The sequence below is a fragment of the Chenopodium album genome, chromosome 20, assembly GCF_948465745.1.
Source record: "Chenopodium album chromosome 20, dcCheAlbu1.1, whole genome shotgun sequence".
Classification (NCBI taxonomy): domain Eukaryota; kingdom Viridiplantae; phylum Streptophyta; class Magnoliopsida; order Caryophyllales; family Amaranthaceae; genus Chenopodium; species Chenopodium album.
The window spans coordinates 12,661,319-12,805,497 of NC_137853.1; the positions used below are offsets into that span (position 1 = coordinate 12,661,319).

A 144,179-nucleotide genomic window follows, 5' to 3' on the forward strand; every position below is an offset into this window, starting at 1 on the left:
AAAAAAAACCCCAACTCTTTAAATTCACCATCATCCCAACTAACTCAATTGAATGCTCCTACATGCAATTCATCAAATGAATATGGTTGAGTGCATTTATTCTGGAGAATTCTCCAGAATAAATCCCCCTCCCCAAAACCCTAGTTCATCTTTTTCTCACTCCTCACTCTTCGCCGATTTGGATCTCCTCTCTCTCTCTCTCTCTTTCTATGTTTGATATCTGTTTCTCTCATCTCGATCTGGGTTTTCTCCTTCCTTCATTCTTCAAATTTATTCTTCTTCTTCTTGAGTCCCACTATGTTTACTTCGAAGGACAAAGATCTGGATCTTCTTTGCCGTGAGACCCTTGAACCATCTGGATCTAAGCGCCGATTTGGGCGTGTGACCTATAAGCCTCAACGAGGAACGGGTAACATGAAACTCGTTCGTCGTGCTTCAATTATTGCTAGAAGGAGGATCCGTGGTGCTAAATTGGTTGAGTATGTGAGCGATGAGGAGGAGAAGCCTGTTGAGGTGGTCCCTGAGGCTACGGCTGTTAATGAACCATCACTTGAGGTGGTTCCTATTGTTGTGGTGGTCCCTGAGGCTAAGGCTGAACTTGTTGAGGCCGAGGTCTCCGCTACTGGATCTGGTACTGGTGAGTCTAACCCAGTAGATCTGGAGGTTTTTGAGGTGGCTAAGCCACCTGAGTCCCACGACGACGGTGAAGGGCCGTCCACCGGAGCTAAGCAGATCAGATGTGGTCCACCTGATGGGATGTCGAGGGAGGAGGTGATTGAGGCGTACCTGCAAATCTACTACCCTCAGTTCTACCCTTCTCCTAACTGATTGAGCAGCGTATACTCTATAAACCCTATTTTTTTTTCCTTTCCTCAGTTTTTGGTTTGTTTTGTTATACTGTTGATTGTGTACTTGTGTTGTTGGTATATGTTTGTTGTGTGCTGGTAATTCTTAATTTTGTTGGTGTATGGTGTTGGTTGTGTGGTGTGTGAATTGATGCCTGTTTGATGTTGTGCTCTGTTTGATTTGCTGATGGCTTGTGTTGTGTTCATTTAATGTGGATGTATTGATTGGGATGCATGGTATTTGAGTAGTTGAACTAGGGTTGCTATTGGTTGGTATTCTGTTTGTTGGACCATCTGAGTTGTTTAATGCTGAGCACACCCCTTGAGAGTCCCCTGTTTGTTAATGTTGGCATGTACTTGTTGGTGTTCCTATGCATTTGAGTTCCTTACATGCAATGAGTCCCCCCCATCTTGGTATGTAGTGCATGTTTAATTTCCATATGATGATGGGACTCACCTGATAGCTACTTGGGTGGTCTGGATGCTCCTGAAACCTCTTTTTGAGGTTTTATGTTGAGGTACCAACACTCACTAAAGCTTTGACTGAATACACACCCATTCTGATGGAAATAGTAGTTAATAACAAAGGTGTAAGAGTTATGCTATTACATGTTTGATTTAACAAAAGATAAAGCCTAGACTAATTACATGACTGCCTAAAAAAAATTGTTGCTTCTATTTACCAAAAGGACACATAACCTAGACATAAACTCACTCAAAAACTTGTTAGAATATTAAAAGGTTATGTGTGGCAGTCATTTGCTGAGTCCCTCTTCCATTTGCATTCATCTCCTCCTGTGCTTCAATCTGCATTCACTTCCATGTGTCCTTGATCATCACCTGTTTCTGCGATTGAGTTTAAAAATTTCAAAACTTGACCAAAGAGATTCCTGTCTACTTCTCTAATAACTGTGGTAGTAGACCTTGACTATCCAAACTTCTCTTCTTCATGTGAGGGGGAGAAAAGTTGTTCCCACCTTGCTTCTCTAGTATCTTAATCAAGCATGACTATAGTGTGATCCATGTGTACTTGTTCAAAACTGGATCAAACTCTTCAAAAGTTTAAGCAACTTCCTGTATAAGCTCATCTAGATTCCTTGGGAATGATTGGTATTGTAGTGATTGAATGACACTAAACAAACCTAAATCTAGAACATTTGTTTCTGGTGATTGAGTTGGTTGGAAAATGAATTGAATGTTGAATCCATGTGCATGACAAGCTGCCTGAAATTCTTCATCTTTTGGAACTTGGTGAGGTCTTGCATTATCCCATTGGATGATGCATGATACCCTTTGGTAGTTGTTCTGACCACTTCTCATATATTGTTGGAATGACATGTGTGAGTAGCATATCCCTGATGCACTCTTTTGTCACACTTTGAAGCAGAGCTGATCATGATGAGCCCGGCCCGACCCGACCCGATTTTGGGCAGTTTTTCCGGCCCGAAATCATGTCAAGCCCGGCCCGGCCCGATTTTTAAAAAAAAGGTTTGGGCGGGTTTGAGAAATGGATTTAATGCATTTTTAGTTGATTTGTTTGGCCCAGCCCGAAAAACCCACATGGCCCGACTAGTTTGGGCGGGTTTGGGCACACGTTTTTCGGTCCGAAGCTTGGCCCGACCCGAGAAATGAACAAATTATTTTGCCTTCGGCCCGGCCCGCCCATTGATCACCTCTACTTTGAAATGCCTTAGTGTAGGGAATATTTCAAGCATTATGATAACCCAAAACTTGAACCCCACTGTGATCATACACTAAAGTACGGTGGCGTTCCAAAGGGAAAGACAAAGAGCAAAAAGAGTCGCCAACAAGTTTTAGGAACTTGTAAACCCAAAAGACAATCCAAAAGACCGTCAACTACTCCATAAGGTCTTGAACCAAACAGGGTCCGGGGATGAAGGTACGAATCCAATCTACAAAAGAAAGGACCCGCCCTATAAAATAGGCCTCTACTTTGTTCTGCTCGTATTCATGTGCGCTTTTCGAATAACATACAAACATTATATTGAACCTACCCTGTTTAATCAATGTTGGTTGAATATTAATGCACAAATAATACTATTATTGGCGATCACTTGAGTTAAAATCACATTAGCCTAAACCAAATTAATAATTATCTTATTAAGCGTGATTTCAAGTACAAATTCCCTTTAAACCTGCATAAAAGGCGTGATCAAGCAATAACAAAATATAATATCAAGCAACATAAATAATAAACAATAAATAAATAATAACGTCGATAATAGCATGGTAAGACGTGATAAAGCTCAGTAATAATAGCAAGATCCTAGGCATGATACTAACAAGATTAATAACAACTCCTAGCATGTCACTAAACAATAAAGATCAAAGCTTTAAACCTAACATGGTACTAACATGATAACATGATACTAGAAAGCATAAATAACATCCTAACATGATACTAGAAATATTAAACATCCTAACATGATACTAGGAATTAAATACAATAATAAGCATGCTTTCTACATTGAAAGAGAGTAATAAGATTACATACTTTGAAGCCTCGTACCTCTTTCTAATAACAAAATACACAAGTTAGTAAACTTCAATGAAAATAATAAAGAACAATAAAAGAATTAAAGAATTAAATTGAAATCAAATTAAATAAAGTTTTGACTAGTTTTGGACCAAACCCTCAGAAATTATCAACCTTGCACGTCTAGGGCGAAGGCAACTTCGAACTTGGCTAAGAGACTCTAAGTCTTGTGAATGCGGAATATTGTATTTAAAAAGGCTAGTTTAGAAAAAGAAAGAAAGAAAATAAGAATTAAGCAATATTGAGAAAGAGTGAACTAAGGAAGAATTGATAATTGTGAATGATGTTTTTAGATGATTTCGAAAACAGAGATTCGGACGCTATTTATAATGAAAATAATCCGGAAAATCATAGAATTTGATAAGGAATAAAACTCCACGCTGTCGCCAAGAATTAACTCTGTCGCGACGCGACAGGGTCTGTCGCGCGGCGACAGACTTGTCGTTTGGCGACAGCCTGTATTAGCGCGTTTTTCTTCACGCGGAATCCGATCTTTAATCAACTTGATCTACGGAATCCGTACAGAAGATAAAATACGTATTTTTAAGATAACAAAACAATATTTTATTCCAAATAAAAATCTTTTAAAGATAATTAATTATTAAATCTAACAATATTAGAATTAAAAGGAACTTTCTAGAAACTTCCAGAAAACTATAATTAACCCTAATAATTTTAGGAATAATAATTAATATTGGGCCCTCCTCTAGATCATTGGGCCGTATTAAAATAAATAACCGGGCCCAGTTTAGTATTTTGGCCATAACTTCCTCAATATTCATCGGAATCGGGCTTATAATATATCTTTGGAAAGGTCTCTTCGAGCCCCATCCATCAACACTATTATTGGACCCTTATCATGGACCAAAATAAACTGAAATGGACGTTTTCAAATAAATAAGGTCATTTTCAAAAACAGAGAGAAAAGAATTTAATTAAAACTAAACCGCAACACTCGACTTTCGAATCACTTTCACCTCATTCGATAATAACACAACGTGAAAGGCATTCATCACTGGGTTTGGTTTTGGGGAGACACAAATGGGTGTCTACACTTAGTCTCAAGAGTCCTTGCATCTCTATTTTTGCTTTCTTTTTGGCCATTTCATACTTCACAAAAGTAAAGAGACCTTACTTTCCATCATGTATCATGTTGTTTTGCTCATCAAATAAGGGCTTCCCAATTATTCCCATGAACATTGCTTTTATCTTAAATCTCTTTGATTGTTGTGCCCTGTATGGATCTTCCTCTGTGGGCATCAAATAAAATGTTCTTGTCTCTGGATTTATGTAGAACCATTTCTCATCCAAATGTATCCATGGCTGCATGTCTCTGAATTTTGGGTCCCCTTGTGCTGGAATTGGATCAATGTGACTTAGTACCCATTTGAGTCTTGATACTTTATGCTTCTCTATTAGAGCTGGATGATTTGTGCTGGTATGTGTTCTAAGCTTGCCTTGTTGCCTTAGTATATGTAGTGCTGTTTTTGGTATTTTAAGTGCTGCAACATATCCTCTCTCTGTCCCTCTCTTGTACAGTGGTACTTGTAGACACCCATTTGTGTCTCCCCAAAACCAAACCCAGTGATGAATTCCTCTCATGTCAAACCATAATTGAATGAAGTGAAAGTGTGAAAAGTCAAGTGTTACGGTTAGTTTTTATTAAAATTCTTTTCTCTTTGTTTTTGAAAATAACCTTATTTTATTAAAAATAGCCAATCCAGTTTAGTTTGGTCCGTGACAAGGGTCCAATAATAGTGTAGTTGGATAGGGCTCGCAAAGACCTTTCCAACGATATATTATAAGCCTAATTCTGATGAATATTGAGGAAGTTATGGCCAAAATACTAAACTGGGTCCGGTTTGTTCTTTACATGCGGCCCAATGATCTAGAGAAGGGCCTATTATTAATTATTATTCCTAAAATTACTAGGATTAATTATAGTCTTCTAGAATTCTGTAGAAGGTTCTTTTAAATCCTAATAAAGTTAGGATTAGTGATTATATTATGATGGATTTTTATTTGGAATAAAATATTATTATTTTATTAAAATACGATTTTAGCTTCTGTACGGATTCCGTAGATCAAATTTGGTTAAAGATCGGATTCCGCGTGGAAAGCGCGTAAAAGCCAGGCTGTCGCCAAACAGTACTTATAAATAGAGGTAGTATATATCCAAACAGTACTTATAAATAGAGGTGTCAAAATCTGACTCGATTTGTAACCAACTCGAAAAATATCCGATTCAGATTTCGACTCGCATGGACACAATAATTTAGCATGACTCAAGTTTGAAATTAGACCGACCCGACCCTAATTGACACCTCTATTTATAAACAACTCCTAAGGAATCTAAAATTCCAATACAAAAACATATGTATCACCTTAATTCTAAGGGTAATGTTATATGTAGCCCTTCCCTAAGGGCTATATATAACCATTAAATACACTCTTGAAAATTGTATAAAATTAGAAATTTATGACAAAAATACGCGCAAATTAGTGTAATTAGTGTTTATATTTTTATGATTTTCTAACTTTGTATGCTTTTCTAGTGTAAATTTAATGCTTATATGTAGCTATAAGGGCTATGTATAACATTTTCCTAATTCTAATTGCATTGCAGATGCGATGAACGATTGCCTTTAAAAAAACTTCACCATGAAACAATACAATCTGTAAAATAACACTAAATCGGCTTAAAATCCACTGATGCGTAGTTGTTTGAGTGAAAATGCTACTACGCATAAGTGGATTATATATATACTTCGATGGGCTTATAAATTATACTTCGATGGGCTTATAAATTATATATAATTATAGAATTTTTTCAGAATATAGAATTTATAAGCCCATCGAAGTATAAATTCCTTCTTGTAAGCCTTCATCATAATTATAAACTCGTCATACCACAAACATATATTCACATGTAACATAATTGTTGTATAGAGCTAATGCATGCAATATGAGATATAGAAAACAAAATATACAATGAGTGATGCATCTAACAACTTTCAATATATGCGATGAATTATACATTGACCTAGACTCATACATGCATATGAACATACATAGGACTCAAAATAATGCAAGACACTGTATAGTGTGGATTTAAAAATCCATATTTCGTTGGACTTCTAGTCCGTGATAAACTTATGATGATTATCATTATGTCGACATTAAGATGTACATATATTCCAGATCCCTTATTCACTAGTCCATTCTTTCATGCATATGCATTATATATCGGTTCCATCATATACTGGTATCATCATATATAATTCCTCAAAGTACAATTTTAATTTGCATGCTATTTAGACAAAGATATCTGAATACGTTTTTCATTGGTACCATCTGTAGGAGTTTATAGGTACTACGCAGCGGAAATAATATGAATCATATGCAATTAAGCACCTAATCCCAAGAATCAAATGCATAACACACAAGACACATAATCATACCTTTGAAGCGTGAATTCCACATAGCTATTCGACAGGCAAATCAGGGAGAGAATAGAGCCCCAAGTGTTGCTCCTCTACTTAGTCCACGAGATGCGAACGAGCCGTCCACCAATACTAGATTGGTCGAGTGATTGAGGAAAACCGCGATCACTACCTTTTCAGATAACCGACCACCGCACGAAACACCACCACCATGAGACACCACCGTGCGCCGAGGAGAAGGAGAGAGCCGTGTGAGAGAGGACTTTGAGAGGGTTGGGTTTTGTGTTTGCTAATTCGAGTTTGATCAAAAGATCAGTAAAACGCTTGCTTGCAAACCTAGGCACCTAGTCTATTTATAATCTCATTATAATTAGATTAGGGCACGAAGCCCAAAACCCTCTAATCCAATCCATATGGCCGGCCACCTAGTGTGATGAGGCCCATGATGGGCCTCGTCTTCTAATGCTCGATCTAGCCCCTTTGTGTGACCTTATAGGATCCGTCCAATTGGGCTTTGGCCTATTTTACTAGTCCAAAGATCGTAAGTACCTCTAGCTATGGTAAAACGACGACCCAAATGTCCGGACTTAATTATCTTCGTAATTTGATCCATTTTTATATCTAGTAATTGCACACGACGAAGACATAACTCCTTCAATCTCCCACTTGTCTGAGACAAGGGTGCAATATTCAAATTCCTTAAGTCAATGTATATGTCGATTTGATAATATGATTGCATCACATGTCGAGATCATATTAATCTACAAATCGTTTCTTGAAATCTGAGTTAAAATTACAAAACCAAATGATTAGTGTGTAATGCATTTGAACACGGCCACATATTTTCTGAATTCTCCCTCTTCAAGCGGCCATGACACATTTCCTAATTTAATAGGTAGACTCTATCCAATCTTGTGGCAACAAGCCTCCCACTCAACTTCTGAAATAACAAGGAAACACCCTTTATAATCCCCAGTTACGGGTAGACGTTTGAGTGTACCACAGTTACAACATCCATTGAATGAAATCATGTTCCACTCATGTCAAAGGAATCCACTAATATATATATGGAAGCTCTATACTTGAACTTCAAAGTAGGTCATTAATTCGATCATGCATCATTCATGCATATCCAAGTGATTGACCGAGCATCACTATGCCCCTATAGCCCATGAAACTGCGCTATCCAATCAATCTTACATGCTAGTCCATTTATTGAAATCATTTATGTCCACTTTAATGATCTCAAACTAGGAACTTAAATAATATATGAATTTTGTTCACTTGTGGGGTTTCAATTCACCAGGTCATGAACCTGATGAGCCCATCAATTCATAATTATTTTGGACATTTTATTTAATTTCCAAAACCATAATTAAATAAGAGAAATAATAATTTCTGTTTTAAACATAATTCTACAAATTGATGTATTTCTCATGTAATATGTTTTCTCAAACACACACAACTTAAAATACATAATTTGCTTCAATCCAGAGCTTTAGTATGACTCTCACACCATAGCATATGGAAGGGGTTTAGTGATTTCTCACTCATAATGAAACTTTGTAGAATGTGACCTCCCGCTGGTCAATGGTCTCATAACTGAGGCGATATCTCATATCCTTTTGTTTGGATTTGTGATGTGACCCTGGCTCCTTTGTTCTTGGGCAAAGGTGACCCTTTAGTCATATGACATTCTAATCCGAACTTCCTCTCTAACTATCCGACTATAGCTTAATACACATATTATGACATTGAGCATGCAATAGTGTTCCGCTTTGAATTCTTCAAGCTCACTGTACTTCTCCATACTGACACAAATATGTATCTAGATCAACTTCTAGAATCATCTTGCCTGTTTGGAAAAACTTGCATCCGTAAAACAACTTGTTTACCTTTAACACCATAAACTAGAAAAATTCCTTTAGTGCTTCTCAAGTATTCAAGGATTTGTTCATGGTAATTCTCCATATGCTTATTCTGAATTTGTTTGAAAATTTGCTACACATGCACAAGTCATATGTAACAACTTGCTTTGTACATTTCATGGCGCATGTAATGGACCCTTTTGCAGATGCATAAGGTACACTACCTTTACAACTCAACTCTACTAGCTTTAAGGCACTGAGTTTTACTGAGTATGGTACCATGAGACATGGGAAGATATCCTCTCTTAGAGTCTTGCATCTTGAACTTGTTAAGAACCTTATCACCATAAGTCTCTTGATTAGGTCCAATCATTCAAGATTCACTTTGTGGATTTTGATCCCAATATGTACTCAACATCTCCAAAGTCTCTCACATAGAAACAATCTTTCTAACCATTGCTTGACTCATTCAAGCATCGATATATCATCTCATATGAACTATATGTCAACTACATACTAGACTAAGAAGACCAATTGTTCCCACTAAACTTCTTGTCTCTACAAGATTCCCTATTCGTTCTTTCAAGGTAATCAAACTGTTTGATTTCCTAATCGAAACAAATGTTCCAACTCTCTAATGCTTACTTCAATCCATAAATGAATTTATGAAGTTTGCAATAACTTTCTAGGAATTCCTGGATTTTAAAACTCTTAGGTTGTATCATATACATGCCACCCTTCAAGAACATTTCATGAATGTGATTTTGATCTCCACAACTAGAAATAATCCGAATAGGCTTACATTGCTTAACAGGTTTGACCCTATTTGTAAGACAATCCATTCTGGATTTCATGGCTTTGAGGCACTTCCTGATTTGGCGCTTGTCCAAAGCTTGCTTGTAGGTATGGATTCCAACCATTCCAATAAGAAAATTTTAGAATCCGCCTTTTACCAGAATTTCAACAAACTGTTTGTTTCGATCCTAAGTGACCTACGATTGGTATAAGTGACAATAGAATTATTCTCTTCAACTCTTTAAAGCCTTTCATTCTAATAGGACGATAGAAGTCTCGCTACTTGAATTAGCTTGCTTCGACACATGTTTTATCAAATTAGCTGATTTCACGCGCCTTCGTCTCTAATGTAGTGTTATCCACATCCTTTTGTTGCTGGTCTCGAATCTCATCGAGATCTAACTTTACTCCCACTTGGCTTTGTAGGAAGACTATTCTTTCTATAAAGACACTATCGCGAGCAACAAACATTTTGTTTCTACGCGATTGTAGGAATAATACCTCTGATTTAGGGTCTATTATGTCATCTTTGTAAACATTTTACATAGATTTCATAACCCTTAATCCTCGTTAGAAAAGATAACTTTGGAACATTTCCAGTCCATAACATTTGAAGTGTAATGTTCCTGGATTGTGAACTAATTCAAAAATTCCTTTAGATGATCATTTGTTTTGAGTTAGATATTTATCACAACAATCATATTGTGGTGCTAAATTGTTTATCTCAAACTGATTTTACATTTCATTTTGGAATTTTGAACATTTCAATGATTCCAGCTTTTATTTCATTAAGTAATTATCAACATTTTAACTTAAATTGTTAATAAGAGTAATGAAATAGTTAAATCTCTTGCTAATTTTGAACTTAATAGTACACACACATCATATGTTTGTGTTCTAAAAAGGTCATTTTAGCTCCTTTACCCTTTCAACTAAAAGGTGACTTGGTCATTTTACCTTATCAAGCATGACTTCTAATTCTTAAGTGATTCATAATCATATAAGAATAAGAGTCCATCCATAACTTTGGATGTGCAAATGGTTTATGTGAACTAACCTTACTTTGTTGTAAGCAAGTTTGCTTTGAATCATCTAATTTTACTTTTGTGATCTACTTATATCAACGTCATAAAACAAATTTAACTCATATCTAGCAAAATGAAAACAATTTATTACCTTGGTCATGGATCAGCAGTTGTCCAAGCCAAGTAAACCAAATCAGTATTCAAAACAAGAAAACCGAAATATTGTCTCATTAAAAACCGAAAATTGTTCTAAATGTCACGATAAACTAATCAGAAAATAAAACTATGAAGCTATCTCTGGCCACTCAAAACTTCTAGTGCACCTTCAAGCTCCATTTCCTTGCTAGCTTCACTTGTTTGCAGTTCCTGCGCAACATCAAAATGTTAATCACTGCAACTTGGTATCATATACCTTGGTGAAAGTAAAATGTTTATAGCATTATACCTGAGGTCGATGCTCTATTCTTCTTCTTGATGAAATCAAGGTATTTCTGGCAACTACGTTTCCAATGCCCCTTCTTGCAATAAAAGCATTCACTCTCACTTGCAGCCTTGGGTTTTGGATTCACCTTAGGCTTTTCGAGAGCCTTGGCAACTTGCTTGCCCTTGCTCTTGGCACTAGCCTTTTGGCCCTTCTTCTTGAACCCCTTTCCCTTTTGGATCATAAGAACTTCCTTCTTAGGTTCCTTAGGGATTTGTTTCTCAGCACTAACCAGCATTGCATGCAATTGATTCATAGTCTTTGCATTGGCAGTAATGTTAAAATTCATGATAAACTGGTTGAAACTTTCTGGAAGTGAGTGGAGAATTGTGTATGTTGCCAAATCATCACTATATGGGTACCCCAGTTTCTCCATACTTTGAATTAGGCCGATCATTTTGAAAACATGATCATGAACTGTGGTACCCTTCTCCATTCTACAATCCAGAATCTCACGATGGAGCTCATACCTTTCAACTCTAGCTTGTTTCTTAAACAAAGCTTTAACTTCTTCCATGATTGAGTAGGCATCCTGGTCCTCAAAACGCTTTTGAAGACTAGGTTCCATGGTAGCAATCATTAAGCAAGTGATAGGCATAGCTCTATCATGAGCTTCCTTGTGCTTCTTGATCTCTGTCGCAGTAGAATTTTCTGGCAGAGGTCCTGGGAATGGGGTATCAATGACATCCTCCTTACCTTCAGATTTCAGAACAAGCCTTAGCATTCTTTCCCAGTTGGAAAAGTTTTCCCCTGTCAACCTATTCTTCTCGAGGAATGGTCGTAAATTGTAAACGTTGCTGTCATTGTTATTACGGCTACCCATCTATGTCAAAATAAGGCAAAGTTTAATAATTATGTTTAATAAAATTAAAGTACCACAATACGCATTCATTTGGTAACTTTAAAACACTTTATTCAATAATTAAATGATCCCAATTGAATTTTAAGTGATTCCAAGATCCTTTATTTGTGCAATAATTGACCGGACTTTGGCCCTACCATCAACCATTACATTTTCAAGGTGAGTAAACTCTTTACTGATTACAACTCTTGTAACTCTTGGTTGAATAATTAATCATCACATGTTTAATTATTACCCTTAGCTTCAAGGTTCTAAACTCTTTAGGTAACCTTGTTGAGTATAACCAATTATAAGTGTAAAACTTGATTTACCCCCACTCCCCAATGATAAATATGACACCCAGCTTTGGCATGAACCATCATAAATGTCAAAGGTTTCATCGGGTTTTTAATTGGAAAAGCTGCCTCACTATTGACCTAGATTTATTATGTTGTGATTATTTAGTGAACTCTAGCGCATCATCAATAATCAACATAAATAAAATCTAACATGCATAATCTACTAATGCAATAAAATAAAGCATGACATAGTATGGCCCCTTAGTCCTAAGAAAACTAGAAATAGAAAAGCTAACCTTGTTCCTGAGGGGTATTAGTTGATTGAAACAATTAAAGACATAATTGCTTGATGATTAATGAATGAAAGAATGTTTTTTTTATATTGAATTAATTAAAAAAATATAATTAATTTCTACAGTTTTAATATAATTCTAAGGGGTATTAAAGTCTTTTCAGGGGGACACTGTAGCCTCCCCTTTGGCTTAATTATATAATAAAGATCTATGTGACTATTTTTATTCCCTCCATATTAAAATTCCCCGCTCTTTCAGTGACATTAACAAGCACGGATATAATATTCTAATAGGTTGCAAGAGGGTACCAACGTTGAATTTATAACACTTTAGGTGTTTGAAATTGTTTCTTGCAAAAATTTTCATAAGTACAATGAATAAGAAACTATGATTTGTTTTGGTAGATCCATTTCTTTATGTTACAATTTTTAAAAGTTTTAGAGATTGACTAATTTAAAATATTTAGATTTGTGGACATTCTCTTAATGTTCATAACCACAAAATGTGAAATATCAAAAAAAAAATCATGATATAATGACTTAGCAAATTCAAGTATTTCATCTTTCATAGAACCTTGTTTTTATTTGTCAAAATAATTGTTAATGTGATTTAAATTTATATATCAACACAAAGATGCAATTTTTTTCCACTAAGAAACATTTCCTTCTAGGCCTAATGAGAATAGTGTTTTATTAAAATACAAATTAGTTTAAAATCATATACAACAAAGCCTAATAATTAAATTACTAGAATCTTAGAACCTTATAATTATTGAGAAAGCACATATATTCAGGAATTAAAAAAAAAAAAAAGGTAGCATAAACAAAAGTTTACAATTATTTATTAGGTAGTTATTTTTTAAGGAAGTTTACACCAACAAACACGAGTTGCTCCTTTAGTCATACATGTACCAGAAAGACTAGGTGGTATTTTATTACACGCCTTGATACATTCTGTTTGTATACAAGGTATAGGTCCAATCGTTAAACACGTAAATTTAGGATCTCTAAGACCAGCTGCTTCGACTTCCAACGCTAATAATCATGAAAAAAAATCAATGAAAAATATCATATAATCTGTACCAATAATAATTTATAAAATTTTCTAATTAACAATGATTTAAATCAATTAAAAGAGACTTATTATAATAAAAATTAACCTACTAGAATCAAATATCAAGAAAAGATGATGAAGGAGCATAATAACCACTTATATAAACTTAATAAAAAATTAAACGAAGGTATTAATTTGATGAATTGTAGAGATACCTGAGTTTGAAATTATTGCAATGAACAGTATAACAATGGTTACAAATTTTTTTAGCAGGACCATGATGTTTTTAGTGATTCAACACTTTTTTTTTTCTTGTTTAATATTTCTCTAATAGTCTAATTCATCTATATTCCCAATATTTATATTGTTTTGAACAAAAGATAAGATGAGCTATATGTATATATAATGACATATGCAATTAAGATAGCAATAAAGTGAATCATCTTGATTATCAAATAATTTTCAAATAAGAAAACATTAATGAGGAATAATAAATTACTAAATTTACGCCAGGATCCCAAAGATTATTTCCCTTTATTCATTAAAACATTATGATTTCATTCCAAGAATATTAATAGAGATATTATCTAGTATCTAATATGATATTATCTTTTTTTTTTTTTTTTTGAAAGAAATCTCATATGATATTCTCTCATATATATACTCTCCTTTTTAAGCTACTGTATGTATTTTGGTTGACTATCTTTTACTTATTGTAATCTTTAATTAAGGCATTATTCTCTCTTAGTTGTACACAAAATTCTTCCATTGAAGATATTTATTATTTTCCTAAGTTAGATTATTTTGTACACATACTTTGGCTAATCTTGTATTTTATAATGTAATATAATTGATTCCTTCTTTCGTGGTGTTAGAGCAGAGAGATTAAACTTGTTGATTTTTTTTTTCCTCCAACGCTTCCATGGCTTCCAATACTATCCTAAACGAAGTTGAATTGTCATCACCTCTTATTCTTGTTAATCTTACCAATGTTCTCAAGATCACAAATCTGAACTATATCTTTCTTAAAAATTCCAAATAGAAGCCATCCTTGTTGGTCATGGGCTTTTTAAGTTTCCTGGTGGCTCTTACCCTGCACCTACCATTACTACTTGTAGACACCCATTTGTGTCTCCCCAAAATCAAACCCAGTGATGAATGTCTTTCACATCGAACCATAATCGAATAAGGTGAAAGTATGGAAAAGTCAAGTGTTGCGGTTTAGTTTTATTTAAAATTCTCTTCTCTCTATTTTTTAAAAAATAACTCTATTTATTAAAAATAGCCAATCCAGTTTAGTTTGGTCCATAATTAAGGTCTAATAATAGTGTAGTTGGATGGGGCTCGAAGAGACCTTTCCAACGATATTTTATAAGCCCAATTCCGATGAATATTGAGGAAGTTATGGCCAAAATACTAAATTGGGCCCGGTTAATTATTTATATACGGCCCAATGATCTAGAGGAGGGCCCAATGTTAATTATTATTCCTAAAATTATTAGGATTAATTATAACTTTTTAGAAGTTTCTAGAAGGTTCCTTTTAATTATTATATTATTATTTTTGAAAATACGTTTTATCTTCTGTACGGATTCCGTAAATCAAGTTGATTAAAGATCGGATTCCGCGTGGAAAAACGCGTCCAAGTCAGACTGTCGCCAAACGACAAGTTTGTCGCTTGGCGACAGACCTTGTCGCCTCGCGACAGCGTGTATTTTTAGGCGACAGCATGTAGTTTTATTCCTTATCAAATTCTATACTTTTCCGGATTATTTTCCTTATAAATAGGGTCCTGAAACTCCGTTTTCATTCATTCACAATCACCCAATTCTCTCTATTCTCTCTTGAGCAATATATGCTTTCTTCCTCTCTCTCTTTCTAAACTACCTTACAAACAATATTCTGCATACACAAGATTTAGAATCACCTAGCCAAGTTCGAAGTTGCCTTCGCCCTAGACGTGCAAGGTTTAATATTTTCTGAGGGTTTGGTCCAAATCTAGTCAAAACTTTATTTAATTTGATTCTAATTTAATTTCTTTAATTCTTTATTATTTTCATTGAAGTTTACTAACTTGTGTATTTTGTTATTAGAAAGAGGTACGAGGCTTCAAAGTAAGTAGATTAGCTTACTCCCTATTTTCTTTCACAATGTAGAAAACATGTTTATTATTGTTTAATGCTTCCTAGTATCATGTTAGGATGTTTTTATTGCTTTCTAGTATCATGTTTAGGGTGCCTTTATTCTTTTCTAATATCATGTTAGTACCATGTTAGGTTTAAAGCATTGATCTTTAATGCTTAGTGACACGCTAGGATTTGTTATTAATCTTGTTAGTATCATGCCTAGGATCTTGCTATTATTATTTAAGCTTTATTATGCCTTATCATGATTATCATTATATTATGATTATTATTATCATTATTATTATTATTATTATTGTTATTATGATCTTTATGATTATTATTATGTTGCTTGATATTTGTTATTGCTTGGTCACGCCTTTTATGCATGTTTAAAGGGAATGTGTACTTGAAATCACGCTTAATAAGATAATTAATCATTTGGTTTAGGCTAATGTGATTTTAATTCAAGTGATCGCCAATAATAGTTTTATTTGTGCATTAATATTCAACCAACATAGCTAAACAGGTTAGGGTTAACCTAATGTTTGCAAGTTAGTTAGAAAGCGCACATGAATACGAGCAGAATAAAGTAGAGGCCTATTTTATAGGGCGGGTCCCTTCTTTTGTAGATTGGATTCATACCCTCATCCTCGAACCCTATTTGGTTCAAGACCTTATGGAGTTGACGATCTCCTGGATCGGTTTTGGGTTTATAAGTTCCTAAAACTTGTTGGCGACTTCTTTTGCTCTAGCTTTCTTCCCTTTGGAACGCCACCATACTTTAGTGTATGATCACAGTGGGGTTCAAGCTTGGGATTATAGTGCTTGAAATATTCTCTACAGTTTTTGGCGACTCCACTGGGGAGGATTTCTACTTAAATTCCTGAAATTTATTTTGGCAATTATTTAGAATGAGCGGATGAGACTCGATAAATTCTAAGTATTTCATGTGCGTAATTTTGATTAACATTATTGTCATATGCATAAAAAGGTCCTCATTGGATAGACCAATGAGTCAAAAAGATAGGATTTTACACGTAGAAAATTTGAGAAATTTCTTTCACAACTAGAATCGAAATAATACTGCGAAATCTGGAAAATTCTAAGAACACAGATACCTGCTGAGGCATGTAGGAACTAGCGTCTAGAAAACAGAGACCGTCGCCTGTAAAGAGCTTCTGTCGCCTTAAAACCTGCATAAAAGGCGTGATTTAGAAATAACAATAATATGTATCAAGCAACATAATAATATAACAATTATAACAATCATCATAATAACAATCATAATCATAATCTCAATAAAGCTTAATAATAATAGCAAGATCCAAGGCATGATAATAATAAGATTAATAACAAATCCTAGCATGTCACTAAACAATGAAGGTTAAAGCTTTAAACCTAACATAATACTAACATGCTATTAGAAAGAGTAAAAAGCATCCTAATAAACATGATACTAGAAAGCAATAAATAACATCCTAACATGATACTAGGAATTAATAAAATAATAAACATGCTTTCTACACAAATAGAGTCACAAGATTGCATACTTTGATGCCTCGTGCCTCTTTCTAATAATAAAAATACACGCGTTAGTAAACTTCAATAAAATATTAAATCAAAGAATTAAATCAAAGAATTGAAAAAAAGAGTTAAAAATTTTAAACTGGATTTGGGACCAAACCCTCAGAAATTATCAACCTTTCTCGTGTAGGGCGAAGGCAACTTCGAACTAGACTAGGTGTGTCTAGATCTTGTGAGATCGAAATGGTATTTGCAAAAGGGTTGGCTTAGAAAAAGAGAGAGAGAGAGAGAGAAAGCTATATTGCTCGAGAAAGAAGTGAGAGAATTGTGATGGTTGTGGATGATTGAAAACGAAGGTCCAAGGACCCTATTTATAAGAAAATAGTCCGGAATTCGATAGAAAAGAGATAAAGTTTCCGTAGGAGTAAAACACATCCTCTCGCCAGGCGACAAGCTTAGCGCCAGACGACGCACTGCAACGCCAGGCGACGCACTGCGTCGCCAGGCGCTGCGTGGAAAATAACACGTTCTGTAACCGGAATCCACTTCTACATATAATCAAGTCGTAAAATCTGTGTTTAAAGGTTAAAATCGTATTTTCATAAAAACAACTATTTTATTCCAAGTAAAACTCTAAATACATAATTATCAATCCTAATTCCATTAGGATTTAAGAGAACCTTCTAGATAATTCTAGAAGACTATAATCAATCCTAATAGGTTTATGAATGATAATTAATAATAGGCCCTCCACTAGATCATTGGGCCGCATGTAAGAATTAAATCGGGTCCGGTTTAGTATTATTTTAGCCATAACTTCCTCATTATTCATCGAAATTGGGCTTATAATATATCGTTGGAAAGCTCTTTTCGAGCCCAATCCAGCTACACCATTATTGGAGCCTTATCATGGAACAAACAAAACTGGACTGGCTATTTTCATAAATAGAGCATGTTTTCAAAAACAAAAAGGAAGATTTTTAATAAAAACTAACCGCGACACTAGACTTTTCACACTTTCACTTCATTCGATTATCTTTCGACGCAAAAGGTATTCATCACTGGGTTTGGTTTTGGGGAGACACAATTGGGTGTCTACACATGTTAGTCTAAAAGCATACATGAATACGAGTAGAATAAAGTAGAGGCCTATTTTATGTGGCGGGTTCTTTCTCTTTTAGATTGGACTCGTACCCTCATCCCCGAACATCTAGTCATGGTTCCAGACCTATTGGGGTTGACGATCTCATGGGTTGTTAAGGAGTGTAACCTTCACCCTGTGAACGGTTTACAAGTTCCTAAAACTTGTTGGCGACTTTTTAGCTCTTATTTCCTTCCCTTTGGATGCCACCATACTTTGGTTAACAGACATCCTTGTCACCAAAGGAGAATATCCTCTCCATGCTAACAAAAAAGCTAAACGAGCATTAAGACTTTTGGCTTTCCAATATGTACTCACAGACAACGAGTTACACAAAAGGGTACCTAAAGGTCGAGCTCTCCTATGTGTAGGCAAAAAGGAAGTCCAAAGGGTATTATTGGACTACCATGAGTAGGGAGTGTCATCAATACGTAAAAAGATGCCCCAAGTGCCAAATATACGCCAACTTACAGCATGTTCCTCCATCTCTCATCTACACCTACACAACGCCATGGCCATTCTCAACATGGGGAATAGATATTATTGGAAAGATTACTCCTCCTGGGACAGGAGGTCATGAATACATTCTAATGGCAATTGATTACTTCACTAAATGGGTGGAAGCAGTATCATATGCAAAACTCACTGCGAAACATGTAGCACTCTTTATCGAAAGAAACGTCATTTGTCGACACGAAGTCCCACATGAAATGATAAGTGACAATGGAACTTACTTTCAAGCAGAATGTGATTGTAATCTGGATCTGGGGCCGTTCGCTTTGTCCGAGTCATTGTGTCCTGCACAGACACAGAGACGATCGGATTCGGAGAAGCATAAGGGTGGTCCTAACACGCAGAGGCGGCACTCCTAGTCTTAGACTCAACCGTACTAGGAGACCGGCTGGATACTAACCTAGGTTGTGCTGTGTGTGGTGGTGTTGCATCCATTTATTGCAAGAAGTATATACAAGCGGTAAAAACAAGAAAGAGCTGAGAGGGGCAGAGACGGTACCTTAAGATTTGAGATCTGAAGGTATCAGGCGTTGTCCGTTTGATGCAGACGGGCGCGAGTTCAAATTGCTTGCACTTGTCACAGGCGGAGGGCATAGTCTCTTTCTCTAAACTTTATCCCTCTAGAAATGTTTTGCAAACGTGCAAAATGAGGGGGTAAAACATTTATATATAGAGGGGTAAATACGAGGGTATTCCCGTAATTTCTCCAGAAGGTGACCCGTCAAAAATGGCGGTACAATTACCACCAATGGCCGATTGACACTTGTCACAGATGCCACGTGGCATGCCACGTCACATCTGTGAGGGGCAAATGTTTTACCCACCCATGCCACGTGGTCCAATAAGAGGGCAACACGTGTCGCATAAAGATTAGTCCAAAATGGACCAATCCCAGCCTGACACATGGCACTCTAAGAAAATGGGAGAAAAGGCGGCCTTCAAAGGGCCCAAATCCCGAGAAAGCCGCAATGCGGCGCAACCCACCAAGGTTAGGTCAGAGTGACCTAACTAAGGGCACGTATCCCAATGACCCTATAAATAGGGAGATTTCCCCCAATTTGGGGATACGTCCAATCATTCATTACAACCCACATTCTCTCACAACAGAGAACACCTGATCTCGAAATCCGAGAAGACCACACCTTATTTTCCGCACTTTCTTACAATCTCCTACGTGTACGAACTTGATCGTCGGAGGCGGAGCTCCAACCACCCGGAGTCTCCGTTGTTTTGCAGGTACAGACCGCGCCGAACTAGTCTTCGAGACGTAACTCTCCCGAGGGACAAAAACACCCAAAACACTAGGCATATTTTTAAAAGGAGAAATACTTAACATTACAAAGTTTCTCTTTTTTCTTAATAAAATAATGTTTTATTTTTATTTTTATAAGATTCTAATAAATTAGAGAGAAATACATTTTTTCTTTTACCCAAAAAAGGTGTTACCTTGTTACCTTATCTATACATACAACTTATCTTAAATTAAGGTTTGTTCACTTCAACTTAATTTCAGTTTAGTTCACTTCAACTCTAATAAGTTCAGTTCCTAATTTCGTTCTCTCATAAAATATTCATTTCAGCTTTATACAGTTCAGTTCAGCTCCAATCAGTTTAGTTCAGCTCAGTTCAGTAAATGTGAACATGCCCTTAGTGGCGCCAAAACTTTTCACCTATAATGTCACACAATTCTCCCCTCCTACAACACCCTAATTAGTACCAATTAGCCGAAAGTCGCCCTCATTTTAATCAACCTTCCATAAACAATACGAAGTATATAACACCCCTTAAATACTCCTCATTTCTCTCCTATCATTTTCAGATTAGTCTAAGTTAATGATGAGTAATCAACCTACCATACTAGTTATAGGTAAGAGCTACACACTATTATTAATTTATAAAATGTATACCCTTTTATGCTCTTAAACTTTATTATTTCACCTCAACGAAAGACAAATTAATATGATCCTTACCTTTAGAGAACAATCCAATTCATCAAAAAGACAAAGAGAAACAAGTCCATTGTTGAGTTCAACTTGTGGTTCATGAATATTTTAGTCAATATCAAACTTTAGTTATTGGCTCCACACATTAAAACTCTACTCATATAATTCTTCTTGTTGAGTAGATGACCAAAATTACTAGAAATAAATGGACAATATAAGATATGGTTTGCTAATTGCCACAAATTAAGGGTGTGTATGAACCTCACAATGATGTCTTATCTCATCTTGTTACACTAAAATAAGACAAACTTTACATTTTTTTTGTTTTTCATTTTTTTAGTTCTAATTTCATACACTTTAGTTCACGACTTTCAAGGCATTCAGATACATTTCAAACTTGAAAATCCGCAACCCTTTTGTGCGACGGCGCCGCCGTGACAACCGCCGTCACTCTAGGCACCTGCAACTTCTCCTATCTTCCACCAGTTCTTATTGGATTCTTCCTCTGTTCTAAAGTTAAGGTATAAATTTTTTATTTTTTCTCTTATTTCAATATATATAATATGATGCTAAGTAATATTTGTGTCAATATTTTTGATGGGTTTTTGAATTTTGAAATACCCTTTTTTTTTTTTTTTTTTAATCTTCTGTTTGTATTTTGTTTGTTTTTAATTTTGTTTATATGCAAGTGGGTATGTGTAGATATAGGTGAAATGTTGGTTGTATGTTATTTTGGTAAATGTTATATTGTTATATTTGCTGAAATGATATGAATTACTTTTAGTAGGCAATTTTATTTTGTGGAAGGTGGTATTAGAGCAAATGAGCAATGCCATATACTTTTATACAACTTTAACTGTATGTGTATTGTATTAATTTTGTATTTTGGAATGAGTTTATTACCATCTTACAAAGGAGCTAATGTAATTGAGGGGAGTAAAATGTTCAATTGTATGTTCAACTACAATCGATTGTATGGTGATGAACTGAATTGTTATTCGTTACGGATTAAGAGGAGGTTTAATAGAATTGCTATGAAATTAGCTTTGATGATGAAGTTTGGTACATAATTTTGTTTGGAAAGATTGTGTAAGGAAGTAGAGTTGTCTTCATCTATTTGATGCTATTAATACCTGCTTCATCTATTTCTTATGTATATAGTTGGTATGTCATTAATCAATTTGAACATGTATTGGTACTCATACGTTTCGGTATTCCTAAATCTGCTACTGTCTGAATCTGCATTTACAGCAAAGTTAAAACTGGTAGCATATTGTTGCATTTTTTTGTTGCAGATTTGGCATTTGAGGCCCCTTGTTTGCGCTACATATGGGTTAGCTTTCAGTTATGGGATAAGGGAAGATGGATGATGGGTACTATGACTGGCTCTTTGCTCTACCAGTTGATTGGAAGATTATTAATTTCCTTCCAATTATATCTACATGATTCCTGCAAAAAAATTATATCTACATGATAGTCAGGTTAGGCCTGTTGGTTGGTGCTTCCATCGCAGCCTACACTGTTAGGCAGGTTAATGTCAGAGGTCCAAAGTCATCAAAGTCCTCAGTTAAACGTAAAGGTATTTGTCGAAAAATAAATTTATTAGCCTAAGTTAATTTTGTATTAGTCTTTGTCAATCTAGGTCTTATGAGACAAAGCTACCTTTAAATTAAATTCCATTAGCTAATGATACAAATTGTATCCAACTTGAGGTGACACTTTTACTGAAGTTTCTATTAGATCTGACTCGTGCCATCATTCATTTGCAAATTTGTAATACAGTAAATGATCAAGAGGCGCAAGAAAAGGAAAATCTTGACTTCACAAATATCAGCAGCAATGAGAAGGTAATATAACTAATATTGCAATCTCGATTATATTCTTTACTATCAAGGTTGCTCTGGTGTATCAGTGTGTGTATTAATGATGAAGCATTGCTAGATGAATTACTGAGTTCTCAAATTTATTGTGCAGGATCAAGAAGAGGAAAAAGAAGAGGTTAAATTAATAAGTGGGGAGATAAACCCTCCCATTGTTGATACATTTGATATTGGAGAGGATGAATTCGAAGAGCTTTTATCAGGGCAGATGGACTTTCCTGTACCAGATGCTGAGAAAGGTGCAAAGGCTGATCGTCAGCGAGTTTATGAAGAAGAGATGGAAAACGATGGAAGTGAACTAGAACGGTTGCGCACCCTTGTACAGGAACTAGAGGAGAGAGAAGTACGATTAGAAGGGGAACTGCTGGAATATTATGGTTTAAAAGAGCAAGAGTCTGATATAATGGAGCTCCAACGGCAACTCAGGATCAAGACCGTTGAGATTGAAATGCTGAAGGTTAACATTAACTCACTGCAAGCAGAAAGAAAAAAACTTCAAGAAGAGGTTGAGCTAGGAGCTTCTGCTAGGAAGGATCTGGACTTGGCAAGGAAGAAAATTAAGGAGCTGCAGAGGCAAATTCAGCTAGAAGCAAATCAGACGAAGGGCCAACTTTTGCTGCTTAAACAGCAAGTCAGTGGATTGCAGTCTAAGGAAGAAGAGGCCTACAAAAGGGATTCTGAAGTTGAAAAGAAATCTAAGGCTGTTAAACAATTGGAGGCTGATGTAGCAGAGCTTAAGAGAAAAACCATTGAGCTTCAGCATGAAAAGAGGGACTTGTTGATTAAATTAGATGCTGCTGAAGCCAAAGCAGCTGTACTTTCTGACATGACAGAGGTCAGGGGTTTGAAATCTTTTTAAATTTGCTCAGCACCCTAAAAAGAATGCTATTAATTTTCATTCAAACATATCATTATCTACTGTATCATTGTAGCTGATAATTTTACTTAGGTTACATTGAGACGTTTGGGATGATAGTTTACTTAGGTTACATTGAGACTTTTTGTATACACAAACACAAAATTAGGCTCTGCCTTTTTATCGTTCTTTGATTGGCAAGAGAGCACTTGGTATCTTCCAGTAAAAATAAGTGTATTGTGCATTAGACTAACTGGGGTTTGTGACTTTGTGGTGGTGGAAGAACTATAGTGTAGAGAGTTATTGTTTCTTATTTTGTTTCGTGCTCATTTGTTGTGAATATGAACTGGATTTGGTCACTGGATATAGGTAACTTCAGTATACATAATATTCTACAGTTAAGTTCACGTAAATGAAAAATGCAGTTCCCTGTGTTATTGCTATCAATAATCAAATTTTCTTGTACTTACACTGGTTCTGTGCTTCTGCAGACTGAAATGGTTGCAAAGGTTAGAGAGGAGGTCAATGACTTAAAGCATGCAAATGAAGATTTGCAAAAGCAGGTTGAAGGACTTCAGATGAATCGGTTCAGTGAAGTTGAAGAGTTGGTCTATCTACGTTGGGTGAATGCGTGCTTGAGACATGAACTTCGAAACTACCAGACACCAGCTGGAAAGATGTCTGCTCGTGAGCTTAGCAAGAACTTAAGCCCTAAATCTCAAGAGAAGGCCAAACAGCTCTTGTTAGAATATGCCGGCTCAGAACGTGGCCAAGGGGACACTGATCTTGAAAGCAACTTCTCTCAACCATCTTCTCCTGGAAGTGAAGATTATGATAATGCTTCAATTGACAGTTCCACTAGTAAATACAGTAGTCTAAGTAGGAGACCAAGCATTATACAAAAGCTAAAGAGATGGGGTAAAAGCAAAGATGATTCAAGTGCACTTTCCTCACCGGCTAGATCTTTCTCAGGAGGCTCACCTAGGAGTAGGGCTAGCATGAGTCTGAAGCAAAGGGGGCCACTGGAATCCTTGATGCTAAGAAATGCAAGTGACAGTGTTGCAATAACCTCATTTGGGAAAGCAGAACAGGACATGGATGGATCTGAAACTCCAGATCTTCCTCGCATTAAAACCCAGGTTCCTTCCAATGATTCGTTGAATTCTGTTGCAGCTTCATTTCAGCTGATGTCAAAATCAGTTGACGGAGGCATTAATGAAAAGTATCCTGTGTACAAAGACAGGCATAAACTGGCATTGGAGAGAGAGAAACAGCTCAAGGAAAAAGCAGAGCTAGCAAGAGCTGAAAAGTTTGGTGACAAGTCAGGTTTGAAGCCTGAGTTTAAGGCGATTAACAGATCTGCAGCTTTGCCTCCAAAACTTACTCAGATAAAGGAAAAGGTACAGGTTCCTAGCAATACAGGTGATCAATCTGGTGATAGTAAAATGGCTGATTCTTCAGTGGTGAGCAAAATGAAACTTGCAGAGATTGAGAAAAGGCCTCCGAGGGTACCACGCCCCCCACCAAAATCATCTGGAAGCAACGTTTCAAGTGGAAATGTTAATTTGTCCAGTGGAGTACCATCAGGAGGCCCACCACCACCCCCACCGCCACCCCGTGCTCCTGGTGCACCTCCGCCTCCCCCTCCACCTCCAGGAGGCTTAGCAAGAGGGACCGGAAATGATGACAAGGTTCACCGTGCTCCTGAAGTTGTTGAATTTTATCAGAGCCTGATGAAACGGGAGGCAAAGAGAGATACAACAAGTCTGATATCAACTACTTCTACTACAGCTGATGCAAGGAGTAATATGATTGGTGAAATTGCAAACAAATCCACCTTCCTCTTAGCAGTATGTGTTATTGTTTTCTATTAGTTGTCATTTTCTTTGTTTTGTTTTTGGATGCAGTCATCATTGTTTCTTGACTGATAAAATTGTGTTTCATTTTGATGTAACCAGGTGAAAGCTGATGTTGAAACTCAAGGTGATTTTGTTCAGTCATTAGCATCTGAAGTCCGAGCTGCTTCTTTCGTTGATATTGAAGATCTGGTTGCATTTGTGAATTGGCTAGATGAAGAACTTTCCTTCTTGGTATGTCCATGGTTATTCCTTTTATTATATACGCTTGACCTCCTAGTTTCAATACTAGTACAAGTTCTGTATGACAGTATGTATATTCTAAATAATTTTAGTATAGTATATTGCTGCTCTTGCAGTGGCTAAGTGAGCTTCCCTATAATTGTGCTGTGATTCAGAAATATAAGTCTTTTGTTTATGTGATAGTGTGAATAAGAAAACTAACCTACAATACCTACTTTAAAGGGAGAGGAAAACCAACTCATCTATGGATAATGATTTTCTTGTAATCTCTTAGCATAATTCCTATCCAAACTAACTTGACTTAGTCCGTATGTTCTGAAGTCATATAAGCTGTTCCGCACTTGACTATATTAAATGAAAGCATATTGCAATTAGTTTAATCACAACCAGTTACCCTTTTTTAATTTCTGAAATGCCTATAGTTTTAAATCTTGTTTTACTTATGTTGGGTTAGGTTGATGAGAGGGCAGTTCTCAAGCACTTTGATTGGCCTGAGGGTAAAGCTGATGCTTTAAGAGAGGCTGCTTTCGAATATCAAGATCTGGCAAAGTTGGAGAAGCGTGTTTCATCTTATGAAGATGACCCCACCATTCCATGTGACAAAGCTCTCAAAAAAATGTACTCGTTACTTGAAAAGTAAGTATTAGCAATTTAACCTTTCTCTGGTCAAATTGCAAATAAAGCAGAGCACAATGTTGCTGAGTTAATCTAAATATGTTCTATAAATCCTATGCATTGACATGAATTTTGTACTTAACTTTAGTAACTTCTTTGGACCTCATTCATGAAATTTCTTCATCCAGGGTTGAACAAAGCGTGTATGCTTTGTTGCGCACACGTGACATGGCTATTTCAAGATATAAGGAGTTCGGAATTCCAGTGAATTGGTTGATGGACTCAGGAATTGTTGGCAAGGTAACAATATCATGACTAGAAACATAACTTTCACATCTGTTACTGTAAATATTATATTGAGAAAATTATTTGGTTGGTTTTCATAATTTTCAAGTTAATTTTTAAAAAAATCTACATGATTGCGGATTTCTATATTAAATATCGGTATCTGCATTCAGATCAAGCTATCATCAGTACAATTAGCAAAGAAGTACATGAAGCGTGTGGCAACAGAACTTGATACACTCAGCGGTCCGGAAAAGGAACCAAACAGAGAATTCATACTCTTACAAGGCATTCGGTTTGCTTTCCGTGTACACCAGGTATTTTCCTGTTCTGCATTAACCTACTGAGTACTGATGTGTGATCCGAGTATCATTGAGATAGTTCTAACTGAAGGTCCCATACAATAATACTCAGAAATGGCTTCAACCAATCTTACTTTGGTTTTGCTTGCTGTAGTTTGCTGGAGGTTTTGATGCTGAAAGCATGAAAGCATTTGAAGATTTAAGAAATCGCGCTAACACACAAGCAAACGAAGATAGTAAGCTGGAAATCTGAGTGGTGCACTAATGTTACTCCTTGAACAGAATATTTATATACAGTTATCTTGTACATCTTACCATTATTTATAAACTTCAGGAATATATTAGCAATTTTATACAAGTTGAGTTTTTGAGGTCAAAAGGAAAAAAAAAAAAATTGTACTTGTACAAGCAAGAGGTTCATAAGTTCATTCCTAACAATCTTGATCCTTGTCTTGCTCCTACTCCTCCTGCTTCTGCTACCCATTTGCTCTGGTATGAATGAATTGAGACGAGGTGAACTTTGTCAGCTGCTTTCAAAGCCTAATGGAAACTTTATGGTGTGGATGTCAACCGTTGTACCTAATACAGTCCTGCTTTTAAATTGTCTCTTTTAGATTCTATTGGGATAGCTTTGATGAAATCCAACCGCCATCTCAAACACCTGAAGCCAGCCTGATTGCACTGTGCTGGATTTTTCTTTTTCTGGGAGGAAATGCAGCTAAATATCCTGGATTTTTCTTTTTCTGGGAGGAAATGCAGCTAAATATCCTGGATTTTTCTTTTTCTGGGAGGAAATGCAGCTAAATTTTAAACTCTAGTCACCAACAATGATAACTATGAAAAGCAGGTTAAAAAATGAGCCTATACTCTTGAAGGAAAAATATAAAAGATGTAAAGAACATGTAGGTTGGATATTGACTCAATTATCTAAGCTACTTGACTTCATGACTTGCTTGATGAACATGGCTAGGGCCTATCAGCCTATAGCTCCACTCAAATAAAGGTTTAGTGTTCTTATTTATGTGATTAACTAACTTTTATCAAAAAAATATAATTATGGCAATTTATGGATCTATTTTGAGAGGCTGCCCCGTAAATTTTTCCACTTGAAAAGGTGCAAAAACATCAAATGATATTCTTCACTTCAAGCTTGAAGCGGTGGAGATGGGCTGTGCTCGAATATGCTTAATTAATTGTTTTGTTAAATATATGAACTAGCCTTCTGACCCGTTCAATGCACGAGTTGTTTATTTATAGGTATACAATATAAAGTTTTATTTTATAATATGATTTTTATTGGAAAATGAATAGTTTTATAAAGGAGAAGAAGAGGTGAAAATTAAATGTAATTATAAAAGATACTTCGTATTAAGTTGGGGGAAAGTGAACCAAACAACATTGCAAAAATTTGGATCAAACTTTATAATATTCTTAATCTATGAGAAATATTATAATCATGTGGATCTTGTTGAATTCGTCTCATTATATGTATTTTTTTTATTATTAATATTTAATTTTTATAATTTTTACATGTATGAAAATTGAAATAAAAAACTATAATAAGATGCGTCTTGGAGACCGCGAAAAGTCAAATGGGGCAAAATTTAGGAACGGAGGGAAAAATAATTGAGTATATATTTTTTTTCTGTTTTTGGAAACCAAGCTGTGAATTTCATTAAATCAAGCCAAAGTCATCAAACTTTGGGGAAAAGGTCCAAACGATACAAACTCATTACAACCTGTAGCATCCCAACGTGCTACATTATGAGCTACAGTATTACCCGCACGCTTGATATGAGACAAAGGAAAAGATTTAAAACAGGAAGCCAACCTACTAATATCATCATAAAGCAAAAATATAGGAGAGAAACCCACAACCTTAGACTTAATTGCACGCACCACCCTCTTAGCGTCACATTCATTATGGACATTTGTATAACCCAGCCTTCTCGCAAATAGCAAACCAACCTGGCTCGCAGTAGCTTCCCCCACCTTCATTATGGACTGCACAACTAAAGGGGTACCCTGGCTTCTGAACACCACACCTAGCCTAGTTTCAGCCCCGAGGTGAGCATCACAGTTGATCAAGGGAAAGATAATTTTTTTTACTTAATTCGCCCCTTAATTATCATTAGAAGAACAAATGAACAATGTAATTTAATCAAATTTCGTAATAATTTCCTAAAAAAAAAAAAAAAAAAAAAAAAATAAATAAATAAAAATAAAAAACAAAAACTTTCGTGCGTTTCTCTCTCCACTTTCCCCCCTTTTGGCCAGGTTGTCTCTCAATTTCTTCATTTTCTCTTTCTTGCTCTTGTTCATTCAAAACCCAAGTCAATTAATTTCTGAAATACACCTCTTTACATTTTTTGTTCTATTCCAAATTCAAAAAAGGGGCAATTTTTATAGATCTCCCACTTCAATTTGAGGTTCTACTTTGCTGAGGAAGAAGAGGGTTGAATCTGTTTTCAACCCACCTACTGATACAATGAACAATCTACTTTCGGTAAATTCAACTTAATCTCTTTTTGATTTTTGACAATACCCTTTTGAATTTCAATTTGGAATGCAAAGATGTGTAATTTTTTGATCTGGGGTTTGTTAATTTGAATGTTTTGATTTGATCATGCTGTTATATAGATTAATTGTTATTTGAGTCATTGGTTTAATTGATTGTATAATTCTGCATTGTATAAATTCTTCTTTTTTTTTTTTTTTCCTTTTTTTTTTGGTTTGATTTTTACGGCGAAGTGTTTGATTAAGCTTGCCATTTTAAAGGGCTTATGATTTGATTCTTATTATTTCTGAATTTGGAATTTTTAGGTTTTAGTGTTTGCAGGTAGTGATTTAAGATTTAATCTTGGTTCAATGAGATGTAAGATTTTGCAGACTTGAATGCTTCTTAAGCAGCAAATTTCTAATATTGTATGCGAATTCCCAAATATGAACATTTTGTTGAGGCTTCTGTTTGGTATAATTTGCATCATGAACTTATAACTGAATTTATTGTGAATACTCACAACAGAAAACTGGTAGCTATACAGCTAGTAGCCACTCTTCTAAGCTTGTAGAGCCCATAGTGGATCAATTTTTTTGTTGTCGACTCAAGGTGTTCGAATGTAGTTTCGTGGTTCCTAAGGCAGTGTAATGTATTTAGGATGGTGTACTTTTTATCAGTATGTCTTTAATATTGTCCTCTGACCACAATCAAATGAACAATATTATTTAATTAAGATTGTGGGTTGTTATCTTATTCAGTTTTGTCGTAGATTAGCCATAGAGGATATGTGAGCTTATGTATTAATCTATCTGGAGTTCTTGACCTGACATAGTTGGATTAACTTTGTTAGTCAGAGATTTATCAGAAATTTATTAACTAGAATGGGATTTTGAAAGGCCTAATGTTTCAGATTTTTAAGATAGGCTACGTATTTTCCATCATTTATGGGGAACCAAAAATTCAAGCTGCACAGCACTGTTTTGTCCTAGTAATTGCAAATAAATCTGTTGTCGTGCCAGATTGCCCATCCTGAAATTGGGGTACTTACACATGAATATAATAGCATCTTTTTCTTTGAGAGAGTTAATATTCAATCAGATTTGTGTCATTTGTTTTTCACATCTTCCTTCTTCTAGCTCTAGTCTTAGGTGCAATCTTATCCCCACTTATTAGGGTTTCTTTTGAACTTAGTTAGAGGTCTTTAGTCATTATATCTTCTTGCTCATAGAGTCATAGTGATGTATAATTCATTTTTCCTTCTCATAAGTGCTTGTATTGATCATAAATTAGCAATATTTTTATTTTAGCACACTCATACAGTTTGCCTGCTAATCTATTGCTTTTTTGACACCGTAATTGTCTTAGACTTTAAGGTCTTACAAAGATTTTTTAAGTGGACAGAGTTCATCTTTCCCAATTATGTTGATGTGTGTGTAAAGTTGTTCCTTTTGCCTTCTTTCCTTTTCTTATTAACATGGTTGTAACCTGTAGGATTCATTTGAGATTCCACGCGGGGAATCATCGCGAGGTGGTGATCTTGAGATGGGGGAAAATCTTCAGAATTCAGGAGAATTGGGTTTGCAAATTTTCTCTAAGAAGGTACATATTTCTGTTCCTTAATACTTTTCAATTTCCTTATGTAAAAATTCCTTTATGTGCTCATATTTATTTTTCTGTGGAAAAGATAAAAGATTTTCTGCCAATCAAGTAATACAACTTGATATCAAGCTATAGATGGGATATATTATGTTACTCTTTTTCTTCATCACTTTAATAACTGAACTACTTTTTTTTTTTTACCAGGTTCAAGAGATAGACAAACAATATGAGAAACTCAATGAGCTTCTTAGAAAGCTCCAGGTAAGCCTACAACTTCTTAGCTGTACTTTCAACACTGCTTGGCAATATTTTAGTAGAATATGTTTTTGTGCAAGGAACAGAAATCATTGATGCCTTTCTTCTGATTGGTTTATAAATCTTGCATGCAGAATGCTCATGAGGAGTCAAAAGCTGTAACAAAGGCTGCTGCTATGAAAGGTAAACTCTAGTTTCCTGTAATTGTATATGCATGCTCTTATCCTTTTGTAGTCTGCCCAAGTCCTAGTGATTAGTTTTAATTAAGGAAGGAAACTAGTTAGTTGCTACCCACATATGCGACTTGAAATTAGGTTTCTGGTTAGATACTTTATCATCCTGGTCTTTCAGTTCTTGTATCCTCCTTTAATAGAGTTCAGAATTAATGCACAAGCCCTTCTCCAAAATGAAGATCTTTGAATTCCATGTTTAGATTCTTAATGCAGACATTTTATGGGAAATATAAGTTTTAAGTTTGGTACTTTTAACCCCTATAGGAAGGGGAAAATCCTTTCTTTTAGCTTTCTACATTAAGGCTTTTATGGTGTGTGTTTGTATAATTTACAGCAAGGGTTGAAGTGCTCCCCCTCCCCGCTTTACCAAAAGTATTGAGATAAAGAGAAAAAAATTCTTCTATTTGTGTCAAGTGTTGGTCCCCCTGTCGTTTATTTTCCTCTTGAATTTTAATTTTCTTTCTTATAAAAAGAAATAGAAAAACCATTATGTAGATTTTGCATTTTGAAAGGGTAAGGACTTTCTGGTATGAATAAGGGCAATAGGGCTGTAATTTATCGTTCTGTTGTATGCTAGGAATAGTTCATTATCATGCTTTTTAGTTCTGCTTTATGAAACTATTTGTACAAACAACCTGATTTTTGCAATCTTTTATCTGAAGCTATCAAGAAGCGCATGGAGAAAGATGTAGATGAAGTCCAAAAGATTGCCCGGCATATTAAGTCAAAAATAGAAGAACTTGATAAAGATGTAAGATGCTTTTGTTTATTTGGTTGACTATATGTCTTTGAATATCTGAGCTGATCTTTCTTTCTTTTCCAGAATTTTTCAAGCCTGCAGAAGCCTGGATGTGGAAAAGGAACAGCTATAGAGCGCACCAGGTCAACACAGACAGTGTAAGTCTTGTGTCCAATGATGCTCATTTTTGTCGGGGGTTTAATTTATACATGATTTATGGTTTTGTGTGGCCTCTTTCCCACCCCTATACTTATTCTTTTCTCCTCAAATATCCTTTGAACTCTATTGGTTTGCATAATTGTATTTTAGTGCATTTACTTAGTAGAAATTAGAGTAGCTACATGGGAAACTTCTAATCCACCAAAACAAACCTCGAAGCTCATTCAAATGTCTTCTTGTGGACTATAAACTTCTGTGAAGCATGGGTTGTATGCCATTGGCTGAACCACGCAGAGTAATTACAGACTTCAATTATGGTTTGAATTTCTAGCATGCAGGGTTGTAATAGATATCAGATTGAGCCTTGGTTGGCCCTTTAAAACAAAAATGTTTGAATGCTTGATCCTAAGAAGGATCTTCCTGTAGTATATATGTGCCTTAAGTGGTGCTAGGGTTCTGCTGAAAGAAATTAATCTGTGAATTAAAGCTTAGGAAGGAATTTGAATGATTTTAGAGATGCATAAAACTGGACCATCCATTTGTAATTTACTCTAACTACTTCTGTGTAAACTGATTCTTTGGTAGCAGTAAGTTCTGGTCATTTATCATTTCCCGTGAATTAGAATTTATAGTATCTAAATTTTAGCAAAATTTTCATTTTGAATTCCAATGAAGTTTGTTGTGCTCAATTTTAATGATTGCTATCTTGTTTGCAGTGCATTAAAAAAGAAATTGAGAGATAAGATGGCAGAGTTTCAGGTAATGTCAAGTTTTCCGACAAGAGTCAATTTTTTATTTGTTGGTTTCATGCTTACTTTTGTTATCTGCAGACATTGCGTGAAAATATTCATCAAGAGTACCGGGAAGTTGTTGAGCGTCGTGTTTATACAGGTTCACTTTTTGGCTTGCTGATAAGGAATTTGTTTATCTTTTTGCTTGAAGCTTTGATGATGATTTGATGATATGTCTTTGGTTTTCTATGTTTCACAGTAACGGGTCAAAGAGCTGATGAAGAGGTGAATTGTTATTTTCTTGCGACAAAATATCTATGAACTGCTAAGCTGCAAGGTTTTTTTTTGCTTAATTGTGCGATACTCATGTTTACTTGCAGACAATAGATCAATTAATTGAGACTGGTGATAGTGAACAAATCTTTCAGAAAGCAATACAAGAGCAAGGTCGTGGTCAGGTGTGTCTTTTATCCCTGTTTTATTTTCTTTGGATGCAGCAGTTAGATTGCAGAATCACACTCTTAAACTCTTAGCTCTGTAAGAAAAATTATTACGGCAAAATACCCTGTGCAGTTGCATAGCTTGTCAGGCTGCCATTTGTCCAATACTTGTAATCAATCAATCAAAGCCTTAATCCCATAAGTGGAGTCGGCAACATGGACCAAAAGTGATCATTCCATATTATCCAATACTTGTAAGGTTTTGAAATTTCAGATTGCTGTCTGGGTATAGTTATGATGTACCATACTGGTATTCTAAAAGATTATTCTAAATTTCTTATACGTTCTTTTATAGGTGTTGTAAATGGCTTATAAGCAAACGGCTGTAAACTACTAGAAGCTTTGGAAAGATTATTTTTTTTAAAATTTTTTATCAGTTGCATAATTCTATATCTACTAATCTACTAATCCATGCCTGCAGATAATGGATACACTTGCAGAAATACAAGAGCGCCATGATGCTGTACGGGATGTGGAGAGAAAGCTGCTTGAGCTGCAACAGGTATATCCATTAGATTTTAGCATAATGTTGTTGGTGCTTATTTGGTTCCCTTGGGAATTAAACTCGTGCAAAGTGTAATTTGATGGGAAATTGCCTCCCATGTGAACTTTCTAGGAAATGGTACTCTTGTTCGCTTGACATTAAACAATGAAAGTACAACTTCCCAAGAAAGTCCCACTTTTCCCATTTCATGTCAACCAAATTCATGTCAAATAGGCAATACCACCCGTCTTTTGGAAGCGCCTTGCAGCTTCCCCACATGCCCACAGATTGGGGTCACTTAATAATTGCATGGTTGTTGACTCTACTCCTTGTCTGCACCCAGTTAATCCACAATATATAGCTTGTAGGATTCTATTTCATATGAGTTTTGTGGGTAGGCACCTGCACTATAAATTTCTGAACTTGAAAAGTTGAAAGGGTGTTTTTGTGTGTGTTTGGGGGGGGGGGGTGTTTAAAGTTTGATGTGAGTGCTATTGGATTACCATACTTGCACCAAAGAACCTGTCCATCGCACAAAATTATACCTGAGAACTCATTTTTTGAATTTCGCCAAACCAATATATCCTTGAGTTGACTGTTAATGTGATATGTAGTTGAATATTAAGGTCTAAGGATCTCTATCAGCTTCAAAGCTAAGGTGGTCGTGAACCTCACTTTCCAACCAACCTTGCAAATCTTTGTCTACCCTACCACAGTTGAAGCATTGCAGCCTTTTTTTTAATGGTGAAATCACTTGAAAATTTGGCGCTCTCAAAGTCTCAATTTCCCCTTATCTCTCCAAACACTCAATTGCTAATCAACCATCTGCTCCCCTCGTTTTAAGCAGCTACTATCTACCAATATGGCTTCATGCTCTTGAAATTTTAGGCTAAATCTTGATTAATAGAACACCCAAAATTTCTTATGCTTTTTTGGGAAATATATATTACAAAATTCAATGCGGTATATCAGTAGACAATATGGCATCCCTATGATAAGCAGCAAGTAGTGCTCATGTTTTAATTTCCTGTATGCAGATTTTTATGGACATGGCTGTTCTGGTCAATGCCCAGGGAGATTTGCTTGACAATATCGAAACACAGGTAAAGTGAAACAAGAGAAAGCAATTGCTTTCCAAAATAACAAAAAAAAAGCTATTATTTCCATGAGAATTCTGAGTGTATCTATTACTAGGATACTTGATTATCATACTAATTGCAATCCATTATGGCATTCATTCCCCTTCTCTAGGTCTCAAATGCTGTAGATCATGTAAACACGGGGAACACAGCATTGCAAAAGGCAAAGAGCTTGCAGAAGAACTCACGTAAATGGATGTGCATCGCAATTATAATCCTTCTTATCATTGTTGCTATTGTCGTACTGGGTGTACTCAAGCCTTGGCAAAGCAAGAACGGCGCTTGACCTGCTTCCTTTCGTACATTCTATACATATAACAAGATCATGTGAAATCCTCGTCTCCCCCAAAAACAAAATAGGTAAAAAAACAAATTGATTTTGTGAGTTTATTCTCCTTGTAACTTCATCAGCTTTTGTGTGAATCAGTAGTTCCATTATCTACAAACCCAGATTTTGCCCTTTTTCATGTTGCTCAGACCTAGTATGATCCCTGTATTTCTTTTATTTTCTCTTCCGAACGCCGTGTGTATGTAATCTTATTCTTTCTGGCATCACCATTTTCATTTATCTTTTGAATGCCTTGGACTACAAGAAATATCAATTTTCTTCTCATTTTAATTTTTTATTATTTGGAGTATGTAGTCATTGATCACAAATACATTGCTAACTTTGCTTGGGCAAATACAAATCTGAATGTCTAAATATGCTGCTTTTGTAAACAAAACAGCAGTCCAATCAAGTTTTGTTTACATTTTACATGATTTCTTATTGTTCAAATTTTACGTTATTCACACATGGTTAATTTCGTTATGTGGGAATTTGTTAATTTTGTGTTGGTATATACATAGTAGACAACACTAACCACTTCTTCATAGGAAGTGATCTTTAATTCTATCCTTCAATTCTACAAATACAACTGCTATTTCAAGATGCTACAAATTCAATTCACCTTTTACTTAATGTAGTTACTATTACAAAGATTATTAACCACAATTTACATCAACTAACTGAAATGACCTTATAGAATATTAAGACATGATTCTTATAGTGTTTCTTCTAAGCCAAAGTTCATACATAACCATATAAAAAGCATCAAAATCAAGAGGAGAATCATTCCACTGAAAATGCTTCCTAACCTTCAAAACATTAGCTTGCAAAACTGAGTATCTCTTAGGGCTTATACTTAGTAAAATTTTCTTCAAGTTAGGGATGTCTGAAGATGTAATGACAACGGAAAAACTGTTCCAATTTATGATGTCCATGAAAGGGAGATCATAGTAGTCCGCTAGTATAACTGGTACACATCCATAGTAAAATGCATCCCCTACTCGAGCTGTGTTTACCTCGAATCCCTTAACGTGTAGGCAGTATTTACTTCCTAGGAGTTGTTCCGAGTATGGTGTTTTTAACCTCCCACCGCGAACAAAGATGGAAGAGTCATTTTCCCATGTTTGCACCACTGCTTTTCGTAGTGGTGAGTTTGCTGTTCCGGCAAAGAAGGCCAGTTTCTTTCTGTTGAGTATCAAGAAATGTAACAAAAATATGTTAGATTTTTTGTAATGTGTAAATGCAACAACGAACATATGCTATGTTGCAAAATGACTTCAATTTTACATGGTGTAACAAGTTAGTTTAAGTTTACTGGATAAGAAAAGACTAAATGAACAACTGCGCTTTCTTTTAATTATAGTTGAAATGTTTTTCCTATACGAGGCAATGTTGCACCAATGATGTGAACGTCATGCATACTTATATTTTAAAACGTAACAATTGTCGTAACACGTCTTCCATTCTTAAATACGAAGCATATATAGTACTACCTTCTTTTTTTTTATTAACTAATACATTTTGACTTTAACACTATTCAGACAATTCTTTTTGACCGTGTTTTGTAATTTATATGTAATAGAAAGATATAGTCATGTTGTGATCTTGTTAAATTCATTACGATATATATTTTCAAAAAATAAACTCTTTATAATTTTTGCTTATCGGTAATTAAAGATATTATTAGTTGAATTTGTAAATTGACAAACGTGACTAAAATAACGTGTCAACTAAAAGAAACGGAGAAAGTAATAAGTAAGTCTTACCTTTTAGATAGTGAAGCAAGGTTTGGAGGCTCTTCATGCCTTGGCCAAATTTGTGGGAGGGAAACATCTTTATGAGCAAAATAATTGGTAAGAAAATAACTAGATGAGCAAACTACTTGGATAGCGTTACTTTTCACTTGATCAACCTTCTCCATAGCAACCTTACCAATAGAATGGCAAGCAGCATAAAAATGATCAGCACCCCCGGTTCGATTCCAATAAGGGTAGTTTTGAATAATCTTGGTCATGTAGTTAAGGATAAAATCCGAGAGGCCACTAACTCCGATCTTTCGATCATGCCTCAAGCTAGCAATGGAGAAGGGTAAGAAGAAGAGGTCTGCTTCAGAGGGATCGTTGGTGACGAAATGGCTCTTGAAGAGTACATTCTTGAAGTATGCTTCACTTGCATAGTTACCCCCGGGTTTATAGTGATCATCTGTTGGAAGTAGGGCATGAGCAAAAGGTTCATCTTTTTTGTGAGGGTATATGTAGATTTTTAGGGTTTTTTTCATTTCTTTGTAGTTTTGAAAGAAGGTTTCTTTGTCATGGTAAACTTCTTCGTTATACTTTGTCTTGTGTGGCTTATTCATAGAGGGTCCTAAAAAAACCATAAAATGGATAAACTTTAGAAAGATGGTATATATAAACTAGCAAGAGGGAAAAAAAAAAACTTAATAAAAGGAAAAAAATTACGAAAGGTTTAAATTTTAATATAATTGTAAAACAAGGAATTTTATTTTTAATGGTTATAAGATATGGGGGATACCCCAGGCCCCCACCCTATTACAGGAATGAAGAGATGAGGATTGAACGGTCGAACCCCCAACCATTTGGGGGATGGAGGGACTAACATATGTCCTCATAGTAGAACAGGTGATAGCAAGAAAGAAACGTTAACTAATTAAAATTACAAAAATAAGCGATAAATTCTAAATTGATATTAAGAATTTAGTCCATATATTACATGAGCAGTTTCATCAAAATTATTTTTGCCTTTACCAAAGGACCTATATTTGGATCCTCTAGAGTTGAACTCTATAAAGTTCAATAAATCTAGACCCTCCACAAAAGATCAATGGTTAATATTCATCCTGTCGGATTATGACAATTTTATTGTGCCTTGCATTGCTAGTTTTGTCATACGGAGTATAATCATACAATTCCACCTCCTTACGTACACCCCTCTCCCTACCCCAAAATTAAGCACAAGTTATACTATTTGTGATAAAATTGTACTAGTGTAAATGTTGGTTTATACCCATTGAATTCTAATTAAATTTTGTTGGTTACATTTATTGAAGGTATCATCATATAATTAGATACACAAAAATAGAAATTGTAATGGAAACGTATCACAATCAAATACTAAATACATCAATAAGTCAATTGAGTAAACCATGTTCTCCAACACCTTACGTTATGATAGCGAACGAAATTTAATTCGTCTTCTTGTCTATATATATTTCAAAATTAAAAACAACCTTTCAAGTCACTTTCATGCATCAACTCAATAAAAATATAAAATGCAATTCTTCAAAGATGACAAGTACAATAATTTTGGAAAATAATTACTTTTCTGTTTTGAGAGTATCATTTTTTGATGATTTATAAAAGGTTTACTTTCCTTTTCTAGCTTGGAATTAATTTCAATTATTCTAGATTGTGGAACTTCGTAGAAAAACCTACAATAACTTGTCAAAACTTTAAGAGTTTGAGATTGACATAATTGCACTTCTGAAGAAAATTAATTGTAAGATTTATAATTCTATACCAAAATTATCAATATATGTTCTACTTGTATGTAACAAATCTTGGATTATTATGCCCACAATAACTTATTGCAAGACATAAAATATTATAATTCCTTCGCTTCTATTTGATAGTCCTATATGGAATCCTTACAAGATTCAAATGCTTATTAAATCTAATATTTTTAGGATAAATATATACTGTAAAATTAAACAAGTTATGTGAGGTCTTCTTTAATTTTTTGTCTTAACTTTTTTTTCCAAATATTTAAGATATACATTAAAAAAAAATTACATTAAAAATTCTGCAAGCTAATTTAAGAAGCAAATAGGACAAACAAAAATAAAATTAAGTAACATCCATCTTACAAAAAATAAAAATTAAAAATTATAAAATAAATTATTGTAAATCCGTCAAAGATAATATAATCAAAATTGCATATGATGGCCATTGATAAAAAATTATTAGCTTTGATCTTTGACTCATTTATATAATATCAAGATTAAGGGCTAAGTTTTGTGTAAAAGAAACCATGAAGTCACTCCATTAATGAGAGGAAAATAAATATCTGTTATTTAGTCCAATGGCAATACATGCATGTAACATGATTTATTTATTAATTTCTAAATCTATATGGTAAAAACAATGTTTGGATTTAGAAGTTATTCTAATACAATTAACAATTAACAAGTCCTCTAGTAAAAAACAAGTAACAACTAACACAAGTAACATGATATACGAAGTATATATCTAGAGGCCAAACATTTCAAATGGTTGGTGAGGAACGACCTTAGCTTCCAAATTTTATTCTTGTAGTGTTATTATATTACTCTTACATAAAACAATTTAGCATCAAATATACAAAATTCAGTTGGTACAATAGTAAATTCACTCTAATATGATTCGCTAAGGGCTGCCAAGAAATTCAAATCATTTGATCCCTTCTAAATTAATGCCAAATGTCCTTTGATTTATAAAAACAAATCTATTTTGTAGACCATATTAATGCCAAATTGCCAACTATATATAGTATTTAATTGTTAATTAGTGATGTGTGGCCGGGTTTCGGGTTTTTGCTTTGAATATTACGTTATACTATATCACTATATGAGTTCCAAAATATGTATGTTATTTTTATAAAATTATCTTTAACTTAAGGTGTAGAAAAAGGTACGTACGAAGGATAAGTGATATAGCCAAGGTTTGATACTCAGACTTAACCAACTAAACACAAACAATTTAAAAATAAAAATAAAAATAAATACTAACATGAATTCAATATCCAATAGCTAATGCACTTTATTTGTTTACCTTTATTTGTTTATTTATTTTAAAGCTTAATTAGAGTCAACTTCCAATTTCCACTATTAATTAACTTTGACGGAGTAAATGGGCGCATAATTTTTTAATTTTTTTTTGACGAGAAAATGGGTGCATATTTTAGCTTATTATTATTTAGGGGACTTCAAATTCTATATACTTGCTTATGTTTATTTACCTCAAACGATAGGGAAATGATGGGGATATATAGAAACTATAAACAAAACATAGAGTAATACAACATACGTAACTTTACAACTTTGGCTAATTTATTTATTTATTTATTTTTTTTTTTTTTTTTTTTTTTTTTTTTTTTTTTGGTGTTTAGAGAGTCACAAGGGCAGGGATGAGTATCGATCCCAAGATCTCCTGAAAACGGGAGAGAAACCCTAACCACTTGAGCTATCCCTCACTCTCTTGGCTAATTATATAAATTAATAGAAGTATATTAATGAAATTTATACTAAAATAAATTGAAATGTAATAAAATAAATAAGAGAATAAAATATGTACTTACGTTGTGAGGGCGAGGTCAACTTATTCGGTAACACTGAATTTTCTTGAGTATCATTAACAATTAAATGATCATCTTCATTAACATTAACACTACTCGTCTCATTGAGAACTCGAGTGATCGGAGGACCATTTTGATCCGGAAATGTAACAAACAAATCATTACTAATACTATCATTTAGCTTTGGTAGTTGTACAAGTGTTGGAGTGTCAGCAGGAAAAATTTTTGTAAGGTGAAAGAAGTTATCAAAAGTGTAAGACATGTACAAAAGGATGAGGAAGCTAGTAACACAAGCTAAACATATGGGTAGCATGGACAAAGGAGGCGGTTTTCGACGTGGTAGGTTGATGCACCATTGTGTCAAGGACAATGGTGCCATGGTTGTTTAAGACTTAAGAGAGTGAAAGAAAAGAGAAGAGGTTTAAGGTGAAGTAATGTGAATTAAGAAGAGACGTGCAAATTTAAAGCATAAGATGATAAAAATAGGTCTATATTTTTTATGAGGGTATCATGAAAAGCACATGTATGTCTGATTCTTGACTAGTATTAGTACTTAATTAGGGTATATTTTAAGTTTGGTTTTGTAATTTTTTTTCCCCCTTATTTCTCCTTAATATTGGTAAGGTGGCCTAAGTAGACTTGGTTTTGTACTAACTAGTTTAGGACTCGTGCCATGCACGGTAAGTCCAAAACAAATTTTACATTAATCATATAGCTATATAACAAACACAATAGGTCAATAAAAAATCAGAGCTATGCAATGAATATCGGATCGGAGACCTAGCTAATTAAATTATGAATAATGCAAAAATATAAATATAAACCGATTAAATAAAGTAAAATGGTGAACTAAAGGTAAGATCACCAATCACTTCACAAAGGTTTCAATTTATCTACTAGTAATTTTTTTTCATAGAGTATGAGCAAGATACACTTAGGGCCTGTTTGGTTTTGTAGTTTTTTTTTCCCTAATTTCTCCTTAATATTGGTAAGGTGGCCTAAGTGGGCTTGGTTTTGTACTAATTACCCTTATTTAGTTATTTATGTCTTAATTATGGAATTAAGAGGTGTATGTGGAGTTTACCACTAGTTGTTGTTAATTCATACAAGTATATATGTGTATATATAATCCACTACCTCGATCTTAAAATACCCACTATGTTCTAGAGTCTAGACTAGTAGAGAAACAAATTTCAGTTGAATATACTATTCGCAAACATAGAAATTTTTAATATGCCCGCAATTGGTATTGCCTAACTATTTCAATCAATCTTTGAAACTATGTTCTCACATTGATGTTGAATTTACAATAAAACTATACTATGTGTCGATTAAATATAATTTAAAAATAATAACAATTAATGTTTTATTTCATTTATTTATGTTTATCTCCCTATATACAACCTTAGCTTCATGCATGGCTTTATACACCATAGTCCATATATATTCCTAGTTGATGTGATCAGATTACTAAAAGAAAATTAATGCAAATGGAAACTAACAGAGTAACAATGTATCATAAAAAGGTTGGTCGTGACAACGTAACAATTTTATAGCGTAGACATTAATTGAAGTAACATTAAAAAGTCTTTTTTATTTCTTTGGGAATGAAAAAAATGATGGTTAAATTGATATGACATGAATACAAATTGAAGATATAGACTACGACGAATATAACAAGATCGTAAATTATTTTTTTTTCCTCCTCTTGTATACATTATCAAATAAAACTCTGGACATTTGTATTACATTTTGAGCGCATAAATAGTAAATGAATGTTATTTTTGTGAAATATAGGGAGCATTTATTTTGATGGATTTTAAATTCGCATACACGAAGAAGTACTATGTATTACTAAACGTCGGCCAAAATGGACCAATTAAGCAATTATAGTCGTGGTTTAATACTTGAGTTGGTATGATCCAACCTTCTATAATATCAAAAAGACAACAATAGACCAATATCTATGACATGGACGAGGAAAATTCATGCAAGAAAATTCTAAATTATAGGATTATATATTTGTGCATATGTTTTATTGTATTCTTGGACCAACTATTAGCCGTGTGTATTAGATGTATGCGGTCAATAGCAAATACTTCGTATTGAATATTGAGCAAGGTAAATCATTTCACCAAAATTTGTCAGGAAAAAAGAATCAAATTAAGACTTTCAATGTGGATATTATTAAAGAACAGCAATAAAATGAGACTTATTAAGTTGGGTGTAAAATAAGTCACCTAATTGTATTTTTTATTGAATTTTTTTCCTTTTTATAATTGATTAACCTCTTAAAATTCCTTCAAAAAAAAAAAAAAAAAAAATCTCTCATAATATATAGTAATCTGTTTTACCATAATAAAAATATGCATGTAACCTATGGTTTATAAGGAGCCCATTCATACAATTTATATAACATAAACAATTTTTTTTTAGGACATAAATAATTTTTAACAATCTTGATTGACGTATTAAATTGCAGGGGGGTCAGTTGAATAAAACAGCATCACCAAAATATGTAAGTTTATCGTTCATACATTCTCTTAAAACGTTACTTAATAGAAGGTGAAAATTTACTCATAAAAGGTTGATAGATCGATGAGTTATGCTCTAAAATTATTGAAAAGTTGGTGCAAATTAAATCGGCTATTGAAAAATCTTAAATTTTATGGTGTTGAATACTATCGGATTACACTACGTAATATGTAAATGCTACGTACATTTTGCCCCTTTTTTGGTGAAATTTTGAGATTTTGATTTAGTTATTGTTTTTAAAATTTGCCTAGTTTTGTTTACATAATCCTAGAGAATTAACAAAAAAAAAAAAAAAAAAAGAAGTCATTTTAGCTTATTTTCTAAATAAAAGTAGCTTAATACAATCGGTACAAACTAACGATTAATTGGTTCTCGAATTTGATTACTTTTAAAACAAGACATCAACTATTCAATATTCATGTTATATTTTGTCAAATTGATTTATAAAGAACCAATTTTTGAAAAATTGTACCAATTTGTATTTCTATTGATATCTATGCATGCATTGTATATATATAGGACTTGTATATATAAAGTAGACCGGCTATTCGCATTAGGCTTTTTTTGTTTTTTGGGTGACGTTATAAATTTAAATACTTGCTGACATATTCCCTTAAAATAAATAAATAAATAAATAAATATACATATGTATTAATGTCCCCCATAAAAAAATCTGAAGAATTATTAGAAAATTAGGCTGGCCAAGACATCATAGATCAATTCATTGATAATAATCTCATGTTATATCAAAAACGTCACAACCAATGTAATGTGGCCAAAAGGTTAAAAAAAAACCAATTATGTTGATTGGATAATTAGGTCAACTTATGAGATGTTGAAAGTTGGCAAATTTTAAAAAGTGAAAGATACATATCAACCTCTATCATTATTAGTACTCCGTAGTTAAACAATTTGGAACAAATTATGCCAAGATTATAAGAAACGTATTATAGATTTGTCTGTATTCATCCAACTCACAACTCTTAATCATGGAGACATGGAGTAATTAATAACAACATAGTACAATAAATTATTTTTGTATTAATATTCTAATGTGGTTGAAATGGTTTGACATCTCTTTAAAACTAACTAGCCTTTTGGCCCGTTCGATGCACGGGTTCTTACCTATGTTATTTCATATGTAGGTATATTTTTCAATAGTTGAAACTTTTGATATGAAATACGAAGTAATTTTTTCATTGCTAAAACTTAAAAGTAAAAAAAGAATGAGGGTGAAACGGTGGAAAAAGATAAAGGAATTTAGTTAAGTATATATATATGAATATTGTAGGATATGAAATGACATATTGATTTAAGTTATATTTTAAATCTAGGAGTTGAAAAGACAATTTTTATATAATTTAATTCATATGTTTATGTAATGTATATTAATTGGTTCAACTTTATTTTATTATGATGGAAATGAAACACTTCATTTTCTTAAAAAAAAAAAAAAAACACTTCATTTTCTTAATTGAATTTGCAAGTTATAAAATGCATAAAGACTTAAACAAAAAGATTAAAAGGGGTAACATGTGTCATATGTGAGTGACTTGTGATGATATGTGTCATATGGAAAATTATGATTTGTGTTGTTAAATACGAAGTATAGACGTAGATATAGATTAGCTTAGAAAGATGATTAAATCACATTCTTAATAACGATTTAATTAAACGTAATTTTCTCTTAAGCTATCATCTTTAGGGTAAACTGTTAACCAAGTTTTCCTTAGAAAAGGTTAATTGTAAATCTTCTCTACCATATATAAGTATATAAACATTTATTAAGGATACTCTCAGTAAAAATACTTATATCAATTTCACAAAATGAAAAGCTAATTAGAAATTTCTTTAGATTAGAATACGCAATGTATTGGGGTGGTGATTGTATAAAAATAAATAGTTTAACGAATTTTTCATTGGACTCATCCAAATTGAAGTATGAATGGGAAAGATCGAGTGTATGAGACCACGAGTATAAATTTGGTAGATAGTTAAAAGTTATGGATATAAAAAGTGATACGTAGTATATAGTGTCTATCTTGGGTAATTGACATCAAATCACCCTGCTTGTTAAATGTGTAAAGAAACATAACATCAAGTAAAAGGATTAAAGGAGAATGCATTGTGTAAGTATTATGCTTGTAACATGATTTAGCTCTGCCTATCTACAAGTAGGGGTGAACACCGGTCCAAAACCGAACCGGACCGGACCGGGACCGGATTGGACCTGGATCGGACCTGTTTTAAAGACCTGGAATGGACCTGTTTCAACCGGTCCAGGTCCGGTTCAGGTTTGGACCTGTTTTCTTTTCTTTCTTTATAAAGGCCTACTTTGGACCTGTTTTGAACTTGTTTTTGGACAAACTTTTGACCTTTTTTTTTAGTACAAACCATAGTTATCTACTTATTATATACATCAAAACATAGTATAAACCATACTTAACAAGTTACTTAAAGTCCAAAATTGATTCTATTAAAAAAAAAAAAAAAAAAAAGTCCAAAATTGATTATATTAGTATGCTTGATCCCTTATCTCCCTTCAATCACGCGCTTCAAACCAACGAGTCTACAAATACGACTTCATTGTCTACATCGCCACATTGCACATCTAAATCAAAACGAAAATAGATTATATTAGATTGTATTGATAATTAATAAGTAATAATAATAAAAAAAAATAAGTAAAAGTGCTTAATAACATAACTACCTTTCTCAATTTCCTCTAACTCTTTCAAAGTTTCCTCCACATCAATAATTGGCAATCCTTTTGCTCTTAACCAATCTTGTGAGCAAATAAGAGCTTGAACCATCTTAATACAAAGACAACATTACGGTAAGTGAAATATCAAGATTAAAATGCTTAGTATGATGCAGCAACTATTGCTAACTATAGTCCAAGAGATTATGGCATTAGATTCTGTAAACATAGTTTCAGCAAGATTAAAATCCAGCATATACTCAAACTGCAAATATTACAATTTACAACAGCATAAAACACTATACCAGAAGATAATAAAAACAGAAGAAACACTATACCAGAGATTTTACCTTAGGAGTTAGAGAGCTCCGAAATGGATCTAGAGTACGACCTCCCGTACTAAACGCAGATTCAGAAGTCATGCTTCACCGTTCCAAAATATACAAAAGGGTGCTCCACACACAAGCTATGTCCACGTGCCACCGTATGATATCATGCTTTCGTGTCCAACCCACATTTAACATAACTATCATGCATACTTTTCCAAAAATATTCCTCCTCCGTTTCAGTAATAGATTACACATTTCATTAAGGCACGTTTAACAATGCAGACTTTCTAATGCAAATATTCTTTGATTATATATAACAATAGTTATACAAACTTGATATTTGAAAAAATAGATTTTTAGACGAATCTAACAAAACCTCACATGACTTTATGTTTTTTCTTAACATGAAATCACAAAACGCATTCAACGCAAATTATGTAAACACCGAATAATACACGATTTAAATTAATTTGGAACAAAAAAAGTACCTTATAAATCATGTTGAGTCGTGCCTTGCCGTGTCATGGGGACATGGGCCGGTCCATGTCCATACCAACTCCCAGTACCATCTACAGTTCTTCAACCATATACCCAAGGGCCAACACTGAAAAATCAACAAAACCCCATTTAGCTATTCATTCAATAGATACTAGTATTCAAGTTAAACATACTTTTCCAAATTGAAGATGAAACTATGCCGTTTAATCAGTAGAACACCAAGCTTCTCATTGAGAAAGGTAAATTCTGGGTTAAACTGGTACTCAACTCAAGGAAACAAAGGATTGTACAGAAGAATATTTCCAGTGGGAAAACCCAGTGAATCACCTCAACCAGTACTTGATCAGTGGATTCAAGAGGGTCTTCCTGTTACTCAGAATGAACTTCGTGTCATTATTAAACAGCTTCGCCATTTTCGCCATTACCAATATGCTCTTCAGGTCCATTCCTCTCACTCTTTCTCTCTCTTAAATAGTTTCATATGTTGTGTTTTGGTAAATTTTGTGTTTTTTTTTTTTTTCAAATTTATTTTGTTGTGCTTTGTTTATAATGTAATGTACATTAATGAAGCTTTATTGGGGTTTTTTGAATTTTGGTTTGTTTTACCATGGTATGATTTTCAATTGTTATGTAATGAATTTCTGAAATTTTATAGAAAATAAGTGCCCAAGTGACTGAATCCATGAATTTGATTAGGGTGTCCACTATTTGAGAAGTGTGACTATGGTGAAATGAAGAATCTAGGTAATATAAGTCTTTGATTATGTTAAGTTGTTAATCATGACTCATAATTTTACCTCGAGTACCCGAGACGTGGGTATGACATTAAGACACTTTAACTTGAACAAAAGTAATGTTGAATCTTTTATAAATTGGCCGTGTGGCGCTTTTGATACTTGAACGCGTACCTGTATCAGATACTTCTAGCCGAGTCTAAGTAACATAGGTCACGGATTTTGGTTGATGATTAAGCTCTACAAGTGCATCGTCTAGTTGCTTGTAGACAGTAGCTAATTATGGGTCTTTGGCTAGCAATAAGCCAATAAGTAGTCATCCTCTAAAAAAGAGGTTAGCATATTGTGTCTGGCTCTTCTCTTGTGAAGCATTCGAGAACAAACTATTGCTCTTTTTGCAATGACCTGGGTGTAATATATAAAACCATTGCTTTCTCTCTTATACTCAAACAAAGAAAGTACAAATGGTTTTCTGCTTCAGATTGTCTAGAATCCAACTGATAAATGTTAATTAAGTGGTTGTATGAAATAGTTTCAAATGGCTGTGTATTAGGGTAGGGCCTGTTCACTTCAACTTAATTTCACTTCAGCTTAATTTCAGTTCAGTTCACCTCAGCTCCGCTCCAGTTCAGCTCCTAAATTCCTTCTCTCATAATATATTCATTTCAGATCTATTCCGTTCAGTTTAGCTCCAATCAGTTCAATTCAGTTCATCCATTCTCAACTCAGTAAATGTAAACCGGCCCTTAGTTTTATTTATTTTTCTTAATAACAAAAACTGCATATTATATGTCCGAAATTCCAGTATCTAATGTTCTTAATCTGTCTGATATAACAATTAATCCAAGAATGATTCAAATATTTACTAGTGGATATTGTAAATAGCATCTTTGGATGGAAACCTTTGCTGCCTATTAACCTCTGCCTGTCCACCGCCTTATAAAGGTTGGTAGGCTAACTCTTTATTTACTTCCTCCGTTTTTTATTAGTTGACACTTTTCTTTAGTCACGTTTGTCAATGCACAATTTCAATCATTCATATCTTTGATTGCCGATAAGCAAAAATTATGAAAAGTTGATATTTTGAAAGTATATATCGTGACGAATCTAACAAAATCCCACATGACTATATTTTTCATTACGTGTACAACACAAAACACGGTCTAAAGGGGGTGTGTGAATAGTGCTAAAGTCAAAACGTGTCAACAAAAAAAACGGGGGTAGTATTTAACTTTTTTTAAGACAACTCGGTACTAACAATGTCCTAGCAAAATGGTATAACATGGCTACTAACCAATAGTCAAGGCTATTAATCAAAATCTTATAGCAGGTCAGCAGCCCTATCTGATCGGTCAAGAGCTAAGGCAGAGTTTATGAGCCATACTCATCTGCAGACTCTGAATGCACTGATGAAACTATGGCAACTCGATTAAAAAATAGAAAAGGGAAAAGAAATACATAAATAAATATAAATAAATAAATATATAAATAAATATATAAATAAATATATAAAAACCCATCACAGTGTCACATTGCTTTATTCATAGTACAACAACCTCTTTGCACAAAACTGTTCATTAAGGAGAACTTGATGTTTCTGATTTTCGATTGTCATAACTATAAATTTAATCAATTGTACTATTGGATATTTCTTATACAGTATGTAGATATTAAGTGATCTCAAACTCTAACTGTAATCAAAAGGTTTGTTACTTGGTGGGTCATTAAATTCCATAATAGCATGTAAAAGCCATGCTAAGATGCTCTTAACAGGTTTTCGAAAGGCTATAGACCACTTAGAGGAGCGATCTTTACCGTGATAAGTGGATAGTTTGTCAACTGTCAAGGGAGGTAAGCACTAGAGAAAGAGGAAGGAGTACAAATTTTATGAGGTAGTAGATCAAGAGGGTAGTGCCAAGTGATTGCTGTATTACTCAGCATCACAAATCATCCAATCTCAAACCTCTTTCTGAAAGTGTAAACTGGATACCACTGCTCGCCAATTTTCTGCGCTTACTTAAATAAGATACTGCATTCTTGTAACTGTTTTAAGTAGTAATTTGTCCATAACTGTACATAGTTTTAAGTAGAGGGTTGTTTCTTGTTTTATTCCTTATCTGAATGCCCTTTTTTTATTTTTTGGGCCAAGCAAGCATTCTGCACTTTATGAAATTAGTGATGCTTCATAATTTTATTCTGTCATTAGGTTTTAGTTCGCCCACATAACTGGAGCAAAAAAGCCTGACAAGATTTTTTTTTTTTTTTTTTTTTTTTTTAAGATCTAAATTTGAAATGTCACACTTAACATAATATAAAATCATATATGGTCTAGAACTCTAGATGTGTTGGGGAAAGATAGAAACAAAGATGAATTTACCTTCTCAGACTCATTTCACCGAGCTACTAATGAAACAACTGCTGTATTATTTTGCTTTAATATCTTGTACACCTTGCTCTCTTTTTATGCGAGCTCGTTGATTTTTAAGCAGATCATTAGACTTGATTAATTGTTATTAGACGTAATTTCTGCTGTTGCCAAAATAGGCAGTGTATTTCTGCTTCTGTATTTGTACAAAGAACTTGTGGTGATAATAGCCTTTTCAGTTCTGATGTGCAGATGTGGTTATTGTGTAAGATTTTAATAGTGAGATTCAGGACCTCTTAGAAATTGACATTCAATAAGACATTAGCTCTTTTGTATTTCTTATTATGCAAAAGCAGCCTTGCTTATTTCTTCAATGTTATTTCTTCTATTTTAAAGGTATCCAAATGGATGAGTGACAAAGGATACATGGATCTCTTAGTTGGTGATGTTGCTATTCGTCTAGATTTGATTGCAAAGGTCCATGGAATTGAAGCAGCAGAGTATTACTTTAATAATACTCCAAAGCAGATGAGGACAGTTGAAGTTTATGGTGCACTTCTCAATTGCTATGCACATGCAAAATGTGTGGATAAAGCAGATGCTATCATGCATAAGATGAGGGAATTTGGATCTGCTGTGAGTATTGTGAATTACAATGTTATGTTGAACCTTTACTATCAAACAGGAAACCATGAGAAAGCTGATGCCTTGCTTCATGATATGGAGTCAAAACATATAAAATTTGATAAATTTACTTATGGCATCCTGCTGAATATTTCTGGAGCTAATTCCGATGTCGAAGAAATTGACAAAGTTCTGACAAGAATAGAATCTGATACAGAGTCCAATATTAGTTGGCAAACATATGCTAATGCTGCAAATCAATTTCTTAGAGCGGGATATGCAGACAAGGCTTTGGAGTCACTTAGAAAATCAGAAAAGTTGATACTATTAGAAAAGAACAAGAATAAGGCTTTTTCATGTCTCCTTACTCTTTATGCAACAGCAGGAAACAAGGAAGAAGTGCTAAGAACGTGGAATGAATGCAAAAAATTGACGGTTTACAACAGAGACTACATCTGCATCCTGAGCTCAATATTGAAGTTTGATGACATTGGAACCGCTGAAAATATTTTCAAGGAATGGAAAGCCAGTGATCTTAACAAAGATATTCGTATTCCAAATGTCTTGATCAGCTTTTACTGCAGAATTGGTCTAGTTGAGAAGGCTGAAGCCTTACTAGAGAATGTGAATTTGGAAAATTGGGAAAAACCAAATGCATCAACATTGTTTTGGTTGTCATTAGGTTATTTCCAGAGGAATCAGATGCAAAAGGCAGTGGAAGCAATGCAGTCTGCTCTCCTGAAATTTAAGGCTGGATCAAATTGGAAGCTTAACAAGGAAAACACGGTGGCCTGTCTAAAGTACTTGAAAAATGAAGGAGATGTGGACCGATCAGGTGAATTTGTATTGTTACTCAAGGACAAGGGTTTTATATCCGAGGAAGGAAGTCACCAGTTGCTTGCTTATTTCTCTGACAAATATGCATTTGATGATAAATCGCTGGCCAATGTTTTAGCTGGAGATGGAGACTGTATAAAGGCGCTGAACTGATCAAAATATGTGCTCTATCATCAGAACACGAAAAAGGAAATTGGTAGCGCCCTTCAATGAAAAACAAGATGTGGTCTTTTTGTATTGCGGGTGCATTGTGTACAACTGTGTTAGTCATGCCAAAAAAATAACCATTGGAAGCAGAACTTGTGGGATTTTTCTTTGGTTTCTTAGGGTCATTAGCTAGATGCATAACATATACTCAATTATAAAACTAAAGTATGCGTGCCTTAACAAATTGTTATTGATAACAGTTATCTTGATGTTCTAGTTATTGGACATAAAAATGTTAACATTGCATATTCCAATGGTCACAAATTAGACAAACTATAACTTTGCATTGTATTTGTTTGATTGTTAGCTTGGTTATTAATTTTAAGTTTTAACTTAGATACTCCCTATGTCCCTATTGTTTAGCTCCATAACCATTATTTGAGTCAACTTTTCATAACTTTGACCCCAAATTCTCATTAATCTAAAAGACGTAATATAGTCATGTGGGATCTTGTTGGATTCGTCTCATTATGTATTTTATTAATATCAAGTTTTTATATTTTTTACGCTTATAGAAATGGAGATATACACGTTATAACTCACGTCTCAAACACCGTGTAAAGTCAAATAGAGCAAAAAAAAAAAAAAAAACAGGGACAGAGCGAGTATTTGATTAAGTATCATTTTCAAATTTGGGGTTATATTCATGATGTTGAATTAATTTTAAAATATAAAACATACAATGCATGCAAATCAAACTAGTAAAAATTAGGGTTGAGCAAAACTACCCGAAAAACCGAAAACCCGAAAAACGATCCGTAACCGTTCCGAAAATTAGGATACCCAATCCGATAACCATAACGGTTCAAGTAACCGTTTCGATAATTTGTTATCAGATGTTTATGGGTATATTTTAAAATTAACGGTTACCCGATCCGATCCGATAAGCATTTTTTTTTACTTTTTTTCCCTACTTAAATCTATTAATATAAATCTAAACTTTTACTTTACTTCATAATCACTTTATAATATCAATGATTAGTAATATTATTAATAATTTGGTCAAGATCATATGGTATTGTTGTTAATTAGTTGTAAATTATATCATAATAACTACATAATTAAGTTTAATTATCATTATTGGATATCTTATTGGGTACTCGATAACCGATCCGAAAATCCGGGTACTCGAACTTATCGGTTCCGGCTATGGGTATCACTTTTAGTGATTTTGGTTATCAGGTACCCGAACCGTTAGTACTAACGGTACGAGTACCCGTCCCATGCTCACCCCTAGTAAAAATGAGGCAAATAGCATTATTTTTTTTTATTTTATTTTTTTTGAGGAAGCAAATAGCATAAACCTAACTTTTCATTCAATAAAAAATATTTACAATTCGGTAAAAAAAATTTAAAAAATCAAAGTTCAACAAAGCTCATTAAAAAAAATAAAAAAAATAAATAAAAAGTTTAGCAAATATAAGGACAATAAGGTGAAAAGAACACATCTTCATTTCTTGCTTTTCCGATTAATCACTCCATAAAACATTGCACAAATTTCTAGGAAAAAAATAAGGATAAAGACCAAAATGTGAATTTTATAGAGTTATATAAAATAGGGTAATGCTATATGTAGCCCTAAAGGCTATATATAAGCATTAATACATTCTTGAAAATTGTATAAATAAAATTAGGAATTTATGACAAAAACACGCGTAAATCAGTGTAGTTAGTGTTTATATTTTTACGGTTTCATAACTTTTTGCGATTTTCAAGTGTAAATTATTGGGTCTTGTTCTCTTCATCTTTAATTAATACAATATTATTGGGCCTTGTTCTCTTCATCTTTAATTAATACAATATTATTAAGTTAAAATAGGTTAATTTTGGTTAAAAAAAATGAATATCATCAAAGATAAGTATTAATCCATATAATTCAATAACTTTAAAGAACATGTATATTATTAAATCAATTAAGAAAAAATAGTTTTAGTTTATTAAAAACAATTTCAGTTAAGCAAAATAAGTTTTAATTAATTCCTCCATCCTTGAAAAAACAACCGTTTGGGGTTATTTTTGCGGGTATTAAGAAAGTTAAATGAAAAGAAGTAAAAGTAAACATGATCAATGGGCGGGGCGGGTCGGGCCGAGTTTGGGTCGGGCGAGGCATAAAAATCTGCCCATTATTCGAGTTGGGTCTAACTTTGGGCCAAAATTTTCATGCCCAAAATGGTCGGGCCATGCGAGCTTTTCGGGCCATTTTTGGGCGGGGCCAAAAAAAAAACTAAAATAGCATAAAAATACATTCCCAAGGCCGTTCAAAAAAATAAAAAAAAAATCCGGATCGGGTCCGACCCGATTTCAGGCTGGTAAATGCTGCCCAAAATCGGACCGGGCTAGTGGGTTGGGGTAGTTTTGATCAACTCTATCTAAGTAAAAGTATATGAAAGATTAATTTACATAAGGTTGTAAAAAAGTTTACAGAAAAAGTAATATTGTTGCAAATTAATGGATATTTTAATGCAAATGAGATGATCATTTTATGACTAAAATTTGGCTATAAGGGTCGAAATTTTGGGGACAGAGGGAGTAGTAAAAATAAGTTGTTTTAAACAACAAATATAGTTTAAATAAAGAAAAATAATTTCAATTCATAAAAAATAAGGTGAAGAGAATATAATTTTAATGCATTTTTTTTTTCCGGTGTTCCCACTACTTTACCTTTATGTTAATCCGGATTTTAGGCTCTTTAGTCTCTACTCAATTATTGTTGTAGGGATCAAACATGCGATTTCTTTACCAAGTTAAAGGGTCTGTTCTGATTGACTGAATTGAACTGAATTAATTGGAGCTAAGCTAAACTGAACTGACCTGAACTTATTGGAGCTGAGCTAAACTAAACTGAACTGAATAGTTTATGAGAGAAAGAAATTAAAATAAGAATAGAACTGAACTGAATTTATTAGAGTTAAACTGAACTAAACTAAAGCTGAGAACATTCCCTAACCCTTATCGAATCAACACTAAACATGGGCACGGGCCGTGCCCGTGCCGCCGCGGGCCGTGCCTGGCCGTGCCGGGGTGGTGGCCGTGCCGTGCCGGCTCCGCGGCGTGCCGTGCCGTGCCTGAAATTGGCACACCCCAGCCCACGGCATGGCACGGCCCACGTGCCTAGCGGGTCGTGCCGTGCCGGGCCGCGGGCCTAACCGTGCCACTCTTATTTATTTTTTTTAAAAAAAAAAAAAATAAATGATAAAAAAAACGAATTAAAAACAACAATGCATATAATAAAAAAAAATACGAGTGCGATAATCCGAAAACACAAAAAATTGAAGAATAACTTATTTTATTATATGACGGTAGCCGGTACGAATGTACGATAATTCAATAATACAAAATTACAAAATAAGTGATGATAATTAAAAATCGTACAATAGTGTATGAATATTGAATAACTTCATTTATTATACGGAATACGAAGTTCGATAATACAAAAAGAATACAATAGTGTATAATGTAAATATGTAATCATGTAATTATTATTGGTCGTCTTCGTCTTCGCCTTCGTCTTCATCTTCGTCTTCGTCTCCTAGAGGTTCAAGTTCATCCGCCAATTGAGTGGATTGAGAAGTATGAGAACTAAAAGAGTCGACGTTCCTTCATCGTCGTCGTTTTGTGCATAAGTACGATCTTGAGAACGAGTTTCGGCATCCAACCAATCCTTGAAGCAAACACACATTTCAAGTGTTTCGGGTTTTAGCCTTGTTCTTCTATCGTCTAGAACTCTTCCCGACGCACTAAAAGCACTTTCGGAAGCAACGGAGGAGACTTGGATAGCAAAAATATCACGAGCCATTGCCGACAAAATTGGATGTTTCACGGCTTGTGATTTCCACCAATCGAGGATGTCGAGGCCAAACTTCTCTTCATCGTCTATGCCTTTCATGAAGTCGTAACTTAAGTACATTTGCAACTCCGAAACATCGCTTTGTGTTCTCCTAGATGATGATGATTCTGTACCTGAATACTTAGACATCAAGTTAGCAGCTTGTGCAAATAAACCTTTGGCCCGTTTACTTACATTTTTGGATGTTTGAGAAGGGGCAAATCGAGACATGGTTCCATATTTACTTTCATAAACTATATATAAATTAAAAAACTCATCCGTCACCTTATTCTTAAAAGTTTCAACATCATCTTCAAAATTCATGTTACTATAATAAATATCAATTAATAAAAAGGTGCCATCATATTTTTGTCTAGGATCTAAAATAGAAGCAAAAATATAAATCATAGGAATATCGGTGTAATATTTACGCCATTTATCCTCCATGGATGGAAGATATCCACGATAAACATGTTGTGATCGGCCATAAACGGCTAGTTTTACAACGGTAAGGCACGGGCCGTGCCTGGCTTCGTGCCGGGCCGTGCCGGGCCGGCGGGTCGTGCCAGCGTGCCGGCCACCGTGCCACGTGCCGTGCCCGTGCCGGAATCCGGATTTTTGTTCACGGCACGGCCCACGGCCCACAGGTGGGCCGCCGTGCCGTGCCATGCCGCCACCCGTGCCCGTGCCGGGCCGTGCCGGAGTCGTGCCGGGCCCGTGCCGCCCGCGTGCCGGCACGGCCCGTGCCCACCTTTAATCAACACTGCACCAACACTAAATTGGTACATTCAGGGATTCACTAGAATCATGTCGAAAGTGACCCAAACTCAAACTAAACCCACAGATCCGAATAGCCAGCCGCCACAATCTGTTCTCCAAAATAAACGTTGCCCAAAATTTTCACTTCATATCTCTGCTTTCCTTGCTCTTCTACTTCGCACAAATAAACATGGAATCAACTCAAAACCATAAAATTCACCCCAAAATTCAATCTGAAACTCTCAAAAATCAACAACAACAACATGAAGAAGATGACGATTCACCAACACTTAGTCCCTTCGCTTTGGATGCACTCAAAGAGTTTTTAGCTTCACAATCGATTTCTAAAACAATTGAAGAAAAACCAGAAGAAAACAATGGTGAAATTGAATTGCCATTGTTGTCTGAAGATTGGAGGTTGAGTCAGTTTTGGTACTCCCCTCAAACCGCCATTACTGTTGCTTCTGAAGTTTTCTCTCTCTTCTCTCAATTGAGTAGTGAGGACCCTGATGTTCTTCCTTCTGTTGCTTGCATTTCTTGCCCCACTTTATTTATTTATCTTAAGGTACCCAATTTGTATACCCCATTATTTTTTTTCTAATAATTATTGCTCTTTGATTTCTGGGTTTTTCTTATTTGTTTGGAATGTCTTGATTATGATGCAATTTATGTAATTTTGCTGGGTTTTTTAAGTATGAATTATTTGTGTTTTGTGATGAACATATTAAAAATCGAGATTGGGAATTTTATACTCTTACGGCCCGTTTGGTAGGTGATGATAAATAGTGGTAATGCTTGACGCTAGTTCACCCCAAATGATAACAATTTGATGAATTTAGCGTGCGAATGGATTAATTAGGGATATGAGGAATTATGGGAGGATTATCTAAACATTTTGGTTGAATTGCTATAATGAGCTGCCCTTAAGGCTTATGCTGAGGTTTTGGGATTTCGGGTTTTGATTTCAGAAATGTGAATCAAAGCAAAATGTTGGTTCATACAATTCATAAGTGGTTCAGATGCCCTAGGTACAGGGTTAGATTGGTTGACGTGGAGCCGAGAGGTAGGTAGTTAACATGCTAATGTAACAGGAGATGATAGTTTGGTAATTAGGGATGAATTTGTTTTTTGGACCAGGAAAGGTTTTAAGATGAATCCAGCTATCCTAGATTTCAGAAGGTTTTTGAAGGTCCTGATTCAATGTTTCTTATTTCTTTTCTTTATTTATTTGTTTATATTTTAAAGCTCGATTCTCAGATTCTATGGTACCCTGTACTTGAACTCTTCTGCTAGTATTACTTTCTTGCCTTGTTATTTGCTAATCATGGTTTTCTTTTGCTCAAATCAGACTTTTGTTAATTTCCATATTGTTTTTTAGACTTTTCACTCATGTCCGTATACAGTGGTTGAAAGCTTCTCTCCATGGAAGTTTTCATTTTTTTTTTTTAAATTATAGAAATTGATGCAGCGTAGTGTGACATAGGATTTTCTCATAACAACCAGAAAGGTATTGTATCTTGTATGCTGTAAACTGTTGTAACTAGGACTATAAACTAAGGGCTTAGCATACTGAAGTTTCTGAGTGCTTTATATTCCTCATTGACTGGGAGCTAGAACATTAGAGGTATCTTAATGCAACTCTTTCTATGGATTTTGAATGCAGATTTATGAATTACGATGTCTTCCACTTCCTGCCTCCTGAATTTGAAGCCATATAAACCAAGACTATTTGGTGTTTCAGGTTTTATATTAGTGGGCTATCATGTTTCTTGCTGTGTTGTTCTTTTCTACCTATTAGTTTCCCTTTTGTGCTTCATGTTTACTTGAATTACAAACAATAAGAAGATAGACTCGGTGAAACTTTTTTCCTCAGACATGATTTTGCTATAGTTTTGCTCTGGATTTTTTTTTCTTTGTTTGTTTGTTTTGGACGCTGCCTTTACAGCCTACATTATAATAAATTTTCTCGAGTGTCTCACAAATGGGTTTTCTTAGTAGTTGTTTCTGAGATGTATCCAAGGAACTTAAATCCTTCACTAATACAATGTTTGAGGGGTTTTTTTTTTTTTTTTTTTTTTTTTTTTTTTTTTTTTTTTTCTAATTTCTTTTATTTATATATATATTTTTTATATTTAATTACATGTCTTTGTTTGTTGTATGGCGTGCTAAGATGATTTCTTGCCGTGTGTTCCTTTTATTTTTTGCTTCTTCATCTAGTTGTAACCTCACAAAGTATTACTGTTTAAATTTCAGCGATTGCATCCAACTATGTCTGTGCAACTTCTGGAATATGACACGCGTTTTGAGCAATACGGAAATGATTTTACCTTCTACGATTACAACCTACCAGAAGATTTGCCACAAACAATGAAGCACACTTACCAGATTATAGTTGCGGATCCTCCTTATTTGGTAAGGATTAAGTTACTAAAACTTCGACTAAATTAAGCTTCCTTTGTTCCTTTGATATGGCAACTTGGAGGGGAGTTACGCTTCCCTAAGCCCAATTTAACCTTAACTAATTTTTATATAGCGATAAAATTATAATAAGTTGACTAACAAGATTACAAGGCCCACATGACTATATCTTTCATTCTTTCCTTACACATGAATTATGTAATTAAAGAGGATTATCTGTATAGTGTTTAAAGTGTAAACGTTACCATATTTAAAAACAAGAGGAAGTATGTTTTTCTCTCACATTGCATTTTTCTTCAATCAGCTAATGTAACTTAATTCCTGCGTGGGTTTAAGATACATTTCTGGCACTAGTCTAGGCTCTAGGGTATGAAAGTTGATATACAATTTGGAATTTTTTTACTCTACTAATGTATGGAAAACCACCAGTCCACCACTACCTATTATTTATCCTCTACAGCATTCTCATTATGTTAGTAGCTTAATACTCCTAACTCCTAAGAAATGAGGCTATATTGTCCTCACCAAATTCAAACTTATTTTAGGTCTAATAAGTTTAAATGAGATAAGTGCTAATAAGATAAAAATAAGGTCAGGGTTGATGAGTGCAGTAAAGATAAGATGAGGGTTGATAAGTGCAAAAAAAAAAAAAAAAAAAAAAACAAAAATTATGTATGGGTTAATAAGTTCCTACAAGGTCCAATAATAAGATTAAGTAATATTATATAAGATAATATATAACGTTTTTTTTTTTTTTTTGTTTGTTTGTTTGTTTGAAATATAACTATTAAGTTAAGTTCAGGGCTAATTAGATAAAGTGTAATTTAGGAGAAGAGAACACTATATCAATAATCAAACATCACATATTTTGGGTTGCCATTATATAATAGAAAGTAAAGCAGGGCATATTTTCGTGTCAAGGTGAAAAAAAGTTACATATGCTATAAAGTTGATGTCTTAGTGCATTCACATTCTGCTTACATCTGCTTATTTTCTCTTTCTTTGAGGAAGAGTGAGGAATGCTTGAAGAAAGTTGCTCAAACAATACCATTTCTTGCTAAACCTGAGAAAAATTTCTTGCTCCTGCTCACTGGTAAGCTTCTCCATGACATGTTACTTATTATGTGACCTTATTTTTCATATTAGTAATCTATTTTACTTTTATTCTGTTAGTCTGGTTGTTTGGTTTCTGTTGCATAGCCTTATTGTGAAAGTATTGAATCTCCTTCGCAATTAATTCTGTTGGGGTCTTGGGGATCAACAACTAATCCTATAGCTTTTGTTTGAAGATTTTTTGTTTGTACTAAATTATATGATTCCTTAGACCTCACCTCTATATACTTTCAATTGTTGAACTGAAGATATCAGGAATGTGCTTTAATGCTTAAACAAGAAAAGTATCATATAATTTTCCAGAATAAACATAGTGTAACACACTAAGTCACTATATATTCGTAATAAGATTGAAATGAGCAATAAAGATGCAATTTTTAGAGAAGAAGGCTGTTGATTATTGATTGAAAGATGAAAGCTTGGAAAACAAGGTGGCTTGAGGCCACTACTCTCAGGTGAGTACCTTTAGGGTACAAATCTCCTTAGCCTAGGGATTACAAAATGACTGCCTACCAACACACTCCCCCTTCCCCTTTCCTATATTTACATAACAAGCCAAAAACAGAAGAGACAAAATGCAAGAATGTAGCTGCTACAATTCCTAAGCTGCTGCTCTCTGATTGGTGCTCTGTTTTAGAAGTTTCCTTGCTGAGCTGGTGCTTGAGGTTGGGCCCTTTTCCCTCTACGTTCGTAGGTGATCCACTCCTTGTGCTTGCGTGCTCCAGCAGTTGTTACACATAGCAAGTTAGAATTCTGCAGTGAAGCTGAAGTATGTTCTTGTTTGATTGTATCAATAGGTTGTCATATCTTTTGTTGCTAATGTCTCACATCACCATGCCTTTTATTCATCCTCTCCTTCATTTTCGATTATAAGAATCAAGTTACTTATTGGATTGAGGCATGAGGCTGAAAGATCATGATTAAGCAAGCAACTTGGGGTGATAAGGTCAAAGGCCTTGTAACTGATAATGATATAGTTCCCCCTCAAATCTCCTTAAAATTTCTTCATCGTTATCTTCTTATATCCATGTCATTGTGTGAACCACAAAATTTCAACACATCTACAAAATATAATCAGAATTATTTCTCAAATGATAGTACATTGTTCAACTAAAATGAACCTAAATTGTTGCTAATATTAAGCACACAAAACCCATCGATAAAACAACCAACAAAGAAACAAGTTGCAATTCCTCCTTGTTTAGAGGGAGCCATTGAACTTTTTCCCTTTTGTTTCCTGACTGTACATGAAGCAGGAAGGAGTAGAAATCAATGTGTAAAAAAGCTCAAGGCGCACTAATGCGATAAGGGTTTTGCAGCGCCTAGGTGCGCCTCTTTGAAGTGAGGGGCACTGTATAAACAGTTAAAAAAAATTGGCAGAAAATTGCTTCAAAAGCGCCTCATGTGCACCTCAAGTGCGCCTCAGGTGCGCCTAATTGAAAACGCCTCACCCAGGCCAAAAAATGCTCTTACCCCCTATCGCCTTAGACATAGGAGAGAGATGTCATTAATGCTTTTTCTTTTTCAATGTTTTCACTCTTATCAAAAGTAAAATATGATTTTAAAGACATTTTCTCTCTCTTATCAAATGTAGAAGCTTGGACCGCTTTTATATTACGTTGGCTTCTCCCCTGATCCTTAGTAGGAATAACAAAAGAAAATAGAGGGAGTATATAAATAATTATAGATAAATCAAATTAGGAGTAGATAAAGACAAAATGAATGTTAATGAAATTCAATTTTGAAAACAATAAAAAAAAAAAATTTGAAACTACACTCAAATGTTAATAAATTCTTTTTTTTAGTATTATTTTTCTTTACATGAAAACAACCACCAAACCACCCACAATCACTCACGAAACTAATCACCACGCCCACCGTGAAAACCACCTTATCACCACCATGAAACCCACCAACTACCACACGAAAACTCAAAGACACATTCACTTTTTATGAAAAACGAACGAAAAAATAATTACTACCTCTATCCCCAATTAAAGTTCATTTCCCCCATAAGCCTTGTCTCTTAATTAAAGGCCCGTTTCACCTTTATCAGTTTCTTTAATCACTTTTGTCCGAACTCTACCATTATTTATTTATTTATATTTCACTTTTAACCAACCAAACCACACTATCCTGTTTTTTATATTCTCCTTTGATCAACCAAACCCCACTTTCTTATTTTTTTTTGTATACTCATTGACTCATCGTTAAAAACTTGTGCAAAATACAAATGACTCTTTAATTGGGGATGGAGGGAGTAACCAAAATCAACCCAAATTATTCATCAAAAACCTTCAAATTATCCCAAATATTAAATCTCTAATTCAATCCCACATCTTTAATAATCAATATAAACGGCATCAATAAATTACAAATCAATCATCAAAATATAATCTCAAACCCATCTAAGCTCTCCAAATTACTTTATACTGATCCTTCCATTAATCTTCTTTACACTCTGCGACGTAGACATATACAGATATACTTCTCCTTTTTTTGTTGCTTCATTTTCTTTGTTGTTGTATAATGTGAATGGTGTTGGAGCTTGTTATATGGTAGGCGTGATGTTTACGAAACATAATCAACCTCTAGTTGTTGAAGATTTACTCATGCCTCACCTTAAAGCTAATGATTTCTCGTTGAAACTAAGGGCATTAATTTTTCTCTACCCATTTATAAATTAATTTTTTGTTGGAATTGTGTTGTTTCATCAATTTAGCCGTTAATTCCAAGCTTTATTCTAGTTCTTTTTAGATTATTGAAGTTGGTATGAATTTTAGTTGAAACATATTAAGAATGGCCTTTCACTTTTTAATTTGTATCTTTTGAATCATTTTGTGTTTGTAATCGATGGTTTATTGATTTAATTTTTTGTTATTATCAAGAAATTAATAAGAAAGAGTGATTTAATAAAAAAAAAAAAAATTCAACAACAAAATATTACAAAAGATTGATATGTTATTAATTATATCTTAATTGTTACTGTGAAGTTGTAACTCGTTTTTATCTAATTTTTACACCTTTGTTTTAATGCCTAATTGGGAAATTTTCATTGGTATCCCTTTGCATTCAACTTTTATAATTGATAAATTTTTTTCAAATTATCATTGGTAGCCTTGTATAATTTCATTACATAATATAGCATTAATGAATGAACTTGGTTAAATATTTACTTAAATCTAACTGCAACTAACTAGAGTTAAATCATTTACCCTCCTTCTAATCCCTCACCTCCCTCTTACCCCAAATCTCAGCTTTTCCACCATTAATAAACTTGACTTTCCCTTTCCACCATTAAACCCCCACCTCTCTCCAGCACCAAACTCACTACCGTCACGCCCACCACCAAATTGTATACCCTTCATACCCTCACCCTCTTTTCTTCCTCCGCCCACAGCACACCAAACAACTACCAACCATCTCCACTCCCCAAGCCCAAAATTTCTCTCCTCAAAACCCCACTTTTGATCCTCAAAATCTCACCATCACCTATTGTAAACAATTTTGATGTGCTTATGAACAAATTTCACATCAACACCCAAAATCTCCACCGCTTTTGACCGTTTAAATACCCAAATACAAACCCATTTCCTCCAGTTTTGTGTCATCTTCTACCTTCCACTACAGCCACCACTCTCTCCCCGGCCTCTGTTACTCCCTCCCTTTAATGCTATCTTTGGGTTAAACTTCATTTAAGATCTAAACCTTAATGGGATATTGAAATTTCTATTAACTGATGCCTTTAGAGAATTAGCCTTAGATGGCCTCTATAACTCCCCTCCATTGTTGTGAATAAGGGTCGACCTTTGCTAGAGTGTTGTACTATCATTTGAAGCAATAATGATGAGCAAGTCTTAAGTTCTTTCTTGAAAGGGAGAATGGGGATGGAGGCGAGAGAAAGAGTATGGGTGGGGGACATGGGGTTGAGTTGGTTGGGGGTTATTTATTTATTTATTATTTTTAAAAATCACTTCATTGATAAAGTTAACCTTTGTTTATGATAGTTAGATATAACTAAAATTTTAACCACAAACCGTCGTAATGTCACAGGTGACAAATTGTAAACGTTTAAGGTGTTACCAATGATCAATCAATCAATCAATCAATCAATCAAAGCCTTAATCCCAAAAGTGGGGTCGGCTAACATGAACCAAATTTGATTATTCCGTGTAGTCATCAACATAAATCTTTCTCCTCCATCCCTTACGATCCAAAACTTCATCCTCACGTAAATCCATGCACTTCATATCCTTCCTCACTCCTTCCAACCAAGTCATCTTTGGTCTCCCTCTTCCTCGTTTAATCCCTCCATGGTCCCACTCTTCCACTCTTCGCACCGGTGCACCCTCGGGTCTCCGTCTTACATGTCCAAACCAACGCAGACGATTTTCCCTTAATTTATCTACAATGCCCGCCACACCTACTTTCTTGCGAATAACCTCATTTCTGATTCTATCTCTTAAAGTGTTTCCACACATCCACCTTAACATGCGCATTTCCGTAACCTCCATCTTTTTAATATGCTCTTTCTTAGAAGCCCAACATTCTGTACCATAGAGCAACACTGGTCTTATGGCAGTCCTGTAGAATTTTCCCTTCAACTTTAAGGGAATGCTGCGGTCGCATAACACTCCCGTGGCCGCTCTCCATTTAAGCCACCCTGACTTAATCCTGTGGGTCACGTCTTGATCAATGTCACCATTCTTCTGGATGATCGACCCTAGGTACTTAAAACATTCACTCATGGTCAAATCCTTTCCATCCAAACTCACCACTTCATTGCTTGTCCCCCTCTGAGTGCCAAAACGACATACCAAATATTCAGTCTTACTCCGACTTAGCTTAAACCCTCTAGATTCCAACCTTTGCCTCCATTGCTCCAACTTGACATTAACCCCATCCTTAGTCTCATCCACCAAAACGATATCATCTGCGAACAGCATACACCATGGAACCTCATCTTGAATTGGTCTAGTTAATTCATCTAGAACCGTTGCAAAAAGAAAAGGGCTTAATGCAGACCCTTGATGCAATCCGATTGTAATAGGGAAATCTTTTGTCAACCCTCCGCATGTCCTCACATTTGTTGACACATCCCGATACATATCCTTAACTAGGTCTACATACCTTCGTGGGATACCTTTCTTCAACATTGCCCACCAAAGTATCTCTCTTGGCACCTTGTCATATGCCTTCTCTAAATCAATAAAGACCATATGAAGATCTTTCTTCTTTACCCTATAAAACTCCATCATTTGTCTTATCAAATGGATTGCCTCCATAGTAGATCTCCCAGGCATAAAACCAAATTGGTTATCTGAAATGCTTGTGCATGCCCTCAACCTTTGTTCAATCACCCTTTCCCACAACTTCATAGTATGGCTCATAAGCTTAATTCCTCGATAGTTAGAACAATCTTGAGCGTCTCCTTTGTTTTTATAAACCGGGACCAAGGTGCTCTTCCTCCAATCTTGTGGGATCCTTGTAGCCGTCCATATCTTGTTGAAAAGGTTTGTTAACCAATCAATACCAATCTTACCCAAACACCTCCACACCTCTATCGGTACCCCATCAGGGCCAACCGCCTTCTTAGGTTTCATCTTCCTCAGTGCAATCTCCACCTCTACTCTCCTAATCCTTCGCACATACTCCATGTTGATTTCTTCATCACTCATAGAGGTATCTCCTATCACAACTCCATTACTTCCATTAAATAATTCATCGAAGTACCCCTTCCACCTGTCCTTGATGCCCTCCTCTTGCACTAGGACCATTTGGTTCTTATCTTTGACACACTTCACCATGCCAATATCCTTCCTTGCCTCTTGTCTTCTCTTTGCCATCTTATAAATGATCCTTTCTCCCTCCTTGGAATCAAGCTTTTCATAAACCTCCTGATATGCCTTTTCTTTTGCTTGGCGAACAGCTGCCTTTGCCTTACTCTTAGCCTCCTTATACGCTGCAAAGGTTTCATCACTCCTACATTTTCCTAAGGCTTGATAGCATTCCCTTTTTTGCTTAATTACTGCTTTCACCTCTTCATTCCACCACGAAGTATCTCTCTGTACCGAAGTTCTTCCCCTTACTTCCCCTAAGACCTCTTTGGCCACTCTTAGGAAACAGTTCTTCATTCGTAACCAAGTCATGTCCGGATCCACCTCTCCATCCCAATCCGCTTCTTCAATTACCTTTTCTGTAAAAACCTTAGCTTTTGCATCCCTTAGGGTCCACCATCTTATCCTTGGTTCTTCTTGTCTAACTTTTTTCTTCGCCTTCTCTTTCAGACGAATAGTCATTACCAATAGCCGGTGTTGGGTGACCACACTCTCCCCTGGGATAACCTTACAGTTTATGCAACTTTGTCTATCTATGCTCCTTGTGAGCAGGAAGTCTATTTGAGTTGCATTTGCTCAATTCCGAAAAGTTATCAAGTGTGAATCCCTCTTCTTAAACCAAGTATTAGCCAAAATTAAATCATATGATTGGGCAAAATCCATAATAGCTTCACCACCGGCGTCCCTCTGCCCATACCCAAAGCCTCCATGGACACTCTCATAGCCATCTCGGCTCGCCCCAACGTGCCCATTTAGATCCCCTCCAATATATAACTTCTCTGAGTGGTGGACACCCTGCACCACCTCGTCTAGGTCCTCCCAAAATTGTCGTTTCTCTTCTGCATCTAAACCCACTTGGGGAGCATAAGCACTGATAACATTCACAATCTCCTTGCCACATAGCAACTTCAGCCTTATCAACCTATCGTTCTTCCGATAGACCTCGATCACCTCTTTTGCCAACCTCTCATCGAGAACCACACCAACTCCGTTCCTAGCTCCACCATTCCTTGTTCTGTGGCTCGTTTCTTGCCCAACATACCATACCTTATATCCCAAAACCAAGCCTCGAGCTCCTTCTCGATGATTATTGGTTACCAATGATAAAAGTCAAAAGTAGAGGGTTGTGGCTTCCAATCAGAATCTCCCTGTCTAATTTAAGTGGGTTTTTTTTTTTTTTTTTTTTTTTTTTTTTTTTTTTTTTTTTTGACGGCATCTAATTCTTGAGTCTAATTTAAGTGCTTGTTAGTTTTTTAAGCCAAATTTAGATGAGATGTGCTCAGCTTGCTTGTGATGCTCTTGAACCGAGTTTGACTGAGTTGAGCTTAAGGAGCTTGGCAGCAAGTGCATGTGGCTTCTCTTTTTTGTATCCAATAACAAGCAGAGTATTCATTTTGTGTGCAGGAGAGGTTCAGAGAGATAGGGCGGCCAAGTTCTTGGGACTGCATCCCTGTGGTTTCCGCCCAGAGCACTCAAGCAAACTCGGGAATGAGTTCAGAGTCTACACCAATTACAACCCTGGTGAAAGGTTAGGAGGCTGGGATTTGGAAGAGTAAATTATGTGTTGGGTTCATAACTCAAACTTATCGCCAGTACTGCAGTTTAGAAAAAATTTTGTAGCACTATTAATCGCTGTTATGCATTAAACTGTCCACTCCCTCCCGAATGCAGCTAAGGGATTTTGTTTTACGGTTTGAATTTCAGTAACTGTGAATTCAAACTAAATTCTGCAGAAATTGTTTGGGAATTGTAAAGTTTACCAATGCCACCGGCTTGATCATGTGGTACGTTTTTATTTTCCAAGGCTGTTTTTTCCTGTGATTTGTTTTTGGGAAATTCTCTTTGGTAACACTATACTTTAAAGTTTTCTCAGTGGTGAATTGCAAAAATACTTATTATCATTGGTAAACTCGAATTTTTATATTTGGCTAATTATAACATTAATGATTAATTTTAACTAGATATCTAACTATAGTTAAGGTTTTTTTTAATACATTTAAATGATTTTAAAAATTATGTTAGAACTAATTTTTTTTTTTTAATACCCCCTTCCGAACAACATTCACCGTGCCGGCGCCGGCAACCCACCTCATACCCCAACCCATGCCGGCTCCCAACCACCTCCCTGACCGGCGCCTCGACCTCCCTAGCTCCCCACACCTATCCCTTGTCCTTGAAAACCCACCTCCCTTCCCCAAAACCCACCTCCCTTTCCCCTAAAAACCCTAGAAACCACCCTTGAAATCCCCCATCCGGCTAATACCCCACCATCAAAAACCTTAATCGGGATTTTCCCACCTTCGAAATCGATTGATTCAAAAACCATGGCCTTCGTCTCGAAGCAGCGTCGCTGAATTTCGCCGCGAAAACCGATGATTTCGTCTTGATTTTCGCCGCTGATATGATTTTCGATGGTGGTTTGGGTTTGGGTTTGGGTCCGCTCTGGCGAAGGAGAGGGAATTGGGAAATCGGGGAAGGGAAGTCCGACAGGAGAGGGGTTATAGGTGTGGTTGCGGATTTCAGGGATGAGGAATGAGAGGCTGGCGCATTTCGGGGGTGGGGGATGAGCGGTTGGCGGTTTTCAGTGGTGAGGGATGAGAGGTTGGTGGTTTTCGGGGGTGGAGGGTGAGCGGCTAGTGGTTTTCAGGGGTGAGGGGATAAGCGACTGGCGGTTTTTAGAGGTGAGGGATGGTCGCCGGCGTTAAGGGGTTTGGGTGCCGGCAACGGTGGGTGGGGTCGGCAATGAAGTGCGGTGGCGTTGGCGGAGGGGTGGGGGCTGGGGTTGGATGGGGCACCGGTGGGTGGGTTGGTTTTTTTTTTTTTAAAATAAAAATTATTTAAAAAAATTTAAAAACTAACTATGGTTAATGAATTTAAATTAAAATAAGTATTATCTTTGGTAATCAAAACTTAGGTTTACCAAAGATAATAAAAAATTTTGTAATTCACCACTGAGAAAAGTAAAAAGTATGGTGTTACCAAAGAGAATTTCCCTTTGTTTTTCTGAGAAGCTGCAAAAATTTACGTAGTAAATAAAATGCGACAGATGGACCTCTGATGATCAGCACATAACACAGATTTGTGAGTCCAAATCTATTACAGATGGGCACTAATGACCCAACCCCAACATCTGATCTCGTTTTAATATATATATATATATATATATATATATATATATATATATATATATATATATATATATATTTGACACAACATCTGATCTCGTTATAACTCATTCGTTGTCTCTACTCTCTATGTAGAACTTAAAGGGAACTGAGATAATTTGACGATTTGTGAGTGCATTTAAGCTAAGCAAAGGGTTTGGCTAACGAAAATGCTAAATGACATAGAAAATGACTAAAATGGTTTAGAGAGGTAATGGGATTGAACAAAAGGATTGTACATTTTGTACAAACAAATTACAGGTTCATTATGCAACCAAGACCAAATTAGATGGTGCCATACGTTTCATCATGGACTTTATTGTAGGGCAACACATTTTGGTGTTTACACTAAGACGCTTAAAGTTGGGGCCAAAGTCACCAAAACACTTAAAAGGTCGTTTTTCATAAATGGAGCAATTAAAAAGACCACTTATAGTAACCGGATTATTTTTTTTATAAAATTAGGAAGTCATATAAAACAGATAAATTAGCAATTAATGGAGCAATTAAAAAGACCACTTATATCATTATCTAAGTCATATAAAACAGATAAATTAGCAAAAAAAAAATTGAACTAAACTGATTGGAGCTAAACTAAACTGAATTGAGCTAATTGAAGCTGAACTGAACTGAAATTAAGCTGAATAGAAAGATGACTTACCCTCAAAGTTGAGGCTTTCAACCGCGTCATTTTTTTCCTACGCAATACACTCGGCAAAACTCAAAATTTTCAACATTCTACAACACGTCATATTACAGTGACCCTTGATGTACGCAATTTAGGTGACAGCATCGTCTTTGACGTGCCACGAAAGTGTCTATCCCTAAAATGACCAATCCCATAAAGCTGTGATATTATGATAGGTGCAACCCCTGTAACACTGCTACACACCCAAAATATATAAATAAACCATTCTTACAATACTATTTTCAGAAATCTTTCTATCTTCTCTCTAAAATTTTCATCTTTAATCACAAGTCAAAAAACGAAAGCAATGAACACACTAGAAGCTCAAAAGGTTTGATTTTTTTTTTTTTATTATTTATTCTTTTGATCTGTAATTAATTTATTAATCCTTTTTTATGATTAATTTTATGCTGATTTTTTTGTTGTATGATTATTTTAATTGTTCAATTGTTTATCACACGAGTTTGGTTTGATTATGATTGATAGTTTAATTTCTGGGGAATTCAGATGGAATTCTGTTATCAGGCTACATTTTTCTGATTTATTATTTTTTTTCAATTGTATATTTTTTGGGGGTCTGAATTTTAGCTTTAAGATCATATTGGATCATTCAATGGCAGATTTTTCTGATTTTTTTTTACCTGATTTTATGCTGGATTTCTTATATTATTGCTCTATTCACGGTTAATTTTTGTTTTTTATTAGCAAATTATAACCCGGAGGGTAATTTTAATTAAATTTATTGGTGTTGTTTGATATAATCATGTAGAATTGACTTTAAAAAGCAATCTGATGCTGTATTATTGTTTCTAAATTATTGAAAATTTGAAGCAGCTGCTGTATCTGGGATGACCAATTTAAGGCATCTTAGCTTTTGCTTATTGTTTTGTGAAAATCTAGTAAACGTTGCATTTGTTTGTGTTAGATTACATCAACTATTTCATGAATTTTGGTTGAGTAAAATGAATTATCTAAGTGTCATACCAAAGTCCTAGTGTTGAGCACCGGACTCGGATATTTGACTTGAAATGAAGAGTCGGAATAACATAGTATGGGAGTGTTATGATAGCGGGTACATTGGCGTATATGGTATTGGATTAGACATGAAAGTGTTGATGAGTTAATATCTTTTTAATTAAAATTATATCATTTTCCTGTCAAAATAAGAAAGAAGTAAGAAACAAAATATCATTTTGTGCTTTGAGTCTGATTAGCATTTAACATTTCACAGATTGTTTGCTTAATTGAGATTGATGTTGTGGTGAATATGTCCTGCAGGAAACTAACATGGGCGATGCATCTGAATTTGTTATGGTCGAAAAAGAAGAACTGCCGTGCCATAAAGATACCAATATCGTAGAGAAAGAGAAAGAGAAGTTAAAAGAGTATGATGTTCCTATACATAGTGAAGTAGAAGAAACAGAGAAAGAGAAGTTGAAAGAGTATGATGTTCCGATACATGTTGAAGCAGAAGAAACAGAGAAAGTGGAAAAGAGTAATAAACGCGTACAAGAAGATGAAGAAGTAAAGGATACAGTAAAGGAGAAGAGTGTTGGTGATCCACGTGAGTTGGAACGAGAAGAGAAAGTGAAGAGTGCTGAGAAGGATAACAAGAAAGGTAACGGAAAGAAGATTAAGGAGCAACAGGAACACCCAAAGACTGAAGATCTGAAACAAGAATCAGTGCAACAGCAGGAGATTGAAAATGATAACAAAAAGAAAAGGAAAAAGAAGGAAGATGAGGTTAAGGATGGGTCTAAGGATGGAAAACAGAAGGAGAAAGAGACGGACAAGAAAAATAAGTCGGAGAAGAAAGTTGAAAAGAAGGAAAAGGCAGCCGAGAATGAAGAAGACACAGCTGAAGAATCAGATGAAGAGTCGGATAAGAAAAAAGACAAGAAAGGAGACAAGAAGAAGGAGAAGAAAGACAAGAGTGTAGAGGTAGAGTCTGAAGATGGAAAAGTGAACAAAAAAAACGACAAGGACCAGAAGAAAAAAAAGAAGGATGAAGAAAAAGAGGGGAAGAACAAGAATGAGCAAGATGGAAAAATAAAAGAAAAATCAGAAGAGAAGAAGGAGAAAGAATTGAAGAAGAAACAAAAAGATGAGAAGCCTGAAGTTGAAGGTGTAAAAAAGGAGAAGAAGAATGAATCTAAGAAAGATAAGAAAGTCAAAGAAGAGAAAGCAGAGGAATCAGAGGAAGAGCTAGCAAAGGAGAAAGACAAGAAAGGGGACAAGAAGATTAAGAAGATTGATAAGAAGCATGTAGATGAAGATGAGGTGAAGGTAGAGTCAGAACATGAAAAAGAGAAAGAAAAGGACAAGAAGAATGGGAAGAAGAATAAGGATGATGATAAAGGTAAGAAAGAGAAGAAGATAAAAGAAGGTCGCGAGGAAGGATCTACAGAGGAAGAAGGGAAGGACAAAAAGAAGGAAAAGAAAGATAAGAAGCACAAAAGCAAAGACAGTGAAGGGGAGAATAAGGATGAGGTTGGCTCAGAGGAGGATGAGTTGAAAAAAGATAAGATAAAGAAGAAATCTGTGTCTGAGAAAACTAGAGAGTGTGTAGAAGCAGGAGAGGAGCAGGACAAAAAGGAAGAAAAGAAGGAGAAGAAGAAAGACAAGACAAAGCATAAGTCTGGAGATGATTCAGCGAGAGAATCGGAAGCGGAAGGGAAAAAAGAAAAATCAGAAGGAAAAGTGAAAAAGAAGAAAGATAAGAAACTGAAGGATGAATCTCATGTAGAAGATGACTCATCAGAAGAAACTGAGAAAAAGAAGCAAAAAAAGAAAGATAAGAAAAAACCAAAGGATGATAAGAAGTGCAAGGATGAAATTGCTTCAAGGGAGATAATTAGTGATAAAGATTCGGAGGATATTGATGAGGAACAGCAGAAGAAAATAAAAAAGAAAGAGAAGGCAAAGAGTAAAAAAGATGAGGGTGATGATAAGGTCAAAGATCTTGTGAAGCTAAAGAAAAAGCTGGGAAAGGTTGAGGGAAAGATAGAAGCGCTTCTTATAGAAAAGGCCAGCCTCGTGAGTCAAATTAAAGAGGCGGAGGATAAGAATCGTGCATTGCTTGACACAGTCAAAGAAATACAGGGTGTTCCTTCCACAATTCAAACAGGGAAAATGAAGGAGGTGGCAACAAATAACAATGATAATACAAACAAACATGAAGATGCAGTTGCACTTGTAGCTAAGGATGTAAGGATTGAGAAGGTAGAGAATGAACACTTTGTCATTCCTGAGAAGTGTAAAGATGTAGCCATTCAAGAAGTTGAAACTCAAGCACCATAGGATTTTATTCAGATTGCTTGGAAAGAAGATGAAGATGAAGATGGTTGGTGAGACACTTGTATTTTATGTTGTTTTTGTTTTTGTGTGTACTGTGAGTTTACTATGCGTGAAAACAATTTCTAAGAATGTATGAAATGAATAAAGTAAATTTTGGATCAGACGATTTCCTTTATACTTAATTTTCTTTAGCCGAGAGTAGTTTTTAGTCCTCATCTTTAATCTATAGAATATTTTCACCCCAGTGTCAGATGGCAGCATAATCTTTTCTATTGTTTTTGATCCCTTACGTCTGCGTTGAGCCTTTGTATCATAATCATAAGTCGCTCCTATGATTCATTTGTTGATCATTAATACACAATTCCAGCATTCAGAGCTCAGTTGGTAACTACATTTTTCCAATTCTATAATCTTATGTACTTCGACCATTACACATTATTTTCTGTGCTGAGCTCAGTGTGCTAACTTCTGATTGTATGCCAGAATTGTGTTAAGATCAATTGCTTTATATTCGTTAAATAATTTAAATAATTGAACTCCATACATGTCTGTTATTTGTAATATCAAATTTTTTGATTGCATTGCTTATCTGAATGATTGAACTTCATGCAATGTATATTCTGAATTCTTGAGCTTCTTAGTATGGAACGTGATTGGATAACAATGATTGGATTTGTTGCTGCTAGATTTCTATTATCTGACTTATTTGTTGCAGTTTAATCCTTGAAATTGCAAGCTGATTTTTCCAGAATGTTTTCATTTCTATCCCAAAGCAGCATGTAGTTTTTCATAGACAAGCTTTGTTCATTCTTTTATCACTCTCTACTGATGATAGTTTTCATAATCTGAATGCATCTGTTGAAGCGCAAAGTATTAATTATAACTGTTGGTGGTAATGTTAAATAAATATGGATTTTTTATTTTTTTTATGTATTTGTCGTTTAAGATTTTTCTACTACGAGTAGTTATTTGCTTAGGGACATGGCTGGGTACATTTTATTCTATTCAAATGTGTAACTTTTTGTGCAAATCGAGAGACTTTGGTGGCAAGTGATGCCAGAATACCTTGTACAGTCATTTACTACAGTGAAGTAGATAAAGACATTGAATTATGATCCTCTTGAAGGTCTGGTAACAGAAAGGAAACTCTTTGATAATCAATGAGGAAGTCGGAGCATCATAATAAAAGATCCCAAGAGAAGGGGTAGTTGTTGAAGTACCATCACTGGCCAAAATTAAAAAAGGCATGACTTGGCTCAACCTAGATTATGTTGTGGAGAAGATTCTGGGGGCATATAAGGATTCTTGCATACTAGAGCCTGCATGTTCTTTTGCTTGTTGCCATCTTAGTCGTGAGCCATTTGCCTCCCTTCTTGTATTTGTGTTCATATTGCATGTCCCTTTCATATTTCTTTTCCCTTTAAACTATTTTATCCTCATCATTATTCAGGGCTAATGTAGAGACAACTTCTGAGGGTGAGGGATAGCTCAAGTGGTTAGAGCTTCCTTCCCGATTCCGGGAGATCTTGGGATCGATTCTCACCCCCGCCCTTGTGGCTCTCTAAACACCCAAAAAAAAAAAAAAAAAAAAGGAAGAGAGACAATTTCTTTTCTTTCTATAAGTGAGTAAAAAAAAAAAAAAAAAAAAAAAAAAAAAAGAAAAAAAAAAGAATGGATAAAGTATGAATTTTGGCCTCGTTAAATGTTTTATTCAGGTTTAATGTAGAAGCAACTTCTTTTCTTTCTGTAAGTGGTAAACCTGTTACATTTAGGCCTTGCTTTGCCATCCACAAGGAGCTCTGCTGCTGTGGTTGTCGTCTCCAGCATCCAGGATTATGTGAGGTTTGATTGCCTGGTTAGTGTTTCTGATATGGCTGTCCCGATTTGCTTGTTGGTCTTTACAATTAATATCAGCAAGTTCGATCAAATATTAACTGTTTCAAGATGAGTTTATCTGTCCATATGCTAGTGTGCATTACAAAAGAGACAACTTTTTATTATCTTGAATCTTGCTGCATCATTGATTGCTAGCCTTTCTTGATGTTTGTTTATGCTGCGTTAAAATTTCAGCTTATCTTAAAAAGTTTGTTGTGATTGATACTTGTTATAGGACATAGTGGGTGTTCACTATCACCATTTATTTTTGTTTTATTTGATAAGTATTATTCACTATCACACTTGCAATAATTATATAAGCAGATTATTGATCTGGTGATGCTGTCCTATATTTGTTAAACTTTTGTTTTGTGGTTTTCCCCCCGCTTTATTACATTTGTGATTTTTGGATAATGTCATTGTATACTTTTGTGGAATAATTAGATTATGGGCCTAGGCAATGCCCCGGGTCATTGCATGAATAACTTTTTTTTTACTCTTATGCATCAGTGTCATGATCAAATCCAAATTTTTTCATTCAGTATTATTTTTGTAAAATTTTGTGAGGATAATATTGTTAAGTGGCTTATTTAGTGGTTAAGCCTTTAGTTTTTTTTTTTTTTTTTTTTTTTTTTCAAAAAATAAATTAATTATTAAATACTTCATTATCAAAGGATAACATGTAATATAACATAGTTTAATGGTTAAGACTTTAGTGCTTAAACTTGAGGCTGTGAGTTCAAGTCTTGTAGTTTTCATATACAAGAAAATTATAAATGAAAAGCGAACTTATTGCATGAAATCCATATTTATTTAACATTACCTGAAGTTTTCATAATCTGAATGCATCTGTCCAGCCATGTTGTTGCTTGTGCTGGCAGTAGCATCAATAGTTGTGTGATCACCAATTTAGGTTACCAATTTAGGTTCTCTTTATTTCACATCAGCTTAATGTTCATCTTTTGCTGAATTTCAGCAAAGATTGTACAAACGCGTCATGGAGCTACTGCATGCTGTAATTTCAATACCCCATTTTGAACAAACTAATAAAGTTCTTTGTAGGCTTTAAGTTTGGGTGGACACTTCACCTTATTAAAAGAATATTAAGCCTGATGAGTACTCTCCCTGATTTTGTGCTTTCACTTTTTTTTAAAAAAAAAAAAATCCTTAATTCAACCCAAAATCAGACCATGAAAAGTCTAACAGCAGCATGTATGCAGCTGAATGGCAACCAAGAGATACCAGAATCTAGTAACAGCAGTAAAGTCAGTCAATTAATGTCATCTTTTAGATAAAGTTTGTTCATTATTTTGCTTCATTGTCTGAAAATTGGAATGGTTATTTGTGTCATTCAAGAGTATAGGCAAGAGTGTCTGATGCGGGGAAGTATTTGTGCAGTAGCTCCTGTTTTCTTCTAGTAAATGATGACTACATGTCTACATGAGTATTGTCAATGACATGGAAGGCTGAAAAAGGCTCACCATAGGGTGCATATGTATATGCAGTGATCAAAATTTTGTGAATTTGGCTAGGATTTTGATTGCGTTACTGAGTGGGAAAATTGCATATTTGTTTTGAAAATCTGGAACATATCAATCCCTGGAAGCAATTTTATTTAAACCAAAACTTTAAATTCTTTTCATAGCTTTGGCTAAAATATAGAGGTTAGGCCGTAAATTAACATTCTAGTGAATCTTTGGTCGGGACTCATCACCATAATCAACACCCAATGATTTTCTTTTAGTCACCACATCATTTTCGATCTATTCTTTTGGGATTGTTGTTTAAATTTGATATGATACTGTGATTACTGTCCTCTTTTATTTGATTGATAGCATGGTTAAGCTTGCTATTATGCTGTCAAGTGCTCGAGAAGACGTGGAAATGGTGTGACTTACTGTGCTGAGATTGCACACAACATCTTTACGAAAAAGAGAAAGGATATTGTCGAGCGTGCTGCCCAGCTTGACATAGTAGTCACTAACAAGCTTGCCCGTCTGCGCAGCCAAGAAGACGAGTAGTTTTGTTTGTGGGATGAAATATGTGCAATCAAAGTTTTTTAGACTTTCATACTTGAATTTTGAATCCTTATAATGATCAATCTGTTTATTTTTGCAACCTATCTCAAAGTGACCTGTGTTAAAACTAGGTTGTATTTGAAGTTAAAGGTGTTACTAGACTTTGCTAGCTATTGTGGTTCAGTTTTTGGTATATCGTATATAATCTTGTGGTTTATTTGTTTCCAATTCAAGACCTTACAGGCTTACACACACGAAGTACAAAACTATTAAGGAGTACTTCCATGGCAAGCCCCAGTTTCTCTCTCTTTTTTATTTTTTTTAGCTGCAATAACAGAAGGAGGAAAATCCCCAAACCAAGTTTTAACACCATCCAAATTCCTACTCAAAGAAGCTACATTATGGGCAACAAAAACCTTCCCTCCTCACAAACGAGAAGGTCAGGTTGACACCTAAGCTAGCAAGGTGAAAAATATCATTCAAGACGATACCCAAGGCACTGCAGTCATGCTTTTTATGATTCTGCTTATGAAAGAGCTCAAGACAGTCCATTTCCAGAGTAATGAGAGAAACCAGCATCCAGAGCAAAAGACAAAGAATGCCTGGCAGCCAGAGCTTCTGTCAATGTAACATTTTCAGAAGTAGTCCCCCACGAACAGCACGTAGCAGCCAGAGCATGTCCTGCAACATCCCGAACAACACCACCAAGACCAAAGCTACCATCATTGAAAACAGCAGCATCAACGTTTAACTTGACAGTCCCAAAGCAAGGGGGAAGCCACCTCGCTCTGAGAGGCTCACAGGCATTGATTTCCCTGGGAAGAGTCTCGTTGGCTTCATCAAATTCCCCAACAAGAGCAATAGCACGCTGCACAACATCAGTAGTCACCCCTTTTTCTTCGCAAAAATCCAGGAATTTCTCATAAGCCAGATTCCCCACAACAGTCCCCAGAACACATCCCACCACTTCTTATCTTTGAACTTGAAAGCAAGCAGATCACACAGAAGGCTCTAAAATTCAGATTTTTACCAAGGGAGCTATCAAGTCTGAGCGGAGATGTATACCACAACATCCTAGCATCATTGCAGAAAAAAACAGCATGCATGAATGCATGATTGACTCTTCCTTCTCACCACAGCAGGGGCAAAAGACACTGAGGGACATACCTCTTTTACACAAAGCCTGGCGCACCCCCAGTTTTGTTGGTTGATTAATTCAAACTTAGTTGGAGTATTTTTAGGAATATTGTTTTTAGTGTTTTGGTTATGTACTTAGTGGAGTAATGTTACTGTTACTATGTTAGTGGGATAATGATCCTAAATTATAGGACCCATTAGTCAGGTTTTTCATTCTATTTAAATGCATTATGTAAGTTGATTTCAGTGTGTGAATATATCGAATTATAAGTTTGAGTTTCTCCAATTATATACTTTTTCCGCTTTAGTATTGGTTCCAACAAGTTTCTCTTTGCTTTGTAATGGTTAAATAATTTAAATTATTGAACTCCATACATGTCTGTTATTTGTAATATCAAATAGTTTGATTCCATTGCTAATCTGAATTATTGAACTTCATGGTCTCATGGAATGAACATTCTGAATTCTTGCGCTTCTTAGTATGGTACATGATTGGATAACATTGACTGGATTTATTGCTGCTAGATTTTTATTATCTGACTTATTTGTTACAATTTAATCCTTGAGATTGCGCTAGCGCTAACTATTCCTGAATGTTTTCTTATCTATCTAAAGCAGCATGTTGTTTTGCATAGACAAGAGAAGCTTTGTTCATTCTTTAATCTTCTGCTACTAATATATTGTCTGAATGCATTTGTATTATTGTATAATTATTAATTAATGGCTGATAGTTTGTGCAGCATCAATAGTTGTGTGAAGTTTTCTTTTGTTTTGCGTCAGCTTAAAGTTCATCATTTGCTGAATTTCAGCAAATATTGCATGAATGCATCATGGAGCCACTGCATGCTGTGATTTCAATACCCCATTTTGAGCAAAGTTCCTTCTCTTTGTGGCTTTAAGTTTAGGACACTTGACCTTAGTAGAAGGATGTTTAGCCTAACAAGGACTCTCCTTGATGTTGTGCTTTCATAAGGCTTTTTTTTTCTTATTCAACCCAACATAAGACCATGTAAAATCTAAAAAGCAACATATATGCAGCTGAATGGAAACCAATAGATACCAGTCTTGTAAGTAGTGAAGTCAAGCCAGTTTATGTCATCTTTCTGATTATGTTTGTTTATTCCTTTGCATCATTGCTTGAAAATTGGAATGATTATTTGAATCATTCAAGAGTGTCTGGTGCATGGGGGTAGTAGTTGCTCCTGTTTTCTTCGTGTAAATGATAATTACCTAAGTATTGTCAAAGTGGCATGGAAGGCTGAAACTAGCTCACCTTGGGATGCATATGTATATGCAGTGATTAAGATTTTGAACGCTATTCTATTGGAAACATTTGATTATGCCAGAGAATTTGTTTGAGGAGATGTGGAAATGGTGTCACCGCACAAGTTTTCATTAAGATTCATACTTTCACAGGATGGTTGGACATCTATGCTTTGGCTTCTTGTTTGTGCAATGCAGGCAACTATAGCCCCCTTATAGTTTAAAATCCATCCCAATGATTTTTGATTCCTATACAAGTCCATCATACATAATAGAATGATGATTAAGAAAAATGCTTACTGATTTCTGTACAGAGTACACTTTATTTTATATTTGTACAACAACATTTTAGATTGAGAAATATTAAAATAATACTGTGGACAAAAATTAGCACTCATATTAGTGTTGTGACATATTCAAGAAAAAGGCTATGCTTCCCAGTGAGGCAGTGTCATAGAAAATTTAGTTTGATGGGGTAGATTGTTCTCATTAACAATCAGTAAACAATAAGATGGATCACTAGTAGAGCTTTCGATTTCTAACCCGAACCGTTAAAACTAAATTTTCCGAACGTTTTTAAAAAGAAATGAACCGTTAAAAAACCATTTTTTGAAAACTAATCCGACCCAAAATTTTTCAACATGAAACTGAACCGAATTGAGTTTATGCAAATTGATCCGAGCCATTATAAAGCAAGACGGTTACAGCCCAAAACAAAAAATAAACCGAATCGCTTACTTTGAACCCCTCAACAACCCAATCCATTTTAAATCGAAATCGTTTAAATTCAACAAAAATCCGATAAACTCGAATCGTTTCAACCCGTAATCCATTGTGAGTATTGTGACCAAATCGTTTATAATCCGTAACCCGTTGAGACCGAACCCTTTTCAACTCGTTACTTGTTGAGACTGAACCGTTTACAACCCTTAACCCGTTAATACTGAACCGTTTACAACCCGTAGCTCGTTATGACTAAGTCGTTTACAACCCGTAGCTCGTTATGACTAAGTCGTTTACAACCCGTATCCCAATATGTTTATGCTCCGATCTGTTTCAACCTACTACTCGATAAACCCAGCTTATTTAGGACTTAACTCAATTATAGCCTAACCCGTTCCTACCCATTATCTGATTAACCCGACTCAATAGTGATACGACCCAATTTCAACCCGGTTTGATTTGAATTGAAACCAACTTCAAACTGGGAAAACCCGTTTTCAAACCGAAGCAGTTCAATCCATACTAATTATGACCTGAACCGATAATGACCCAACCCAATTTCACCAAATCTGTTTCAAATCGAAACTCGTTTTCAAACCGATCCAATTCAACCCAAATTAATTATGACCCGAATCAACAACGACTCGATAAGGATCCAAATTGCTTTGAATCGAAACCCGCTTTAAACTAGCTAACCCCGTTTTCAAACCTACCCAATTCAACCTAAACTGATTAAGACTTGAATCGGTTACAACCAGAACCAATTAGGACACGACCAGAATAGAAACCAAAGTTAATAAAATCATCAAACTAAACTGTTAATTTTCAAAACCAACCCAAATTAAACCCAAAATTGATAATCCCAACCCGAAACTGAACCGTTTGACCGAATTTACACCCGTACTAATGTTATCTTGGAAATATATTCACTATTTTTTAATTTTTTTAAGTATATCTTGAAAATAAATCTATTTAGTATTTATCCAATACTTCAAATTATTTATGACAACACTATGTATTATAGGAGCTTAAAAGGTTCTTTTATTTGTTTAATTTTAATTTTTATTTTTAAGTATTGCATATTTTTTTTCATCTAATAAATTTCAATAATCATCAATAACATAATACTAATACAGACACCAGGAGTGACACGTTTCACTTCCGGATGTTATTTTTTCCCTCCAAAATCCCCCATCCCCTTTTTAGCAAAAAATCTTTAATTTTTAGAAAAATTTGTATAATACAACTATAATAATATTCTAAATCTTATATATATACTATCTTTAAATAATATATATATATATATATATATATATATATATATATATATATATATATATATATATATATATATATATATATATATATATATATATATATCTTTTTTTTTTTATTTCGTGCTCTTAATTCTTCCATACACATTTACCTAAAATGTTAGCTATTCTAACTCTTTTTTTTTAATTATAGTATAAGTGAGCAACTTGTTCAAATAAAAGATACTATCATTATCGTCTATTGAAAATTTTCCCTAAAAGTAATAATAAAATTGATTCATATAATTGATATTAAAGAAATTACTTAAATCATCACTTTAATTTTTTTTTTTTTTTTTTTTCAAAAGTGAAGTATCCTTCAATTTTTTTGTTATTATGTAATTAAATAAGTTTATATCTTAGTAAATACAAAAACATATATTGTCTTTTGCCGAAACACGTGATTGAGCTGATAAATTTATTACATTCGACATTATAAAAAAGAGTATAGTAAAAGATACATCGGGCATAGTGACAAATGACATCTTCTTGTGTATCAAACAAGTGTTGCCTAATTGTTGATTATAACTGCCTTTAATGGTCCGACTATTTATTTCCATTGAAGTTTTTTTATTCGGTATGAAGGTGATATATTATTTGTAAATTATATCCTCCATTTTTACATGTATGTTGTGCTAATAGTTTTACTGTAGATTTTATTCTGTTGTTTGATTAATATTTTCATGTTTATTAAAATTAAAGGCATATATATAAATAAGTCTTTAGTCATATAGTCACTAGATTATACAGTTTTATCGGGAATAATATGCATCAGTAATGTAATATAATGTATACTACTTTTAAATATTTTCAACACAACTAATCAACAATAAAAAAATTTCTCTATTGTAGTTTTTATAATTTTTACATTATAATTTTATTTTTCTATATGCATTGCATTTTTTTTTTATTCCACATGAGTTCCTCATTTTTATATTATATCACAACTAATTATAAGAAAATGATTATTACTGTCGTGCATCGCACGGACACTAATCTAGTTGAATACATACATGATACACCGAAATGTTTTTCAATCACATTATTTTTCCTAAGCCATTTTTATTTTATAAAAATGCAATCGAATACAAATTCTATATTGAGTAAATTTTGATTTATCTATATATGTATTGATTTAAAAATCCGTGACTTGGGAATTACCTAGTTAATTTGATAATACCAGATAAAGATGGATTTATTAGTTTCAAATTTTCAAACATGTATAATGGGTCACATACTCACATATATTGCATTCACAAATATCAACCCAAAAGAAATGATAAAAACCTAACACACACAAAAACAAAATAAAGCCCAATCTTCCAATAACCTCAAAAAACCCTAATATTTATAACACCCCTCAATCTCAAAGTCCATAACCACAAGATCCAAAATTAGGGTTTTAGATTTTTAGGGTTATATCATTTCCGCCCCTTTCTCTCTCCTCGGAGATCCTGCAATCATGGCGACCCAGATGAGCAAGAAGCGAAAGTTCGTCGCTGATGGCGTCTTCTACGCTGAACTCAACGAAGTTTTCACTAGAGAGCTTGCTGAAGATGGTTACTCTGGTGTTGAAGTTAGGGTTACTCCTATGCGCACTGAGATCATCATTAGGGCTACTCGTACCCAAAATGTTCTTGGTAATTCTAATTTCCCCTTTTTTTTTTTGGGTTTTTGATTTCATTTTGGGATTTTGATTTGGGATTTTGATTTTTGGATTTGGGGTTTTGATTGTTTGGATTGGATCAGGTGAGAAGGGAAGAAGGATTAGGGAGCTGACCTCGATTGTTCAGAAGAGGTTCAAGTTTCCAGAAAACACTGTTGAATTGTATGCTGAGAAGGTTAACAACAGGGGTCTTTGCGCTATTGCTCAGTGCGAGTCTCTTCGTTACAAGCTTCTCGGTGGTCTTGCTGTCAGAAGGTATATAATCTTTAAACCTTTTTTTTTCCCATTAAATTTTAGTTTTGATTCGTTAAATTTATCGTAGATATTCTAAAGTTATCAACTTTAATGTTAATTAATTATACAGTGGAGCATTGATTAATAATGCATTGGTATTTGTGTGATTGTTAATTTGGGAAATGAATAATTATGTAACTTGTTTCATGCTGAGATCCTGCAAAATGTGCTTATGAAATGGAATTTGATTTATCTTGAATTTTCTAGATTTTAAATTGTTGTATAGAAGTTTTGTATGAATTTATTTGTTACTGGGTTGATTAACATATATGCTAAACATATGTAGCCTTGAATGTTTTTGTTAGAATTATGTAATTCTTATGCTTTCTTTATGTTGAGTTTCTGTTTGTTTAATGACGATTTCGCTGCCAAATTTGGTTAGTTTGCATTTGAGTTTCTGTTTGTTTAATGACAATGTGGCTGCCAAATTTTGTTAGTTTGCATTCGAGTTTCAAGCTAGATTGCATTGTTGTTATCTAATGACAATGTCTGCCAAATTTTATTAGTTTGCATTTGTTTGAATTCGCAGTTGCAGATGTTGATCTGATTAATTTTTTACATGAACTGATATCCTTGGATGGTGAACTGTTTTGCTTTGTGTGATATGGGTTATGCTGTCTTCTTGTAGCTTGTTGTATGTTGTATTGTCCATTTTAATGTCTTTCATTGAACATTAATGATTGTCATCCATAAAGCAGATTGGTTCCTCTGTACCTGTTCTGTGTCGGAAGGTGACTAGATTAAAACCATCCTTCGTGCTATTATCCTCGTGACATAAGTTGATTATGCACGTATAACCTGCTAGAGGGCACATCTATTAAGCCAGCCTTAATAACCTGTTTTTTGCTTTAATTTTGTATGAATAATTCATAAATTGTGAGCTATTTTTTTGTTTTAAATATTAGTGATATGTTGTTAAGATTGATGGATTTCTAATGTCTGTATAAGGTCATGTTGTATAATTAGTGTTTATACCTTCCAATAGAGGAAACTAAAAACCGAAATCAATAGAAAAAACTCTGTATCTTAGAATTATGATGTATTGACTCATTATTTGTATTTCAATATTGTGACAGACTATTGTTGATATTGCTTGTTTATCTTGTTGCCAGTAATATTTACAGGGCTATTTGCTTATTAACTTTTGGCCATTTGCATTAAGGTTATGTCTAACTTTCATGTTTTGTTAATTATTCAAATGGGGAGATATGCTTTTCTTCTAATGTCTTCTACAAAGCTAATTGGTCTTTCTATACCAATCTTGTGTCGGAAGTTGACTATATTGAAGCTCCTCTCTTTCATTCTCCTACTGAGACATTCATGTAGAATTGTTAGCGAGGGCATAAAATATGGTTCTTATTTCCTTGATCTTGTTCATTTTTTGTACTTTTAAAATATTTGTTCTTTGGAAGTGTTGCAGTGTTGTGCTTTATTGATGATGTCTGTGAAACAATTGGCGTGAACCCATCTGATGTAGTCTTTTTTGGTTACTGCAATTGTTTGTTGTGTACCCTACATGAAATAAAACCTCATCTTATGAATAATTCTCTCTTAAACATGCAACAGTTTCTGGCTCATTGATTTTTCCTAATTCTAATTTTTCTGGTGGATGTATGATTTTCTCTTTCAGGGCGTGTTACGGTGTTTTGAGATTTGTCATGGAAAGTGGTGCCAAGGGTTGTGAGGTATGTTCATAGCCTCCTAGATTTACCCTGTATAGTTTGCAATTGACTGTTCCTTGTAATTTACCTTTTGCTGTTTGAACAGGTCATTGTTAGTGGCAAATTGAGGGCACAGCGTGCTAAGTCCATGAAGTTCAAGGATGGATATATGATTTCCTCTGGTCAACCAGTTGTTGAGTACATTGACTCAGCAATCCGACACGTGCTTCTTAGACAGGTAATCTTAATGTGCAAAATATGAATTTTTGTACGGGCTATCTTTTATATTTGTGGTGAGTCTTTTTTGTTGGTGTCTAATTTGGTTTTGTATTGGCTTAAAACAGGGAGTGCTTGGAATCAAGGTTAAGATCATGCTTGACTGGGATCCCAAGGGAAAGATTGGACCTCAAAAGCCAATCCCTGATGTTGTTGTTATCCTCCCACCGAAGGAAGATGAGGTCTATGCTAGGGTTCCAGTTTTGGCGCCAGAAGTTGATCTTGTAGATTCCAGTGGACCAGTACCTGTTGCCGTTGCATAAGTAGATTCACTAGGCTAGTTTACAGTACCTGTGATCCTCATTTTTGGTTTTCTTTTGTTTCATGTCAGCTTAATGTTCATCTTTTGCTGAATTTCAGCAAATATTGTACAACTGCGTCATGGAGCTATTGCATGCTGTAATTTCAATACATCGTTTGGGAGGAGACTTCACCTTATTAGAAGAATATTTAGCCTGATGTGGACTCTCCCTGATTTTGTGCTTTCATCAGGGTTTTTTTTTTTTTTAGTAATTCTTATTCAACCCAAATACAGACACCATGAAAAGTCTTAATGGCAGCATGTATGCAGGTGAATGGCAACCAAGCGATACCAGAATCTAGTCATAGCAGTAATGTAATCAATTGATGTCATCTTTTTGATTACGTTTGTTATTTTGCTTCATTGTTTGGAAATTGGAATGGTTATGTGTGTCATTCAAGATTGTAGGCAAGAGTGTTTGATGCATGGAAGTATTTTCTTTGAGTAAATGATAGCTACATGAGTATTGTCAGTGGCATGAAAGGCTGAAACTAGCTCCTAGGCAGTGATCAAGATTTTGTAAATTTTGCTAGGATTTTGATGTCTACTTTCTCTCATTTTTTTCTATACTGTGAAAAAACACAAACATGAACAATAAATTGGGACAAAGGGAGTTTTGTTTTGAAAATCTGAAAGCAATTTAATTATACCGGGACTCTAAATAGCATGGTGAGGCTTGCTATTATGCAGCCAAGTATTAAGAGAAGACGTGGAAATGGTGTGACCATCATGTCTTCATTGGGATTCATACTTTCAGAGGATAACTGGATATATTTATGCCCTGGCTGCTTACGTACAGTATGGAGAAGCTGCAGTAAAGGTACATGTCAACAATACCCCTTTCTTCTCTGCTTATACTTAAACGCATCCCGTAAGTGGGGTTGGCTACATAATCGACATGAGGACTTTCTAGGAGGTCATCTATCCTAATACTATTCTCAATCATTGTGGCTCTAAATAATAGTCGAGGTTGTTAAGTTTGTTTTTTTATTCTTTATTTTTATATATTTTTATTTTATTTTATTTTATTTTACTTCCTCCGTTAACTATTATTTGCAACATATACTATAAGTAGATGCTAACTATTATGTGCAACAAATGCTTTCTTTCCATTTTAGGTTATCATTTCTCTCTATCTCTCTTCTCATCACATGCACTCAATTTTTTCTCTCTTCATTTTACACTCACAAACAACTTTTGTCTAGGAGTCCGCAAACACCCCTTTGTTGCAAATAATAGTTAACGGAGGAAGTATTTTATTTTATTTATTTATTTTTTGTGGTCTGAAAGTGTTATTATATATTTATAGACATTTGTAATTCCTCTAAATCTTCATTAGCAATCCCGTCGATTCGTTAGGAAAAAGTTCATTGTTTATCGGTAGGCTCAACTTTGCAATGTTGATAGTTCCATCAGTTATTCACTTATTCCATATGTGCCTTTGTCTGTTCCCTCATATGAACGAGTAACCTCATTGCTTATCAGCTTATTCGTCAGTAATGCAACTCTGAAAGCATATTGTTAGTAACCCTATAAATATCCATCATATTAATAAATAATGGTGAGGTGCGCCAATCATCATATAAGAATTTGTGATAAATTGTACTCTAAAAATCAGGAATCATTTTTCTTTATTATCATTCTTTTATCTATAGAAATCACACTTTCATTGGGGTGAATTTTTAGTCGAAGTCAAACAGCGTTTTAGAATGAGAAATTTTAAGATGATGTGGACGAAACAAAGTCAAGACACTCTAAAATTCAGTAAATAAAATAGAACAAAATTAACACTTTATATTAGTGTTGGGATATATTTAAGAATAAGGCCATGCTTTCCTTGTGAGTTGTGACATGGAAAATTAAGTTTAATGGGGTATATTATTCTCAACAACAATCAGTTAACAATAAGATGGATCACTAGGAATATGAATCAAGGCCTAAGGCTACCCTAGCTGATTTCTAGTATTCCTTGCTAGGCTTTGTTGTTAATCCGAATCCGAATGGGAAAAGTGGGTCATAATGCGGATCACCCACATTCATAGGGAGCTGATCAACACTCTTGAACCAAGTTCTAGGGCTCTTCCCTGTGAAACCATAATCACCAAACAGAACATCAGCAACACCCTGACCCTCAGTACCCGGTAGCCAAGCAGCTACAAGGGCATTCATCTTGGAAACATATGGCTCGATTACAACAGGCCTGCCTGAGATGACAATGACAACACACTTGACTGCCCCACATACATTTTTAATGGTGCTGTAGCCGGGGTCAGCTATCGTTAGATTCATGCTGTCACCGAATGTCTCAGCATAAGGGGGTTCGCCCACCACGACTATGGCATAGGAGAATTTGTTGGACTTGACAAAGTTGCTATCAGGGTTCTCTTGGTACACTACTTTTGTTTTTGGATCAACTGTGCTCTTAATGGCTGTAAGGATCGTGGTCCCTGATTTATTTCAGTAAAATTGCTATTAGTCGCATGTCAAAAAACCCATCAAACTACAAAGGAGTAATACAGAACACTTTCAAGGCACAAAAATGAATAAGTACTAGGAAATTTTGTGTAGAACTACCCTAAAGATAGGGTCATTTGTGAACAACTACCCATTTTTTTTATTTGTTTTGAACTACCCACAAATTTGAAAACGTTTGGGTAGTACTACCCATTAACATTTTCCGTTCAATTAAAACGTTATCGGAGCCCACTTTTTTACTTTTCCCACCCAATTAACTCTCCCAATTTGTATAAAAGTTTTAATTTACCTTAACTAACTTAATTAGGGTTTTAATTAGAATTCATTTTAGGGTTCGTGAGTTTAGTATTATTTGGGGAATTTGATTTCTAAGGTTTGGGGGTTTAATTGTATTGGGGTTTTTGCTTATTTTAGCATTAATTGGCCATTGTAATTGAAAAAAGTGAAAAATTAGGCCAAAATAACAGTTTAATTGGATGAAAAACGTTAGTGGGTAGTGCTACCCAAATTTTTCCAAACTTACGGGTAGTTCTAAACAAATAAAAAAAAAATGGGTAGTTGTTCACAAATGACCCTATGTTTAGGGTAGTTCTACAAAAAATTTCCTAAATACTATGCTATTAACATACTTTAGTGTCCAAGGTACTTACTACAGTCTCAGAAATATAATCTGATCAAATTTTACCCTATAGAGTACACGGATTGATCAACGATTAATTTACACTTTATGTGTGATATATATTTCTTCAATGCTGAAGCACTTTAGATTTGGATTGCAAAAACTGTACTAATTTAAGCGAAAAAAAAATATCTATGAAAAATTATTTATTTATAAGCAAGAGATTTTTCTAAGGGCATGTCAAAGTCTACCATCAAAGTCTTCTCCTAAAAATATTAAGTCAAAAGCTTATGATACCTGAATCGCGCTGAAAATAGTGAAAGTATACAGAAAATAAGGAACATGGAGAAAATTATTACATTCACATGGTTGAACTATTATAAAACTTAGTCTAAAATTATGGCACATGTATGATCTGTAGACTTGCAGGAATGTGATTAAAGAAATCTTTAGTGAAGTGCAGAAAATGTTACCTTCAGTGAGGTTGTTTCCACTGAGTCCTTGCCACTCAATAGTCCATCCACCACATTGGTTACCTAGATTATCAGCATGGCTTCCAGCAACAAGTATCTTCGGCGCTTTCTTAGGAAGAGGTAGCATTGGCTTATCACCTTCCTGCCCATTCTTCAATAGCACCAGTGATTTCCTCACTGCTTCCCTTGCTATTTCTCGGTGTTCCTGTTTTATTCAGTGATTGAAATCATTGAATAAGCGTATAATTTGATGTTTCATTGTACAGAGGACTCTAACAAATGAATGTAAGCTTATTAGAAGTACAAACCTGACTTCCTAGCTGGTGGACTTGGCTGTTATCAGCCAATGGGTACTCGAATAAACCCATTTGAAACTTGACTCTTAGAATTCTATGTACTGCATCATCAATTCTGCTCATTGGGATTTGATTATCCTTTACTAGGGAGGTTAGGTTACTAATGAATTCTGTATAGTTGTAAGGAACCATGATCTGCATTGTTTACATACGAAATGTTGTATTAGAGCATGGTAAGTTAAGATATTAGACAGGTTTTATGCCGTAAAATGGCAGAGTTTATAGCAGAATTGAGTTCAAAGCAGGAGTTAATTACCATACCATATCAATGCCGGCATGAATGCCCTCTAGTACAGACTTTGGATAGTCAGCATGTGGTGGTGAAGTAATCCTGTCGAGGCCCTGCCAGTCGGATATAACAAATCCCTGCCATTTTTTTGTATATAAGAATCAAGAGTAACTAGTTAAAATCTGAACATAAATATGAAAGAAGTAAAGTTTGATCGGTTAGCTAGAGAAAAGGATACATACCCTGAATTTCAGTGTGTTTTTAAGGAAACCAGTAATGAGATTGTAATTAGAATGCATCTTAACACCATTCCAGCTGGAGTACGAAACCATGACTGTAGATACACCATTGATAATCGCGTTGTAGTAGCCAGGCATGTGAATGCTGAGCAACCCATGGAAGTCTATAACCGTGTTGTTCTCGTTGATCCCGTCTGTAGTTCCACCATCACCCACATAGTGCTTAGCACACGCAGCAACCTTGTTCCTGAATATAAACAGATCATCAAGCCATGTATAGCACGACAAACTCAAAATATTTAATCCAAACTCAATGGATATTTTTACTAACTATTTTTATTTCTTTCTTTTTTTTATAAATTTTAGTGTATATACAAGGATTGCTTGCTTATAGTCAATATTGTAACCTGAAACCTTGTTCCTGAAATTTTAGTGATTAACTCTATACAAGGATTGCTTGTAGTATGTATCATTCATAAATCATAATCTGATCGAATTATATAGCTCTCATGTTTTCTATAATGAATCACGCATACTGTCAAGAAGAGATACACAGTCTAGTAAAAAGATCATGGCGCGGTTGCTTCAGATTATCTATGCCCCCTCAGCCCTTCCAATACATCATCCTCAATCAGTCACTACCTCACTGGCATAGCTTAGAATTCAACTAAGTCCTTTTTTTAAGCCATATGATATTTAGTGAGATGATTATTTTAAATATTCAACTAATCACTCTGTCAGCAATGTTTTAGGACTTTGTTTTCCCTGACTTTAAGCTACTTGGAAAATTTAATATATGCTAATTGAAAACTCATACATCAAGTGGTTTTACTCTAATATATAATCAAGTCAATAGTTGAATTGTGGTCCAGATCACTCTTCTGTCATACCCCATCAATTTAGGCTTCTTCATTTGACCACTAAACCATAGTTTATTGTATCTGACATATTTTTTTTTCCAATCCACGTTTTGTAAACAATCAGAAAAGCATGCTAGCGGATCCAATCTAGATTAGCCATCATACTAGACTATGAATATATTCCAAAATTTTGTTTCAACAAAATGCTACTCCGTATTTCCTTCGTTCTATTTTATTTGCCTCATTTCTTTTTTAAACTGTCTCAATTTACTTGCCTCATTTCCTCAAGTAAATTGAGACAGACAACAGACAAACTAAAAGTCCAAAAACTTGCACAATCTAATAATGTCTCATTTACTAATTGTAACAATCAAGAAAATTATTACTAGTCTTGTTTTATTAATAAATTTACAGCCATAAATTAAATATACACTAATAAGAAGAAATGTAATTAAAGGCACAACTTAAGATAAGGTTTTTTTTTTTTTTTTTTTTTTTTTTTTTTGACAAACACTTAAGATAAGGTTGTTACTTGTTAGTAATAGATAAGGCATTTGGGAAAGAGTAATGTTGCAGATAACTTAAGATAGTAGAAAAAATTCAACTTCTAAAGTCAGTGAACCAAAAATTTAGTAACAGAAAAATGTACAAAGTTTTGAGAAGAACTTACTGTCCACCAACAAAGGGTACACCCTTTCTTGAATTGTGTGGGATTTCACCCTGTAAACCTGGTATAATCTGAGTCATTTCTTGGACGATTTTCGGATCTTCACTGTAACTCTCATAACATCTTCCCCATCTTGGATCTCTGCATACCTGTTTGATAATATAAAATGTATAGTTATATTATTGAGTATCTGAAAATTATTGATGATTTGCATCTACCTACTCTGAAATTATCAGTAGTTTATCACTGTATTAGCTGTTATTAAGTGAACATACCGCGATACAAGGTGCAAAAACATAAGGAATGCCGGTAGCTCTAACTTCCAATGCAGTTGCAGCACCAATTCTTTTAACTAGTTCAGGGTCCCTGATTCATAGATACATAGAAAGTTCATAGCAATGTATCTGAAATTGATCCTGGCACGTAAACCAAAAACTCGTAGCTACTCTTTCCGTTCCATAATTAACCTTCTATTTGGGATGTTCTAGCCCCAATAACCACCAATCCACTTTTTCATTCTCATGAATTTCCGTGCAAAAAGTAAAAGTTAACTATAGAACGGAGGGAGTATATATTATTTTATCTAGGTTAGCTATTAACCATTATATTCCGTAATAATTTAAATTACCTAGTAGCGCCCAATCCAACATTGTGAGGGAAAACAGTGGCCTTGTAGACATTGTTATGACCATGAACAGCATCAATCCCATAAATCATAGGAATACCGAGGCGAGTAGAGAGAGATCCTTGTTGGAACTCATTCACCATTTTGATCCAAGTCTCAGCAGAGGCCTGTGGAGCAGGAACACTCCCTCCTCCACTTAGTACACTCCCTTCAATATCGAACCACACCAAAAATTCAACGTACATTAGACATCGAAAAAATAACAAACATTTTAAAACACAAAAGAATTTGGCTACTTCATGTCAAATGATATGTAATTTACCAATGAAGTACTTGCTCATGACATCGCCGGAGGCAACACTCCTTTCAATCTGAGTCATTTGGCCAATCTTTTCCTCGAGTGTCATACGATTCATAAGGTCACGAATTCGAGCATTGATTGGTTGCTTAGGATCTTTGTACTTCACATACTCTGTATTTGCTAAAGTTGTGCAGCAACATATTGACAGCAAAATTGCCACCCAATAAATTGGATGCATTGCCATTTTGCTAATTTAAGGAAGCCTTCTTTTTCTAGTTCCCTTCAAATAAACAATGTAACAAATATTTGAGCTAAAATCATAAGTATGTAAAATGTTGCATAAGTATACATGAACTTTGATTTCTATATGATATTTTTTTTTCAAGATCTCATTTGATAATTTAATGTTCCCACGATTTCCCATCCCACATTGTCAAGAAAATTGACTGCATAAACCAACAAAATATCTAGAAAAAATTCAACAATAAAGATATGGGACCATACAGCATAATGAATATGTTACGCCCACATAAAATCATGCATTAAATCAAAACAACTAAGAAAATCAAAGCATGTCAATGAGAGAAATTAGTGACCACGATTCCATTTCGGAACATTGGACACTATTATAACTCCGTTTTGGAGTATAAAGGTCCTAAAAAACCAGTGTTATGGACTTAATTTCATCTCAGGTCTTAAGTGCCACCCCGAATATTTCAGTTAATCCATAAACACTAAATTACTATACTCCGTAAAACGAGTAAATCATCCTAATAACATACGGAGTACTATACATTAAATGCAGCAGCTAACAATGCAAATTAATACTCCGTACTAGACAAAAGAACCAAGTATAATTTTAAGCATTAAAAACTTGTACAATATTGTACATTCTAGTTAAAAATTTGAGTAATGCTTAATTAAAATTGAAGTAATCAAGAACTTACAATTAAAAAGAGAGAACTTTTTGGCTTACAACATACAATAGAAGTGGATGAGAGAAAGAGAGAGGAATTGAATGAGAAGTGAATAGTGAGTTGGAATGAGATGGGTATTTATAGAAAGTCAGATTTTCTTACGGGCTTCCTCGTCTGATTTGATTACATATTATTCTTGACAAGTCCAAAAAAGATTAGATTATCTTTAGTGACATCTACATATGACACAGATTAATTATATCCAAATTATTTTATCATAAAAATGTTCTACAATTTCTAATATTTTATTGCCGTCAACATTGTATAATAATTGGTCATTTCTTATCCTATATATATAAATTATTTTGCTTGCTCGTTAATTATGGATCTTGATCTGCTTTTATGGTAAGTATAATAAATACGAAGTGTCATACTTCATTTTTTTTTAATTTAATACCAGCACTATATATGGTTTTTTTTAGAGTGAGGAATAGCTTAGGTGGTAGTTTCAGGCTCTCTTAACACCAAAAAATAAATAAATAAATAAAAATAAATAAAAATCCTATATATGAATTTTGTTTTATGCATATTTTTATTAATTTTGATCATATATGAAGCTCTCTTCATCTTAAATTATTTGTAATATTTTGATTATTTGCACTATCTATACACTTCATTTATTTATTTTTGGATAATGTTTGAAAGCAATGTTAGTAGGTAAGTACAAATTCTTAAATGGACCTGGTTCACACTAATTTATTGTGGAACACTAACATTAGAGAAACTATGGTTGTTTTATTAATAAAAATAAAGATCACTATAATAATAATTAAGGTCACTATGTTGAAATAAAAGTCATTTAATAATGTATACACTATAAGAGGTTAAAATTTCAATGAAATATTTTATATAGTAGTCAATATAAATACTACGTAATAAAGATCACTATGCTAAAATTAGGGTCATACGCCGTATTTCAACTTCACAATAATATTAAGCGCTATACAAGTTTTGATAAAGGTTACTATGCTAAAAATAAGGTTACTATGTCAAAAATAAGGATCACTATGTTCAATATAATGTCAGTTGCGGCGTGTGTATAAACCTCGGGTCCACAATAATATTATTGTGAACCAGGTTCACGCAAGTCTTTCTGGTAAGTAAGATGATACATTTACAATCAGTGATTTTAACATATCATCAAATCAAAATTTTCCTAATTATCAAAAGATTTGAAAGAAAATGATGATTTAAATGTGTTTGCTATATGTAATTAAAAATGTTTAGGACCTAACTATAATATATGGGCTTGATCATGACTATGCTAGTGGTTTGGTTATCATGTACTTAGCACGTGGCACGCACAAAAATATATGTAGGTGTAATTGGCAGAAGACTAAAATTTCATTTTGTACAACAAAGTTTAAGCACGTCCTTTTTTAGTTTTAATTTTAATTTTTAATTATTTATTTATTTTGGTGTTTAGGTTTGTTATTTTGTGTTGAATAATCAGGTTTTGATGATTTAAACTAATGATGATTATCTATCTAATGTGTTCATTAAATTGTACATAGAAAGAATAAGTTATACTTAGAACAGGAGGAACCTAACAATGTCAAGTATATATATAAGGAACCTGAGCAATATATGATACAAAACGTTTTGCGTGAGACCGGACTCACGTGAGTCCAGACTCATTAATTAAAAAGGCGCGGGCCTGACCAACCCGACCAAAGTCCGCGCGCCATTTTATAAATTGTCTTAATTTTGTCGTTTTCATCATTTTAATCATTTTCATAAAATTTCGAGCGCCGTCATTCACTGAAATTCAACCACTTCATTTTCCCAAAATTTCATAAAATTCAAATCTGCAAAATTCATATAATTCAAATATGCAAATTCCAGAAAAACATGGAGAAATCAAACAATAGGATGATGATTGAAGGAGATTCTGATTCACCTATAGAATCAATTTCCAGCTCAATTACTGCTGAAAAAGGTACAATCTAATTCATAATTTTCATTGCATGTAATTTCAAATTTCATATAATATTGATTTCGATTTATAATTCGCATGATTTCAGATTGTATTATACCGATTTTGAAATATGAATTTCGACTTATAATTCGCATGCAAGCCAAATTGAATTTCAGATCGTATTAAATTTCAATTTAATATCAGATCGTATTTAAATTGGAGTTAATTTCTACTTATTATTAGCAATTAATGCCAATCGAATTTCAGATCGTAGTTAATTTCAACTTATAATTTGAAATCGGGCCTAATTTATTTTCAGATACTCAGTTTACTATAGTATTCGATCGAATTCAATTTCAACTTATGATTTGCATGAAAAACTATTTTTGATAATTTCAGATTGAAATTCAAATGTACTAACACTAATGATGAATGCAACAGATAATGTTATTCTAGAAGAAAATATAAATGAAGAAAGAGATGATGCAGAAAGAGATGAAGATACTGCAAGTATAATAGGTATACAGATAATTAAATGTTCTGTAAAAGTATACTCTGTAATTTATTGATGTAATTGCAGATAATATAATTCATGATTAATAAAACCTATTTTCTAAACAAAATTAGTAAAATAATCTAATTCCTGAAAATTTCAAAATAATTCTAACTGCATTTAAAAATCTTGTATTCCTGCCTGACTATTATTATTTTAAATGTGACTATGATTATTTTATAACTGACTATCATTATTTAAAACCTGACGATCATTATTTATTTCCTGAATAATTTTATTTTAAACCTGACTATCATATATCTGAATATTATTAACCTAAAACTGACTATCAATATCTATTTTATGACAAAAATTATCTAATTCCTGACTAATATATGATAATTCCTGAGTATTATAAATTTTAAAACATATAATTATTGTATTTTATATTAATATTACAATTCCTGACTATTATTATCTATTTTCTGACTAATATTATCTTAAACCTAACTAAGTTATAATACATGAGAATATTATTATCCTAAAACTGACTATCCATATCTATTTGCTGACAATATTTATCTAATTCCTGACTAATATATGCTAATTTCTGACTAATGTTATAAATCTTAAAACATTAAATTACTCTATTTAAATATTCATATTATTATTCCTGAATATTATTATCTTTTTTCTGACTAATATTATATTAAACCTGACGAGTTGTAATGTATCAAAATATTATTATTTTTAAACTGACCATACATATCTTTTTTCTGACAAGAACTATCTAATTCCTGACTAACATGATGTAATTACTCTATTTAAATATAGATATTATTATTCTTGAATATTATTATCTATTTTCTGACTAATATTATATTAAACCTGACGAGTTATAATGTATCAAAATATTATTATTTTTAAACTGACTATACATATCTAATTCCTGACTAACATCATGTAATTCCTGACAAGAACTATTTAATTCCTGACTAACATAATGTAATTCCTTGGTATAATAAATTTTCAAACATTTAATTACTGACTATTATTACCTGTTTCCTGACTAATTTTATCTTAAACCTGATTCAGTTAATTTTATTTCTGAATAATATATCATAATACTTGATCTATAAAATTTAATTCCTGTTTAAGATATGCTAATTCCTGAGTATAAGCTACTGATATCATCAACTAAAACAAAAAAGAAAATAACATCAACCAGATTTCCAAAAATAAAATAACATCAACCAAATTTCCAAAAATAAAATACATAAACTAAATTTCAAAAAATAAAATACATAAACTAAATTTCCAAATTATATATTACTGAAATGTTATTTAATTATGATAAAGTACAAAACATTGAAAATAAACTACAAAGATAATCTTCCTCAATTTTAATTCTTTTTGCCTCTCTGCATGGATGATTTGCCTCTTCTCTTTTTCTCTTTAATTTGCTGGCTTCTTCTTCAGCAAAAACAAAACGTAATCCATTCAGAAATTCCGCCCAGTCTTGCACCATGCCATTATGAAACCCATAACCCTTATGCCTCATAATGTCATATGCAACCCACCATTCATTTGAATTATGATTTCTTCTTACTGTTTCTGGAATCCAATATTTATAATACCATAATTCATTATAATATCTACATGTACAGTTAATCATTGCCTGGGCTTTGAATGTGCACATAGGGAAAATATGCATGCAAAGTATTTCTTCAACAGCCATTGCTGGATGTGCATCTTCTAAGGCGTCAATTGGGTGTGGGATTTGATTAGCCATCTAAACAAAACAAAATGAAAACATAAATCATAACAAAACTCAATAAAACAACAGTAACAAAGGTATAATCATAATACGAAAAAATATACCTTTTGTAATAGCAGTAGTTAAATTCTTATGAGATTAATTAAAATTTCTAACTGAAGCAGTTTATACGGATTTTTGTTTTTGTTTTTCTGAATACAGTTTGTTAACAATATGGTTACTTACATATAATATTAAGAATGTGAATAGATGCAGTGTTTTGGAAGAGGGAGAGTCATACCTTTTCAATTATGTCTTTTCATTTATAATTAACCTCTTTTCTAATAAATTCATTTCATTTTTACAATTAATTTTATGTCTGGTAAATGATTTTACGTGTTTTTTGAAAATAGAAGAGGGAAGGTCATGAGTTATTAAATTCTAATTTCCTGACTATATTTATCTTAAACCTGACCATATCATTTATGTCCTCAGTAATAATTATCTATTTTCCTGACTAATATAACTTTATTCCTGAATATTATAATCTAATTTCTGATTCGAACATTATTTTGATATTTTGACTATTTTTTGTTACTGAAATTAAATTAATATTATTCCTGATTGAAACAAGTTTATTCCTGAAGCATACAATTTAATTTCTGATATATTCAAATTAATTCCTGAATAAAATTTAAAATACCTGACGTAAATATTTTATTTCTTGACCAAAGAAATCTTAAAGCTGACAAACGTAATCTTATTTCTGATTGAAACAATTTTATTCCTGAAATATATAATCTAAATCCTGATATCATAATATTTTAATACCTGACATACAAAATTTAATTCCTGAAAAAACAAAACTAATAAGTGACATAAATAATCTAATTCCTGAAAAAATAATCAACAACATATTATAATCAGATACAAATATTATTATTTCTGACTTATATTATCTATTTCCTGATTAAATGTAAACATAATCCTGACTGAGATCTTTTATTTCCTGACTAGTATTTAGTAATTCCTGATTTAAATAATATAATTCCTGACGACATGATAATACTTAAGTATCATAAATTTAAAGAACATTTATTTACTGTGTATAATATTTTATTTCCTGACAAAAATAAATTATGATATGTTTCATATATACTTCTCTTGCAGATTATTACAAATATGACAAGGATGAAAACATAAGTAAATGTCTAGCAGGTTATACTGTATCAGACTACAATGAGGGATTTGTTTTATACAAAGCTCATTCAAGGACTGTTGGTTTTAGTGTCAGAAAATCAACAAAGAGAAGAGATAATAATGATCAATTGTATGAGTTTTATTTTAGGTGTTCTAAAGAAGGGCATACAAAGGGTAAAATGAAGATGGCAGCTGAACAAAATTCAGTGGAAATACCCATGTTGGGTAAAACTAATGAAAAAAGAGAAAAGATAGGGAGGTAAATGAGACAAGAACTGGTTGCAAAGCTCATATTCGTTTCAAGAAAACCAAAGAAGGAAATTTCGAAGCTGTTACACATGAGTTGGAACATAATCATGAATTGGTTATAGCAGTTCAACATCATCATCTAAGATCAGAAAGGCAAATATCAGCACCAATGGGTGAACTAATTGAAAGCATGGTTGAAAGTGGTATCAAACCAATGGATGCTTACAATTATATCACCAATGAAGCTGGAGGAGAAGAATGTGTAGGTCATACTAAGAGAGATCACCTAAACTATGTATCAAGGGTGAAAATGAGTATGGTTGAAGGTGGAGACATGCAGAATGTATTGGATACCCTTCAAGAGAGAGCAGATAATGATCCTTCATTCTTTTATAGACTGAAATTTGGAGAAGAAAACAATGTGGTGAGCTATTTTTGGCGTGATTCTCAAATGCTTGAAGATTTCAAAGCCTATGGTGATGTTTTAATCTTTGATACAACATACAGAACAAACAAATATGGGTTGATATGTGCACCATTTGTTGGTATAAACTGTCACTGGAGAACAACAATGTTTGGATGTGCATTCATAAGTGACGAAAAGACTGACACATTTGTTTGGCTTCTTAAAATTTTCAAAAAGTCGATGTGTGGAATCGAACCAAAATCAATCTTCACTGATCAGGATCTTGCAATGAGTAACGCCATACCAGAGGTAAGAATGTTATTCTTCATAATATATTGTTCCTGGATTAGAATAACTTAATAACTGATAAAAACAGATCAATACCTGACAGAAATTATATAATTCCTGATAAATATCTGTTTAATTCTTGACTAATAATATATATTTCATGTTCATAATTTAATGTAATATAATTCCTGATCAAAAATATATTAATTCTGATAAAATAAAGGCAATACCTGACTAAGATATATTAATAAGTTAAAATTATTTAATATTGATTGACAGAATCTTATTCATGATAGTAAGATTCTTAATCCTGATATAAGTTTTCTAATACATGATTGAAATTAAGTCATTACTAATTCAAATTTATTTAAATTATTACCTGATTGAAAATGTTATAATTACCTGATATAAGTCTGTTTATTTATTTATTACCTGATTGAAAATGTTATAATTACTGAGTAAAATATTCTTATTCCTGATTGTGATAATTTATTTTATTTCTGAAATAAATATGGAATATATAACAAATTAATAAAATTCCTGACTAAAATAATATAATTCCTGACGAAAAATTATTAATACTAAAAAAAAATAATCAATATATGAATAAAAACCAACAAAACCACATCATTTTAAACCATTACTAAATAAATCTTTTGATAATAAAAACAGGAAATACAAAAACATAAACAAAATAGCATATCATATTTTCCATATATTTTAATGATATTGATTGTGACTAGAAATTAACAGAAAAAAAAATAAAGAAAAAAACCCTAAAATCATAATCTTCTTTTTGTTCTTCCTCAGATATTAACCTTGTTTTTTCTTTTGATCTTCTTTTTGTTCTTTCTCTTCCTTCTTGTGTTGATCTTCTTCTTTCTGCTTTTTGTTATGGGTTTCTTGCCATATCTCTTGTGCTCTCTTTCTCTTGCTTAGTTCTTCGATTTTATTCTTTTCAACCTTTTCATAGAGCTTCATCAATCCATTCTTCATTCTATCTCTTCTATCCAACAGTTCATTTAACTTTTTTTCAAAGTTATCAGTTGCATTTTCTTCTGGATCGTTTGTTGAGGTAGAAGACTGAGAATTGTTTTGCATATTTGACAAATATTGAGGATCGTTTGATGAAGTAGAAGACTGAGAATTGTTTTCCATTTTTGAGGAATATTGCAAAAAAAGTTTGTTTTAGGAGAGAGAATATACCAAAGTACAAAAACATGCAAAATGTATGAGTAAATAATACTTTTATAGACAAATAAAAAATATTAAAAAAAAAAAGATAATTTTTAAATATATTCCTTTTTATTATTATTACATTGTTTTGGTCCTTATCCAGTACAACAAAGTACAATTCTGATTATTATCCAGTACAACAAAGACTGTTAATTCCTGACCAAAATATACTAATACCTTTCATAATTCATCTAAAATCAGACCAAAATATACTAATTCCTGACCAAAATATGCTAATTCCCTGATTAAAATAATTTTATTCCTGATATGCATTTCTTCTTGTTTGTGGGTGATGAGTTATTCCAAGACACCTTGTAACCTACAAAAACATATAATAGATGTTAGTTTATATGCAACAATATTTCAACAAACATAAGTTATTCATATTTTAGGCATACAGACCTATTCACTGTGGTGGTTGGGCACCATAATGAGGATAACCAGGGGGTGGCCAAGTCCCATTTTGCTTCATCCTGTACTTTATGATACAGTCAGCCAAAAAACCAGGGTCATCTGTGCTCCCCACATGTATGTTATATATATTCTGATTAGGTAACCTCCTAATCATCTTGAATACATCACCATCATCCTCTAATGTCCTATACTTCCCCTTATAAATATACTGAAATACAGGGTACAGAAGGTCAATTGATCCTTCTATTGGATCATCCATATCACGAAGTTGATCTTCAAATGCAATTGCTGTATCTTGCAAGTTATTTTTCCCAATCTCATATTCAATATCAATTATAACAGACAAATACTTAAATCTGAGAATCACCTTATTCTCCTCCATTTCTAAAACAAAAATACCAACAATAAATAAATAACAACACATAAAAACAAGATCCAAAAAATATTCAGAACAATAAATAAATAACAACACATAAAAACAAGATACAAAAAATATTCAGAAGAAATATTTTAAAATTATTTTGTAGAAAAAGAATTTACCTGAAACGTAATGAGTGATTTATAAAACTCAGTAATAAGTTTTCCTTTGTTGTTTGTACAGTTACAATTTAGCTCAAATATGTGTAATATATAAAGAAATTGAAGTTAAGAGATGCAAATTTGAATTATAAAGGAAATGATTTATAAAAGGAAAAAAGTTACTGTTTTTTAGCCGTTTATTGGGGCCCAAATGGTAGAATTACAGTGAAAGATTAATTTGACTGATAATCTGACAAATATGTTGATTTTAAAAATATTGACCTAAAGATATTTATACCTGATTAAAATTTTCTATTATCTGACTAAAATATGCTAATTTCTAAAATTAATATTGTTATGCCTGATAAAAATATGTCTTACATAATAAAACTTATTCCTGACTGAAATATTTTAATTCCTGAGTGAATATTTATATTTCCTAATTTTAATAGCCATATTGCAAATATCTAACTCTACTATTATTACGCCTGAGAAAATTATACATAATGTCTTACATAAATTATCTAATTGCTGACTCAATTCATTTAATTCCTGACTAAATATTTTTAATTCCTGATTATAAAAATCATTTTTCAAATTTCTAACTTATATTATTATTCCTCGGAAAAATATACATAATGTATTACATATATTATCTAATTCCTGACTAAAATTTTTTAATTCCTGACTAATTGTTTTTAATTCCTGATTTTAGTAATAATCATATTGGGAATTTCAAACTATAATATTGTTATGGCTGAGAAAAATATACATATGTCTTACCTATGTTATCTAATTCCTGAGGAAAAGTATGTAATTCCTGACAAAATAGTTTTAATTCCTGATTATACAAATAATCAAATTGCTAATTTCTAACTCTTATATTGTTATGCCTGAGAAAAATATACTAATATCTTACATAATTTATGTAATTTCTGACTAAATGTTTCTAATTTCTGATTATAATAGTCATATTACTGACTATAGTAATTTTAATTTTGTTGCAGGTTTATCCAAACTCAAGACATAGGCTATGTCTATGCAAAAGAATTTTGTCTTACACTTTGGTACTCTAAAAACAAATCCTGAATTCAAAAATATGTTTCACAAATGCTTAAGTGGATGTGATTCTGAATCTGACTTTGAAGATTGTTGGCACAAGATGGTTCAAAAACATGGGCTAGAGAAAAAAGAATGGTTTGATAGGTTATATGGTCTACGAGATAAATGGTGCACAGCATTGAGCAAGGATATTTTCTCAGCTGGAATTCTTTCATCTCAAAGGGTAGAAGTAAAAAACAGAGCAATTTCATTTAAGGCCAACAAAACCACAAAGCTTTTGGAGTTCTTTCATATTTTTTAGGCTACTGTGAAAAGATGGAGAAGCACTGAAAAGAGTGACAACTTCAGATGTACTACTGAGAGACCAAGAACAACAAAAAAGATATTAAAACATGCAGCTGAAGTTTATACTCTAAACTTATACAAGGATTTTAGGCTGGAATTTGAAACAAGTCTTGGAGCATATGCAAGAGAAAAAGCCACTTCAATGCAATATGTCAAATTCTTTGATGTTTCTCTTGATGAAGATTATATGCACACCTATCAAGTCATATATTACACTCAAAACAATGAGTTTATGTGTTCTTGTATGTGCTTCACAGAGACTGGATTGCTGTGCTTTCACATTATCAAGATAATGCAAATGTACAGCATACATGCTATACCAGAGAGATACATTCTGAAACGTTGGACCAAGCTTGCTAAATCAAACATTTGGGATGGCAGTGAATCAGGTACGTACATACTTTGTTATTTTAAAATTTATTTCATGTTTATTTAGTTTTAAAAATATATCTTTATTCCTGAGATAAACATTTTAATTACTGTGATAAATAATTTGCTGACATAGATTTTCTTAATGTATAATACATGAAAAAGATAATAATATTCCTGATTGAAACAAGTTTATTCCTGAAACATACAATTTAATTCCTGATATATTCAGATTAATTCCTGAATAAAATTTAAAATACCTGACATACATATTTTAATTCCTGACCAAAGAATTCTTAAAACTGACAAACTATATCTTATTCCTGATCCTTTCTAATTTATAATAACTAATTTCTGATTGAAAATTTTTTATTCCTGAAACAATCTAATTCTTATGTAATCAAAAAAATTTAATACCTGACAAACATAATTTAATTCCTGACAAAACAACTCTAATAAATGAAAAAAAAATCTAATTCCTGAACATAATGAACACTAAACAACATATTATAATATTATTATTCATGAACAAAATATAATAATATCTGATACATTTATTATTATTTCTGATATAAAATCAGAATTATTTTACACATAAAATGATATAAATATTTAAAAACTTAAACATTGGTACCACTTCCTCCTTCATTAGGAAGCCTTTCAGTACCATCATCATTAAAAATTCTAATATAAATGTTATTATGATCATGATAAACATCAAGTCTGTCTCCAACAACTATGTTGTTTGCAGCTACTAAGTTTTCCCATTCACGATCAATCAACATACCACCACAACTTGTATTTTCTGGTATGCTTATGACTCTTACTTCCCAATGTCTATCTTCTTTGCCATTCTTCCCAGCATAGACTCTAACAAAGTTCTTGAATCTCAGAAGAAAAAATTTCCAATCATCAGGAAGACCCTGAAAGAAAAAAAAAAATCAATTTTGATATCATTTAATCTTTACTAAAACACAAAACAAATTTATAAATTTGAAAGTTAATGTAATATATTTACCAAACTAATGCGATCAATTGGTTTAACAATAATTGTACACTTCTCCATATTTGCGTAGAAATCAGCCATTATTTTGATGATAGATTAGATGAAGAAAAATATAAGTTATTTTTACAAGAATGCACCTTTTATAGAACACAATAGAGGTTGTTATAATATAACTCTTTTAATAGAAAAAACTTAATTTAGAACAGCCTTTAAATAGAAAAGAGTTATGTATGAACAGTAATAATTAATCTGTAATTTAACAGAAAAATTTATTAACTTAGTCAAATTAGAATGACTTTTTAATGATGCAATAAATGACTTTTTCTACATTATAATGAATTTTCAATGAGGCAATAAATTACTTTATTCTGTTTTGTAAGACTTTTTTCAGAAATGCAATAAATTAGTTTTTCAGATTTGTATCAGTTTCAACAACATAATTTTTCTTTTTGAAAAATTTGACATTTCTACTGACAATTAAAATTTATCAGGAATAATATCAAAGTACACAAGAATAAAATCAATTTTGTCAGAAAATTTATGGCTGAAACAGAAAATAAAAATATTATCACATAGCTCGTTGCTGACTTTTATTTTCATGATATAAATAATTATATTTCTGATATTATAATATTATTATTCTTATTACTAACAAAAATGTAGTAATCTTTTTTTTTTTTGATTAGGAAATTCAACCACAGATCATTCATTAATAAACACTCCTTGGAGGCAATCAATAACAAAGAATTTTTACAACCTTGTGACAATATGCCAAGGGAATGAAGAAGCATCAAAAATATGTGATGATGCTTTGGAACAAATGTACAAATCTGTAAGGAAAGTGTTCCAAACAAATGAAGAAAAAATTCGTGAACTTGATGAAGAAGAAGAAAGAAGAAAGAAGAAATACAGTTAAAGATCCAAAACGACCAAAAACAAAGGGAAGGACAAAGAAGAACAAAAGAATTAGAGGACATTTTGAAAGAAGAAGAACAGCAACAAGAGATCCAAATGAGTTTGGAACAATAACTCCTAATCCACAACTCATTTAATTCATCCCTATTGCTGCCTTCTCCTATCATAAAGTCAATCTTCAAATTTTTTATTTTATTATTCAAGATAATTGTAAACAATACTATATTTTTCCATTTTGGGGTTTGATTACTCCTGATTAAACTAATTTTAATCCTGATTTACACAATTTCATGCCTGATTTAATTTTTGATAACTCAATTTTATTACTGACTATTACATTTTAATTTTTGATAACCGAGTTTTAATTCCTGAGTTAATTCTTGACTTCTAGAATCTTATTCTTAAGTAAACTAATTGTATCACTGACTAACACATTTTAATTCCTGAATATAAAAATCTTATTCCTGACTAACTCAAGTTTATTCCTGACTGACTCAACTCTATTCCTGACTGACTCAACTCTATTCCTGATTAAAAAAATCTTAATCCTGATTAACTCAAGTTTATTCTTGACTAATTCAAGTTTATTCTTGTCTAAACAATACTATATTTTGCCATTTTGAGGTTTGATTACTTCTGAAAAAAATTATTTTATTTTCTGATTAGATAAATGTTATGCCTGACTAACCTTACTTTATTACTGACTTTAAAAATCTTATTGCTGAGTAACTGAAGTTTATCCCTGACTTTAAAAATCTAATTTTATTCCTGACTAAACTAATTTTAATCCTGATTTACACAATTTCATGCCTGATTTAATTTGTGATAACTCAATTTTATTGCTGACTATTACATTTTAATTTCTGATAATCGAATTTTAATTCCTGAGTTAATTCTTGACTTCTAGAATATTATTCTTAAGTAAACTAATTGTATTACTGTCTAACATAATATCATTCCTGACTTTAAAAATCTTATGCCTGACTAACCCAAGTTTATTTCTCACAGACTCAACTCTATTCCTGATTTAAAAAATCTATTTCTTGATTAACTCAAAATTATTCCTGACAGACTCAACTCTATTCCTGATTTAAAAAAACTAAATTCTGATTAACTCAAGTTTATTCCTGAGTAACTTAACTTAATTCCTGTCTAAATGAAGTTTATTCCTGACCAACAAAATTTTATTCTTAACCAAAAGAATTTTATTGCTAAAATAAATAAAGTAATTTCTGAGAAGAGTAATTTAATTTATGACAAACATTTTATTCATTTTAAGTTTGATATTTAAAATTTTTAAAATTAAAATTTGATATTAATTTCTGACACAAGTATTTTAATATATGACTAATATATAGATGTATGATTAATAGAAAACGGATTTAATAGAAAATATATACATATATAAAACAAATTTATAAGTATCTATACAAAAGAAAAATAATGCCTAACTACAAAAAAAAAAATATATATATATATGTACATGTATGATTAATTGTTTAAAAAAAAAAATCTAATCTTCCTCTTCCTCTTCATTTTTCTGAAGTTGTTGATCAATTTCCAATTGCTGCTTCTCTTTTTCATCTTTTTCTTTTTGTTTTTGCATCAACTTCCACTGCCTCTCTTTTTCCCTTTCAATGGCTTCCTTTTCTTTCTGATATTTGGCCTCTAGCTTTCCAAATTTTAAGCTTGTTAATTGAAAACTCAATGCAATCATTCCACAATTTCTTCCGCAAAATATTCTCTTCTCTAGTAGCCATCTGATAAGCAAGTTGGCATCTATATATCTTCCGATTTTGCTTCTATAAATTTATATAAAAAACAATATAAGAACACTAAAAAACAATAGTTATAAATCCAAAAACAAAGGAGAAAAAATACTTACATATTTCAAGTCGACAAGACCTCCAGATATACCATTGTACTTTTTCATACACATTAATGTAAAAAGGCCACAATCCTCATTTTCATGGCTTGTTTGCCATGTAAACTTAGGTTCATGCCATTCCAATTCTTCCAAGTTTGTGTCACCATGTCGATGTTCATGCTTTTTCAGAAAGATACCAACAGCTCTAATCTGTAATTATAAATATATAAATTATAAAATTTAAAAGCATCTAAAAGTATAATTTTCACAAATTTAATTTAATTTAAAATTAGCTTACCAGCACTCTGTCTATTCCATTTAATCTATCTCGATCAATATCAGTCCTGTTATTTATCCAATCTATTCTTGGACCAATACCATCAATGAAATTGAAAACTAGCAGAGTATGATGATTATCGAACGCAATGGGAATGAATAGCTGCAAAATAAATAAAACATAATTTTCATAATAAGTAATACATTTATTAACTGAATAAAAGAACCAAATAAAAGATTAAAAAGATCATATTATCTGAGTAAAACATTTATATTCCTGACTTACAGAATTTTATAACTGACTAACACAATTTTTTTCCTGACTAAAACAATTTTATTCCTGGCTAAAACAATATTATTCCTGACTAAAACAATTTAGTTCCTAACTATATAATATTTTTTCCTTACTAACACAGTTTAATTACTAACATAAATAAATTATTTCCTGATTATAGTAATATAATTCCTGACTTAAAATAATATAAAATCTGACTAATAAAAGCTTGAATTATACTAGGTTTAGCTTATTCCTGAATATACAATATATAAAGAAGAAATAAAGTTAAAAATTTACCAAATCGGCTTCGCCTATGTTGAATGAAGGAAAACGCCTAACCCACTTGCTAATGCAGTCATAAATGTCCTCACCTCTATGCATATTCAATTTACAGTCCATCTCCATTTTTAACAATTCCTCTTTAAACTTATTATACTCCACTGGGGTTTTCAAAGTTTTCAAAATTGCCTCCTTTTTCTTTATGTTAGCAACTTTTTTTCTGTAAACTGCCCTTTTTTCTAAGTACCTCCAGGTAACATTCTACAAAACAAAAAAATATATTAAATACAGAATATTATAAATGAAATTGGTTTCTGAATGAAGTAATGAAAGGAAAAAAAAACTTACAGCAACTTCAGTTTGAAAAACAAATCTTTTATAGTGAAAAACTCCTCTGTCAGTTATTTTACACTCTTCAATGTTGAGCACAGTAGCCCAAGTATCATGAATAGCAGAATTAACCCACTTAGACGGACGAAGGGAACAGAACTCCTCCTTTACCAAAATAAGATCACTCTATTCAGGATCTTCAGTGGGAAACTGACAGATAACAGTACCTATATCCTTTACGTAAAGACTGTTGTTACGCCTCTTAACTCCCTCATCCTCACCAGTAGGATCTAACTCAAGATGCTCAAAATAGTGCATAAAAAACAAGTAATCACACATGTATAATTCATGTTCAGTCAATCTTTTTAGATACAATGGCTTGTTTTCTTGCAAATTCCTACACACAATCTTGTCTTTCATCTGAATTGGAATCTTGTGAATAGGTGGTAGAACCCAATCTAAACCACCAGCTGCTGCTACCAATCTCTCCTCCTGCCTTTGCTTTAATTCATGAATTCTCTTCTCCCTGTTTCCAGAATATTTATCAGCTGGTATCATAGTACCAGGAACATCTGCAGGCCTAGGAATTCTATCAACATCAATTAAGTCAATGTGTGTATCATCAATACTAGGAGGAGCAGGAGTTTTATCTATCTGAATAATGTCACCAGTAGCAACAGTAGGAGAGTCCAAAGGAATAGAAACAATGGGAATAGGAATAGATTCAACAACAACAGTTTTATTCCTCAGCAATTCTAAAACAGCACATGCATCCCTAGGCTGAGGTTGTTCTTCCTACAAGAAAAAAAAATATGTATATCAAACAAAAGTCTTCTAAACCATGACAATAATAATCTATACTACATAATATAAATCATAATAAAAGTAATTTAATTTCCTGACTATGACAAGTTTATTCCTGACTAACAAAAACTATTTCCTGACACTGACAAGTTAATTCCTGACCAAGGTTAGTTTATTCCTGAATAATACAATCTAATTCCTGACTTCCACAAGTTTATTCTTGACTAACACAATTTAATTCCTGACTACCACAATAACAGTGACTAGTTTATTCCTGATGAACTCAATTTAATTCCTGATTAACTCAACATAATTCCTGAATACAACAAGTTTATTCCTGACTAACTCAATCAAATTCCTAACATAAACAATGTAATTCCTGATATAAGTAATTTAATTCCTGAAAAAGACAATTTTATTCCTGACTTACTCAATCTTATTCTAATTCAATCAGTATTCCTTAAAAAAATATATAATTTTTGACATAAACCATTACCTGATGACCTTGATAAATAGCTAAAGCAAGTTCCTCTGTAGCTTTAGACTGAATAACATCATCAGATTTAGAAAAAACCTGAAAGCATATGAATAATACAAATAAAAATAAATACAATAATATAGAATAATAAACACATTTATTTATATAAAATATGTTAGTTAAATACAATAACTATTAAAATAAATTATTGAGTTAAAATACAAATATTACACATTAGATGTGCTGTCATCTTCTTTGTTTTTATCATTTTCTTTTTCAGAAGTTTCTTGAACTTCTTCTTTTTCAGTAACTTGTGCATTTTCTTCTTGGGATACTGGTGTATCTTGAGAAGTAGGAGGAGTAGGAGTAATTAAATTAAATCTAGGCAAAGAAGTATCTCCCTTGATAAAACTCCTCCCTTCTTGCACAAGCCTAGCCTGATTCTTATTCATAGCAAATGAATAAAATTCATTGAGTCCTTTGGCTTTCTTTGGTGTTCTTGGAGGTGATGTGGAACTAAATAGACCTTCATTACTAACTGAATGCACCTCTTTTTCTGATGGTGTTGTGCCTTCAGCTAATTCGGGTTCTGCGGTTGTGACTTCAACATCACTTCCTTGAACATTATTCAAACCAAGATCTTCTGCTTCTTTTTCTGGTTCCATAATTCCTTGGTTTGCATCCTCTAAATTCTGCTCTGCATCTTCAATTAGATCTTCTTGCAAACCAAGATCAGAAATAACATCATTCACCTATACAAAATAAAGAATAATATCAGATATATATCTAATATGATTTTAATAAGTATAAAAAATGATAATAAATATAATCAAACTTACAATTGCATCAGATTTAAGTTTTGTTTTATCAAACTGATCCAAATCAGTAGCTAAAGTTTTAGTCTGCATTGCAGCTTCAACTATTGCATCAATTTTTGCTAAAAATTCAGGATTTGAATAGAAATCATCCTCTCCTTGAGATTGAGATTCTTGTGAATACGATTTTGCTTCATCCTTCAAATCAATAGCAAAGTCTATTTGATTCTCTGATACAATCTTCAAATCTCGACCGAATTTCATCATTTTCTTCTTCACAGGCTAATCAACAAATAAAATAAAAAATAAATAAGTAAAATGTATAAAAGGAACATAATTGTTATTCTTGACTAATAGTTTCTTATTAGTAAAATGTAAAAAAATAACATAATTCTTATTGCTGATAATAGTAATCTAATTTCTGAGAGGGTTTATGTTATTCCTGACTATAGTTTTTTATTTTTGACAAACAACTTAATTTCTGATGAAAGGAATTTAAATCCCGACAAACAGATACTAATCAAAATAAATCAATAAATTTAAGTATAATATTAGATAATGCTAATTTCTGATAGAAAGTATATAATTCCTGATAGTATGGTAGAAAATCCTGGCAATAATAATGTATTGCCAAATTACAACAAAGTAAATAAATCAACAATAACCTTAATATATTAATTTCATTTCCTGACCAAATTTACAATATTCCTGACTGATAGTTTCTTATTACTGACTAATAGTTTCTTATTGCTGACAAATACAACTTAATTTCTGATGAAAAGAATTTAAATCCTAACAAACATATACTATAATCAAAATAAAATATTAGAAAATGCTAATTTCTGATACAAAGTACATAATTCCTGATAATATAATGTTAAATCCTGACAATAATAATACATTATCAAATCAACAACTTTAATATATTAATTTAATTTCCTGACAAAAGTTACCATATTCTTGACTAACAATTTATTATTCCTGATAAAAGTATTCTACTTTCTAACTGAAATTATTAATGTTGAATAGTCTGATAACAGTTTATTATTCATGATAAAAGTATTCTAATTTCTAATTAAAGAAAGCAAATAATAAAAAATCTAAAAATATAATAAAAAGATGGCAGTTTAAACTTACATCGATATCCATATTATCAATTTCAGCATCAGTAGGAAACTCTTTGGGAATCTTGTACATTACATATCTAGCTTTGTCATCTATATCCTTCAATTCAAAGCTAGTTGATTGTACAACCTGATCTTCCTTCTTTTTTTCCTTTTTTTGATCCAAATATTCATCTTCATCACTGTCTTCAATCTTAAACTCAATACTGTCAAGCCTTAAAGTTTTAAGAAGAGCCTGTTTAGATTTGCCAGCATATTGTTTTGGTGAAGCAGCAGGGTACAGTCTCACAGTACCATAATCCATATTTTCAGCAACAGACTTAATCCTCTGGTTCAAACTTTCACAGGTCCAGTTCGAAATAAACGGCTTGCGATGTAAAGTTGTCCCAAACTCAAACTTTTGTAAAAATGTAATTACAAAAGCAACTAGACAGCCATTTACTTGTTTAGATTTTGTCTTCAACTCCTTCCCTTCCTTTTTTTTCAAAACAAAGGCTTGAAAATCTGTTATTGACGCACATAAGAAGTCCATAACATAACCAGCCCAGTTGAAAGCCTTAATGAAACGCACATCTTCTAAAGACTTGATGATATTAAAATTAGGAGACTTATCAGCAATTGGAGCAAAAAATGTAGACACAGCAAACATAACAAACAGCTTTTTAAAATCAGCACCACCATCTCTATATCTCTCAAACATCATCTTATAAGTAATAATATTGACATATGTCTTCTTCTTCTTCCTACCCTGTACAGCTTTTTCTTCTGTTTTCCTCTTCTTTTGATTCTGTGCTTCAGATTCATTTCCCTGTTCAGAGTCATCCTCTAAATCCAAACCCAAGAACCTCCTCCACTCTATCTTCAAATATTCATCAAGATTGATTGATTTCTTCATTTTAGAAATCTCTTTCACAGGTATATCAGTAAAAGGAATACCCAACACATCAGCAATATCAGAACTATCAATATGAATTGCATGTTCCTTTTTACCAACAATAAGATTTCTAGCATGAGGATTAAAATGAGTTACTATATAGTTGTACAACTGATGACTGATATTGTCCTGCAAATTCATTTGAAGCAATCCACCAAAACCAATGTCTATAACATCCTTCTTTTGCTCATCACTAAAATCTTCCATAATTGTACAAAGATAACCAGGACCAGATTTAGCACCAATTTCAAGGTCTGAAATATCATCTTCAGTAAGAGCACTGAAAAATAAAAAACATGAATAAGACACACATATTCCTGAAAAAAATTATGTTATTTTCTTAGCATAATTATCTTTTAAAACATTTAATTCCTGACTATTATAAAATTTAAAATATATAATTACTGTATGTAATACTGATATTAAAATTTCTGACTCTAATTATCTATTTCCTGACTAATATTATCTTAAACCTGACTGAGTATTATTATGTGAATATTATTATCCTAAAACTGACTATCCATATCTATTTTCTGACAATAACTATCTAATTCCTGACTAATATATGTTAATTCCTGAGTGTTATAAATTTTAAAACATTTAATTACTCTATATAAATACTGATATTACAATTCCTGAGCATAATTATCTATTTTCTGACTAATATTATCTTAAACCTGACTGAGTTATAATAGATGTGAATATTATTATTTGTAAACTGACTATCCATATCTATTTGCTGACAAGAACTATCTAATTCCTGACTAATATATGCTAATTCCTGACTAATGTTATAAATCTTAAAACATTTAATTACTCTATTTAAATATTGATATTATTATTCCTGACTATTATTATCTATATTCTGACTAATATTATCTTAAAACTGACTAAGTTATAATACATATGAATATTTTTATCCTAAAACTGACAATCCATATCTATTTTCTGACAATAATTATCTAATTCCTGACTAATATATGCTAATTACTGACTAATGTTATAAATCGTAAAACTTTAATTACTCTATTTAAATATTGAAATTATTATTCCTGAATATTATTATCTATTTTCTGACAAATATTATCTAAAACCTGACAAGTTATAATGTATCTAAATATTATTATTTTTAAACTGACTATCCATATCTATTTTCTGACAAAAACTATCTAATTCCTGACTAACATAATGTAATTCCTGGGTATAATAAATTGTCAAACATTTAATTACTGCAAATTATATTGGTATAACAACTCCTGACTATTATAATCTATTTCCTGACTAATTTTATCTTAAACCTGACTGTGTTAATTTTATTTCTGAATAATATATCATAATACCTGATCTATAAAATCTAATTCCTGATATGCTAATTCCTGAGTAAGATAAATTTGAATACAGACAACAACAACTTAATTTCTGATGAAAAACATCTAAATACTGAAAAACATATACTATTAGCAAAATAAAATAATACAATTAAAGATAATATAATAAAATGCTTATTTCTGATATAAATAATATAATTCCTGACTATATAATAGTCAATCCTCAAAATAATCAAAATTATAACTAATGTAATTACATCAAAAATAACAAAATCCTACACAAGAATATTCAAAGTAAAAACAACAATTTACATTTCATCGAACACCTGGCGTGCATCTGAATATACAAAACAATATTTTTCCGAATTTAAAAGAATTTATTTCGAATATCACACCTCACAGATCGACTTCTTTTAGAACCTTGTTTAGGACCACGCTTCTTAGGATGCTGTGAATCATCCCTACAAAACAAGAACAAGAATAAAAAAAAAAAATTACTGACAATTGTTTTCATAAAAAACGAATAAGAAAATAATAACTAAAAAATTTATTAACCTTTCTGGCATTTCAACTATCTTCGGAGGCTGTTTTGATGATCGTTTAGTTCGTTTCATATAAACTTTTAAAGGAGAATCATCAGTTGGAGGAAGGCCAGCCATTAATGTAGGTGAGGAAGACGAAAATTAGGGTTTATGTAAAAAAAATGAAAATTAAGTACATGCAAGTAAAATATAAGCTAGAAAATGAAGAAGTGATGCGAAATTTTAGGGAAAATGTAGTTAAGTTGAGAGTAATGGAGTGTAATGGAGTGTAACTGCAGAAAACGTGGGGAAGAAGAAGGAGGAGAAAGGCGGAACGTTGGAAGACGTTTTTTTTTTTAAAAAAAAAATAAAAAATGATTGATAATTAATAGTCGGGTCGCGCGCGGGCCGGACTATTAAAAGACGGGCCGCGCGCGGGCCTGCAAGTAGAACGGACTCACATGAGTCCGTTCTACACAATATTTTTCGTATATGATAAGCAATAGAAGGTACAAAATGATAAGTTATGTTTGATAAGCATGATGATGGCTAAGGAACCATGAAGGTAATATTTAAATAGGTATTTGAGGTAAGTACACTATGCATACATGAGTTGCATATGTGTAGGAGTATTTACATAGCTTTAAATTTAATTAGGGCCTGTTCTCATACGATTATTTTCAGTTCAGTTTAGTTCAGCTCTAATAAATGCAGTTTAGTTCAGTTCAACTCCTAATTTCCTTCTCTTATAAAATATTTAGTTTAGTTTAGTTCAGTTCAATTCAGTTCAGTTCAGCTGAGTCTAGTTCAGTTCAACTGAGTTCAGTCAATAAGAACAAGCCCTAGTTCTCTCATTTGAAGTTTGTTTATGACAAACAAACTTCAATCTAATGTTCTCTAAAGTATTCATGTGAAGACAGGAACTGACTTAGGTGAAGTCAATGGGTTTGGAACATAAAAGAATTTAAGAGAAACAAGAGAGAATGAATGAACCTAAAGCAGGTTCTCTTATGAGAACCAAACCACGAAGGAACCTAAAGGCATTCTCCAAGGAGATCCAGAAAGAACCTTTGGCAGGCTTTCTAACGAGAAACGGAGCATGTTCCCTAATAGGTACATGAGGTGTTCCCTATCAGGTACACAAGGTGTTGCTTAACAGGTACACACAAGGAGCTTCCTAACAGAAGCATGACATCAAGCTTAGTGAAGTTTGGTCTGCAAAGATGAACATGTTTCAGTCAGGAACTTGGTCTATGGTTCCAGAAGTGGAACGCTGCCCGAGATCTAGAATACATCAATACTACAAAATGCCGAACAAGAGTTTCAAAGAAACAACATGAAGACGGAGAAATCAAAGTGTATCGCTTTAGGTTTCATGTAAGTATGTTGGACATAAAAGTCAGTCTGGAACAAATCTATAAAACCAATGCAAGGTGAACTCATGATAGTCAATGCAAATAAATTAGAGTTACTGTGGCAAGAACTCAGAGACTGTCAAAGTTCCAGAACCTAATCGGAACTTAAGTCTGCACGTCTTTAAAGGCCGGTTTTAATTATATATATATTTACCTAATACGTGCATATTTTTTAGGGATTTGATTTTACTAAATAAAGATATTTATTTTCTAATAAATTTCTTTTGGAAAAAGATAAGTTATTTTTGGAAAGTATTGTCAGCAAAATAAGGATTTTATGGTAAGTATATCTTATGGAAAAAGATAAGCTAGTATATTTAATTTGGAAATTATAAGTTTGAAATCTAATATATATAAATAAAGTAGGCATTTTTGGATAGCATTGGAAGCGCCACATAAGAAAAGGTATATTTTTGACTAATTAAAAATTAGATTTCTATTTTATTTTAGAATTAAAAAAATCACTCGCCACCTAAACAAAAGTGACGAATGAAATTTTAAATTTTTGCCACGTAGGTAAAAACGACGAATAGTAATTTATTAGGATTTTAATTATTTAAGAACACTAATTTTATCATTTTTATTTGTTACAAAACTAAAAATTATCTTTAGATATTACGATTTATATTATTTATAAAACTAAAAATTACATTTTGATATTTAAAAAATATAAATTATCATTTGATGTTAATGGTTTTATGTAAAAATCTGATGATATGATATTTTCATACAAAATTTTTAAAACTTATAATGCAAGAAAACAATTAAGATATCACCAAAAAAATATTTATATACAAAATGTATATAAAAATTCGTGCATCGCACGACACATAAGCAAAAGTAATATTTCGACCAATGAAAAATTAGATTTATTTATTAATTGGAAAAATTGCTCCCATTAATCTGAACATTCCCTCGTCCGCCGAATATAATCCCAACTTTCGTTTATTATCTATTGCACCCAACTTTAGGGGTATTAATTTTCGTTGCACCCAACAGGTCATCTAACCTGATGTAGCAGGTCACCTAGCCACGTGTCAGCGTATGATTGGCTTAAATTTTTTTTATTTTTTTTTAAAAAAAAAACAAAAAAAAATAAAAACCCCACAAACCACCCATACCCAGCAGCCGGCCACCACACCCCCACCCCAACCCCGCCGGGAAATCACCCCCACCCCCGAAAAACCCCTCCCCAGGCGCCGGAAACCACCGCCCATCCCTGGAAACCCCTCCCCCTCCCTCGAAACCTACCCCTTCCCTTCCCCCACCCCCGAAAACCCCTCCCCCACCCCCGAAATCCCCAGAATATCACCCCCACCCCCGAAAAACCCCTCCCCAGGTGCCGGAAACCACCGCCCATCCCCGGAAACCCCTCCCCCTCCCTTGAAACCCACCCCTTCCCTTCCCCCACCCTCGAAAACCCCTCCCCCACCCACGAAAACCCCAGAAAATCACCCACCCTGAAAATTAATTTCCACCGCCCACCCCCGGAAACCCATCCCCCACCCTCTAAAAACCCTGACTGAACCCCTAGCGATGGCTAGGGAGGTCCGATTAGGGTTTTCGAGGGTGGGGGATGGGTTTTAGGTGGTTTTGCGGGAGAGTGGTTGCGGGAGAGGGTGGGGAGGGTGGTTGCGGGAGAGGGAGGGTTTCGGGGAGGGTGGTTGCGGGAGAGGGAGGGGACGATACGCGGGAGAAGGGGTCGGCGCCGGTGATGGTGGTGCTGGTAATGGCGGTGCTGGTGATGGTGGTGATGGTGGTGCTGGTGGCTGGTGGAGAAGCTAAGGGTGGCTGTTGGGGTTTTTTTTTTTAATTATGTTTTTAATTTTTTTTTTCCTATTTTTTTTCAACCAATTACATGTTGACAAGTGTGCAAAAAAAAAAATTAGAAATGTTTTACCTGATTTACTGGTTGTAGGTCATATGGGTGCAACGAAAATTAATACCCCCTAAAGTTGGGTGCAATAGATAATAAACGAAAGTTGGGATTATTTTTGGCGGACGAGGCAAAGTTCAGATTAATGGGAGCAATTTTTCCTTATTAATTTAGGATTTAAATTTTCAGTCTCCATTTAAGAAAAAATTAACAAATGAAATTTGAGAATTGAAAACAAAAAATAGTAATTTAAGATTTAAATAATGAAAAAAAAACAAAAATTATCTATTATATTATCTTTTACATTAGGATTTATATTATTTTAACAAATAATTAGAAATTAAAAAATATATTTTGATTTAATGATTTTATCTAACTATCAGATGAATGAGATAATATTTATTTTAATTTATAAATTCAAGTTCTATATACGTAAAATTTGAATAAGAATAATTTAAAACTTAACAAAATATTTTATCTTAAATTAATTTTAAAATAATAGAATAGAAAATAAAAACAAAAAATATTAAGAAATTACAAAAAAAAAAAAAAATACATAAATGAAATATTTAAAAACCGTGCATCGCATGGGCTTACATCTAGTAAAATCTAATTTTATGGTAGATTTATCTCAGTATATAGACATAATATATTCTTAACAAAATATTATTTCTTTATTCATTGATATGTATTTAGAGTTACTTTTTGAGATCTTATCTATCTATAACCCTTAAAAGCCAAATTGGTGGAAAAAATGGGCTCTTCATTCCTATCTTATGAACAGTGCTATCCCCCTTTCACCCTTACAAAAGTCCCTTAAAAAAGTCTAATTACTCTTTTGCCCTTGCTGTGTGTGTTCTTTGTTAGGTGCCACTTGCATGCTGAAGCTTTTCCTCCTATATTTGCCACGTGCCACTTGCCACCTGCATGCCCTTGCTGATGTTCCATTGCAAGCCACGTTGTGGAGGCTAAACTTTCATGGTGGATAGCTGCTGAAGTTGTTTAGCTTAAATCAATTGTAATTTTTCAATTGTAATTTTTTAGGCAGAAGTTTTTTTTTTTTTTTTTTTTTTTTTTTTTTTTTTTTTTTTTTTTTTTGTAGGCTTCGGAGTATTAATACTTATTGTAGTATTGTAAATGTTTATGTTAAATTTGTAAACTTTGTATATTTTCCTATTTTGAGTTTTAATTGAGCAATTATTGCTAATAAGTTTGGGTTAATGCGTTGAGTAGCAATTCATTTTTTAGATTAGTTTGTACAAAAACAGAGCATGTTTGCATTTATACTCTTGATAATGCTAATTTTGTTTTGGCTTAGTTAAGTTTTTGATTTGTTTATTTTCAATTGTTTGACAGTTGGCTTGTAAAAATTGTTCTTTATTTTGGGTTCCCTTAAGATTTATCAGTTTATTGGTCTTTGTAATTGAATTAATTTTAACCATAGAAATGTTTACAAGTCTTGGAAATAAGCAAATTGCTTGCTTTATATGACAATTGATAGTTTTGCTGTTTTTTTTAAGCCCAAGGATTGAGTATCCCTAATGATGAAGCATCATCTTATTACCTGTTGGTTAAAAGTGTTGTTTTTTTTGGGTTTAAGCTTTATTTGTTCGATTGGATTAACTTGCATGTTACTATGGTGTGTCTGCTTAATGATATATTATTGTATTTAAAAATTTCATGACTCTTACATTTGTTGTGAATTAAGAATTTGTGTTATATGTACATTTGGATTTCAATCTTAAGGAAAATCTAATCTCATTTGTGTTAGGATATATGTTTTATCTGCTTTATTATATACCTTGTTCAAATTAATCATATTAGTTGAATTTGGATTGTATGTTGATGTAGATGTACCTTGTGACCTGTTGGATAATAGGTGTGTCTCCTGGTTTCATTTGTGTACTTCTGCACCCTTATGCGCATGCTTTAGATTACCTATGTAAAAATGCATTTGAGGGTATATGTGTTATTGTATTACAGCTGTATAATCTTGCTTAGCAAGTGGTTGTTGGGTTCAAAAGCTACATGTAACTTTTTATATAAAGGGAGTTGCTTCTCTTGGTCTTGCTCAGTAGAGGGAAGGGTTTTAACAATACAGAAAGAGAGCAAAATAAAAACAAAACCTCCAGTTGAGGTATAGTTTAATTGCTTTATGTCTCTATTGCTTTGAATATTGGATCAATTTAGCCCATTTACATTATATTAAACTTAAGTGTATGACTATTGTACTAAACTTGGATTGATGCTTTGGACATTGTACACATATATTTGTACCAAAACTGAATGTAAAATATGGACCATTGTTATCTTAGTTTGTATAAGAAAAATGCATTAGCTATCTTTGATTATGGCTAATGATCATGTAAATAGTTTCTGGTTGGTTGGGTGGGTAATTTGGTTGGGTTTCTAGCAAAAGAATTGGATTTGATGTCATAGTAATGGCTGCAAAGGTCTATATTTTGGGTTATTCTGAAAATTTCTTTGCAAAAAAAGGGTGTTTGATAATAGCAAAATTTTTGCATCTTATATACTTTGGGATTTTTAATTTTTAGTGGATTTTGGCAGTTTTAATGTGCTCTTTTGTGGTGCTGTTTTAAGAAAAATCAAGTAAAACTTTGAGATTTGCACTTTGTAGCATTTTGGTCTAATATGGTTTATTTTTTAACCTTATAAAGTTGTTAGTTTTGTATATATGAATATTCTGGTCAAGTAGATGTTGTTGAGGTTGGGATCTTGTTATTGGGTTTGCTGTTATAGTAATGGATACAAAGGTGTATATTTTGATGTCATATTTTGGGATTTTACATAGATTTGGATTTGATTTAATTGTAATGGCTACAAAGGAATAGATTATTGATGCTTTGTTTTTGTTGTGTTGGCAGGTGATCTGAATTAGGTGCCCTGCATTTCTTGTTCTGCATAAGTTGCTGTAAGTTTGCATCTTCTGCTTGCTTACTGTTACTTGTTGTCTATGCTTATTGAACCTGGTGTTTTTGTGTTTGTTTATTGTTATTTATATATGCATTTTTATCTATGTGCATGTGAATAGCTTGCTGTTGTTGTATTTTGTTATTATTGTTGAGTCCTGCAATAGTGTGTGCTGTTTTCTGTAGTTGTTGGTTGTCTGGGTACATATTGTTGTCTTGGTATACATGTGGTTGTTGTTGTTAGTTGAATTGTTAGTTATTAAAGCATGTATCCCTAAATTGCTGGCCTTGGCTTTAATTGTATGGCCTTGTGTCTTATGGTTATTAGGAGGTTTTTGTTGGTTAGGGATGTAGTTTCTTTTAAGATTAGCCTGAGATGTTGGACCTACAATATAAGGTTATCATTAGCTCTACCTGGCTCCTGCTGTAGAATGCCTTCTGATGTGATGCATTAATCGTTCGCACAGGTTATGGGGTCAGAATTACTCAAAGTAACTATTTCCTTCCAGAGTTTGCTGAACCAGGTGGTCGGGTTCTTGAGGTTGCCTGTTCCAACCTACTCCCTTGCAGGTGATGATGGAAATGCTGTAAACTTAAAGTTGGTCACTGATTGTATCCTGTCACCTTACATTTTTGAAGGTGGTGTTGCTGCTACATTGGATGCTTCTCGTGAAAATGCTGCAGAGCAAACTGTTCGCTTCCTGAGAGCTCAGTATGGGTTGCATATTATTGACATCACTTCAGAGAATATCTACAAGTTGGATCAGTGTGCCTTCTTGTATGAAATGAAGCGCATTTCCTTGGAATCAATGAATAAGCCCACAGTGAATGGTCGGACTAAGTGGCCTGCAATTCCAATCAAAAAACAAAGTGCCAATTGCATCACCATTGACTACATTGATGTTCTCCGTGTCATTGCAGTCGCAACTAAGGCTAGGGTTTCTGGCATAGAAACAGCTGAGCTTGCTGCACATAAATGGGTGTCTTGGCTGACAATATATACTCCTTCCAGTGTTCGAATGGAGTGCATTTGTAGCTCTTTGAATGAGACTTGTAAGGGTGCGAAGCAAGATGCTGCAAGGAGAGGTGTGAAGTTCCTACGTGCTTTTTACAATGTGGACATAGTGGACCTGAACTATGGCAATGCTGTTTACTCTGGTATCAAATGCTCATTAGCTAGAGAAAGCTACATGACTATAAGGGAACATGTTTTAGGCAAGCAAGGAGATCTGCATCTAGCTCTTTTCCTTGGTGAAGCTGACTGGTGAAAACAAGATCCCAAGTCCTGCATTGCCTCCAGCTTCCCCTCGCAAGCCAAAAGCCTCTTCTTCTTTTAGTAACCGGCCTAGAGCACATCCTGCTTCAATCCCAAGTGCTATATCCATTCCAATCCCAACTGACTTCGAGACAGTTTTTAAGCGTAGGAAGTTTTAGATAGGAGTGCTTGTATCCCTAACTTATCTAGACTCTTAGGGTTATGCTGTTGCTTAAATATTTTGTGTCTCTAGGGTTGTTGATGTCTAAGTACTTTTTATTATCTTTTATATGTTTAAGTTTATTAGATCATGGGGTGTAATAGCTCATTTGCAGCAGCAATGTTCTATGTACTACATTATGTTTGTTTAAATTAAATGAACTTCTTGGTGTTATGTTTGGTATATATTTCAGTTGGCTTGTTGCTATTTCTTATATGTCATTTGTAAGTTATATAATCAATGCTTAATTAGATTTACTAAGCATGAACTATCATTTTATTTGCAGGTGTTGCTTATATATGGTATTGGTACAAGAAAGAATTTAGGCAGACGTGATAATTTAAATGAGTATGTACATTTCAGCTAAGGAGTTGGAAAATTATTTTAGCTTAAAAAAAAAAAGAGAAAGACTGTTCACATTGGCGTAGATTTTATCCTAGGATTGATTTGCACTTAATACTATTATGGCCAGTGAAATTGTCACTAATATTTAACTGCTTGGGTTTCCAGGTAAGGAGCCTGGAAATGCAGACTATGTTAGGAAACGTTCTAGCAAACGTTCACGAGCAATTGATGCTCTTTCTGATTCAGTTACAGCTAGGTTAGAATTTGTGTTCTAAATCTATCTTCAGAATTCTGTGCTATGAAATTATTTTGCTGAGAGGGTTTGCTCTTTCATTTATATATTTAGTGAGATTACTGAAGATAGAGCATAGGAAGCGCCACAGAATATAGGTCCAAAAGCAAAATCTTCTAAAAAAAATACAAAACAAACTAAGGGGAAAAAAAGGTAAATAGTTGGCATTTTCTTATGTTTAAAAATTTCCAAACATTTGCTAACAATTTTGTTTTGGACTCCTTAATAGAAGCAAGAACTACTATTTGTGGTACTTTACAGACAGCAACAAATCTTTCAGGAGCTAATTCAGTAAGGTTGTGAAGCCTTAAATATAGGACTGCATTTATTTTTATTTTAATAGCCATGTCTGCACTAACTTCTTTGCTGATCTGTGTGTATATAGTGAATATGGTGAAACCAGTGCACAGGGTGCGTTGAGAAACACTGTGAAGAAAAAAGGGAGATTTAAAGGCAGCCAAAACAAGCCTAAGCAAAAACCAAATAGTAAGTGTTTTTTTTAGTTTTTAAACTTGAAATTTCTGAGTGTTGATAGGTATATGATTTTAGTATCCTACTTTTTAGATGAACCAGCTGCTGCAATCGGTCAGCCCCTTCCATTGACCTCTCTACAGTTGGAAGCACCTCATTATTGTCTTAAATGTGGTGCTAAGAAATTTCAGTATGAATGGCTTCACTTTTGTTGTGGCAATGAGAGTATTAGAATTGCTACAAATAGCATTCCTCCCGAGCTACATCGCCTTTTCACATCTAATGATGAAGACTTATTGCATTTCAGAAAATATGCTCGCATGTATAATAATTTGTTTGCATTTTTCTCGCTTGGAGGGAAAACAAATGTTAGCTCTGATAAAGGGATCTTTGTTTTCTTATTACATGGTCAGATTTATCATCACTTGCCAGATTTACTGCCTGACAATGAAGTGCCTAAATACCTGCAACTTTATTTTTATGATGCACATTATGAGGCTACGCGAAGGACAGAGGTTTTCCCTGAAGTGAGGGAAGACATAGTAAATATTCTAATGGGTGTTATGAGTGTAAATCCATATGCTCGTTTTTTTAGATCCTTACGAGAACTCACTATAACTGAGACTACATAGATAATCATCAATCAAAGCACAAATTTGGATCAGCGCGTGTATAATGCCCCTTCAACTGATGAAGTGGCTGCTATATGGCCTGAGAGCGCGTCTTCCAGTGAATCTAACAGCCCATACATAGTTGTGCCAGGGAAATCCACTGTGCCTCATAGAATATATCACTATTATGGATGTTATGATCCACTACAGTATCCTCTTTTATTTCCAAGTGGTGATTGTGGTTGGACACAGGGCCTTAGGAAGGATTATGTTAGTGCACAGAAAAAGGCTATGATGGATATTAATCCTGCTTCTTCTTGTGCTGTTCATACTAAAGAGGACCTACTGGCAGAAGAAGCAAAGCGTACGTGTTTACTTATAGTTATTTTCAAATTATGTTGTCTCATACTCTTGCATATCTAAATAGCTAAAGTGATTGCCATTTTGTTGTCTGCATACAGGTGCAGCAGATAGTTCAGGTACCTCTAAAAGGCATATTTCTCCTCGGGAATACTATGCCTATAAGATACAGATAAGGTCAGGGAATATGCTGCTTCGAGGAGGTCGATGTTTCCAGCAGTATATTGTGGATATGTATGTTAAAATTGAGAACACAAGACTTGATTTTTTTAGGCGAAATCAGCAGACAATCAGAGCTGATTTGTACCAAGGTATTTTGGATACAATTGAAGATGGAGAGACAAGTGCCAACAACATTGGCCGCCGAGTGATATTGCCTCCAACCTTCATTGGTGGTCCACGAGATATGAAGCGAAGGTACTTAAATGCAATGGCCCTTGTGCAGCGCTTTGGCAAACCTGATTTGTTTGTAACAATGACGTGTAATGCTAAATGGCCTAAAATCACTGCTGAATTAGCTCCTGGAGAAGCTGCATGTGATCGGCCAGATATTGTTGCTCGGATTTTCAGAGCAAAACTAATAGCTCTGAAGAAAAAAATAATGGAAGACATGGTTTTTGGGAAAGTTGCAGCTATGGTCTATGTTGTGGAGTTTCAAAAGAGGGGTTTACCTCATGCTCACTTTTTAATTATTGGAAGATGCATACAAGCTAAAAGGGCCTTCTGATTATGATAAGTTTGTTGCTGCTGAAATCCCTTCAACTGAATGTCCTCAGTTGCGCAAAATTATTCTTGGTCACATGATGCATGGTCCATGTGGCAATTTAAATCCTAAATGTGCTTGTATGAAAAAAATTCATGGCAATGAAGGTCTTTGTAAGTACAGCTACCCTAAGCCATATTTAGAGGAAACTACCACAAATGAAGATGGTTTTCCCATGTACAAAAGAAGGAATACTGGTGAGCATGTAAGAATTCGCGGTGCTAAACTTGATAATTGTTGGGTTATACCTTATAATCCATATTTATCTATGCTATTTGACTGCCATCTAAATGTAGAAGCTAAGTTTGTTCAACTATTCAAGCAGTCAAATACCTATACAAATATGTATACAAAGGTCATGATCGTGTATCTTTTAATGTTGTTGGTGAACAAAATCAAGTTGTTGATGAAATTGATGCTTTTCAAGCTGGTAGATGGGTATCACCATGTGAGGCGGCTTGGCGAATATTTGGATTTGATCTCTTTGAGATGACTCCTTCTGTGCAGCTTCTTCCAGTGCACCTACCAAATATGCAAACTATATATATGAGGTTTCATGAGCAGCTTGGTTCTGTTAAGCATGATGAAAAGAGAAGTACTACTGCTTTGCTTGAATTCTTTAAGCTAAATGCAAGCATTCCTGGAGGCACAAGGTATCGATACCCTGAAATAATCGCGCATTATAGGTGGGAAGCTAGCAAGAAAATATGGATTAAAAGAAGTTACAAAAAAAAAAATGTTGGTCGCATGGCTTTTGTTAGCCCATCAGAAGGGGAACGCTTCTTCTTACGTTTATTGCTTGGCAAAGTTGTTAGTCCTGTCTCATTTGCTCATCTTAGGACTATAGATGGTGTGCTCTACCCTACCTTCCAGGAAGCTGCAATCAAGCTCGGGTTATTTCACCAAGACAGTGCAGTGACATCATGTTTGCAGGAAGCATCAGAAGCACAAATGCCTTCTGCATTGAGGCAGCTATTTGCAACTCTCTTGATCTTTTGTCAACCAAGTAACCCAAATGCTCTCTGGTTGCAATTTTATACTTCACTCTCTGAAGATTTTGCATATCAAAATCCCAACCAGCTAGAAAAAGTAATGAAGCTAACAATAAGAGATGTTGAGAAAAACTTAGAAGCCATGGGAAAGACATTGGAGGATTTTGGCTTAGGCCATTTGATTGGAGAAGATAGTAATGAAATACGCATCACAAAGGATATTGAAGATGCACTTGAAGCACCAATTCCTCCTGAATGCATTGATTGTCGAGAGAAACTTAATGAAGCTCAAGCAAGTGCATTCAATAGCATAATGGCTTATGTCAATGCAGAGAAACCTGGTTGTTTTTTTGTTGATGGACCAGGTGGAACAGGCAAGACATTTCTCTATAATGCTTTATATGCTGAAGTGCGTTTGGCAGGCAAGATTGTGCTGCCAACAGCGACATCAGGTATTGCTGCTTCTAATATTCCCTCTGGCAGAGCAGCTCATTCCAGATTTAAAATTCCACTTGATTCAGAGGTGTCACTGGCTTGTGATGTCCCAAAACAGGGAAGCTTAGCTGCTCTAATCAAAGCTGCTGCTCTGATAATCTGGGATGAAGCATCTATGGCTCGTAAAGAGAATATAGAATCATTGGATTTATTGTTGCGCGATCTCTGCCATCCTCATCAGCCATTTAGTGGCAAAGTAATTGTCTTTAGGGGAGATTTTAGACAAGTTTTGCCTATTTTACCCCGTCGTTCACAAAAAGAAGCTGTTGGTGTTAGTGTTGTCAGCTCTTACATTTGGCCCCTTTTAGTCAAATTTCGGTTAACAGAGAACATCAGAGCTAAGGAAGACTTAGCTTATTCAGCTTTTCTGCTGGCTTTGGGCAATGGCCAATTACAATCAGATGAAAGTGCTAATGTGCAGCTACCTGAACACATAGTTCAAAATATAGTTACAAATGAGGATTCAGTTTCTGTGCTAACTGCAATGATTTTCCCAGAAATTTCGAATGCAACATTTGATAGTGGCATATTCAATGAAAGAGCAATCCTCACACCAATGAATGAGGAAGTTGATTCCATAAATGATCATTTAATTGAACAGTTTCCGGGCACACCTGCTGTCTATCTAAGCTATGATTCAATCCTTGATGACAATTGCAGCCTCTATCCAACAGAATTTCTGAACACACTTTGCCCAAGAGGGATGAGCCCGCATCAACTTGTGCTTAAAGTTAACAGTCCTGTAATTTTGTTGCGTAATCTGACACCATCTAAAGGGATGTGTAATGGTACACGCCTTATTTGTAGGCACTTTCTTCCTAATTCAATTATTTGTGAAATTGCTAATGGCCATTATAAAGGAACATTTTATTTTGTTCCACGTGTGAATTTAAGTCCTTCAAATTCTTCCAAGTACCCTTTTCAATTTGAACGGAAACAATTTCCTCTAAAGCTCAGCTTCGCTATGACTATAAAAAGTCTCAAGGGCAGACTCTAAGTCGTGTTTTGGTATACCTCCCAAAGCCATGTTTCTCGCATGGTCAGCTGTATGTTGCTCTCTCACGTGCAAAAAAGTCTAAAGAAGTGACAGTGTATACAACTCAGCAATCTGATTCTGTCTCATCATCAGCTGTTCGAAATGTTGTGTCCTATGAGGTTTTGAGGCTAGCCAATATCATCTAACTACAGCAATTCTAAATAAGGTTGAATTTATGGTGTGCAATGTTATACACATGTATCTAGAGTAATTTGTCTAAGAATTACTATATTATATAGAACCTTATATTTGTGTTTTTTTTCCTGCAGTTGTTCCAAGCATTGGTGATGCATGCTTCTCATTTGACATTGTGTCAAATACTTGCAGACTATGTGGAATAGCAGTAATCCTTTTTGGCATGAAAATACATTGGTCAGCCAAGTTTTTTATGAGTTCTTCCTTTGGTTGTTATTTATAACAACACCTTTTTTACCCTTGTTATTTACCACAGGAAATTCTGTGAACATGTTATTTTTTGTGACCTTATTTGTATGCATAACAATGCATTGGTTGCGATTAGTTTATATGTGGCCTGATTATTATCATATATATAAATCAATTTTCATTTTCATATTACATATATATTTTTTGCTTAGCATACAATGTGCAATATAAGAATATATATATTTAATGATAGAAGGCTAATTTGCAAAAGAGATATATTTGATGATCTCCTAAAAAGCATCTTTAAAAAATGCCTTTTGCAATTTATGTTAAATAAATATTAAGCTTAAAAATTTCAGTTTTAGAAAAGCTATTGTTACACTTCCAAGAATTAATAGATAAGTTAGCCAAGAAGTTTTGCAATATTCATAAGTTCCAATAAAATTTCAGCAGTGAAATATTTATTGGTTAACTAACTGTCATCATGGTAAGCTTATTTCCACTGGACAATACACATTAAGAATTCTCAGCCAATGAGGAGCCTTTTCTTCTTTAAAAAATGTGAGTTCATGTGCTGTCCTTATTCTATTTAAAAGAACCTTCTTCCCTCAAATGCTTATCTCATTTCTCTCTTAAAAAATAGTATCTCTGCAGCTGGCAGCTCATACTTTTCGATTGTTAAGGTATGTGCATTAATATTCTTGTTTCATTTCCTTACAGAATTTACTTCTTACATATCTTCAATAAATAACATGTCTTCATTAATGGTGATAACTGTTATTACTTTATAAGTTTCTTAGCTGCACTTCTTGTTATCATAAAACTTCTATATTTAGTGTTAAGAGATATTTTTGGACTATAATTTGGTTAATCTACTGGCCTTGTTATGTTTTTAGCTTTGAGCATGTTTCCTCTCATTTAATATTATGTTACAAGTCTATATCTAAGATTCCTACCTTGCTAATATAGTTTATATAATTCTTATAACAAACCACATGTTTGTCACTCTAATTATGTTCTCAGCACCTTAACAGTTAATATATTCAAAATTGACCAATAATATTGCTAATTTTATTTGAAAAAAAGACACTTAATTATTATTTCTATATTGAACAAATTTAGTGTTGTTTAGGGTGAATTATATTTATGGAAAAAAGATAAACTTCACTGTTAGTTTATGGGATGCTTTTTTATTACATTATTGGGCATATTTGTGAAACTTAAGCTTATATTATACTGCTAATTCAGAAAGTTAGTGCTTCTTAGCATGTATTTTACTTGCCTAAATAAAAGTGCTAATATATCTACAACCCTTTACTTTTTCAATTTTGATCATATATGTGTTACACATTTCATAAAAACATAGCATATTGAGTTGATTACCCTAATTTTGTATTATTATTTAGCAAATGTAAAAAAGCATGTTTCTTTGTTAAAATGCACAATACAACTTATATGCCTTGATTTGTGAACAGAATATATCAGCATTTTAGAACAATGTCTACTAATATTCTCAAGTTAAATAATTCAATAGCACTTATAAGATTGTTAAATGCTATAGAATAACCTGTTCTTATATGTAAATGAACTAGATGAAGCCTCAATATGTGCCTCTTGATAAGCTAACTCCCAAAAACAAGAGGTACAAGATCAAGGTTAAGGTGAAGGAGAAGTCTCCTGCTAAGTATCCAGAAGGCAAGAAAGCTTTCCAAAAGCTTGTTTTTGAAGATGATGAGGTAAATTTAGTGCTTTGAATTTTGTTCCGTAGTTAGCTAAAGAAATTAGGCACGTTCTGATTCGTTTTAATGGTGTGCTGTTAGGGGAATGAAATGAGAGGAACTTTGTTTGAGGATGACATTGAGAACTTCAAAACTGTTCTGGAGCACCAAAAAGAATACATCATATCAGATGCACCAATTAGAAATACTAATCCCATGTTCCATCACAAAGAAGGTGACTACTACCTGTCTTTTGGAGGCACAACAGCAATTCAATCACTGAATCCCAACTCTGGTCCTGTTGTGCCTAAATACACACCCATTGCTGAAGTCCCACCTACAAGCAGTGAGGATGATCGCTATGGTAATATATATTATCTACTTTGGTATTTTTCTTTTTATTGCAGCTTATTTTTTAACCCTTACTATGTGGCTTATATGTAGATATCCTTGGAGTCATTGTGCATTTAGAAGACACACGCAAGAAGAGAACAAACACTGGTTATGAATTTGATGTACGCGACATTGTTGTTGTAGATGCTAGTGTGCAAAGGTTATTACAAACTGACAGATATACTTAAGCAAATGAACTTATTTATGTGTTCTCTTTTAATAGTGATTTGATATATATGCAAAATGGCTGATGCTCTTGTTATTTCTGTGTATGGAGAGTTAGCTACTAAAGAGTGTGCCAAATTAGCTTCTTGGTATGAATCTTTCCTGGTGGTCAGTTTCCGACACTTGAAGGCTGCCACCCACGGAGGTTAATTTCTACTCAAAATACTCAAATCATATACTTTAACTACATTATGACTTATTTTTCATCTCATTACATAGGATTTTCCTTGGCATCTTCTATGTCAACAATAACTGACCCTGATCCAGCAGGTCCTGAAGTCAGTGCACTTAAAGCTTGGTAAGTTTATATAATTTTCAAAGCTACTTTGCTTGCAAGGTATTTGAACATATTTGTTTAGACTTTTCTGTTTTCAAAATGCTTGAGTAATGATTGCACCTTTATATGGAACAGGGTGCTGGAAAATGAAAATCGCCTTGCTGATCATGTGGCGCATCAGCTGCAGTCCAGGGAAGCTAACAGCTCAAATGTCCTGACTTCAGTTGCAGAACTTAAGAAGAAAACTGTACTGAATTTTCATTATTTATACATATGAAGATTATATCGTATGAATATAATATTTGATGAATTATTCTGATGTAAATTATTACATTTGCAGCCTTTAACAACAACTGCACATGAGCGACACTGGCTCGAAATCACAATACCGACTGCACGGAAAGAAGATATCATTGCTTATGTTGGGTGCAGCATTTGTGGAAACCACTGTGACAGTGTTGACGCAACTAAATTCTACTGTGATAAGTGCAATGATACTTGCACAACAGAAAAGAGGTAGAATATCCTTTTACTAACACCATAAGTTGTATTCTGTTCAGCACCTAACTATTCCTGATCTCTTACAGGGTCAGTATCACTTTCTATGCAGCCGATGATACTGCAACTATTCGGTTAACTGCATATGGGAAGCAGAACTGATTGAAAAGAAGGTAAAAGCATGCAATATGCTGCTCTAAGTTAATTATTTAGTGTCTACACTTTAAAGTAAACTAGATCACAACTTAAAGAACTCTTTTCTTTTGTAATGTAGATATCAGGTTGGGATGGCTTTGACGATTTAGTTGCTGCACTTAAAGGAAAGCCGGTGAAAGTTGAAGTTGGGCCAACAGGTGCGATCAAGCGAGTTGGCTACCTCAAGTGGGTTATCAAGTCAGTTATTGTAGAAGAGCCCATGAATGCCAAATCAGTTGGTGCAAAAGAAATTGAAGATGCCATAGTAGCTGCTGCAGAGAAAGCCATGCCTGCCAAAATAGCTACTCCAAAAGAAGTCAAGGAAGGCGTCACAATTGCTGCTGCAGAGAAAGTCATGCCTGCCAAAACAGCTACTCCAAAAGAAGTCAAGGAAGCCGCCACAATTGCTGCTGCAAAGAAAAAAAAACCTGCCAAAATAGCTAATCCAAAAGAAGTGAAGGAAACCAAATCAGATGCTCCAAAAGAAGGCATGGATGTTGAGAACTAAGGCTTCTTGTAAGAACACGTTATATCGAACAAGAGTAGCTTGTCATTTTGAACGTGTTCTTGCTTGACACCTTTTGAAACAAGAGTGAGTTCCTTTTGCACAAGTCACTGGTGATGATATAAATACTATGGCACACTACTAGAAATAGGCTAAATTGCGACGGAATGCTTACGACGGATATGATTTTCCGTCGTAAAGGTGGATATTTTCGACGGAAAATATTTCGTCGCAATTTAGCGACGGAAAATTTCTATTACGACGCATTTTCCCTCGTAATATTTACGACGGAATTAATTTTCGTCGTAATTTAAAACTTGCGACGAAATATTCCGTCGTAAAGTGTTTTGCGACGGAGTATTCCGTCGCAAGTTTTAAATTACGACGGAAATTAATTCCGTCGTAAATATTACTGTCATTTTTTGAAAATTAAAAGTTGCGACCTAAAAAAAAAGGGGGAAATAATTGAAAATCAGAGAGAGAGAGAGAGAAGCGAAGCAGCGCGAGGAGAGAGAGAAAGAGAAGGAGAGAGGAGAAAGTCGCGGCGGCGGTGGTGATTTCTTTACGCCGGCGACGCCTGCAGACGACGCACATCAGCCGCCGAGAAAGAGAACGGGAAACAGAGAGGAGAAAAAGAACGGGAAAGAAAGAGAGAGAAGAAAGAGAACGGGAAAGAGAAAGATAGGGAGGAAGGGAGAGCTGTCGAGCCCTGGTGGTTTCCGGCGAGCCACCGCGTCTAGGTAAGTGTGTGCAATTGGTGAATTAATTTTATTTTTTTTTTTTTTTTTTTGTGCAAAAAAACCACCAACAGCTAACATATAACCACCACAATGCAGCCTATGTGCCGCACCTCCGTCCCCTAGCCGTGACTGAACCACCTGGCCGTGGTTGTTTTCGGCGACGCCACACCTCTGCCTGACAGTAAGTTGCCTTTGCTTTCCCCTTTTTTTTTCAATTTAATTTTGTTTACTTATAAACCCTTAATTATTTGTATTTTATTTAATTTTGTTGTAGGATTTGTACAATTTTGTTGGTTTAATTGTTAAAAAGAAGTGCAGATCTAAAGGTTAGCTACATTACAAACCCTAATATAATGTATGTGTGTATCTTACTTTGGTTGTTAGATAGTGTGTTGAACTATAATTAGAATGTATTCAATAACTTTTAGTTTGGTTAATTAAGTGACATTGGTCATCTCTTATAAGTAATTAATTGCTCCCTTCTCTTTAAAAAAACAATATAATGTAAGTTTGGTTTAGTTTAGTGTAACATAATGTAGTTTAGTTAAGTTTATGTTAATATAATGTGTTTTAGTTTAATTTATTTTAATATAAAGTATCTTATTGTAGTTTAGTTTTTTTAGAAATATGTTAGTTTAATTTAATATATAAAACGGTAGTTTGGTTTGGTTTAGTTTAATATGATATATTAGTTTACTTTGGTTTGGTTTGATTTGTTTCTCTTGTTTAGTTTAATCTTGATATATTTGTTTAATATTATGTATGTTAGTTAAGTATATATATTTTTAAAAAAATCATTTGCATAATCATATGCCTAGATACCCGTTCAAGGCATACACATTAGGAGTATGTCTTGAATAGTCCCCAGTTGGGACTGTCCTTGTATGTTTATTCTCACTTAGGTGGTGAATGTATTCCTTTGTTTTAATTCTAAGGAAGATCCTTGCTTGTCATTTCTCTACAATGTTCTCTAGGTACATATATAGGTGTTTCTAATCGCCTATATTTTGTACTTGGGGAACTGTAGGGAGATGCTGCCGGATTTTCCATAGAATTGAAATTCTGGCATACATTCACTAGTGAGATTGAACGTACAAGGATGGGTTAGGTTGGAGTGATAAGGACCCTTGGAAATCATTTCTCTTCTCATTTGCATTTCCATAACAGTTTGATCTATAATGAATATATATTTTGCTTATGACTAATGCGATTAATGGTATATGTGTTAGTTGTGTAGAACTTGTAATCATGAAACGAACAGAACGTTGCTGGATGTACGAAAGGAAGGTTCGGAATTCTATTAATCCTAAGTTCTTGAAGGGGGTAGATGAATTCCTTAAATATGTGCAAGATCATCCCGAGAGTAGCAACCCGAATGAAGTTAGGTGTCCATGTTTTAAATGCAAAAACAAACGTTTTTGGGATCCAGATACGGTCAAACTTCATTTGTATCGTAGCGGTTTTTTACCTAATTACTACGAGTGGATGTGTCATGGGGAAGGGTTTCCAGGAACTCGTAGAAGGCAGTCAAATGAATATCGTGAAATGGTGTTGGATGCCTTTGGTCAGTCTCAAGATCAAGGCCATTCCGAAGAGACACCAGTTTCATTAGAGGAGGAGCCTAATGCACAAGCCAAGCCATTTTTTGATTTGTTAAGGGCTTCTGAGCAACCGTTATACGAAGGGAGTTCATTGTCTGTGTTAGAGATGGCTTCTAGAATCACTAGCCTAAAGTGTGAGTATAATTTGCCGCACAGATGTGTTGATGGATTTGCTTCTTTGGTTAATGAAGCGATTCCTAACAACAACCACATGGCCGAGACATTCTACGAGGTCAAGAAAATTGTTAAGGGGTTAGAGCTGCCCCATGAAAAGATTCATGCATGCCCGAAAGGATGTATGTTGTTTTGGAAAGATGATGCTCAATTATCTACATGTAGGGTGTGTGGCAGCGACCGATACGCCATCAGCTCGGAATGACATTGCTAAATACTGTAAACGGCCCCAGCTACATCTTCAAGAGGATGATAGAGGAAAAGAATTCATGCCAAAGGCTCCATTTGCTCTTGACAAGGCTCAGAGAAAGGTTTTGTGTGAGTGGGTCAAACAGCTTCGGTTTCCTGATGGTTACGCTTCCAATTTGAGCCGATGCGTTGATTTGCAATCAGGTAAGTTACATGGAATGAAAAGTCATGATTGTCACGTGTTCATGGAGAGGTTGTTGCCCACTGCTTTGAGAGAATTGCTCCCCACCCATATATGGAATGCAATTACAGAGATAAGCCAATTCTTTCGCGATTTATGTTGCTACACAATTACAGTAAGCGACATGGAGCGATTGGAAAAAAACATAGCTGAGATCCTGTGCAAGCTTGAGAAGGTTTTCCCCCCATCTTTCTTTAACTCCATGGAGCATTTACCAATTCATTTGCCATATGAGGGCAAGTTATGTGGACCTGTTCAATATCGGTGGATGTATCCTTTCGAAAGGTAAATCAAAGGTCTTTTCTTAACTATTACTTTCATCTCTTTCATTGCTTTTCATTACTTATACTTCTACGGCTACATAAACATAATTACAGGTTCCTGAATCACCTGAAACGAAAAATTGGTAATAAGGCTCGTGTTGAAGGTTCCATATGCAACGCTTATCTCACTGAAGAGATATCAAACTTCTGCTCCAATTATTTTCAGCCCTCAGTTGACACAAAAACACGAGATCTAGGTCGAAATGTGAATGCTGATGTGGATTCACCAGCCGACAACGATGAAATCCCAGAGCTGTTCAGGGTGGATAAGGGTCGTGTGTCAAATAAGGGTAAAACTCGGTATTTAGATGACAAGGAACTCGAACGTGCTCATTTGTTCGTTTTAAGAAATACCGGCATTCTTGGTGAATACGAAAGGTATATATGTTTAGGATAGACTTTTGAAAATCCCTTAAATTTAATATAATTGCTGCAAAGATTAACCATGTGTCATTAATCTATTAGGCAGTTTGAGGACTACATTCTTAGTACTCGAACTTACTTGCGCCGAGAAGATGTCATGGAGAAATGGGAAGGTGAATTCCCTGATTGGTTTCATCACAAGGTGATAATACTTTTGGAACACTGTATATCGATTAATTTGTCATAATATAATATAATATATTTCATTTCAATTAGTGTGACATTTGTATTTGTAACGGTTATAGGTGAGAGAACAAAAACCAAGTTCCGATGTATTGCGAGCATTGTCTATGAGGCCTTTCAAGCGTGTTCGAACTTGGAACCAGATATTTGTCGGTGGATTTAATTTCCACACACAGTCCTATGGCAAACAATTATCTACGATGAATTACGGGGTGTGTGTCTCAAGTGAGGACGGTGGAGAGTACTTTGGCATTTTAAACGACATAATTGAACTTGTCTACACCGGTCCCGAAAAAGAGTACAAGACTATTTTGTTTAGTTGTAGTTGGATGGATTGTGGTAAAGGAATGAACATTCATGAACAATACAAGCTTGTCGAAGTAAATCATACTAAGAAGTATCCCAAGTATGATCCATTTGTCTTATCTTACCAAGTGTCTCAAGTGTATTATGCATCTTACCCTAGCCTTAAACGTGATCGGGTTCAATGGTGGGCTGTTTTTAGAACTCAAGCAAGGTCGGTGATTGATGCTCCGGTGGATTTAGAGTTTTTGCAGAGTCCTTCACCACAAGTACATGCAACGCTTTGTCCACCAAATGACATTCCAGACTATGAACTTGGTAGTGATGATGATGATGACGATGGCTTTATTATCTCAAGCGATGAAGAAGAAGAAGAAAGCATTGGCTCCAGTGACAGTGACGAAGAAGAGGACATCGATGTATTTTTAGATGACACTAGTGATAGTGATAATGATAGTGGTAGTAGTGATAAGAGTAATGAAGAGGATAATATGTAGTTACTCCTTTAACTATCGTCTTCGAATGTTTAGTTTTTAATGACTACTCAGACTTTTAATATTGCATTACATTTTTGGTCTCATTTTATTATTTTAATGTCTTTTTGATTCTAATTTATGAATTTACAATGTGTGATCATGGTACTAACAACTTTTTCAGGTGGTCATCATGGGAGGAGGAAATAAAGGAGAAACGTCCAATAGGAGAAAGACTAAGGGGAAATCTCAGATTGCACGTGATGACAAAGATGGGTCAATGGAGGAAGAGGAGGCACATGATTTGGGGGCCTCTCAAGAAATCGTCAATCGGAGACAGATTCCTAGGCATGTACAAGGGCAACAGGAGCAACAGGAACAAGAGCTACAGGACCCGCATCCTAATGACTTGCTAGAGTTGGACCCTTCCACACTTTGGTGCGTATGTATTTGTATACTGAAATATCCTTAAATTCGTATTTACTTTGATAAAGTGAATTTGTATTTCTTTAACCATGTTTTGTTCACTTCTTGTTGATTATCTACTTTCATGAATGTCTATCCTTTATTATAGGTTTGGTGATATCCCGGTGAAGAATGCGGTCTCCGACTCGCTAACCGGCTACTATGTTCAGCCTTGGAGGAATTATGGAGAGGTTGATGAAGATTCGAGAGAGCACTTTTGGAACTTGTTCAACGTATGATAACTTTAACCTAACATAATACATGTTTCATAAATTATATTGATAGAGTTGAATTTTGTAATAAAGATATTTTCTTGATTTGCAGAAAAAATTCAAGTGGGCACCTGAGTTAAACAACCAAGTGAAGGACACTTTCGTCGTAAAGTTTGCAGAACGCCTACGTGACACGTTCTACAACATCACACACAGGATGAATGGTCGCAAACCAAGATGGCTTAATAAGGATGTCCATGAAGGCATGATGCGAATTGTTGCCACCGATCCAGAATATAAGAAGCGGTCGGAACAAAACAAGAAGAACCGAAGAGGCGGATCCATGGAAAATGTCGTTGAACCGACCCACTTTCAAGGTTCAATGTCATCAGTACAACATGCTAGAAGGATGGTAAGGTTCCTACAATATGTCCAGTAACAATTAAGTCATTTGTCTATTAATGAATTTTGGTGGGCTAACATGTTTTCAATGATTTTCTGCATGTACATATAAAGGCTGCAAAAAACCAAGGCCAATTACCAAATCCCCATGATCTTTTCTTGTCGACACACTTCAAGGAAGTGCCTGGAAAAGGCCAAGTGGCTTCCAACAACAAAGCAAAAAGGATTGCGGTAAACACTTATTATATGAGATGATATATGGCAAATTAGCAAAGTAGAACTCATTATATGCTTATTTTGGATGAGTTAGGGTGGAAAAGTGACATATGTGCTTATATCTCTTAATTTCTATCCTTAGGCACTTAAAAGTATGTGATATTGGAATGTTATAAGAAAGAACGAGTCCATTTGCTTGAAAACTTAGAAAATAGGCAAGGTTTTAGCCATATAGGCCAAATTTGGGTGATTTTGGATGAGTTAGGGTCGAAAAGTGACTTATGTGCTTATATCTCTTAATTTCTAACCTTAGGCACTTAAAAGTATGTGATATTGGAATGTTATAAGAAAGAACGAGTCCATTTGCTTGAAAACTTAGAAAATAGGCAAGGTTTTAGCCATATAGGCCAAATTTGGGTGATTTTGGATGAGTTAGGGTCGAAAAGTGACTTATGTGCTTATATCTCTTAATTTCTAACCTTAGGCACTTAAAAGTATGTGATATTGGAATGTTATAAGAAAGAACGAGTCCATTTGCTTGAAAACTTAGAAAATAGGCAAGGTTTTAGCCATATAGGCCAAATTTGGGTGATTTTGGATGAGTTAGGGTCGAAAAGTGACTTATGTGCTTATTTCTCTTAATTTCTACCCTTAGGCACTTAAAAGTATGTGATATTGGAATGTTATAAGAAAGAACGAGTCCATTTGCTTGAAAACTTAGAAAATAGGCAAGGTTTTAGCCATATAGGCCAAATTTGGGTGATTTTGGATGAGTTAGGGTCGAAAAGTGACTTATGTGCTTATTTCTCTTAATTTCCACACTTAGGCACTTAAACGTATGTGATATTGGAATGTTATAAGAAAGAACGAGTCCATTTGCTTGAAAACTTAGAAAATAGGCATGGTTTTAGCCATATAGGCCAAATTTGGGTGATTTTGGATGAGTTAGGGTCGAAAAGTGACTTATGTGCTTATTTCTCTTAATTTCCACACTTAGGCACTTAAAAGTATGTGATATTGGAATGTTATAAGAAAGAACGAGTCCATTTGCTTGAAAACTTAGAAAATAGGCATGGTTTTAGCCATATAGCCAAATTTGGGTGATTTTGGATGAGTTAGGGTCGAAAAGTGACTTATGTGCTTATTTCTCTTAATTTCCACACTTAGGCACTTAAAAGTATGTGATATTGGAATGTTATAAGAAAGAACGAGTCCATTTGCTTGAAAACTTAGAAAATAGGCAAGGTTTTAGCCATATAGGCCAAATTTGGGTGATTTTGGATGAGTTAGGGTCGAAAAGTGACTTATGTGCTTATTTCTCTTAATTTCCACACTTAGGCACTTAAAAGTATGTGATATTGGAATGTTATAAGAAAGAACGAGTCCATTTGCTTGAAAACTTAGAAAATAGGCAAGGTTTTAGCCATATAGGCCAAATTTGGGTGATTTTGGATGAGTTAGGGTCGAAAAGTGACTTATGTGCTTATTTCTCTTAATTTCTACCCTTAGGCACTTAAAAGTATGTGATATTGGAATGTTATAAGAAAGAACGAGTCCATTTGCTTGAAAACTTAGAAAATAGGCAAGGTTTTAGCCATATAGGCCAAATTTGGGTGATTTTGGATGAGTTAGGGTCGAAAAGTGACTTATGTGCTTATTTCTCTTTATTTCTATATCCTTAGGCACTTAAAAATATGTGTTATTGGAATGTTAGAAGAAAGAAACCTTACCTTATGATGTTGGTTGTTTTTTTAACAATATTTTTTATTATCTTCAATATTTTGTAGGAAACCTACCAGACGAAGCTCGAAGAAACAAGGAGTCAGGGGATTCAGAAGAGTCCCAATGAGTTGTATTGGGAGTCGGTGGGGGGGGCGCAATATCAAGGGGCGTGTGAAGGGACTTGGCCAAAGTGCAGAGCTCTACTATGGCAAACAGATGGGTCGAGGTTCCCGTTCTTCACAGCAATACACGCCGTCTGTCATTTCTCAAATGCAAGACCAGATGGAACACAGGGTGCAAGCTCTCCAAACTCAAATGGAAGCCCGAATGGCTGAAATGGAGAGGAGATACAAGGAGAGTATGGATGAGATGATGAGTCGTCTCAACAACGACTCATGTTCCACCATTCATCCTCAGCATCGAGACCCTAGGGACGACCTAGGTGGTGGTGGAGCAGGCCAGGGTTTCCAGGCGATTACGTAGCTTAGCTTTAGTCTAGCATAGAATCACTCTAACCTAGCTTTTGTTTGGTATAGATCCCAAAATGTGGACTATCTTTTGTACTAGGACATAATTATTGTATATATATGTACATAACCCCAATTTCGTAGGTCGGTAATTAATTTTTTTAAAACAACAATTTAAGGACTCAATATTTAGTTTTTTTTTTTTTTTTGTCGATTTATCAAAAAAAAAATTCAGGTTTGAAAATGCAGAAAATTACAAAAATTTGTTTTGGGCTGGAAATACAATTTGCGACGGAATATTTCGTCGCAAATTATATTTTGCGACGGAAAAAGTTCCCTCGCAAAATATAATTTGCGACGGAATTTTCCGTCGTACAAATGCATATTGCGACGGAATTGTCCGTCGTAAATTATATTTTGCGAGGGAAAACGCCGTCGCAAATATATAAATTACGACGAAATATTCCGTCGCAAGTAATATTTTGCGAGGTAAAATTTCGTCGCAAAATATAATTTGCGAGGGAACTTACTCCATCGCAAATTTGCGACGGAACTTCTTCAAAGGCCAATTCCAAGTCCGACGATATAACTTCCGTCGTGAATTCCGTCGTAAACCAACTTTACGACGGAAATTCCGTCGTAAAATGGCCATTTTCCTACAAAGGGTTTTCCGACAACCGTTTACGACGGAAGTCCGTCGTAAACCAACTTTACGACGGAATTTACATAGTTTACGACGAACTGTTTCCGTCGCAATTAAGGTGTTTTCTTGTAGTGGCATGTGAACTCTAATATAATTTGTGTACTTAAGTAGCAACTTATGTATGGTTATCATGCCTAACTTCAGAACTAAAACCTTATGGCTGAACTTTTGTGATGCAAACATGATGCCTAACAAATCTCAAGTCAAGCATTTGTTGCTTTTATGTTTTGTTATCCTTATGACTTTGAAATAGGCCAATCATGTTCTAATTAAAATATTCAAGGCATGGTGAATTATCAGTTTGTTTCCAAATTAGAAATCAATTTGCTAGCTATTGATGTATGTGATGCTTTTTTATTGCATTATTGGCTTCATTTGACAAATTAAACTTAGTAATTTTTGCAAAGTCATTAGTGAAAGATTTAGAACCTTACTCTTTTTCAATTTTTGCCATATATGTGTTACAAATGCCACACAAAAATATCACTCAACCTTGAATGTCCAACAACATATTTCTATCTTAAATTCATATAATAAATAATATTTCGCCCAATATATATCATGTAATTCAACTTAAAATTGCAAAAAACAAAATTCAAGTAAATACCTAACATTATAAAACAAAATGGCTAATTTCAAGTAATATATCCATACATTTTCCATTTAACCATACATCAAAAACAGATTCCATATATGAACCAAGGCATCAAATCCTTAAAAGCATTACAAAATTGGATTGAAACCAATACTTAGAACAATAAAATATGGTAAAAGGGCTTAAACTATTACATAATCTTAGATTACTAATAACTTAATGTAACTAATAGCTCTAATCTGAATTAAATCCATATGCATCATCATCACTATGAGACATCTCAGGGGAGTGGTAATGATATGGAACACCAAAATCATCCTCGGAGGAATCCTCCTTAGTTTCCTGCTCTTCCATTCCTTCCTCATCATCTTCTTCATCATCCTCTGCCCCTCCTTGCTGCTGCCCTGCTTGCACTACATTTGCGCCTCCTTCTTGAAGTGCAGGTTGTTGTTGAACATCTCCAACCCCAGACACAACTGTTGATAGGATAACTTGCTTCTCAACAGTTTCATCCTCACTAATATCCATATCAGCTTCCCCACTCTCAACACCAGCAGCCTGAACCTCCTTGAACTTACTACACTCACCCTTACTTTTGCTTCCATGCCCTCTAAAACCCACGGCTTTTCCCAAATTATTTGGTTCTTAATTCTTCCTTATCACTATACACTTCAATTGGATAGTCAATAGAACTCCCAATTTCAGCCTTCTTATTTTTTTTCCTGTTCCGAGCAACTTCATCGCACTTCGCAATTTGAGCATCGGTATCCTTCATCTCTTCCAACAACATCTCCAGCTTCTTGGTCGCTTCCAATTGAATTTCAGCTGCTACAACACAACGCTTCTTCAACCTTTCTTTACTATTAACAAGGAAATTGCGATACCACTCATCAAATATAGAATCATCATCGTTTCCTGCCATGGAAATTATTAGAAATTAAAGGGTAGAAAGCACAATGGAATGCAGAGGATTTTGATATGCAAGAGAGGTTTAACATGCAATGAACCTAAAACCAGCAAAGAAAATAAGAAATAAAATAGCTAAATGCAAGCGCTTTTCAATGTATAAGAGTAATGATGGTGATGGAAATTAAAAGCCAAGCCGTCAATTTGATATGTCTCTTCAAATGTCTTTCATACCATGCAAACTGAAAAAAACCAAAAACACCCTTTTGATCAAAATATCTTATTATCCAATACTGTTATACATACCAACTACATAAGCATTTTCTTAAAAGAGAATACAATTTTCTTACTTAATTGTTCAATTTAATATGTTACACGTCTATATTACATACATCACATTTACATTTTAAAAAAAAAATCGCCTAAAAAATTAAAATGCATATTATTTATCTAAAAACCATATTTAATTTAGCTTATTTATTTTTTAATTTAATTCCTTCATATTTGTAAACAAAAAAAATGACAGAGGAAAATAAATTTATCCAGGGTCAATATTATTCAACTACACACGTATTAATTATTAAGAATTTTTTATTAAATTTACCCGACTACACAATTATAAACTTAACATTATACAATAAGATCAAAATAATGTTATATTAATATTAAATATAATAATATAATCATTTTATTATACATTGAAAACCACGACTTTCTTTTAAGATTAAAAAATAGATGTTATTCAGTTACTCAACGATAGTTTTCCCGATGAATTCAATAACCAACAACATTGAATTTGCAGCTCTCACATTTTACATAGATTATTATTAATGATTTTCACTTACCAAATTCTATTACTAACATAGTATCATTATTTGATACATCTATAACCCTTATATATTAAATGCTTTCCAATAATAAATCTACACATTTAACTTGTCAATGGTAAATTTTAAAAACATTCTATAATGTTGTCAATTTATTCGACTTGTTGATTTATAATTGATTTATTTATTCCGATAATCAAAGTGCTGCATCGCGCGCGTGCACCACAACTAGTAAAGGGAAAAAGGGTTTTGAGTGTTTTATGTATTGGAGTGTGAGAGTTCATGATATTCTCGTTATTATAATAGTAAGAGTGCAAAGTGTGAGCTTCTAGGGTGAAGCCAAGTGAGCTTCTAGTGAAAGGCCGTGTAAATAGTACTTTGGGGGTAGTATCTAAGTCCAGGACTTAGGTTGGGTAAGATAGGGTCTTATCATGTAGCAAGTTCAGTCAGGAACTTGTGAGTAACAATCTTATTTTAATAGGTTGTAACTAGGAGTGTTTGGCCTATTATTGTGGATTGGTTCGGTCTGAAATCTCTTGGAGGGTCGAGATTTTACTTCTAGTTAAGTCCTAGATGGTTTCCTCGTAAAATCCGCTTTGCATTATTGTCTAAGTTTCTAACAGTAATCAGTTTTATACTCCGCAAAAAGTAGACACTAGCTAGGAACATATTACAATTCACCCCCCCTCATGTTATATATCATCCAAATAACATTTTGTATTGTAAATTGATTAACATGACCTAAACTATTTTTTAAGCACCACCCTAACTTTAAGAGTCACTCATATCACTAAATGATTCATAAGCATCTTGTGTAATTGTAAAAGTGATCTAACCTTTTATCTCACAAACGGCGTGACACAGGGTCATTTAGAATTTCTTTTTCCTTTTTTTTTTTTTTTTTTTTTTTTTTTTTTTTTGAGGAAGAGTACCAAGCAAATTTATTAATCAAAGGATAAACTGATAAAGTATCATAGAGTACATAAGGAGCAGCCTCCGGAGGGCAATGGCTAACCCAAATTTGCTCAACAGTCAACACCAAAACCAAATGGTACTATTAAAAGTTTATGAAATTTAATTTAGGATATTAAGATAAAAATTGATGAGATTAGCCATTCCATTAAATTAAGCAATTCTCTCCTCTCTTTTTTTTTTCTTTTTTTTTTCTTTTTTTTTTTTTTTTGTTTGTAGAGATGTACAGTTCATTGCACACACAAGAACTTGGATGGATTTAAACGACAAAAAGAAATCGTATGAGCATCAATTTTATGGGGTATGACTATACAATAGTTTGTTAAAAAAGACAAACAAAGATGAATAGTTTAAGAGGAAATTTAATATTTGTAGTTCACAATTGTATAATCAAAATTGAAATCACAAGACTATAACATGCACATACTCTTTTACAACATATATAGAATACAATTTTTAGTTATGTAATCACTAGTAAATTACAATAATCGATCAGT

At 33.8% G+C, this 144,179-nt stretch overlaps 9 protein-coding genes across 9 annotated transcripts in view; 6 read left to right on the forward strand and 3 right to left on the reverse strand.

Moving 5' to 3' along the window:
* The first annotated feature begins 20,962 nt into the window (after nucleotides 1–20,962).
* Nucleotides 20,963–27,192, forward strand: LOC145598790 (protein CHUP1, chloroplastic-like). The gene is made up of 10 exons (XM_081655179.1): nucleotides 20,963–21,268; nucleotides 22,043–22,326; nucleotides 22,530–22,594; nucleotides 22,722–23,462; nucleotides 23,975–25,333; nucleotides 25,442–25,573; nucleotides 26,037–26,218; nucleotides 26,386–26,497; nucleotides 26,656–26,799; nucleotides 26,939–27,192. The coding sequence occupies exons 2-10, from the start codon at nucleotides 22,218–22,220 to the stop codon at nucleotides 27,035–27,037; spliced, it is 2,943 nt and encodes a 980-aa protein (XP_081511305.1). The 5' UTR covers nucleotides 20,963–21,268; nucleotides 22,043–22,217; the 3' UTR covers nucleotides 27,038–27,192.
* A 1,820-nt stretch (nucleotides 27,193–29,012) lies between these two features.
* On the forward strand, nucleotides 29,013–35,691 carry LOC145597754 (syntaxin-132-like). The gene is made up of 13 exons (XM_081653998.1): nucleotides 29,013–29,290; nucleotides 30,776–30,883; nucleotides 31,088–31,144; nucleotides 31,273–31,321; nucleotides 32,034–32,122; nucleotides 32,195–32,268; nucleotides 32,986–33,028; nucleotides 33,100–33,160; nucleotides 33,260–33,285; nucleotides 33,381–33,458; nucleotides 33,922–34,002; nucleotides 35,022–35,087; nucleotides 35,236–35,691. The coding sequence occupies exons 1-13, from the start codon at nucleotides 29,273–29,275 to the stop codon at nucleotides 35,407–35,409; spliced, it is 924 nt and encodes a 307-aa protein (XP_081510124.1). The 5' UTR covers nucleotides 29,013–29,272; the 3' UTR covers nucleotides 35,410–35,691.
* A 461-nt stretch (nucleotides 35,692–36,152) lies between these two features.
* Nucleotides 36,153–41,179, reverse strand: LOC145599480 (putative glycosyltransferase At5g03795). The gene is made up of 3 exons (XM_081655854.1): nucleotides 40,894–41,179; nucleotides 37,218–37,815; nucleotides 36,153–36,636 (listed from the first exon to the last, which is right to left on the reverse strand). The coding sequence occupies exons 1-3, from the start codon at nucleotides 41,177–41,179 to the stop codon at nucleotides 36,153–36,155; spliced, it is 1,368 nt and encodes a 455-aa protein (XP_081511980.1).
* Nucleotides 41,180–47,015: 5,836 nt separating this feature from the next.
* LOC145599396 (pentatricopeptide repeat-containing protein At2g20710, mitochondrial-like) lies at nucleotides 47,016–51,796 on the forward strand. The gene is made up of 2 exons (XM_081655787.1): nucleotides 47,016–47,303; nucleotides 50,359–51,796. Exons 1-2 carry the CDS (start codon nucleotides 47,052–47,054, stop codon nucleotides 51,574–51,576), a joined length of 1,470 nt encoding a protein of 489 aa, XP_081511913.1. The 5' UTR covers nucleotides 47,016–47,051; the 3' UTR covers nucleotides 51,577–51,796.
* Nucleotides 51,797–56,321: 4,525 nt separating this feature from the next.
* Nucleotides 56,322–67,363, forward strand: LOC145597590 (uncharacterized). Its single transcript, XM_081653789.1, has 4 exons — nucleotides 56,322–56,780; nucleotides 58,469–58,627; nucleotides 59,645–59,726; nucleotides 66,988–67,363. Exons 1-4 carry the CDS (start codon nucleotides 56,406–56,408, stop codon nucleotides 67,137–67,139), a joined length of 768 nt encoding a protein of 255 aa, XP_081509915.1. The 5' UTR covers nucleotides 56,322–56,405; the 3' UTR covers nucleotides 67,140–67,363.
* Nucleotides 67,364–69,628: 2,265 nt separating this feature from the next.
* Nucleotides 69,629–72,893, forward strand: LOC145597589 (uncharacterized). The gene is made up of 2 exons (XM_081653788.1): nucleotides 69,629–69,766; nucleotides 70,714–72,893. The coding sequence occupies exons 1-2, from the start codon at nucleotides 69,743–69,745 to the stop codon at nucleotides 72,733–72,735; spliced, it is 2,046 nt and encodes a 681-aa protein (XP_081509914.1). The 5' UTR covers nucleotides 69,629–69,742; the 3' UTR covers nucleotides 72,736–72,893.
* Nucleotides 72,894–82,436: 9,543 nt separating this feature from the next.
* Nucleotides 82,437–85,415, forward strand: LOC145597940 (small ribosomal subunit protein uS3z-like). The gene is made up of 5 exons (XM_081654223.1): nucleotides 82,437–82,701; nucleotides 82,811–82,982; nucleotides 84,652–84,706; nucleotides 84,789–84,920; nucleotides 85,027–85,415. Exons 1-5 carry the CDS (start codon nucleotides 82,524–82,526, stop codon nucleotides 85,219–85,221), a joined length of 732 nt encoding a protein of 243 aa, XP_081510349.1. The 5' UTR covers nucleotides 82,437–82,523; the 3' UTR covers nucleotides 85,222–85,415.
* Nucleotides 85,416–87,069: 1,654 nt separating this feature from the next.
* LOC145598665 (uncharacterized) lies at nucleotides 87,070–93,113 on the reverse strand. The gene is made up of 10 exons (XM_081655047.1): nucleotides 93,051–93,113; nucleotides 92,125–92,383; nucleotides 91,806–92,010; nucleotides 91,453–91,543; nucleotides 91,181–91,326; nucleotides 89,654–89,897; nucleotides 89,444–89,548; nucleotides 89,135–89,317; nucleotides 88,827–89,031; nucleotides 87,070–87,706 (listed from the first exon to the last, which is right to left on the reverse strand). Exons 2-10 carry the CDS (start codon nucleotides 92,345–92,347, stop codon nucleotides 87,219–87,221), a joined length of 1,890 nt encoding a protein of 629 aa, XP_081511173.1. The 5' UTR covers nucleotides 92,348–92,383; nucleotides 93,051–93,113; the 3' UTR covers nucleotides 87,070–87,218.
* A 50,859-nt stretch (nucleotides 93,114–143,972) lies between these two features.
* LOC145598999 (multiple C2 domain and transmembrane region protein 16-like) overlaps nucleotides 143,973–144,179 on the reverse strand; it is a 3,652-nt gene continuing 3,445 nt past the window's right edge. The window contains exon 1 of the mRNA XM_081655412.1: nucleotides 143,973–144,179. This exon is cut by the window's right edge and continues 3,445 nt beyond it. Coding sequence (XP_081511538.1) covers nucleotides 144,162–144,179 — 18 coding nt within the window. The 3' untranslated portion in view covers nucleotides 143,973–144,161.

What these genes read in the sequence shown, in the direction of transcription:
- LOC145597590 (XM_081653789.1), top strand. Translation starts at nt 56,406, where the DNA reads ATGGAATCAACTCAAAACCATAAAATTCACCCCAAAATTCAATCTGAA. An exon ending in TTGCGGATCCTCCTTATTTG is followed by an intron (nt 58,628 to 59,644) that starts GTAAGGATTAAG and finishes TCTTTGAGGAAG; the next exon opens with AGTGAGGAATGCTTGAAGAA. An exon ending in TTTCTTGCTCCTGCTCACTG is followed by an intron (nt 59,727 to 66,987) that starts GTAAGCTTCTCC and finishes TTTTGTGTGCAG; the next exon opens with GAGAGGTTCAGAGAGATAGG.
- LOC145598790 (XM_081655179.1), top strand. Translation starts at nt 22,218, where the DNA reads ATGATAGTCAGGTTAGGCCTGTTGGTTGGTGCTTCCATCGCAGCCTAC. An exon ending in GTCCTCAGTTAAACGTAAAG is followed by an intron (nt 22,327 to 22,529) that starts GTATTTGTCGAA and finishes TTTGTAATACAG; the next exon opens with TAAATGATCAAGAGGCGCAA. An exon ending in TACTTTCTGACATGACAGAG is followed by an intron (nt 23,463 to 23,974) that starts GTCAGGGGTTTG and finishes GTGCTTCTGCAG; the next exon opens with ACTGAAATGGTTGCAAAGGT.
- LOC145599480 (XM_081655854.1), bottom strand. Translation starts at nt 41,179, where the DNA reads ATGGCACCATTGTCCTTGACACAATGGTGCATCAACCTACCACGTCGA. An exon ending in AGTTCTCAATGAGACGAGTA is followed by an intron (nt 37,816 to 40,893) that starts GTGTTAATGTTA and finishes TGGTTTTTTTAG; the next exon opens with GACCCTCTATGAATAAGCCA. An exon ending in CTTGCTTCACTATCTAAAAG is followed by an intron (nt 36,637 to 37,217) that starts GTAAGACTTACT and finishes GATACTCAACAG; the next exon opens with AAAGAAACTGGCCTTCTTTG.
- LOC145598665 (XM_081655047.1), bottom strand. Translation starts at nt 92,347, where the DNA reads ATGGCAATGCATCCAATTTATTGGGTGGCAATTTTGCTGTCAATATGT. An exon ending in TTTTTGCACCTTGTATCGCG is followed by an intron (nt 91,327 to 91,452) that starts GTATGTTCACTT and finishes ATTATCAAACAG; the next exon opens with GTATGCAGAGATCCAAGATG. An exon ending in GTACCCTTTGTTGGTGGACA is followed by an intron (nt 89,898 to 91,180) that starts GTAAGTTCTTCT and finishes GTTTATATTCAG; the next exon opens with GAACAAGGTTGCTGCGTGTG.
- LOC145597754 (XM_081653998.1), top strand. An exon ending in ACCAGGTCAACACAGACAGT is followed by an intron (nt 32,269 to 32,985) that starts GTAAGTCTTGTG and finishes TCTTGTTTGCAG; the next exon opens with TGCATTAAAAAAGAAATTGA. An exon ending in TTGACAATATCGAAACACAG is followed by an intron (nt 35,088 to 35,235) that starts GTAAAGTGAAAC and finishes CCCCTTCTCTAG; the next exon opens with GTCTCAAATGCTGTAGATCA.
- LOC145597940 (XM_081654223.1), top strand. Translation starts at nt 82,524, where the DNA reads ATGGCGACCCAGATGAGCAAGAAGCGAAAGTTCGTCGCTGATGGCGTC. An exon ending in TCGTACCCAAAATGTTCTTG is followed by an intron (nt 82,702 to 82,810) that starts GTAATTCTAATT and finishes GGATTGGATCAG; the next exon opens with GTGAGAAGGGAAGAAGGATT. An exon ending in GGTGGTCTTGCTGTCAGAAG is followed by an intron (nt 82,983 to 84,651) that starts GTATATAATCTT and finishes TTTCTCTTTCAG; the next exon opens with GGCGTGTTACGGTGTTTTGA.
- LOC145597589 (XM_081653788.1), top strand. Translation starts at nt 69,743, where the DNA reads ATGAACACACTAGAAGCTCAAAAG. An exon ending in ACACACTAGAAGCTCAAAAG is followed by an intron (nt 69,767 to 70,713) that starts GTTTGATTTTTT and finishes TATGTCCTGCAG; the next exon opens with GAAACTAACATGGGCGATGC.
- LOC145599396 (XM_081655787.1), top strand. Translation starts at nt 47,052, where the DNA reads ATGAAACTATGCCGTTTAATCAGTAGAACACCAAGCTTCTCATTGAGA. An exon ending in ATTACCAATATGCTCTTCAG is followed by an intron (nt 47,304 to 50,358) that starts GTCCATTCCTCT and finishes TCTATTTTAAAG; the next exon opens with GTATCCAAATGGATGAGTGA.